The following is a 102,448-nucleotide window of genomic DNA, read 5'->3' on the forward strand; positions in this document are numbered from 1 at the left end:
GACTGTCGGTGTGAATTGGACCGATGTGTTGATAATGACCGATGCACACTGATGGTCTGATACAGATTAAGGACTGATACTACAAACTCAACATGGGTGATGGAAATCCATTCAAATCACATCTTTAATTTCAAAAATTGTAGACAGCTCCCTAAGGCCTAGGCGACTCTAGATTCACTGTTTTCCCCCCTCAAAAAAGCGTAAAAAGTCGGGTATTTAAACAAAAAGTGCTGAAGAAGGTGAAATAGAAAAAGAGATTAAAAATAAAACATAGTTTTTTTATACCATATACATCCATTCGAGCCTTAAAATTAATAATATTGGTGTATTCTAACACTTGCATAAATTTCTCTAGCAAACATGTGTAATCTTCTGATTATTATCTATCGCTTTATAAGTAATACCCCAATACATCTCATAAAATTGCCTTTGATATTCTTTGTATTACTGATGCTTTGGACCTTTTACTAGCTAGGTAAATAAGTTCTCTGTAGGAGGATTTCTATCATATTTGGTTTCCAGTAAGAGTGTTCAGAAGCTTTTCTGTATATGAGCAATAGCATGGGTTGATGAGGAATGAAAAAAGAAATCCATGATTTCAAGGTTTACAAATTACAACAATGAAATAAGTTACATATTGATAAGAAAAACAATGAAAAAAGTTAAATTGTAGTATCCTTTCTAACCTTCCTTAATGGAACCGCATGCCTGTATACACCTGTTGTAAGTTGTAACGCTTATCCAGCAGTTTTTCTCTATTTGCACTTTGCAGTTGAATCTTCATGGAAGGGGCCACTATATCAAGTTTGCCTCATGGCAATGCAAATATAATACCGCATTTGAGCTCTCTGTGGTGGAGGTAAGGAATTAGTGGTCATCTTCTTCTGTTCCAGGACAGTTGGATATCAGTGCCTCCATTGATTCATACTGTTACAGGACAGGACCCATAAGAATGTTAATTAGAATACTGAAATTAGGTGTTGAAGGTATAGTATTTCAAACTTAGAGTCCTGCTTTAGTTTACAGTTCTAGGAGAAATATAAGCTAATCTACAAAACTGCTTAACAGAGAAGACTTAAAAAGTCCATAGCCCACCTGACATCCACAGAAGAGGCAATATCGGTGTTCATTTCTGAGCTTCATCAGTATTTCATGCAAATCCTGCATGCAAGGATATGTAAGCACAACCGAGTGGGAAATTTTCCAAGAGAAAGAACAGCCCACTAATAAATCAAGATAAGATAATAGATTTGGGTATATGACAGATTTCAAGCACCTTCAACTTTACCAATCCACCTGTAACTCTAATAATGATTGCAGTGCCATATCAAAGTAAAAAAAAAACGATTGCAGTGCCACTGCATTTGATTGTGTAGCCGAACTATGCAATGTTTTCTATCTAACTACCACATGCAACCAAATGCCATCTCGAAGTTTTGCAATTTGATTGTTAATTGGGTTGCATTAATTGTTCAGATGCTGAATTTCCTATGTAATTCCCAGCGTGGTCATCTCTCCTTCCCAAATAAGGCCTCACTAATCACCTAATGTATAAATTTCAAGAATGCAAATATTACTGAACCAATGTTGTAGTATGGAGCTTCTGTCTCTTGCTCAATCTCTTAAACTAGACGCAGTCACACAGTGCCTAGACAAGCCCGTAAAGCATCAAATTAACTAATATCAGTACTTGGCTTCGGTACCCCTCTTCTTGAACAGCACAATTGACACCACAGTTACCAGGCTACAAGTGAAAATTGAAAAAGCATAAGATTATTCATTCACTTCCTCAGGTTGTAATACTTGAGCCCTGGTCAAGGCTCCAAAGAGCTCCTCCAGGCCTCCATCCCTACGATGTCTTTTTTTCTATTCAAGAGACAATTACCCAGATGGAAGCTTCTATCCCTCCCCAGGTGGCTTCAATTGAACTCAACTCACAAATTCAAAACACTGTATTGTTGATATCCTTTTGGAGGCATAAACAGCATTGCACGCTATTGAGTTCCCGATATCAGTCATCAAACATATTTAAATCAATTACTAGTTTATCAATATAATGCTCAGATTGATTCAACCTTAATATATAGTCTAATCACAAACTAAGACATATAATTCCAACCAAACGTACCTCTTCCGTAATCTCTTCCTCTTCCTCTTCCTGCTCTTCGTCTTGTTCATCCTCCTTCTTGGGCTCGATAATGTCCTCGTTTTCCAATTGCGCAAGCGCCGCTTTTGCCTTTTCGAAGTTAACAGCAATGTGCCGGCTACGCCACTGCGACTTCTGCCTGCAACCAAATTCCATCATTAAACTCTCCTCCTTTCTCCTCTTCATTTCATCTCTACCCTTCTCTTTCCTCAGCTTCTCTTTCTCTGGGTCTTCGCTGCCAATCCCGGCCCGGGACCGTCGTATCTCGATGCCAACCGGATCGGCACGACCGTTCCCGTTCTTGCCCAAGGATGAACCGGGATTGTACCCCATTTTCTTCAACATCTTGAATCCGATGTTGGATTGAGGAATGGCGGAGTCGAATTTCGCGAGGGTTTGTTCATCCTCTTCCCTCTGCTTTCGCTCCCGGTCGATTTTTCGTTGCTCTTGCCAGTTAAGAGTTTTGAGTTTCTTCTTCGAGGGTTGATGAATTAGGGGTTTGGTGCTGTTAGAGCTCTGCAGAAGAGAAAAGTTAGGGTTTTGGGAAGAAAGCTGGGAAGAAGAAGCCTGAAGGTAAGGGAAACGAAGAAAACAGCATATATCACCTTCTTCTGAGAGAAGTTAGAAGGATGAGAGGTTTCAGGAGGGAGAAATTGAGAGAGATCGCCCATGTAATCTTCTTCATCTTCGGCCATTGTAGTTTTATTGGTTTCCGCCATTAAGTCATTAAAATGCGCTTGCGATTGCGAAGTAGGATGTGGACTCAGACTCGAGAGACTCGAGACTGGCAATGTTTCGAGACAGTCGTACAGTGTAACGAATCCGATTTCGATTCACACCGCCCACAGGCGAGTTTTTATTGAAATAACAGTGTCATTTCAGCGTCATATCGGTATTTGACGCAATAAACGCTTATTGACTTTAAAATCACTGTTTGGTACGCGCGTTTATTAAAAAAACACAAAAAAAAAAAAAAAAAAAATTTATGCGTTTATTTTATTAGTTTTCGTAAAAATAGCCGTTGGGTTTTCGCTACGCTGTGTTGACATGGCTCCTACGTGTTTGTTGACGTGTTGCCCAATGGTGGTGATCCGATGCAATCCGAATCTACCATGCTAATATGTTTTCTTCCTCTCTTTGATTACCCAAGTCCTAAAGCACCAGAGAGAAGAGTCTTTGCCGCCTCAGAGGAGAACACCCAACTGACTGACAATCGGAGAGAGGAGTCTTCGCCGGAGGGAGGAGCAGTTGCCGCTGGAAAGGTCTCTGTTTTCTCCCTGTTTTCTCTCTATTTTCTCTCTGTTTTTTTCCTAACTTTTGGCAACATCTCTGATTTTTATTTCTGTTTTCTTTGATTCCAGGGAGAGATTTCCTCGTATATATATAACAATCAAAGGCGAAATAGAGGGTATGTTGTTTGAGATCTAGGGTTATTTTCTATTTTTGTCCGTTATTATGCTTGTACTATGCTTTGAGTTCATGGGAGTTATAAAGTGATTCTATTTTCATTTGTTAGTAAAAATGACAGAATAAGAGGATGGGGGGCTGTATAAGTGATTCAATTATTTTTTCTCAGAAGAAGAGCATAAAACTTGCTTTTTTAAGATATTTATTAATATATTTTGAGGTAGCATTTAGTTAAAGATATAACATGCCTTAGATCTATTTTATGGAAGCTAACTAATTAACTAAAGTTACAGACTCACATGTGTAGTTCAGTACCATTATATTCAATGACTAAAGGTGCGAAGTAAGCATAAGATGAATACAAAGGAAAGAGAGATGGATATATTAATTAGGATTAGGACAGAATTGTTTAAGAATTACATTTAATCCTTGGTAGAATTACATAACTTCAACTAAAAGCATTGCTGGTGATGAAGAGTGAAGACCTACGCCTACAGAGTATAAATTAACTATTCATATTCACCAGTAACAAACCTAAAACAGTTATATATCACTAAAAGAAGAGGAAATTGGGACTTGAAATTTACTTGAATTTGGGCTTTGGCGGGCCCAAGCCAAGCCCAAATTGATCTATCTTGCCAATGATATCTTTGTCATTCAAAAGAAAAAGAAAAGTGGTCCGATAAAATGTTAGAAAGAAGATACATATTGGCAATTTTACATTTCAGAAATGTAAAACAATTCTGTGTTGTTTTGCTCAGTTTTCTTTTGAATAACATTAATAGCTGATGATGCGCAATTCGGTCGGTCCTAACTGCCGGTTACCTCGCCTCTGACGAAATTAGAGGTGCCTGAAATAAGGAAGAAAATGGAGACTTCCGGGAAGGAACCCGGTTGAAACACTTCGAAGCTCAAGTTAATGCTCTTGAGAAGGCAAGAGAAATGAGGAACTTCAAGACCAGAAAGCATAGAAATCACATACCTCCTTCTTTGGGGGAAGGGGGCTTTTTATAATCACCCTGGTATACTCACTCCCATACCTCTGCCAGATCAGGCATCATCACCTCCGCCATATCGGGTGTCATCATCTCTGCCAGATGCCAGTTCGGGTGACATAACCTCTGCCAGTTGCCAGTTCGGGTGTCATAACCTCTACCAGTTGCCAGTTTGGGTGTCATAACCGCCACCATCTTCCTTGTTAGGGCCGTCTCTACCATGTCTGAGATGGCGGTGACAGGTGGCCGTTGGAGGGCGGTAGTCATGTGTCGGACCCCTAATCAGTCAGGTGCGCCGCCTCCGTGTACGGGCTTCCTGGGCGTCAGGTACGGTTGTTCAGTCAGGCGACTTGGAGCCGAAGTGGTGTGCGAGGTGAAGTCTTGAGTTCAGATAGAAGTGTGGCCCGAACTGCCCCGGGGTGGGTCAGCTTGGGTTTTTGCCCTTTGCGCTCCTTGTAAGGCTCATGACCTCCAAGGGAGAGCTTGGGTCATGGGTTCCCCTTTTTTTTGGGGGAGCTCGGGACTCCTCTTCTCAGAGCTCGGGTTATGGGCCCGCTGTCGTGCCAAGCTGGCACTTCTGCCAAGTCACTCTCGGTTGCTTCCATGTGACGCGTGGCCAAGGGGTCGGGCCAAATCTCCCTCCATCAATTTCCCCCCACTCCCCGCACCCAGGGTCCTGACCCTGCGCGGGGAGTTCACGGGATGACGGGTGGATTTGCCTTGTGACGCTTTGGCCTTGGTTTAGAACTTCTCCGGTCTGACCTGCTTGTGTTCTTGGCCCGATCAGGGTCGGCTTGGTTCGACTAGGGGTCAATCCCGGATTACGTGCAGCTCACGCACGGACACCAAACAATTTCAAATTTTTGAACGTCAAAAATGCACACTAAACTGGCTTCTCCTCGGGGGGCGCGCAGCCGGTTTTGCGGGGAGCCGTTGGATGGTTTTGATCTTGGCCGTTGATGCGCGAGTATAGTGGCTATAAATAGTGGGGGGGCCCTGGTCACTTTCCTTCGCCATTCTTCAGCATTCGTTCCTTGAGCTCGCGTCCAAGGCTGTCAGCTCGCATCATTTTTCGTATTCCGGTAGCTATTCGGGTAGTTTGGATAGTCTTCTGGGGGGGGTTAGATGCTGGTTCTACGAAACGAGATGCTGCCCCTGACAGCCTTAGTGAGTCCGAGGCGGGGCCCGAGGTAGAGCTCGAGTTCGAGCCCGTAGGTCGAGTCACCTCGGGTAGCTTGGCATCCACCTCTCGTCGAGGTCAGGTGCCAGATAAGTTCGGGCCTTCCACTATGACGCCCAAGAGGCTTTGGTCTCTTATCGCTCAGTAGAACTTGCCCGAGGAGTATACTTATATTTTACCCTCGGGCGACTTTCCTTGGGAGCACGGTCCATACGAGATCGTGATATTCCGGGAGGAGCTTGTTGCCGGGCTGCGCCTTCCTTTTCATCCCCTTATCGTCGAGGTCATGAATCACTTCAGCGTTACTGTTGGTCAGCTCCACCCGAACTCCATTCGTAAACTTGTTGGGACCTTCTTCATTTGTTGCGAACACTGCCTTCCATTGGACTTGGAAATCTTTTCCGCCATTCTTATGCTTAAGAAGCAAGCGGGTCCCCTGCCCGAGCGTAGGTGGGTCTACTACTTATCTCCTCGCCCGAGGTTCAAGCTTTTGCACGATCTTTCGAATAAGGTCCCGGCATGGAAGCGGGACTACTTCGTGGTTCGAAGTGCTACGGGGTGGCCGTTTCCTACCGAGTGGGGGTTGGCCGTTCCTGATCCCGGTGCCACGTTAGATGAAGAAACGGTGAAGGGCCTCTAGGACTGGGCCCGACTTGGACTCAAATGCCAAGTCTACCTGTTGGAGGCCAAGCTTATCCAGGCCGGTCTGAGTTTGGGTAGGTTTCTTGCTCAGTGGCTTGCTTTTGCTATTTTTTATTCTCGTCTTTTGATGCCGAGCTCTTTTGCAGGTGTTATGGAGGCAGAGAAGACTCGAGGTCCAAACTTGTTTGAAGGTATGAGGAGGAGGAAGCGAGCCGCTAAGCGGGTCCGTTTCGATCCTTCCCGGGTTGCGGAGCCCGAGGCACCAAGAATGGAGCCTCCTGGGGAGCCCAAGGTGGCCCCTCCAGTTCAAGAAGTGGCAGGGTTCCCCTATGCCGATACTGCTTATACCCGGGCTATGCCTTCAGGCTCAGGAAGTCACGATGAGGTTGGGAGCGTGCTGACGCCGAGCTACGCTCTCCGAAAAAGTAAGAAGGCTACTTGCCTTGAGGAGGTTGCGGCGTGGGCCGATCTTCCTACGAATCTTATAGGCGCCCGTGCTGCATCTCATGCCATGGTGGTAAGTCGAAGTATTTTTTTTTTCGCCGGGCTGATTTGTTCTCGTTCTGGCAGGTGAACTCCTCTATCCACGCTCTGGCAATCTAGGTGGAGAGGGGCTTGAAGCGAGCGCAAGCTGCCGAAGAGGCTTCCCGCGCTGCGCGAGTCGAGTTAACGAGGTCTCGGAGGGACAACGAGGCCTTAGGATTGGTGGTGAAACACATGGCGGACCTGAAGCTGGACCTGGAGCATCAGGTCGGGTATCTTCAGGATGATATCAGGGAGAAGACTGAGATCTTCTCTCAGGCTGTCGAGGAGGCGAAGGTGCATGCTGTTAGCGATTACATCGCTTCGCCGTGCTTTGACGACATGATGGTGGGCTCGTACAGAAGGGGTTTCAAGTTGAGCCGATGGATGATAAGGAATACGTACCCCGAGCTCGACATTAGTGCCATAACCACTTCGCGCATCACTCCGGAAATGGCTGCCGCAGCCGATGATGATGCGGATTCCGAAGACAAAGCGGGACCTTCGGGTATTGTCGAAGTCCCTTCCAAAGGCGAGGAAGATGTACCTCCGGGCCTGTGAGCTCGTCGCTGTTTTTTTTTTTTTTTTGGAATGAAATGTAAACAAGATTATTTTGCAATGAATAGTCCCCCTTTTTTGGCAAAGTGTTGGGCAGCCATTTTCTCTTTTCGCCGAGCTGACTATGTTGCCAAACTGCTAGACTTAGGCCCCGAGGCGAGTTAACATAGTAAGGCTATACACCCGACATGTTCTCCGCCCGGGTTAGTTAACATAAGCTGAATTGGGCCCTGGGCTATGCACCTCGGGATCCCTACTCGTGCAGCTTGCTTCGTTGATGAGGTGTCGAGGTCATCTTTAGCTCAGTATTCTGGCCCTTACGGTGCCGAGGACCTTGTTAGCTCGGCATTCTAGGCTAAGGGTGCCGAGGTCTTTGTTAGCTCGGCATTCTGGCCCTTAGGCTCTGGTAGTGGCTCATGGTTTGCTTAGTTTGATCATTTATAGGTAAAATCATCTTAAGTTGACGATGTTCCATGCCTAGGGTATCTGTTTACCTTCTAGGGTCTCGAGCTCGTATGCTCCCCTGAGTGCTCTCTTTACTCGGTAGGGTCCTTCCCAGTTCGGACCGAGTTTGCCAACGCCGGGCTCAGGTACCATGACCTTGCGGAGAACCAGGTCGCCAACGCAGAAGTTTCGTCTCTTAACTCTGGCGTTGTAGTACCGAGCTACCCTTTGCTGGTATGTTGTGGTCCTGATGTATGCGAGGTCCCTCACCTCGTCAAGTAGGTCGAGGTTGGTACGTAGCTCGTCATTATTAGTATTGTCGTTGTATGCTTCCAACCGAAGTGACGGGATTTCGATTTCGGCTGGGATGACTGCCTCCGTGCTATAGGTGAGGTTGAAGGGAGTTTCTCCGGTGGCGGTCTTCTCTGTAGTTCGGTATACCCATAGGACGCTGGGCAGCTCGTCTGCCCATAACCCTTTAGCTCGGTCTAGCCTGGCTTTTAGTCCGCGGAGGATAGCTTTGTTCGTGACTTTTGCCTGATTGTTTGCTTGTGGGTGTGCAACCGACATGAAGTTTTGTCGGATCCCCATGTATTGGCACCACTCTTGGAATTTGATGTCCTCGAACTGCTTGCCATTGTCGGAGATCAGCACCCGAGGTAGCCCGAAGCGGCACACTATGTTCATCTAGAAGAAGTTCTGAATGTTTTGAGCTGTAATGGTTACGATAGTTTCAGCTTCAACCCACTTGGTGAAGTAGTCTACTGCCACTATTAGGAACTTCCTTCCTCTTGTTGCTGGCGGGAATGGCCCGAGTAGGTCGATACCCCATTGTGCGAAGGGCCATGGGCTGGTGAGGTACTTGAGGTCGGCGGCGGGCTGGTGGTGAATATTGGCGTGCTTTTGGCACTTTTCGCACTTCCTGACTAGCCTGACGGCATCTGCTTTCATTGTTGGCCAATAGTACCCTTGTCATAGTGCATTCTGAGCGGCGGCCCTGCCCCCAGGTGTCCACCACATAGGCCTTCATGAATGTCGCAGAGTACGAGCTCGGCTTCGGGAGGTCGTAAGCAGCGCAGGTAGGGGAGTGTGTAGGATCTTCGGTACAGTCGTTTGTCTGTCATGACATACTTGGCTGCCTGGCGCTCTACCCTCCAGGCGGCGTTGTATTCTACGGGGAGGGTTCCATGTAGCAGGAAGCTCGCGAGTGGATCAATCCAACTCGGTTCTGCTTGGGCGACAGGAGCGACCTCCTCTACCCCCCGGAGAATGCTAGGTCGAGGTAAGTCCTCTATGTACACAGTTCTCATGGTGTTGTCACTAAGGCTGGCCAGCCGGGACAGGGCGTCGGCCTCAGCGTTCTCTGACCTCAGGATTTGCTTGATGAAGTGTGACTGGAAGCTAAGTAGAGCCTCTTTTACCTTTGCCAAGTAGGCGATCATAGTTGGCTTGCGGGCTTCGTATTCCCCTGTAACTTGGTTGACCACAAGCTGGGAATCGTTGCAAATAACTGTGTTTTGCCTTTACCTCTTGCGCCAGAGCTAGCCCGACTATCAATGCCTCGTAATTTACCTCATTGTTGGATGCCGCAAACTCGAAGCGTAGCGCGTACTCCAGTTTCGTGCCACTCGGACGTTGGAGAACTACACCAACTCCGCTGCCCTGCTGATTTGAGGAGCCATCTACGTGAAGGATCCAGGGCTCTTCATCCCAGTTCGCGCTCGGCCTAACTAGGAGAGATACCGAACTGGATGCGACCTCACGGGGCTCGGACTCAACCGGCCTGGGAGCACCGAGCTCACCCGAACTGGGGGTCTCGTGCTCAACCGGGCTGAGGACCTCGAAGCTGAACGTGCATTCAGCAACAAAATCCGCCAAGGCTTGAGCTTTGATAGCGGTTCGTGGCTTGTACTGGAGGTCGTACTCACTGAGTTCAATGGCCTACTTTGTCAATCGACCGGAGACCTCAGGCCTGAGTAATACTTGCCTCAAGGGTTTGTCGGTGAGGCCGATGATGGTATGGGCTTGGAAGTACGGACGGAGTTTGCGGGCCGTAATGACCAACGCATGGGCTAGCTTTTCTATCTCTGGATACCTCGTTTCTGATCCCTGCAATATTTTACTAACATAGTAGATGGGTCGTTGGACCCGATCTGCTTTCTTTACCAGTACCGAACTAACCACTTCGTCACTTGCCGAGAGGTACAGTTCTAAAACATTGCCCTCTTCGGGCCGGGTCAATACTGGGATACTGGCGAGGTATCTTTTGAGCTCATCAAATGCGAGCTGGCATTTCGGGTTCCACTCGAACCCTTTGCCTTTTATTGCCTTGAAGAAGGGCAGGCAACGGTCTGCTGATTTAGACATGAAACGACTCAAAGCGGCTATTCTGCCGTTTAGCCTTTGAATCTCTTTCACTTTTCGGGGTGGTCTCATATCTAGGATGGCTTTTATCTTGTCCGGGTTGGCCTCAATACTTCGTCGGTTGATGATATACCCTAGGAACTTACCCAAGGTGACACCGAAGACACACTTATTTGGGTTTAGTTTCATGTTAAATTGACGCAGAATTTGAAAGACAGAACGTAGATCTTGTATCAATTCATGTGAAAACTATGTCTTGACGACCATATCGTCTACATAACATTCTATCATTGTGCCAATTAAGGGTTAAAACAGCTTATTCACAAGCCTTTGAAAGGTTGCCCCAACATTTTTTAGTCCAAAGGGCATAACCTTGTAGCAGTACAGGCCGAACTCGGTTACGAAGGCGGTTTTTTCCTCGTCGGATGGGTCCATCCTGATTTGGTTGTAGCCCGAGTAGGCATCCAGGAAGCTTAGCAACTCGTGTCCCGAGGTCGCGTCCACTAGGCGGTCAATCCTAGGAAGGGGAAGCAATCTTTCGGGCAAGCTCGATTCAGGTCGGTGTAGTCGACGCACATGCACCACTTGCCGTTTGCCTTTTTTACCAGAACGGGGTTGGCTACCCAGCTCGGGTAATGAACTTCCCTTATGAAGTCTGCTGCGAGGAGCTTCTCGACCTCCTCATCGACCGCCCTCCAGCGTTCTGGGGCTGAGTTGCGTTTCTTCTGTCTAATGGGTCTAACTACAGGGTCAGTATTGAGCTTGTGAGTCATGAGCTTAGGGTCTATGCCGGGCATTTCTACCGCGAACCAAGCGAAAACATCTAAGTTACTGAGTAAGAAGCGTACCAGTTCGGATCGCAAGGGTTCTTCCAGGGATGCACCGACCTAAAGTGATCTGGCGGGGTCTTCTACTGAGACAGGGATGAGAACAATTTCCTCTGTTGGTGCAGCTCTCTCCTCGTTCTGTTCCACCGGTCGCTCTAGTTTGAGGTCGCCAGTTACCTTGGCTTTTCCCTTGAGGGCGGCGACATAGCACTTGCGGGACTCGAGCTGGTCACCCCGCACTACCCCGATGCCGAAGTCCGTTGGGAACTTCATGGCTAAATAGTAAGTAGACACAACGACCTTTAAAGCATGGGTGATTGGCCGACCGACTATGGCATTGTAGGGGGAGGGGGTCGTGACCACCAAAAAATCATGACTGAGTCTTACCGTACTAGGCCACGTGCCGACTTCCACGGGTACTGTGACCTTTCCCAGGGGTCTGACCTCTTCTCCGCTGAAGCCGACCAGCGGGGTGTTCGTAGGCTTCAAGTCATTCTCTTGGAACTGGAGTTTGTCGAAGGCTGCTTTAAAAAGGATGTCTGCCGAACTACCGGAGTCAATGAGTACGCGCCGGACTTCGAAGTCATTGATCTTTACCTTTGTGACAAGTGCATCATCGTGGGGGTAGTGGACCCCGCGCGCATCGTCTTTGGTGAAGAATATGGGGTCTTTCGTCCTAGGCCGCTTTGGGGGATTTTGTTCTTCTTTGGCGGCCTCCCGGGTTGATGCCCGAGCTGCTGCCGAGGTGCATCCTGCTACGATCGATCCTCCAATGATCACGTGGATTGTTCCCCGAACTGGTCTTTTTCTCCAGGGGCTGCTTCTGCGGTTCGACTGGCCGGCTGCTGGACTCGGGAGCATCTCTGTTGTGCTCTCCCTGCCGACCTGTCTTATTACTATTATTGTTATTATTATTATGTTGTACAAAATTTCTTAGGTACCCGCGACGGATAAGTTCTTCTATCTCGTCGCGGAGATTATTACAATGTTCGGTGCTATGCCCGTGGTCTCTATGGAAACTGCAGTACAAGTTTGTATTCCTCACATTCGGGTTTCCCTTCAAACGAGGTGGCCACTTCACGTACGGGGCATCTTTGATCGTCATTAAGATCTCGGCCCGCTTCGCGTTTAAGGGCGTGTAGTCCGTCCGACCTGCTAAGGGAGCTCGGAACGGCTGACTTGGCGTCGTCCCCCGAGGTGGGTCTTTCTTTCTCCTGTCATCTGGGTTGGAGGGTTCGCCTTCCCTCTTCCTTTTTTCGATCCCGCTTTTAGTCCTTTGGTTGATCTCCTCTTATGTTCTTATGAATTTGTCCACGAGCTTGAGGAATTCAGCTACAGTCGCGGGCTGGTTGACTACCATGTGCCACCTGAACTCCTTGTGTGTCACACCCCTCTTGGCTGCAGCGAGCTGTACCGCGGGGTCTAGGCGCGGTATCTGCAAGCATGCGTCATTGAACTGTTTCACCTAGCCCCGGATGGACTCTCCTTCCCTCTGGACTATTCCGAGGAGGCTCTCTTCGGTTTGGGGGCACCGCTTGCTAGTAACGAAGTGCGTGGTGAAGACTTGCACGAACTGGGTCCAGCTTCTTATCGACACGGGGGCCAGGTTCCTGTACTAGGTGCGGGCCACTCCCCTGAAGGTGGTAGTGAAGGCCACACACATGCTGGACTCGCTGGCCCTCGCCAGGTTCATTTGGGACTGGAAAGCATCGACGTGGTCATTGGGGTCAAAGGACCCATCATACTTGTCTAGGGGAGGAAGTTTGAAATCTTTTGGCATGGGAACCACAAGGAGTTCTGATGATAGGGGGGAAGGAACTGAAATAATAGGGGCAACTTTTACCTCGTCCGAGCTTGTTTCTTCTTTACCTCGGAGCTCGGGCAGGATGTGGGTGGTAGTTTGGCGACTTCTCCAGCATCTTCGTTGCTGCTTAGAAGGCCTGGTATTGGCGCTACTTGCCTCGGTGTTGCCGAGCTCGATCGGCCCGGACTGTTGGTAGTCCAGGAGGCCAAATTGGTTCTTTGCGAGCGGGAGCTGGAACTTAGAGTGTCGAGGTGCTGACTTGATCGGCAAGGAGGTTCTTGATCCACTGGCGAGCTGCGAGGCGGGGGTAACTAGTCTTTCCCTCCTGCCCGGGGATGAGGCCTGGCTCCTGGAGGGGTTTTGAAGTTGGGAGGCTTCCCCTTGGTGAAGGTGCCCGCCCTGAGGGGAGGGCTTGACCGGCTTGGGAGCAGGGTGTCGAGGTGGGAGCTGTGGTTGGTTCAGAGGCAGTTGAGGGAACTGCTATTGGTAGTGATGCTGGGAAATGTGGTGTAGTACTTGTTGCTGATGGAGCTGATGTTGCTGGAACTGCTGCATTTGGGCTTGCATTGCCCGCATGCACTGCAGCAAGTCATCAAGCTGGTTCTGGCTGGCCACCAGAGGGATAGCGGTCGGTTCGGCGAAAGTTGTCTCGATAGGAAGGGGAAGGGGAACACTTACAGGGGCCACCGTGCTTGGTGCATTGAGGCTAGGGATTCCGTCCGTCAAGAGGGGGACGATGAACTGTCCGATGCATACAGTGGCGGGCTGAGGGTGTTCCCCTACAGCATTCAAGTCGGCGTTGTGCCTGTTGCTGCTAGAGGAAGCCTTGGAGGCTAAGGTTTCTTTGAGAGAGAGAGATAGAGAGAGAGATAGAGAGAGAGAGTTAAAGGTTAGGGAAGGCTTTTTTAAGTCTTCCCACAGACGGCGCCAAATGATGATGTGCAATCCGGTCGGTCCTAGCTGCCGGTTACCTCACCTCTGACGAATTTGGAGGTGCCTGAAACAAGGAAGAAAATGGAGACTTCCGGGGAGGAACCCGGTTGGAATACTCTGAAGCTCAAGTTAGTGCTCTTGAGAAGGCAAGGGAAATGAGGAACTTCAAAACCAGAAAGCACAGAAATCACATACCTCCTTCTTTGGGGGAAGGGGGCTTTTTATAATCACCCTGGTATACTCACTCCCATACCTCTGCCAGATCGGGCATCATCACCTCCGTCAGATTGGGTGTCCTCATCTCTGCCAGACGCCAGTTCGGGTGACATAACCTCTGCCAGTTGCCAGTTCGGGTGTCATAACCTCTGCCAGTTGCCAGTTCGGGTGTCATAACCTCTGCCAGTTGCCAGTTCGGGTGTCATAACCGCCACTGTCTTCCTTGTCAGGGTCGTCTCTGCCATGTCTGAGATGGCGGTGACAGGTGGCCGTTGGAGGGCGACTGTCATGTGTCAAACCCCTAATCAGTCAGGTGCGCCGCCTCCGTGTACGAGCTTCTTGGGCGTCAGGTACGGTTGTTCAGTCAGGCGACTTGGAGCCGAAGTGGTGTGCAAGGTGAAGTCTTGAGTTCGGATATAAGTGTGGGCCGAGGTAAGGTACGGTCTGCTTCAGTGACGGGAGCGACCTCTTCTGCCCCACCGAGAATGCTGGGCCGAGGTAAGTCCTCTACATACACGGTCCTCATGGCGTTGTGGCTCGTGCATGCTAATCGGGACAGGGCGTCGGCCTCAGTGTTCTCCGACCTCGGGATTTTCTTGATGAAGTGTGACTGGAAGTTGAGCAGAGCCTCCTTTACCTTTGCCAAGTATGCAACCATTGTGAGCTCGCACGCTTCGTATTCGCCTGTAACTTGGTTGACCACGAGCTGGGAATCACTGCAGATAACTACGTGCTTTGCTCCAACCTTGTGTGCTAGGTTCAGCCCGGCTATCAGTGCCTCGTACTCCGCCTCGTTGTTGGATGCCGTGAACTCAAAGCGTAGTGCGTATTCCAACTTTGTTCCGCTTGGGCCGCGTAGCATTATTCCAGCCCCGCTGCCTTGCTGGTTCGAGGAGCCATCTACGTGAAGGATCCAGGGCTCCTCATCCCAGTTTGCGCTTGGTCTAACCAGGAGGGATACTACATTGGCTGCTACCTCACGGGGTTCGGACTCGATTGGCTTGGGAGCTCCGAGCTCGCCCGAACTGGGGATCTCGGGCTCGACCGGCTCGGGGGCTTCAAGGCTAAACATGCATTCTGCGATAAAATCTGCCAAGGCTTGGGCCTTAATGGCAGTTCTTGGCTTGTATTGGAGATCGTACTCGCTGAGTTCGATGGCCCATTTCGTCAGTCGACCGGAAACCGCGGGTTTGAGTAAAACTTGTCTCAGAGGTTTGTCGGTCAGGACAATGACGGTGTGAGCTTGGAAGTACGGGCGGAGTTTCCGAGCTGCTATCACCAGTGCATAGGCTAGCTTTTCTATTTGCGGGTATCTTGTCTCTGCTCCCTGCAAAATTTTACTAACATAATATATGGGTCGCTGGACCCGGTCTGTTTCCTTTATTAGTACCGAACTGACCACCTCGTCGTTTGTCGAAAGGTACAGTTCTAAGACCTCGCCCTCTTCGGGCTGAGCTAAGGTTGGTACACTGGCGAGGTAACCTTTTAGCTCGTCAAACGCGAGCTGGCAGTCTTGGGTCCACTCGAACCCTTTGCCTTTGATTGCTTTGAAGAAAGGTAGGCAGCGGTCTGCCGAGTTGGACATGAAGCGGCTTAGGGCGGCTATGCGGCCGTTTAGCCTCTAAACTTCTTTTACTTTCCGAGGTGGTCTCATATCTAGGATGGCTTTTATTTTGTCCGGGTTGGCCTCAATACCGCGTCGATTGACAATGTAGCCTAGGAATTTGCCCGAGGTGACGCCAAAGACACATTTGTTGGGGTTCAATTTCATGCTAAACTGACGCATGATTTGGAAGACAGAATCTAAGTCTTGTATTAATTCTTGTGAAAACTGTGTCTTGACGACCATGTCGTTTACATAACATTCTATCTTCGTGCCAATCAGGGGCCAAAACAGCCTATTTACAAGTCTTTGGAAGGTTGTCCCGGCATTCTTTAATCCGAAGGGCATGACCTTGTAACAGTACAGACCGAACTCGGTTATGAAGCTGGTTTTTTCCTCATTGGCCTGGTCCATCCAGATTTGGTTGTAGCCTAAGTAGGCGTCTAGGAAGCTTAGCAACTCATGTCCCGAGGTCGCGTCCACTAGGCGGTCAATTCTGGGGAGGGGGAAGCAATCTTTCGGGCAAGCTCTGTTCAGGTCGGTGTAGTCGACGCTCATGCGCCACTTGCCGTTTGCCTTTTTTACCAGCACAGGGTTGGCCACCCAGCTCGGGTAATGGACTTCCCTTATGAATTCTGCTGCGAGGAACTTCTCGACCTCCTCGTCGACCGCCCTCCAGCATTCTGGGCTAAGTTGCATTTCTTCTATCTAACGGGTCTGACTACAGGGTCAGTGTTAAGCTTGTGAGTTATAAGATCAGGGTCAATACTGGGCATATCGGCCGTGGACCATGCAAAAATATCTAAATTTTGAAGTAAAAAACTCACCAGTTCGGTCCGTAGGGGTTCTTCGATGGAAGCACCGACCTGGAGTGTGCGAGCCGGGTCCACAGGCGAAGTTGGGATTGCGACTGTTTCTTCTGTGGGCGAAGCTCGTTCCTCGCCTTGCTCCGCAGGCCGCTCCAGATCGAGGTTGCCGGCTGCCTTGGTTTTTCCCTTCAGGGCGGCAACATAACACTTGCGGGACTCGAGCTGGTCACCCCGCGCTCCGAAGTCCGTAGGGAACTTCATGGCCAAATAGTTGGTGGAGACCACCGCCCGTAGGATATGCGTGATCGGCCGCCCTATTATGGCATTGTATGGGGAGGGGGTCGCGATCACCAGGAAGTCATGGTTGAGTCTGACCGCACAAGGCCATGTGCCGACTTCCACATGTACTGTTATTTTTCCGAGGGGCCTGACTTCCTCTCCGCTGAAAACCCACCAGGGGAGTGTTCGCGGGCTTCAGTTCGCTCCTCCGTAAATGTAGCTGGTCAAACACTGATTTGAAGAGGATGTCCGCCGAGCTGCCCGAATCTACGAGTACGCGTCTGACCTCAAAGTCGCTGATCCTTAGTTTAATGACAAGCGCGTCATCGTGGGGGTAGCGGACTCCTCGCGCGTCGTCTTCTGTGAAGAAGATTGGTTCTTCGGTCTTTGGTCTCTTTGGAGGGTTCTGCTCCTCGAGGGCCGCTTCGCGAACTGAAGTTCGGGCTGCTGCCGAGGTACACCCTGCTACCACCGAACCTTCCACAATTACATGGATGGTTCCCCGAACTGGCCTCTCCACCGGAGGCTGTCGCTGTAACGGTTCGGCAGGCCTACTGCTAGATTCGGGGGCATCCTTTCCGTGCTCCCCTGGCCGATCCGCCTTATTGCTATTATTGTTGTGCTGTACAAAGTTTATCAAGTATCCGCGACGGATGAGCCCCTCTATCTCGTCTCGGAGATTATTACACTGCTCGGTACTGTGACCATGGTCTCTATGGAAACTACAATACAAATTCTTATTTTTTCCATTCGGATTTCCCTTTAGGCGAGGTGGCCACTTCACGTACGGGGCGTCCTTGATCGTCATTAAGATCTCGGTCCGCCTCGTGTTCAGTGGCGTGTAATCCGTCCAAACTGCTAGGGGAGCTCGGAACGATTGGTTCGACTTCGGCTCTCGGGCCGAGTTTTTCCGGTCGACTGGGTTAGAGGGCTCGCCTTCCCTCTTTCTTTTCTCGTTTCCGCCCTCGGTTCGTTGGTTGATTTCTTCCTCCGTACTCATGAACTTGTCCGCGAGCTTGAGGAATTCGGCCACGGTTGCGGGCTGGTTAGCTACCATGTGCCATTTGAATTCTTTATGCGTTACCCCTCTTTTTGCCGCCGCGAGCTGCACCGCGGGGTCCCACCGTGGTATCTGCAAGCATGCTTCGTTGAATCGTTTGATGTAGCCCCGTATGGATTCTCCTTCCCTTTGGACTACTCCGAAGATGCTTTCCTCTGCTCTAGGGCACCGTTTGCTGATGACAAAGTGTGCGGTGAAGACCTGCACGAACTGAGCCCAGCACTTTATCGACCCAGGGGCCAGGTTCCTGTACCAAGTGCGGGCCACCCCCCGGAGGGTGGTGGTGAAGGCCACGCACATGCACGATTTGCTGGCTCTGGCGATGTGCATTTGAGACTGGAAGGCATCAACGTGGTCGTTGGGGTCGAAGGACCCGTCATACTTGTCCAGAGGTGGGAGCTTGAAATCTCTGGGCACGGGGACCGCCAGGAGTTCTGATGCGAGGGGGGAAGGAACTGAGAGAATCAGGGCAACTCCCATCTTGTCCGAGCTCGTCTCTTCTTTGCCTCTAAGCTCTAACAGGACACGGGTGGTGGTTCGGCGACTTCGTCGGCGCCTCCGCTGTTGAGTGGGCCTTGTACTGGCGCTGCTGGCCTCCGTGTTGCCGAGCTCGATGGGCCCAGAATGCTGGTAGTCTGCTGCTGCTAGTGCGTCGAATCAGTTTTCCGTAAGGGGGAACTCGGGCTTGGAGCGCCGAGGTACCGACCTCGCGAGCGAGGTTCCCGACCCGCCTACGAGCTACGAGGTGGGGATGACTTTTTTCTCTCTTCGGCCTGGGGACGAGGCCTGGCTGTTAGGGGGGTTCTGGGGCCCGGAGGCCTTGGTGGGGGCGCCCATCCTGCGGGGAGGCCTTGACCGGTCTCGGAGCAGGGTGGCGAGGTGAAAGTAGTGATTGGTTGAGCGACAGTTGGGGGAACTGCTGTTGATAATGATACTGGGAGATGTTGTGCAACACTTGGTGCTGGTGTTGTTGGAACTGTTGCATTTGGGCTTGCATTGCCTGCATGCACTGCATCAGGTCGTCCAACCGGTTTTGGTTGGCTGCCAGGGGGACGGCAGTCGGTTCAGTGAAGGTTGTCTCAATAGGGGGAGGGAAGGGGATGCTTGTGGCAGGGAGGTTTACGGGCGCCACCGCTTGTGGCGCATTCAAACTGGGGATTCCATCCACTGAAAGGGGGATGGTGAACTGTCCAACGCACACCATGGGACCTTGAAGCTGTTCCCCGGTGGTGTTTGTCTCTGTGCCGCGTCCGGCGTTGCTGGAAGAGGCCATGAGTGTTGGGTTTTTTGAAGAAAAAAGGGGGTATGAGAATTTGGAGGGAGGCTTTTGAAGCTTTCCCACAGACGACGCCAATTAATGATGCGCAATCCGGCCGGTCTTAGCTGTCAATGACCTTGCCTCTGAATCGAGTAGCGGGGACCTGAAACGTAGGAGATGAAGAAGCTCCGGGGAGAACCCAGTGTAAAGGCTCCGAAGCTTAAGTTAGAATCTTTCAAAGGCAAGATAAACCAGATAGCGCAAGGTTTGCATACCTCCTCTTTGGGGGTGGAGCACCTTTTATAACCACTTCGCGCACTTACTCCTAGACTCCTGTCAGGTCGGGAATGAGTATTTCCATGCTTCTGCCAGTCCGGGCGCCATCGCCTCTGCTGGGGCAGAACCGTCGCTGCTCCTTTTGTCGGAACTGTCTCTGTAACTGGAGGCAGTGGTGACAGGTGACGGTGGCAGGTGGCCGTTGGAAATGCGGCCGTCAAGCGTCAGATCCCAAGTCAGTCAGGTGCGCTGCCCCTGGATACGGACTCCTTCGGTGTCAGGTACGGCGTGGTTCGTCCAGTTCAATGCTCCGGAAGCGAAGTGCCTGGAGTGGTGCATAAGGCAAAGTCTCGGGTTCGGAGAAGGGGAGGCCCCGAATTGTCATAAGACGGGGTCAAAAGGGAAAGTTCGGGCTCCTCGCAAGGAGTCCGATCACTAAGTAGGGAGTTCGGGCCTCTTGCTAGGGGGTTCGAACTCTAGGTAGGGAGCTCGGGCACTAAGTAGGGAGCTCGGGCCTCTTGCTAGGGAGTTCGAGCTCTAAGTAGGGAGCTCGAGCCTCTTGCTAGGGAGTCCGAGCTCTAAGTAGGGAGCTTGGGCACTAAGTAGGGAGCTCGGGCCTCTTGCTAGGGAGTTCGAGCTCTAAGTAGGGAGCTCGGGCCTCTTGCTAGGGAGTTCGAGCTCTAAGTAGGGAGCTCGGGCCTCTTGCTAGGGAGTCCGAGCTCTAAGTAGGGAGCTCGGGCACTAAGTAGGGAGCTCGGGCCTCTTTCTAGGGAGTTCGAGCTCTAAGTAGGGAGCTCGGGCCTCTTGCTAGGGAGTCCGAGCTCTAAGTAGGGAGCTCGGGCACTAAGTAGGGAGCTCGGGCCTCTTACTAGGGAGTTCGAACTCTAAGTAGGGAGCTCGGGCCTGCTGGTTCCTTCCCTTTGGCGTTTGTACCCTCGGTATGCGGACTTCACAGTCACATCCCACGATATATTGAAAACATTTTCCCCAAGTAATAAAATACAAGTATGAGAGATGTTTTTGATGTGCGATTGAGACATGCTATCATGTCAAGGTGAGAATCGCTCTATGCTTACACCAACCTCACATTAGTCGCATAGCTTGTAGATGCACATGAGAAACTCTCATACTTGTATATTATCATTCATGTGAAGGAAAATGGATTTGCTTTTCAGAGAGTGTGCCTCACATCAACCTCACAACACATCACAATTGTGAATTGGAAACATCTTTCCATGAATAACAACATTAAACATGGAGATGTTCTCAATGAAGGTTGAAAATGAAGTGAAGTTGGTGTGAGGCGTCTTTTGTGAGGAACAAATCGGGGTTCCATGTGAAGATATTCCCAATGAAATATTGAAAGTGCGTTGTAAGGTTGGTGTGAGGTATGCCCTACGAGGAGAAAGGGGATACCTTAATGTGACTAAAATCAATATACACTTAGGATTGGAGATGAAGGAATAATTTAATGTGATTATTTCCGGTATTTTGGTTCAATAATTCATAACAAAGGAGAGATTGAAGAGAATGCCACCCATAGGATGGGCAAAATGGAGGGGTACATCTTGATTTTATGTGATAAATGAATACCACTTAGATTAAAGGGAGAATTTTATAAAACAATTGTAAGGTCAACTATATTATATTGAGCAAAGTGTTGGACAATTAAAAAGCAAAATGTCAAAAAAAAAGAGTGAAGAAAATGTAAATACTAACATGAATGGATGGAAAACGAGAAACAATAAGATTAGAAATGAATTCATCTATAGAAACTTAGGACTTGGGAGTAGCTTTAATAGGTGATAAGATGAGAGAAAGTATACTAATATGGTCTAGTCATGTGCATAGAATACCATAAATGTCCAAAAAAATGAGTGATGAAAATGTAAATACTAATGATGGTGCGTAATCCGGTCACTCCTATCTGGCACTCGCGTGGCTTCCCAAGAGGTACCTGAAATGAGGAAGAAGAAGAATCCCCGAGGGGTTTGCCCGGCGGGAACGCTCCGACGATTAAGTCAGTATTCTGCGCAAGAAGCAAAGAGAGGATAAAGGCTAAGAGGGAGATAGCACAAGAGATTTTCGAGATACCTATTTTTCTGAGAACAGGCTCCTTATAACAGAGTTTTGTTGTACCAGGCCTATTGGCCTCTGACAGGGTTGGTATAACCGCCACTGTCAGCCTACCACAGTCGTTACTGACAGGGCTGAGGTGGCACGTGCGGGATCGCCACTGTAGGGTACGTACCTATCAAGTACAAGACACCTTCTAGAGGCGGCAAGCACGACACTATCTGACAAGGGACATGGTGGCTATCCCAGATCTGTCGGGTACGGGGGTCGAGCAGGAAGCCTTCCTGTGGTAGGCCGAACTACCCTTCCAAGAATTACCTTCCGTCGGGCTGTCTCTTGAGTGACGAGCTGCCTGTTGCAAGTTATGCTGAGCTGGCTGACCCGAGGTGTCTATGCCTCGGGGTGTCCAGAGGTGAATCGGTGCGTTCTTGTCTGGGAGTGGCCTGAGGTCCGTTGGGAGGAGCTCGGGCCTCAAGAGAGGTCAGGGTACCCCGAACTTGGGGCGCCCCGAAGTGCCTTAACCCCCGGGGAGAGATTCAGGTAAGGCGGCTTCCGACGAGTAGCTTATCCGCCCAGTTGCCGAGCTGAACTCGGTGGGACCTTCCCTCCGAGTTGTGGTTGCAACCGTTGCGCTGTCACGCTGAATCACTGTTTGAGCAAGGTCACACCTACATGTACCCATGCTGCAAGGTCGGGCCAAATCACCTTCCATCAATTGCCCCCCACTCCCTACGCTGGCGACAATGACCCAACGCGGGGAGGTCATGACACTCTGGGTGGATTTGGCGTCGGTACTTACGCCACTCCGCTGCGCGCTCCTTCCAGCTGGACCGGTCTGGTTCCCAGTTCGATGGATTTGGCGACAATGACCCGAGTCGGTGGATTTGGCAACAATGACCCGAGTCTGGCGTCGGTGGATTTGGCGACAATGACCCGAGTCGCGTCCAGTTTACGCGCGGACCTCACGCGGTTTGGACTTTGCGGACGTCAAAAACGCGCTAAACTGTTTTCGCCTCGAGGAGCCCGCTGCTGTGGCTATAAATAGGGGGGACCCTTGGCCATTTCTTCGCCACAAAGCTTTTGTTGTTGGTGCTTGAGCTCGTGCTAGACGTCTCTTAGCTCGGGTCTTCCAGTTCGTCCTGTTCTCCTAGTCCGGTCGCGCTCCTTTGGTGAGTCCTCCCGAGCTTTCTTTTCCCTTCCTACTTGTTATGTCGTCTAGCGTAGATAGCCTTGTTGATGAGCCCAAGGTGGGTACCTCGGCTCAGGGTGGCTCTTCCGCCGCCCAGCCGTCCGATGTACGGGCGGCTTCGGGTCATCTGGCATCCACCTCCCACCGAGGTCGGGTGCCAGATCAGTTCGGCCCTTCCACCATGACTCCGGAGAAACTTCAGGACCTCATACAGAGGTTCCACCTTCTTGGGGAGTATTCTTACATTCTCCCTACCGGTAACTTCCCATGGGAGCACGGTCCTGATGAGATCGTGGTCTTCAGGGAGCAGTTAGTAGCCAGACTCTGACTCCCTCTTCACCACTTGATTTTCGAGGTGCTGGTGCACTTCAACATTACTTTGGACCAACTTCATCCGAATTCCATACGGAATATAGTTGGGACCATTTCTCTTTGTTTTGACCGTTCTCTCCCTATCGACCTGGATGTTCTCAGCACCATTTTGGCCATAAAGAAGAGTGCTTCGGGCACTCTCCCCGGGCACAGACAGTCTTATTACCTGTCTCCCCGCCCGGGTTTCAAGCTTATGCACAGACTCCCGAGCAAAGTCCCGGCCTGGAAGCGAGACTACTTCGTAGTTCGGAGTAGCACGGGGTGGCCCTTCCCTATTGATTGGAGGGTGGCCGTTCAAGACCCCGACATCATGCTAGATGGGAAGACCAAGAAGGAGCTCCAGTCGCTGGCCCAGCTCGGGTTAAATTATAAGGAGTTCACATCCGAGGAGAAGCTCATCCAAGCCGGATTGAGCTCGGGTAGGTTTTGCCTTATACTTCGGCCCTTTGTTTATATGTTCACTTCGAGATTGCTAATATTGAACTTCACTGCAGGTCCCATGGAGGCAGAGAAGATTGACAACCAGAGACTCTTCCGCCAGATGAAGAGGAAGATGCGCGTGGCCAAGAAAGCACGCGTTGAGTCTCCGCAAGCTTCAGCCGAGATTCAACCTCCGCGGGCTTCAGCTCCAGAGCCCGAGCTCCCAGGCACTCCACTTGTCATCGACCTGGAGGGAGACGCGGTGCCTCATGGGCCCGAGGTGGTAGCGGAGCCCTCTGCTAAGCCCATTGAACCTGCTGCTGAGAGCGCTGCCGAGGCTTGTGCTACAGAGGCTGCTACCGGGGCTCAACCTGCTGAAGCTGCCGCTGAGGCTTCTGAGGAGTCCACTCGCGATGTAGAGATGACGGCATCTAGCTCGGAGGGTCAGGGAAGCCAAACTGTCTTGAATCCCCAGTGCAGCCTGGATAAGAGCAAGCTGACTGCATACCCGGGGGAGGTCACCGAGTGGGCTAATGATCTCACTCCTGGTCAGCTCGGTGCCCGAGCTACCACCCATACTATGGTGGTGAGTTCTTTTTTAATTTTTTAACTGGTTCCCCTTTTGACTGGTTTCCCTTTGGCAGGTGAACTCCGCCGTTCGCGCCTTGACCCTTCAATCAGATCGGCATCTGAGGCGGGCTCTGGAGGCTGAGAAGTCATCCCGCGCCGCCCATACCGAACTGAGGGCAGTTCGCGGTCAAGTCCACCACCTGGAGAGTGACGCCTTGGCTCAGAAGAGCTTCATCGAGGTGCTAATGGCGGAGAAGGGCGAGCTGGCCCAAGACAAGGACAGGTTGAGGGCCGAGGTGAATGGGCTTAAGGTCGGCCAAGAGTCCTTGGGGCTCGAGGTGGACAGCCTCAAGGCTGAGCGGGACGCCCTGAAGCTCGAGATGCAGGGCCTCAAGGAGGCAAAGGGGAAGCTGGAGCGCGAGGTGGAGTGCCTCCAAGAAGATATTAAAGAGAAGACCGCGAGCTTTGAGGATGCTCTCAAGGAGGCCAAAGCTTAGGCCATCATCGACTATGTCAGCTCTTCAAGGTTTGACGATGTGATGACCGAGGCCTACCGCAAGGGCTTCAAGCTCAGTCGGTGGCTAATCAGACACCTCTACCCCGACCTGGATACGAGCGCCATCACCACTTCACGGATCACTGACGACATCGTGCGTCAGTCAAAGGATGATCCAGATTCTGAGGATGAGGGTGCTGAAGATGAAGCAGAAGATGCTCGGGGCTTTGTACTTACATGCTTAGTCTTCTCTCTATTTTTCTTATAACAGACTTTTGTAACGACATTTACGTAATAAAAACCTTACTTTGTTGAGTATTTGAGTGAGTCTTTCATTTATTTTCCGAAGTGATCGCTTTGTTTCGAACCGTTAGGCTATTAGGCTAATTGCGCAAAGTGGGAGTTTTGTCAACCGCTGTGTTCCTGAACTGTACTCCATTACTTTAGTAGGGGTAGCCTTGTGTACACCGAGGTGAGCGAAATAGTAGGGTATACGCCCAACCTGTCTGCACCTTGGGCGCTGCATGTACCTAGTTCATGCTGAAGGAGTGACTAAGTCTTGTACGCTGTCGAGGTTTCTTTATTAGCTTGGCGTTTCAGCCCTTAGGCTGGAGGAGTGGCTCGTGGACCACTCTCAGAGTCTGCCCATGCCATAGAGGCGACTGGGTCCTGTTGTGCCGAGGTCATGTTAGCTCGGTATTCTGGCCCTTAGGCTTTGGGGGTGGCTCGTGGCCAACCCAATTCTTATAGATAGTATTGTCTTAAGTTGACAATATTCCATGCCCGAGGTACTTGTTTCCCTTCGAGGGTCTCAAGCTCGTACGTTCCTTCCCCAAGCACTCGTTTCACTCGGGAAGGACCTTCCTAGTTGGACCCGAGCTTGCCAGCATCGGGCTCTGGTACCATAATTTTACGAAGGACCAGGTTGCCCACGCGGAGGTTCCGCTTCTTGACCCTAGCGTTATAGTACCGAGCTACTCTCTGCTGGTAGGCTGCGGTCCTGATGTACGCGAGGTTTCTTACTTCGTCGAGTAGATCGAGGTTGGTACGTAGCTCATCTTCGTTTGTTTGATCACTGTATGCTTCTAGTCGCAGCGTAGGTACTTCGATCTCTGCAGGGATCACTACTTTGGTGCCGTAGTTGAGATTAAAGGGTGTTTCTCCTATGGTGGTCTTCTCCGTGGTCCGGTAGACCCATAGAATACTGGGTAGTTCATCTGCCCCTAATCCTTTAGCTCGGTCCAGCCGTGCCTTTAATCCGCGGAGGATGGCTCTGTTCGTGACTTCTGCCTGGCCGTTTGCTTGAGGGTGTGCGACTGAAGTAAAATTCTGCCGGATTCCCATGTCTTGGCACCAGTCTTGAAATTTGATGTCCTCGAATTGCTTGCCGTTGTCAGAAATCAATACCCGAGGTAATCCGAAGCGGCACACGATGTTTTTCCAAAAGAAGTTCTGAACATTTTGAGCTGTGATCGTTACAAGGGGTTCGGCTTCTACCCACTTGGTAAAGTAGTCCACTGTTACTACTAAGAACTTTCTCCCACCCGTTGCTGGCGGGAATGGCCCAAGTAGATCGATGCCCCACTGTGCAAAGGGCCACAGGCTAGTGAGATACTTGAGGTCAGCAGCGGGTTGGTGGTGAATATTGGCATGTCTCTGGCATTTGCCACATTTCCTAACGAGCTCGATGGCGTCTGCTTTCATTGTTGACCAATAATACCCCTGTCGGAGTGCCTTCTGGGCGAGGGCCCTACCCCCCAAGTGTTCGCCGCACAATCCCTCATGAGTGTCACGGAGTACGAGCTCGGCTTCGGTAGGTCGCAAGCAACGCAGGTAGGGGAGCGTGTAAGATCTCCGGTATAGCCGTTCGTCTATCATGACGTATTTGGCTGCCTGGCGCTGCACCCTTCTGGCTACATTGCGATATGCAGGGAGGGTCCCATGTAGCAAGAAGCTCACAAGTGGGTCAATTCAGCTTGACTCTGCATGGACGACGGGAGCGACCTCCTCTGCCCCCCGAGAATGCTAGGCCGAGGCAAGTCCTCTATGTACACGGTTCTCATGGTGACATCGCTGGTGCTGGCTAACCTGGACAAGGCGTCGGCCTCAGCGTTCTCTGACCTAGGGATTTGCCTGATAAAGTGTGACTGGAAGTTGAGCAGGGCCTCCCTGACTTTGGCTAAGTAGGCGATCATGGTTGGCTCGCGAGCTTCGTACTCACCGGTGACCCGGTTGACCATGAGCTGGGAGTCGTTGCAGATGACGATGTGCTTGGCTTTTACTTCTCTAGCTAGAGCTAGTCCAGCTATCAACGCCTCGTACTCCGCTTCATTGTTGGATGCCGCGAACTCGAAGCGTAGCGCGTACTCTAGTTTCGTGCCACTTGGGCCGTGCAGAACTATTCTGGCTCCACTGCCCTGTTGGTTCGAGGAGCCATCTACGTGAAGGATCTAGGACTCCTCATCCCAGCTCGCGCTTGGCCGAACTAGGAGAGATGCCACACTGGCTGCTTCCTCACGGGGCTCGGACTCGACCGGCCTGGGGACTTTGGAGCTGAATGTGCACTCGGAGATGAAATCTGCTAAGGCTTGGGCCTTAATGGCAGTTTGCGGCTTGTACTGGAGATCATATTCGCTGAGCTCAACGGCCCACTTCGTCAACCGACCAGAGACCTCGGGCTTAAGTAAGACTTGCTTCAGAGCTGGACATCTCGTCTCTGTTCCCTGCAATATTTTACTAACATAATAGATGGGTTGTTGGACCCGATCTACTTTCTTTATTAGTACCGAACTGACCACTTCGTCGCTCGCCAAGAGGTACGGTTCCAAAACATCGCCCTCCTTGGGTTGGGTTAAGATCGGTACACTAGCAAGGTATTTTTTGAGCTCGTCAAACGCGAGATGGCAGTCTTGGGTCCACTCGAACCCTTTTCTCTTAATTGCCTTAAAGAATGGTAGACATCGGTCCGTCGATTTGGACATGAAGCGGCTCAGGGCGGCTATGCGGCCATTCAACCTCTGAACCTCCTTTAACTTCCGGGGTGGTCTCATATCTAAGATGGCCTTAACCTTTTTCGGGTTGGCCTCGATGCCGCGATGTATCCTAGGAACTTGCCCGAGGTCACACCAAATACACACTTGTTTGGGTTCAGTCTCATATTAAACTTACGCAAAATTTCAAAAACAGAAAGCAAGTCTTGTATTAATTCATGTAAGAATTGAGTTTTGACGACCATGTCGTCTACATAGCACTCTATTTTTCTGCCAATTAGTGGCGCAAACAATTTATTTACAAGCCGTTGAAAGGTTGCCCCTGCGTTCTTCAACCCGAAGGGCATAACCTTGTAACAGTATAGACCGAACTCCGTGATGAAGGCAGTCTTTTCTTCGTACGTCGGGTCCATCTTGATTTGGTTATAGCCCGAATAAGCATCCAAGAAACTTAGCAACTCGTGCCCTGAGGTCGCGTCCACCAAGCGGTCAATTCTGGGGAGCGGGAAGCAGTCTTTTGGGCAGGCCCGGTTTAGGTCGGTGTAGTCGACGCACATGCGCCACTTGCTGTTGGCCTTCTTCACTAGGACGGGGTTGGCTACCCAGCTAGGGTAGTGGACTTCTCTTATGAAGTCAGCTGCGAGGAGCTTCTCGACCTCCTCGTCGACCGCTTTCCACCGCTCCGGGACTAGGTTGTGTTTCTTCTGTCTAACGGGCCTAACTACAGGATCAGTATTCAGCTTGTGAGTTATGAGGTCGGGGTCTATACCGGGCATCTCTGCCACGGACCATGCAAAAATATCTAAATTTTGAAGTAAGAAGCTTACCAGTTCGGATCGTAGAGGCTCCTAGACGAAAGCACCGATCTGAAGCGTCCGAGCTGAGTCTGTCGCTGAGGTCGGGACTACGACTGTTTCTTCCGTGGGCGTGGCTCGTTCTTCGCCTTGCTCCATAGGCCGCTCCAGTTCGAGGTCGTCGGTCACCTTGGTCATTTCCTTCTGGGCGGCGACATAGCACTTGCGAGATTCGAGCTGGTCGCCCCGTGCTACCCCCACACCGAAGTCTGTTGGGAAATTCATAGTTAAATGGTAAGTGGAGACCACTGCCCGTAGGACATAGGTGATCGGTCGACCTATTATGGCATTGTAGGGGGAGGGGGTCGCGACCACTAGGAAGTTGTGTTTGAATCTGACCACACAAGTTCATGTGCCGACTTCCACAGGTACTGTTATTTTCCCAAGAGGCCGGACTTTCTTCTCCGCTGAAGCCCACCAAAGGAGTGTTTGTAGGCTTCAGGTCGCTTCTCTGCAATTGAAGCTAGTCGAATGCAGCTTTGAAGAGGATGTCGGCCGAGCTGCCTGAGTCAACGACTACGCGCCTGACCTCGAAGTCGTTGATTCTCAGCTTTATTACGAGTGCGTCATCGTGGGGATAGTGGACCCCTCGCGCATCATCTTTTGTGAAGAAAATTGGCTCTTCTGTCCTCGGCCGCTTTGGGGGATTCTGCTCTTCCCGGGTGGCCTCACGAACTGACGTCCGAGCTGCTGCTGAAGTGCAACCCGCAACGATCGAACCTCCCACTATCATGTGGATGGTCCCCCGAACTGGCCTCTCCTCCGGAGGCTGCCTCTGCGGCTGTTTGGCCGGTCTGCTGCTAGACTCGGGAGCATCCTTACCGTGCTCCCCTTGCCGACCTGTTTTTTTACTATTGTTATTATTATTTTGTACAAAGTTTCTCAAATATCCGCGACGGATGAGCTTCTCTATCTTGTCGCAGAGGTTTTTACAACTCTCGGTACTGTGACCGTGATCTTTGTGAAAACTGCAATACAGATTCTTATTTCTCTCATTATGATTCCCCCTCAGACGGGGTGGCCACTTCACGTATGGGGCATCCTTGATCGCCATCAGGATTTCGGCCCACTTCGCGTTTAGTGGGGTGTAATCAGCTCGGTCCGCTACAGGAGATCGGAACAATTGACCCAGCTTTTACCCTGAGCTGTATCCTTCTTCTTTTGGCTGTCCCCTTGACTGGAAGACTCTCCTTCCCTCTTCCTTTTTTCGGGTGCGCCCTCGCCCTTGTGGTTGATCTCCTCTTCGGTGGCTATGAACTTGTCTGCGAGCTTCAGAAACTTGGTTATGGTCGCTGGTTGGTTGACGACCATGTGCCATTTGAACTCTTTGTGTGTCACGCCTTTCTTCGCTGCTGCAAGGCGTACGGCGGGGTCCAGGCGTGGTATCTACATACAAGCATCGGTGAACCGCTTGAGATAGCCCCGAATGGACTCTCCCTCTCTCTGCACTATGCTGAGGAGAGGTTGGGCGTAGTAGCCTGCCAGTCTCTCGTCTACTACGGGAGGAGGCCTGGCTTTTAGGAGGATTTTGAGGGGCTTTTCCTTTGCAAGAGGGGCGTTCGTCCTAGCGGCGAGACCTAGCTCGCTGTGAGGTTGGGTGTTGAGGTGGAAGCTGCGGCTGCTGAAGCTGAGGTTGAGGCAGCTGGGGGAATTGCTGCTGGTAGTGGTACTGGGATACGTGGTGCAGCACTTGCTGCTGATAGAGCTGGTTTTGTTGGAGCTGTTGCATTTGGGCTTGCATGGCCCGCATGCATTGCACCAGGTCGTCAAGCTGGCTCTAGTCGGTTGCCAGAGGAACAACAGTTGGTTCAGCAAAGGTTGTTTCCACAGAGGAAGGAAGGGGAACACCCACAGGTGTCGTTGCTCGCGGCACATTCAGGCTGGGGATTCCGTCCACTGAGAGAGGAATGGTGAACTGTCCTATGCAGACCGTGGGAACCTGGGGTTGTTCCCTGGAGTTATCCATCTCCATGCTTCGTCCAACGTTGCTTGAGGAAGGCATGAGTGTTGAATTTTTCAAGGAAGAAAAGAACTGTGAAAGTTTAGAGAAAGGCTTTTTGAAGCGTTTCCCACAGACGGCGCCAAATGATGGTGCGCAATCCGGTCACTCCTAGCTGGCACTCGCATGGATTCCCAAGAGGTACCTGAAATGAGGAAGAAGAAGAATCCCTGAGGGGTTTGCCCGGCGGGAACGCTCCGACGATTAAGTCAGTATTCTGCGCAAGAAGCAAAGAGAGGATAAAGGCTAAGAGTGAGATAGCGCAAGAGATTTTCGAGATACCTATTTTCTAAGAACAGGCTCCTTATAACAGAGTTCTGTTGTACCAGGCCTACTAGCCTCTGACAGGGCTGGTATAACCGCCACTGTCAGCCTACCACAGTTGTTACAGACAGGGCTGAGGTGGCACGCGCGGGATCGCCACTGCAGGGTACATACCTATCAGGTACAAGACACCTTCTAGAGCCGGCAGGAACAACACTATCTGACAAGGGACATGGCGGCTATCCCAGATCTGTCGGGTACGGGGGTCGAGCAGGAAGCCTTCCTGTGGTAGGCCGAACTACCCTTCCAAGAATTACCTTCCACCGGGCTGTCTCTTGAGTGACGAGCTGCCTGTAGCAAGTTATGCCGAGCTGGCTGACCCGAGGTGTCTATGCCTCGGGGTGTCCAGAGGTGAATCGGTGCGTTCCTATCTGGGAGTGGCCCAAGGTCCGTTGGGAGGAGCTCGGGCCTCAAAGAGAGGTCAGGGTACCCCGAACTCGGGGCGCCCCGAAGTGCCTTAACCCCCGGGGGGAGATGCAGGTAAGGCGACTTCCGGCGAGTAGCTTATCCACCCAGTTGCCGAGCTGAACTCGATGGGACCTTCCCTCCGAGTTGTGGTTGCAACCGTTGCGCTGTCACGCTGAATCACTGTTTGAGCAAGGTCACACCAACGTGTACCCATGCTACAAGGTCGGGCCAAATCACCCTCCATCAACTAACATGAATAAATGGAAAAGCAAGAAGGGATAAGATCATAAATGAATTCACCCATAGAAACTTAGGAGTAGCTCCTGAAAAAATGAGGGAAAGTATACAAAAATGCTTTGGTCATGTGCATAGAATATCATCAATAGACCAAACAAAAGAAGTGATTTGTTATAAGTTGAAGGGGCTATAAGGGTCTGATTTAGAGAAAATTTCAGACCAAACTAATAAATTATGATTTGAGAAATTCTCAAACCAAACCAAACTAGACTCATAATAGTACATTATGGGTTATTCTATTGGGTTTAACCCAATTAGAAAAGCCTAAGTATACTTACATAAATAACAAATATAATTCAAATATCAAATTGAAATGTTAACAAGTGCCACTTATTATTATTATATAAATTATATTCAAACTTCCTCAAAACATAAATGACTCCTTGGAGATCACATCTCTGCCTCACAACGCCCCATAGCGTATCCCCACCATGTATTGGGAACACCTCCTGATGATGACATCATCGGTTCTAGTTAGAGGTGTAAATCGGGTCGTGTTACCCGCAGTCCGGCATGACTCGACATGAACTTGGACCGGCCCAGCACGACCATGCGGGCCATGCTGGGCCTGAGGTTTTAGGTCCATGGGCCGGCACGACCGAGCGGGCTGTGCCACTTGGTCCAGCACTACCCACATATATTTTATATATTATATATATATATATTTATATATATTATATATAGTTATATAATATTATATAAATTATAGTTATATAATAATATATTAATAAAATAAATATTTTTTTTAATTTTATTATACTAATTTATTTAATAATTACATATATAAGCAATTTTATACACAAAATTCATATAAAATTAAAATTTTAAGTTTTTTGTCAATTTTTTTAAATAAATAGCTTTGGCCCGATGCACGGCCCGACCTGGCCCAAGGCTCGGCCACGGGCCTGGGCCGCCGACCCCCAAAATTTTCACCGGGAAGGGTGGCGAGACCCTTGACGACTTGCGGGCCAGCACGGCATGACCCACTTTGCACCTCTAGTTCTAGTACTATCATCGGGAGATGTTCCCAATACATGGCGGGGATGTGCTGTGGGGTGGCCCCTTGTGGGGCGGAGATTTGAACTCGACTCTTTGGGCATCAAATTACAAATTAAAAATTTAAACAAACAAGAATGGTGTATGGAATGTAAAATGAATACATACATACATATGTTTAAACGTATGTATTATATATATATATATATATATATATATATATTAGTAATTCGGTTTAATATGGTTTTGGTTTCATCTCTTTTCTAAAATTTAGAAAACAAACCAAACTGTTTTAAGGTAAAAGCAGACCAAATCGCCAATTACTGTTTGGTTTAGTGCGGTTTGGTAGTTTAGACCATTTAATGAACACTCCTGTATACCAAATAGGACATGGGTAGTGGGGTAGAAGTAATAAGAAATGATTAATTTAAGCACACATAATTTAACGATAAATATGCCATTAAATATAATAGATTGGCGAAACAAGATTAGTCTAGATGTAATTGACGACATATGGTTGGGATAAAGCATGGATGATGATGATGAAACTCTCCTCCATCGTATAAAAAAAGGAGAATCTACTTTGAAGTTAGACTTTGATGGTGTTTGGTAGTGTGGGTGTCTTTTGGGATCAATTTTCGAAAAAAAAAAAAAAACTGTCTACGCCTACTAACCCGTTTTTCACAATTAAACACCATCCTTATGTTTGATAGTGTTTCTGTCACGTAGGCAATAAGCAACACTTTTCAAGTGGAAAGGTTGTTTGGTATGGTGATTTCCGTCACCGTTTTTCATGTATGTGCACCCATTACTCTGTATAATAATGCATTGCTAATATTATGTCATATTATATAATGATGCTTATCGAACGGTTCAGATTAATTGGATAATTGATTTCTAATATCTAGCTTAAAATATCAAATCTAATAGTTAAAATTATTGTTGGGTTGGATCCAAAAACCCAACATGAATAATGACATCATATCCAACGGCTGTGAATGATTCAATAAAAAAAATACACGTAATAAAACCATATTTAATTTTCAAATAATCACCTGTTAGGCCCAATTCATGTGGAACTGGGCCTAATGGTTTGTGAGTTAATATTTTGGCTTTACCGTTTCATTTGGACAATTTCTTTTAATTAAAACACATACATGGAATTGTAAAAATTTAGTGGATACCCTTGGGTCATCAGCCTCATCCCAAATTCAATATGTCTACTTACATCTGCACATCATCACCGAATTAAGGCTTGTCCCAACTGTATGGGTATACTTTTTCTTTTTATTCAATACTACATGAATCATGTTTCGCTGTTTCATTAATATGTGCTCTTTAATCACTTCTTACCACTCACTTTCCAGCACCAAACACCAAAAGCCCCAAACCTAATGAAGGTAAGTTTCAATGCCAAGTCTCCATATTCGACCATTTAACACTTTCATTTGACCATGAGCATGATTCAATTTAACTGTAGAGTTGTCTTTTGATAAATTCATTGTCTAGTCCATTGTGCCAGTAATTTATAAAAGAATTTCTCAACTCATAAGATTGTACCACCATTTTCATTTGTACTAATCTACCTCTTGATCGGAGATGAAAAATGAACTACACGAATACTTAGTATGCTCTGTAAATTCCTTTGAACACATAAAAACGAGAAAATGCCAGTTTTAGAGAAAATTTCCCATGAGAAATAGTACAGAAAACCTAAAATCTAAATAATATTACAATACCTCCTCTAGTGACGATTGCAACGGCTGAGCAGTGAGAGAGGAAACAGTTCAGCGGCAAAGAAGAAAAATGCACAGATTCTGTGAAACCCTTCTTACCATTGTGTTTGAAGTTTCCATGGGTCGAGAATCACCGGAACATTCTAACTATGGACAGCTCATATAACATCTAGGATACACGTAAGCGCCACACCACATAACTGTTGGATGCAATGGCTCACCGATGCATGAAATGTCAAATTATCAGGAAGCATGTGATTTACGATGTGTGCCCATTTTTCATCATTTTTCCAAAAAATCGCCTGAACCAAACATGGTAGGCATTGAAAAGTGAAATCACCAACGTGGCTCCAATGTGACACCGTTTTTCAGATAAACGGCATCGATCATCCCCTTTAGAGTATACCTATTCATGAGCCAGGTAGCCCAATGGATTGACCCAACTCGGCTCATTCTTTTGTTGGGCTTAGGTAAAATCTTAGGCCTAGACCCAATCTTAGCTTGATAATATCACACATAATAAAAATATATATAAATAATATACAATATAAAAATAATATATAATATATATTAATTTATTAAATTATTACCAAATCAATATAATATTAATTGATTAAACTACACAATAGGTAGGTGTTTCTATGTCTAAATTGAGCTTTTGGCTTGAAGCCCCACTTTAGGCTTTATATCAGGGCCAGACTTGAGCTTGGGCTTAGACATTTTCTACTAATAAAGAGACAAAGTCTAACCTAGCCCAGCCTGTGAACATGTCTACTTTGGAGTTGATCAATCTTCCATTGTTCAACCTTCTTCGTTGGATAACACGAGAAAGAAAATTGGCTGTTGGCTATTAGCTGGAGTACATGGAAAAGATATCCAATAGTGTAATTTATTGGAATCTTAACAATATGACCGGGCAAGGTCAATAATATATATATATATATATATATATATATATATATATATATATATATATTGCGTTTTTGTAATTTTTTATAAAAAGACATGAGACATGTATATAATTATATATGACAAAAAAAGTGAAAACAATGTTTGTATTTTTTATTTTTCTTGTTATGTTTTTTTCATTTTAAAGAAATTAAATCGGATTGATCATATCCAACATACTTTAACAGATTCAAATTCGAATTAACGTTCTTTTTGAGATCCATCGATCGAAATGAGATTTATAGTATCGGATCGGATTCGGATATATGATTGGAATCCGATCCGATCGTTTTCATCCCTATTAACTCTAGTGAGGAGATGTTTGCAACCGTTGGATTTCATAAATAGTGGGACAGGCTAGAAAAGGTTCTGATATAATCGGTGTCCGGTGATAAGGTAGTCACGTTCACGGCACGTGCTTTGAAACGGTTAACGGCGGTAAGTCTGTAGCTAACTTGGACGCTGACAGCTACAAATTCCCGCCTTCAAACTCTTTTATAAAATCCAAGCTGGAACCATGGCCTGGGAAAACTTCTCGTGCCTGTAACCAAGAACCAGCCTCTCTCTCTCTCTCTCTCTCTCTCTCTCTGTTTCTTTCTGTGCCTGCAACCAAGAAAGCTTCTTTAGTGTTTAAAGGTGATATTCAAGCTCTAATTTCTTGTTGTTTTATCATGATTCTTGAATCATGTTTTCGAATTTGCTGTTGGTTGTAGACGAATTTCTCATTAGAAGTTTAGAGGGTTTTGCTTTCCTTCTTTTTGATTTTATTTTTCGTTAAGAATGTCAGATTTCCACGTTTTTTTGCAAACATTCTGCAGCTCCGATTTAAATGTCCAGAGTTCTCTGTTTTGGTTGTTCCATTATGATTTTCGTCTATAATCTGAGTGTCCTTGCGTTTTTTTATTTACTTTATGAATAGTTTGTAATTTTCACTTCGTTATGATCTGAAACGATGATCTACTTGAATTTCTATTTCCACGCTTAAACTGATGGTTTTTGTGAAGAAGACACTATTTTATGTATCTTTGTATTTTTATTCGGTTCTTGAACATTTTCTTGAGCTTCATCATCCATTATCTCCTGCTTCTCACACCTTGTTTCACTGTGTATTTTGTTCGTGTCCTAACGGTTTCACGTTTATCTGCAGTTCTTGATTCCGCCTAGCGCGCAGAAATAATGGCTATCTTCTATGTTCGGCTTCTTTTCACTGCATTTCTACTTTCCGTACCTTTGGTCTTGCCGACCTATGGATTGACTGATCCAGTCGACGGTATTTCCTTCGGTCCTCTGTTTTTATAATTCGTTTCTTACTCTCTAGTCTCTTCTTCTTTCGTTTTTTACGAAAATCTCTTCACTGTGATTCATTTTATATTACTGTACTGCCGATACGATACAAAATTGTATTGGGCGATATTTGTTATCTACCCGATACGTCAGTTGTTGGGCTTATTCATGCTTCTTCTGTTAAACACCCAATTGCTAGTTGTGGGCCCATAACCTGGTTGATTGGTAGCGACGAATTCACATCTGCGCCCCACTGCCGCCTCACATGCACATCTGAGCGTGCACTGGGAACATCTCCCGTACTAGTCATTGGGAGATGTTCCCATTGCACGGTTTGGATGTGTTGTGGGGCGCATTCAGTGGGTCGCTGATGTGATCTCGGTAGAAATCCGCTTGATCATTCCCACTATAGTTTATTCTAGGGAGAATGACTGCATTGAGCTGCAGTGTACTTAACCCCTTTCTTCTATGGGCTGTATATAACGTATACAATGTTCATGACACTGAGCCCTGTTTAATCAAATACCCCCATTACCCATGGGATGATTCTTCATTTTACTTCTGCAGCCACCGCTCTTCGGAATCTTTACACGTCTTTGAACTGCCCATCACAGCTGAAGGGGTGGAACTTGAACGGCGGGGATCCCTGTGAGGAATCGTGGACAGGGGTCTCATGTTCTGGATCATCCGTCATATTCATGTAACACAGTAGCTACTTTTTTTTTTATTCATTTACCTAGTCTGTCTGCCTACTCTTTTCAGCGGATATTGCCAGTTTCCCAACTAAACTACTCCCTTCATGCAGCAAGCTTCATGGGTTAGGCCTTGGTGGAAATCTCGGGGATCAGCTCTCAGGTCTCCTCAATTTAAAGCAGCTGTGAGTTACTTTTGCAGGTCATTGGGCGAAATTTGGTCAGTGCGTTTTACGGAAATTGTTTTTTTTTTAATATATTTTTTGTGGGTCCCTTGTATTAGGGATGTCAGCAACAATAAACTTCAGGGTGAAATTCCTTTCAGTTTACCCCCAAATGCCACACATATGTAAGTTTACTGTTTTCATCGGTTTTGTTCCTACCGCATGATGCTTTGATAATACGTTAGTTTTTTCACGTTTATATTTACTCTGTTATTGTTAATGCAGAAATTTGGCATGCAATAATTTCAGCCAGTACATACCGAACTCCTTAACTTCCTTGAAATACCTACATCATCTGTGAGTTGTTTTTCTCCCCTAATTGTGCATTTTATGATTTCTAGTTTATGAGTACTGAGTCATATCTTGGTGCAGGAATCTTAGCCACAATTCCTTATCTGGTCCCATCGGAAATGTATTTACTGGTTTGCAGAATCTAAAAGAAATGTATGACATCTTCACTACGTTTAGATGAAGTAGAGTGAAAAGAAACATGTATGATTTGTTGGGCGGTTAATTTGATTTGTAGATAACATTTGAAAACAAATTTAGATGAACTGGAATGAAACAGATACATGCATATTTTGTTCAGGCCATTACTCCATTTATAGATGAAACTTTTGAAACCAAAATTTTTAGATTAATTTTTCTAAGTGCTGTTCATTTAGATTGTTGCTTATGGTGTTAGCTTGTGTTTGGTGGTCCTTGTTGAATCTTTAGACAGATAATGCTGGACTTTTTTGGTTCATTAAAATCACAAGTTATAATGTTATCTGTCATCCTTACTGGCTAACTACCATTTGTTTGGTTCCAAGATGAATTTGAAACAATTTAAGATATCTTAATTGCTGTTTATAGTCATGAGCTTGCTTTTTGATCCCTTTTACCATCCATTTTTGGACTCTTCTGTGGAATCATGTCTTGAAATATCTGCAGTTGGTTGCCTGCCTTACTGTTTTATTCTGTCATTAAGAAAAGGGTGTTTCGGTTCTTATCCCAAATTTATGTGGTTGGCTACATGATTCCTCCACGATATGAAGTGTACTTGATAGTCAAATAGTAATTATTGGTTTTTATCTTATTTTTCAGGGATTTATCCTACAATTATTTCACTGAAGATCTCCCTAGTTCATTTGGATCATTGACAAATCTTAATAGGCTGTAAGTTTAAATGGATGAGACTTATGTGTACTGCATTGTGAATGATACATTTGTTTTATTATTTTTTATTTTTACCTATGTTTTTTTGTGGCATGTGTGCAGATACTTACAGAATAACAAGTTTACCGGATCTGTTATCCTGTTGGCCAATCTTCCATTAACTGACCTGTAGGGTTCAATAAGATTTAATTTTTGTTTTATTTCATATTTCTGTTTAAATTATTATCTTATAACAATTTTGATTGTATTTCTTTGTCACAGTAATATACAAAATAACAACTTCAGTGGTGTTATTCCAAGGGAATTCCAATATATACACAATCTATGGTTAGCTTTTATCTAATTTGAATGACTTTTCTATTTATCTTTGTTTGATTCATTATTGAATGATGCACTCAGTATTTATCTCCCTACTTCTTGTTAGGATTGGTGAAAATATGTTTCGTACGGTAGCCAGTTATCCTCCCTGGGATTTTCCTGGGGATCAGCCTATTGACCAGAACATCAGCATCCCCCCAAGAACACAGTCCAGTGCCATTGCAAGCTATCCCTCCCTTAGGGTAGTAAAAAACAGGCAAAAAAGGTTGGGTCCTGGTGGGATAGCTTTTATGGTTGGTGGAGTTACTCTTATTGTAACCTGTGCAGCATTCATTATTGCAGTCCGCATTAATCGATCCCGTTCACGTATGCAAAAGATCTTGGAGACAAATGCTAGCTCAATACACTCTCTTCCAATCAGTACCTATATAGGTATAATCCTGTTTGAACAACCACTTTGCTAATCTGGGTTCTTTTTATACAAATGTAATTGATTATTCTCTAGTTTTTCAATGTTCTGTCCTAATACTTTTGCTGTTATTTGTGTTTTCCTCTTTTATTTTCTGGTACCATTCTTATATCAATAATTTACTTTAATAGTCACAAAAGAATCTATTCCTATATTTAGAAAAACTAATATATGACCTTACCTTGTTTCTTTGGTAGTCGGTAGCTACTACGATAGTTTATTTTAACTATCATTTGCAGATTTTGCTTCACTTTCTTAACATATTCTTCCTTCATATATCTGCTGAGTTCAATCTTGTCATTTCAACCCTTTCTTCTTGGTTGTATGGGTTGAATTACTAATTTTACTTCACAGCTTGGAACTCTTGCTTCCTTTATGGCAGCGAAGTTCTTTTATTGTTCTTCAGTATGAAATAGCTCTTGACCTAATATATGGATCCCTGTTTTTTTTTGAAAGGTAAAGTAAATTTATTCAAGAAAGAGAAATTACAGCAACTCCCAGACCAAAAGGAAGGTCTAGAAGCAAATCAAGTTACAGACTTCACCAAGACTGAGAATTAAACAAATGAGACAAATTCAAGGTTCTTAAAGTCCTGAGTAACAGACACCCAAGACATCAGCTTGCCTACAGCTCTCTGCATTAGCTCTTCTGGGATTTTAACTCTGTTACAGAAAATTCTATTATTTCTTTCAGCCCAAACAGACCACAAAACAGCTGCTGTAATGGTTTTCCAACTAGTTTTCCTTTCTTGTTTAGGCCTTTAATTTTCCAACAGCACGGCAGGTCCTTGACTGATCTTGGCATAACCTAGTTAATACCCAGAGCTTTCAGGAAATGTCCCCACACCAGGGAGGAAATCGGGCAGTGAATGCACAAGTGATCTGTAGTTTCTGGGTGCCACGTCTCTCCAGGTTAGATCTAGTCAAACATTTATCTAGAGCTATTGTCCAAACAAGAAATTTAGACTTGGAGGGGCTTGTTGGATTCCAATTCTGATTGGCAGGAAAAGCTGAAGGACCTGAACTGTTCAGCTTGAGAAATAAGGATTTAACAGAGAAGTAACCATCTGAATTCCATTTCCAGCTCCATTCATCCTCCAAATTTATATCTATCCTCTGATTCTGAAGCAGCCCCATCAGCTCCACACTCTCTTCCAGCTCCGAATCAAACAAATTCCTCCTGAAAATAGGGGGGGGGGGGGGGGGGGGGGGTCCAAATAATGGTTCCTCCAGAAAAGTTGTAAATCTCAGCCACTGAAGAGTCTAATGCTAGATTCCACTTTGGAAAAAGATATATGATCAAAGCATCAGTTTATCCATTTTAACTCTATATTTAATAAACTTTACAAGGTTCTTCTTCCATGTACACAAGAAATTAGGAATAGATATAGCCTGCAGTAGGGTATAATATGGTTATTTAAGAGATTCAGGTAAAAAGAAAGGGAGAGTGATTTAGGAAGAATCTTCACAAAACTTTCTGTTGTGATCTTTTTACACATTACATTGGCTAATAAAAGTGAAGAAAAATAACCATTTTTTGAAAATTCCATTAAATATTTTACTTCATTAATGGTATGCACCCTAAAATGTTTGAAGAAGCTTGGACTATCCATACCTTGAAACAAGACTTTTAAACTTCTAGTGCATGATTGAATAATCATTAGGAGCTGAGCAACTTTCTCTCTGCGTAATTTTTGATGACAAATTGATATGTCATCCCCTTGTGCAGTGTTGCTTCTATTAATTGTACTGCTGTTTTCCTCTTGTAGGTAGTCCTGTTAGCATTATTATTAGGTTTAGGTTCTACCTTCCTACAACCTTGTTCCATCAGTCATGCTTATGTCTTTTCTATATCTGTTGTATGGCATATAAACTCTTTTGGCTTTATTTCTATTTAATGATCTTGGTTTAAGATGAATTTCAGGGAGAACCTTGTTTTTAATGAGTTTGGTTTGGGGATAAATTTATGTATGGACTGACAAGTTGCATTTTTATGTTGTAGTTATCAAATCAGCCCTATTTGATGATTTTAATCTTCCATCTTATTTTGACCTTTCTTAGATAAAAATAAAAGAATTAGATCTGTAGTCTATGCCCAGATTTTGGTCACCCAATGAGCTAACTTTTGGCGAGGGAGGGAGAGTCTTCTACATGGGGTTCAGCTATTGGAAGGTTTGTGTAACGTGCACCATCTGTGCAATATGGACCAGGAACTATTTCATGTATTGCAACTGGGTCTCTGTGATTTGTTAAGATGCCATTTGTTCGGGAACACCTTGTTGATGACTCATAGCTGCATCTAGAGTTAAATGGAACTGAAGAACATTTATTTATTGAATATGAGCAATTTCTTCAGGAAGAAACTATCAAATCTGAGGCTGAAAAGATAGGATTAGAAATATATTTTATGCTTAAAGCACTTATAAAGAAGTAAAAACATTGTAAATGCTTTAAAACCAAATTTTTTGTAAAATTTGTTTGATATACAGTTGGCAATAGTTAATAATTTAAGCTTAAGGTGAGCGGTTAAATCCTGTATCAGGATGGAAATAAGAATGGAAAATACATTTCTAAGAAGGAAAATGTGGATAAAGAGACAATAATACAAGCCATGATGGAGGAGGAAATGATACACATTTATCTTCTATTTCGGGTAAGCATAGAATCCCTTGACTTGGTGTTAGTAAGTGAAACTTGTTTCTGTCTTGTGTATGCCATCTTGCTTGTATTATTTTGGCTGGAGCTATCTTATATGCATCTTCTTATTACTTGCCTTATTGGTGGTACTGCAATAGACTGTTCTCTTGCCACACCAGAAGTGAACTCCCAAAGCACGGTGAGTGGGTCTCCTGCAACGACTGCTCCAAGGCATTTACCCTCTGTTCGTCACATTAGAATTGAAAATATCTCTAGAAAAAGTTTCTCAAGAAGCAGAACTCCTGCAACTGCAAAGGCATACACTGTTGCAGAGATCCAATCTGCTACAAACAACTTCAGTGAGGACAACCTTCTTGGAGAGGGTTCTCTAGGTTCTGTTTACAAAGCGGTGTTTCCTGATGGCCAAGTATGTTTTTAATGCCTGAAATTATAAAATGAATGCTTCCGTTGTAAGTTTGATTTTATTTGAAACTCAATCAAGTTATGGATATCTCATATTTACCCAGACCTTGGCTGTGAAGAGCACAAGGATGGTGGCACTTTCTCTCCATGAAGAGGAGCAAGTCCTGGATGTTATCTTTAAGGTGGCACGTTTGAGGCATCCAAATATTGTCACACTTGTTGGCTATTGTGTGGGGGATGGACATCATCATATTGTCTATGAGTATGTCAAAAACTTCTCACTTCATGATGCTTTGCACTGCAATGCTTACAAACCTTTGCCATGGATCTGCCGTGCCAGAATTGCCCTCGGTATTGCCCGGGCACTGGAGTAAGTATTCCATATTGTTGTGTAGCTCTTTGACATGAAGCAGGAAACTAGCTATTTCCTCTTATTATTTTCTGATTTTCAGTGGTTTCATTTTTATTATATGATATTTCAGCTATATCCACCTATCATGTTTGCCTCCTTTGGCTCATAGTAATTTAAAGGCCACCAACATTTTGCTTGATGATGAGTTTATTCCTCGTTTATGTGACTGTGGGCTAGCTACTCTGAGGTCCCTTACTAGCAATAGTGTTAAACTTAAGGTATGTACTTCCTAGAGTAATAAACATATCCCTGATATAGTTAATGGGATGGTGGGGACAGGGTAGCAACTAAAATTGACCAACAATGCAAACAGGCTTCTGAAATGGCTATTAGCTATGCTGGTTATATTGCCCCTGAACATGGCCGACCTAGTCTGGATAACACAAAGAGTGATGTCTATGCTTTCGGAGTGTTGCTTTTGGAGCTTCTCACAGGAAGGAAACCTTTTGACAGGTTGGTGAATGGTTATCCTTCTTGTGAGCTATACCTTCATGTCTTGCTGCCTTCTAATTTATATCATGTTTCATGATGATGATATCTTCTCTCTTTTTTTTTCCTGGTAGTTCAAAATCAGCTGAAGAGCAATTTTTGGTGAAATGGGCCTCATCCCATTTGCATGACTATGAGTCTTTGGAAGAGATGGTTGATCCAACAATTAAACTGACTTTCTCCTCCAAGGTTCTATCCCGGTTTGCTGATATTATCTCTATCTGTATTCAGGTAAAATGAATGTGCTACTAATTAAAGCTTACATTTATTTTGAAAGAGAAATAGGTGTAGTTTAACATGTATCTCATACATAAAGGCTTGCATTTAAATTGTTGTGTGTACATTAATGCATCTGTGAAAATGTTTACTAATAAGATTTTCTAACACCAAGATGTTTATGTATATATGTATGCATGCATGTGACTGGAACTCCAACAGCCCCAACCAGAATTTAGGCCATCAATGTCTGAAATTGTGGAATCGCTTATCTTTCTGATTCAAAGGACGGACACTGCCCAAAAGAATGGCGTTGATATTGAAGCCTCAGAGATGTCTTTCAGAACATCTGAAACCCGCTTCATGGAATCTCCATTTGGCTATGCTCTCACCTAACCTTCAGAATTAGAGTTTCATTCATCATAATCCATCTGGTTCTTTTCCGTGTAATTGTAAGTTCAGTTTTGTATGAGAAAATACTACACACACAAAAAAAAAAGAAAGAATTTCTGTTTTCCTTTCCATTTTCTCTACAGTAGAGCTGTATCTGATGATGTAAAGAAAGAAAGGTTGAGGGAGCTAGAGTAGTCCAAATAATGGAATTTACATTATCTTGCACATTTACATTTCCAAGTTCCAATCTATACCTTGGATGAATTGAAACGGATATTGTGGTTCCTGTGAGTGTGGCAGTGGCACCAAAAATCAAATACCGTGAATGCCTTCTGGGTTGGGTTGGATGTTACCAAAATTCCACTTAAACATGAATTATTTATATATAAGCTCATACGTTGTTTACAGTCAATAGAGTTGCACATCAGATTGCTAGATTTGCTTGTTCTGTTCAAACTTCAAAGCATATCTGTATTTGGTAGTCGTCTGAACCATCCTTTACATGATCTCATTCTACTTGATTCATCTATAAATGAATGAATGCTCTGATGCTTCCACTTCAAAGAAAAAAAAAAAGCCTTTCTATTACTATTAAACAGATACTTCGTTTATATTTTTCCCTTCACGTCAATGGTTATAAGTTCACATTTATCTGTGCCTCACAAAGTGCGTCCCATGGGCACCCCACATGTAGATATAGATGTGTATGTAAATAGAAAGTTTAACAGTTCAGCCCACAAGGTATTCCAACTCGCGAAACTCCACTGTCTATCATCTTTTATTCTAAATGACTATCAGGATGGGATACCTAAAGTGGAAGACTAGCTTAAGCTTAATATAACGAATCTTTCAAAAAAAAAAAGGCACCCCAAATGTACATCTCAGTGTGCATTGGTAACATTTCCAAAGGTTGTCATTGGGAGATATTTCTAATACGGGTTGGGATTAGCGTTCTATGGGGCACAAATGTGAATTCAATGGTTATACCCCACAATGGTCCATCCATATTTATTCTATCCCCTCCCCAATCCACTTTAGTTTTTGGCCCCCTTCAAGAAATTCCTGGCTCCGCCCTTGGCGAGTAGATCCAGGATCCTTCCAACAGTGGATCCACATCTTCTGATGCATGTGATCCACACGCCTGTCTAAGGATGGTCCTGAACTTGGGTGGACACAAAAATCATATACAGTCAGCTGACCGGCTGAACAACCTATCATGAGTGAGATACATCAGTGCTCCATATGCATATTAAATGTAGACCCTATCTGAGCTATCCGAGCCCAATGTGTATAGAACCCTGGAGTGTTCATTGGAGATAAATTTTACCAATCATCATATGTTAATTTAGAAAATACGATTTCATTGTCTTTATTTTGGAAAATCCGATTTAGACAGAAATTGAGTTTTTGAAAGTTCACTACAAACGGACGATTTGTGGTCGGCTTGTTCTAATCCGTTAGGAGACGATTGATTTAAAAAGAAAACAAATCTAATCACATCATCGTTCTAAAATTTTCACTGTATCAGGCCCGGGTTTCCAGGGTGGATCCATTCAAATTTTAACTCGAGCCCACCCAAGTTGCCGAGTCATGGACTGCCCGGAGTTGGATTCATGCATCCCTTGAGGCTTAAATTTGGAAGAATCCTATATTTCCAACCTCCAGCCATCCAATTTGACGCGTAGACCATACATAGAGAAAGATACTTTGAAATTATCTATCCCTATGCTACTGACTGCTTGCTCATTTGTCGTTGTCGACTAGGGTTGAACTTTGAATTAAATTTGGGTTTGATCCAGTTAAACTTGAGCTTGGATTGAAAGGCCTAAGGTTTTTGTTTTTTTGGGTGATCTGAAAGGAAAGGATACAGTTGGATTAGGCCATTTAACACAGTCCATGATTTGTCCCAGAGAATAATATTAGTCTTGAAACGACCCAAAGTCCAGGGGAGGACAAGCAAGCCAGTATTCTGGTGGTGGTGGGCCACCTCCTTTTTTTTTATTGGGTCTGCAAACAAACCAAATTGAATCCGATATCGGTAGATGCAAATTTTATTTGTTTATATTCGAATTGAATTTGGATTACAATCGGATCAAAATGGGCAAAATATAATATAGTATTATTAAAATGAATGAAAAATGATTTTAATGTTGTATTTCATAAATAAAATGATGGATTGAAAATTATTTTCATGAAACTTGAATCTATGTCAACTTAATAAAAAACAAGGATAAAAGACTTAAAAATATCTTGAGTTTTCATAAATTGACTTAAACATATTTTATGGACTAATCCCACACGATTAGAATATATTCTCCATCTGAAAAAGCACATGTGAAGTCATTTAGAATTAAAAAAAAAAAAATCTTATTTTTCCCTTAGGGAAGAAGAAAAAATAAAGGAATTTTAAAATTTTGAAAGAAAATAAAAGATAAAAGAATCATAAAATATATATTTAAGTTTTTTTTTACCAAAAAACAACATTGAAACCAAATTTACTAATCTATCTACCTATATATTAATAAAGTTTGTTTCATACCCATAAGATATGAATGCCATGCAAGCCCATGTATACAATACACTGTCGTGTTTACTGTTGATAGATTACTTAGACCACTTTATCCCTAGTCCATCCAAACTCTATTTTAACATTTTACACGAGTTGGATCACCTACCAACAAAAATCATTCCAACATAATCTTACACGGCACATCTCATAATGAGACTGGACCCAACCATAAAAGTGAGACCCACAATGAATGAGAATGAGATGTGCGGTGTGGAGGGTGTTAGAATGCGTTTTGTTAGCAAATGATCAGGACTCCTTCATTGACTCCCGTGTCCTTTCCATGAAAAAGGTAATTGGGTGTGCCCAAATCAACAACCCAATGCTTTTCCCTGTTTTATTTTTACGGTTGGAATAAGCGCAGGTGATTAGGCAGACAGGCCACCAACCATACCTTTTGTTAAGTGTAATTTGGTGAATAATTAAGTAATTCGGTCAAAAGTTTGGGTTGGGCCCTAAATACCCTCTGCCCATGAAAGGTGGGTCCATGTAGAGGCTCCTTCTCCAGTTCTCCTTGCTTGATCCAATGGATGAGGCACCAAATCCAAAAGCAGTAGTATAGCCATTCAAAGCCGCCTAAAGCCCATGGTATTATTATAGCCAATAATATATAACTATATACCATATGGTCCTACAGTACTAGTACTAGGAAGTAAGAACCAAACAGATCCTTAATTTGCAATCACATGGAAAAAACATTTGTGGAAATTGATGACCACATTCATGGAATTTAATACTCTTCTTTACCAACCAAGCAAGGTGGGTTATGGGTTATTCAGATTTATTGCTTCAAGCTATAAGTATAATATAATTTTCCAAATTGCTAATTAAGCGCGTAAAGGAATGAATCAGTAGTCCCATCTGTGATCGGTGGAGTGTATTCTTCCATCCAATTAAGTCTAGAATTGAACTGCATAGTGCATTCCCACTTTATTCCACATTGATTGTTACTTATCTAGCATCCAAGCAATTACTTATTAGCAGCAAAAATCAGCCCCACTTTATTCCTTTTTCTTTGTCTTTTATTAAGGAGGTGGTGGTTCGGCGAACTTACATGAATTAATCTCAAACTCTTTAATTTTGAATGGACAATTGAATTTTAACGTTGGATATAATATTTCTTTTCGTGTACGTATAGTCTCCTTCCAGTTCGAATTTGCTCCTCACAGCACTTGGGAGCCGCACATCTGGGATATCTTTGCATCTGTAATTTATCATTATTCAAGGGGAGATGGTCCCAATGCATGTCTGCAACGTGCTGTGCTACCTACCTGCTATATATATATATATACTTTGATTAATGAATTGAAACAAATAGATTATTGATATTCATTGTGAATTGTGATATGATATATATTTCAATGGTGATTCGTGAAGGCTTATTTGCTCTCCTTAGCTTATTCCTCGTTCTGGTGGTCGAATTGTTGGGTCATGCCGAGAGTAGTGTTAGAATTAGTAATGTCTCAGCTTCATTCGGCAGAAGCAAATTTCCGTCGGATTTCGTTTTCGGAACAGCTTCAGCTTCTTATCAGGTTTGTCATCACTCTTCAATTATCTAGCTAGGTGCTGGAAATCTCATTCTATCATCACCTTCTTTATATGGAAGCTATCGGAATCAATGTGTCCGACTGTTCAGTTTTCTCATGGTTTTAACAGTATGAGGGAGCGGCAAATGAAGGCGGAAGAGGTTCATGCATTTGGGATACCTTCACTCACACATACCCAGGTTTCTCTCTCTCTCTCTCTCTCTCTCTCTCTCTCTCTCTCTCTCTGTAGCTAAACGCAGTGCATTAATGGTGTGCAGGTAAAATAAAAGACGGCAGCAATGGAGACGTTGCCATAGACTTTTATCATCGCTATAAGGTATTCTGCACTATTTTGCCTCAAAATTTCCCTCTCTTTTGCACGTTATGAGTATGAATGGTATGCAGAAAATATTTTTCATTTTTTTCTGGGGCTGCTGGGGATTTTGAGTTAATTTTGAACCATTGATTTCTGTAGGGTATGTTTGGTTTGATGGGAAGTAAGTAGAGAGAAACAGAAAAGTTATTGATGAGGAATGGTGAGATTTCTGTAATTAACCTGTTTGACATGAATGACTTATACAGGAGGACGTGGGGATAATGAAAGAAATGGGGTTGGATGCCTTCAGGTTCTCTATATCTTGGTCCAGAATATTGCCAAGTAAATACTTGTTTTGTTGGTTTTTTGGCAAACTAAATATATTACTTGGTTATTGCCTAATTATTTCATTAATCTATCTATCTGTAGTTATTTCTTCATTTCTTTCTTATTTCCATATTAATTTATCTTTTTTTTTTTCTGAATGTTATTGAAATCTCAGATGGAAAGTTAAGTGGGGGAATGAATAGGGAAGGCATCACATTCTACAACAATCTCATCAATGAGCTTTTATCCAAAGGTTTACAACCTCTCTCTCTCATCTCATAAGTCATTGGGCCATGATGATGAGAACCTTAATCGTTCTCTGTTGTTTCAATTTCAGGTTTTCTCTTATTGATTGCTTAATTTCATGTGTAGGTATTCAACCTTTTGCGACTCTCTTCCACTGGGATCTTCCACAAGCACTAGAAGATGAGTATGGTGGTTTTCTAAATGCTAAAATTGTGTAAGTGGCTCCTAACAATTCTAATTCTATCCCTAGTTAGAGAGCTAATATTTAATTAATCTGCTGCAACCGTGGTCACACAACTTTCTTACAACCTTCCGTTGAAACACTGACAGGCAGGTCAGTGATGGAATTAAATTTCAAAATTCAAACGTCGATCACTTGAGCTACTTTTTAAATTTTAAATAAAATTTCATCACTGGGTGCCCACATGATCTCATTGAGGGTCAGAAGAAGAAAAGTGTTGTGAGTTGTGACCACAGCAGATACAGACACGGGTGGGAGACATGCCCCACCCCAATGGTTCCACGCATATTTACTAAAACAACCCCTATAATTTGTAACTGTTTTATTTTATTGACCTTTTGTTTGCAACTATTTGTATTTCTGTGGGCATGGACCCAGTTTTTTTTTTTCCTTTTCTTGATTAAATTACTTGGTGTTATGGTCAAATCTTGGACCGTGAAGAAGTTGTAGTTTTAGATCAACCACTTTGTATAAAATCTGTACTACTATAAAAAGTAGGAATAGCTTTTAAAATTTTTAGAATTTTTGTTGACTAAAATACTCCCCCCCCCCATTTTTGAAATATGGTCCTTTTGTTGTAGGGGTAGAAAATGTAAATTGAATACTATTATTGAATGCATTCAATTCCTTCTCATTAAATCTTACAAAGCCTTAATTTATTTTGATCACTAAATTCCTCTAATTAAATTTATATATAATAAATTAATAATTCCAATAACATAAAAAATTACACTTTTAAAATCTACATGGGAAAATGGTGTCTACATCTAGGTGGTGGTAAGAAATTAAACCATTTTGGGTCAAATGGGTCAATTCATGTTGCCACAATTAATACTAACGGGACCCATGCAATGCATAGGAAAATCTGAAAGATTTAATAATTTTATTTATTATTAATTAATATTAAATTAATAATCAAAATTTCTTGTTAATTAACTAAAAGTATTCAAAGCTATTGTTAATATCTAAAATTTTAATAATTGTATTTTCATTTAATGTTGATTTACAGAAAATAATTATTGTTAATTTAATATGAATAAGTATTTTTTAATAAATTTATTTTTATTAATAATTTATAGTAATTTTAATAATTCTTATTATTTTTATTATTTTTAAATGAAAATTTGATTAACTTTAAATAAATAAAAATAATTACAAAAACTAACATTTTTATTAGTTTAACTAATAATTAACAATTATATAGGAATGGCAATGGGGTGGGTTAAGGGTGGGGCACCCCATCCCTTCCCCTACCCCATAGTCAAGACACTCTACCCCAACACCACCCCGTCCCCAGTGTTAGGCGGGTTCAAGGCAAGGCAACCACTCAATGTCGGGCAAGTTCAGGGGCAAGACACTCTACTCCTCATCAAGGATGGGGAATCCTCGAATTTCCTCGTCCCGTCCCCAGTATTGGGCAGGTTCAAGTAGAGCTGTCAATCGGGTCGTGTTGGGCCGAGCCTTGGGCCATGCTAGGCTGCGAACAAGGCCAAGCTATGAAAGGTCATATATATATATGCTTCTTAAATTATTAATAAATATGAATTTACTATTAGGAAATATAAATTAGTTTATTAATTTATTACTAAATTAATATAATATTAGTTTATAAAGTATATTGAAAATAAGACATTTTTTGTATAGATCGGGCTTCAGGCTCGAGCTTGAACTTTGGGCTTTATACAAGGGTTGGGCTCGGACTCAAGATCTAGGCCTGATGGTTGGGTTGGGCTTGGCCTCAGGCTTGCACATTTTCTGTTGATAAAGAGGCCCATGTTAATTATACAATTTTGATTTTTTATAAATTAATTTTTTTATTTAACTATAGTCTACTATAAAAAAATATATAACATTTCTATATATATATATTAATATAAAATTTGTTATTTAAATATTATATAATAATATTTATCATATATGCATATAACTTCCAAGTTGAGCTTATTAGGGGTTGTATAGCTTGGGCCCTATCCGCTAAAGCCATCATTGGACTCTAAAAGCTTGATACCCAATTATACTTCGGATCTGATTATCCCTAATAATGTGTGGACGTGGCTAATTATCCTTGATAATGTGTGGGCATGGTGCATATCTCAGTTAGACCTAACTCAAAAGAAAATAGTTGCTTGAGCCTGCAAATTTTTAGATCTAATTAGGTTAGGTTAAGTTATAAACGATTTGTTGTTTTTATTATTAATTATTAAAATATTGTTAGCTATTAAAATATTGTAATTATTAAATTACTGTATTTATTTAAAATACAAAAATTTTTCGAAATTATCACATTTTCAGAAATATTGCTAATTTCTTGCCTAAAACTAATAAAATGTAATTTTTTGGTAATTAAATGTAATTTTCTACTATTTATAGCTTGAATTATAATTACTGTTAGTTACAATTTAAAAATAATTATTGTTAATTATATTACTATTAATAATATAAATACATTATTTTTTCGTTATTATTCAGTATTTTTTGCAATAAAATATAATTAATTTATTTTTTAATTATTTTTAGTATTTTAATTAAGCTTTATGTTTTCAGAACTTTTGGATTTTTAATTGATTTTTGGTGTTTTTTCATTATTATTCAGTAATTTTTGCATATGTGTATTTTTCAATAATTTTCAGTATTTTAATCATTTATTTTTGCATATTATTCACTACAAAATTAATTTGCATTTGCTTTCAGTAAAAATAAATTAAATAACTAAATAAATACCATCATTAATATAAAATTCAACTAATTTTCAATATTTTTCAATAATTTATGGCTCGGGTATTTTTTAATAATTTTTGTTATTTTTTAAAAATAAAATACTTTTAATTGTACTTTTTAATTATTTTCAGTAAATACCCTTATTAATATAAAATATTTTTTATTTTTCAATAATTTTTAATTATTTTTAGTATTTTAATTATGTTTATGTTTTTCAGAATTTTTTGGATTTTTAATTAATTGTTGGTATTTTAAAACTATCAATTAAGGTCTTAACTCATAAGTTATCTAATAATATTATTAAAACTATCAATTAATATTTTTATATTTGAATTTATTATTTTTATTGGTGTTTATTAAGTTGGACTTTTAAGTGGAATTGAAACACATTTTTAACATTTACTAAGTTTTGTTAATATTTATTTTTAGTGTAGGTTTAGTGGATTTTTAAATTAATAATTTTTTGATTGTTTAACCTCAACCTATTTATATTATTTGATTTATATCATGGTTTTCAAAACCGGACTGGACCGAAAAAGCCAGGGTGATGGGTTCCGTTTTACCCCAGAACCGTTATTTTGTCAAAAACCGTTGATTTGGTCAGCAAACCGTTGACCTTGGAGGTCAAACCATTTGAACTATCCAACGGTTTTGTTCGCTTTTTATTTTCTATTTTTTGTTAAAACGGGTTGTCCATTCGGTTCAAATGGTCGGACCATTCAACTTGAGAACCAGACCTTTGACCGATTTGTTGTTCGGTTCGATTTTAAAAATATTGATTTATATTATTACTATAATACACCAATTTGATATGTTCCCAATACCAAAAATGATGAGGCATTACTATAAATAATATAGTAATAATACACCATGACGGATTCGGCCGATGATAATACTAAAAATGATAAAAATGATGAAATGATGACGGGGATGTACTGTGGGAAATTATCTTGTGGGGGTTGATTTCAACTAGAGAGATGCATGGGAATGACAAACGTCTCCTGCAAAAGCTTTTAGCCTTTTATTACAAATTCATTTGAGTAGTTCAGATATTCTTACGTGGATTTAAAAAAGGAAAACTTGAAAATTTGAGAAATTAAGAAAAGGGTGGGGGAGAAAAATTTGAGAGACGTGCTGACATATATATATATATATATATATATATATATATATATATATATAAAAGATGTGAAAGAACCCTAAAATAATAAACTTGGGTGATGGGTCACCTGATGAGATTGGATGTAAAAAAAGGGATGACTTCCGAGACTACGCGGAGCTTTGCTACAAAGAGTTCGGTGATCGCGTGAAGCACTGGATCACTTTAAATGAGCCATCGACCTTTAGCTCTTCCGGCTACGCCACCGGCACCTTTGCTCCCGGCCGATGTTCTTCATGGCTGAACCGAAACTGCACCGGTGGGAATTCCGGGACCGAGCCCTACGCCGTAGCCCACAACCAGCTTCTTGCTCACGCTGCCGCTGTGAAGGTGTACAAGGAAAAGTACCAGGTAATTAAGTTAATTTCTGGTGGGCCAAGGATCGTGGATCGACTGTATCATCTGTATGGTTCATGTCCCAGAGGTTGACGCATCTCCATTATTGGCAGGCATCTCAGAAAGGCAAGATTGGAATCACGCTGGTGGCACCTTGGTTTGTGCCCTTCTCCGACGACCAATCCAGCAAAGATGCTGCTCGACGAGCTATGGATTTCGTATTTGGATGGTGAGTACTAGTCATCTGCAGTACTCTTTTCTCCTATCTGATCAGTGCAAGCCGGAAGAGAATATGATTTTTGATTACAGGTACACCGACCCATTGACCTATGGCGACTATCCAGACAGCATGCGAGCTCTCGTGGGAAATCGGTTGCCAAAATTCTCACAAGACCGGTCCATTGCAGTGAAGGGATCGTTTGATTTCCTGGGATTAAATTACTACTCTGCTGCTTATGCAGCCAACGCTTCCACCTCCAACTCTGTTCCCGCAAGCTACCTTATCGATTCTCGAGTGACTTTGACATCGCAACGGAACGGTGTCCCCATAGGTCCAAAGGTATTATTGGTTTCATATCAGCATCTAATCGATCAATCAACTCATTCTATTAAATAAATGGATTAATTAGCAGTTTATGTGTTTGATTAATTTACAGTCTGGTTCGGATTGGCTTTATGTATACCCAAGAGGAATTCGAGACATGTTGCTCTATGTGAAGGCACGATACAATAATCCAACCATTTATATTACAGAGAATGGTGAGCAAATCACGTACAGTTGATCTGCGCAGTTTCTTTCTGTAATTAATTTTTCCCATCTCATGAAACGTTGATGGTCACAAGTGGAAGCTGCTGATATATATTATTTTCTTCAATTGATTTATTTGTCAGGAGTTTCAGAGGTAGACAACAGTACATTGACGTTGGAGGAAGCCCTGAGAGATGACTTGAGAATAGATTATCATCGTCGCCATTTCTGTTTCCTTCAAAGAGCCATTCAGTGAGTTGGGATTCCTTCGTTCTTTTCTTTGTGTTTTCCCCTTCCATTTCATTCTTGCATTGAAATTGAAACTACAGAAGATTGATGGGTACTGAGAAAACATTAATGTGAAAGACTGAAGTGAACGAATGTTGGTTTTTTTTTTTTTTTGACATACAGGGAGGGTGTGAAAGTGAAGGGATACTTTGCATGGTCGCTTTTGGACAACTTCGAATGGAGTTCTGGTTACACAGTTCGGTTTGGTATTAACTACGTGGACTACAAAGATGGGTTGAAGAGATATCCAAAGCATTCCGCCTCTTGGTTCAAAAATTTCCTCCAAAGATAGCCCAGGCCCAGGCAATTACTATGACTCTTGTGCTGATCGAGTAAATAAGCAGAGGACATCTATCTGCTCTTTTCTTTTCCCTTTTTGACTTTCTTTATGTCTTAGTTAAAAGCAATAATAAATTACCTAGAAGGTGAAGCCCAGTTTTTTAAATCTTAGTCCAGTCCACCCAAATTGTAGCCCCAACTTCGCTAGGCATGTCAAGACACTCCTGTATGAGTGTGACTGTGTGAGAAACTGAGGATAGCAAATTTGGGCTGCCAAGCCTACCATCAATTTTGATTTTGATAAGTCATGCACTAATTTAATGATCAAGAATTGAATAATGAATCAAGAACAATTGCCTTAAGTACTTTTGGGATCTTCTACCCAAAAAAGTACTTTGGGATCGGATATGATTCAATGGGCAAATCATACACAACATCAGCAAAATGGGTTGCCATTTTGTTCCCTTGACAAATAGCAAGAAGGTAGGAGAGATCGGCTTCTGCTTCAAGGAATTAAGGAATTGTATGAACGGTATCAACACGGTCTTATGAACATTGAAGCGAACCAAATTCCGAAAACCTAGAAAAATTAGATAATCACCCAGAAAACAGGATCCAATTTCGGTTTTTGCTTTTACAAACATTGCGTTCATCCTCAACGTATTTCGTGGCGAAAAGGTCTTTCATCCTCTTCTTCCTCATAAGCCTTGCTACCCAGAAATTCCATGATCCAATATCTATTTATTATCATTATTATAAGAGAAAATTATTACACCATCATATATATTGTACCTAAAATTAATCATTTTATTGGAATTTAATATCTTGGTCAGTATGCAAGATTTTATGTGCTCCTAACTCTTACATTACAACTCAAAACTTTGCTTTACGTTTCAATCTCAACCAGCCCCTCAGTTTCTTATTTAATCAGTATTTGTTAGAACTATTATTGTAATACTTTCTATGGGAAGACTTTGATAAAAAAAAAAATTGCCAATAAAGTAATAACTTGGATGAATATTTTCATGAGCACCTAGAATTTTCCTAAGTTACGGGTTTGCTTGAAAGCACGAAGGCTAATAAAGGTTCTTTTTGATTTGTGAGCACCTAGAATTGCCATATATTAATAAATTTTATTTTATGAGCACTGGAGACCATTGTAGTCATTGTAATGGTTGAAGTTTATAACATTTAGAGAAAAAAGAAAAATTAAAAAAAAAATCGAAGAGAGACAAACAGAGAGAGAGAGAGAGAATGATCTTATTGGGGACTGGTGAGAGTTTATATTATTTAGATAACCTTGTTTTAATATATAGATATAGATTTGGGATTAATGGGATGAGGGAAAATGGAATGAACATTGACTATTGGAGAGAGAGTAGGGGTGAGCATAGATCAGTTCAATTTGGTTCCGAGGCCAAACCTAGAACTTACCCTATAGGTGTCAGTTCCAGGTCTTTGGAACCAGGGCCTACTTAGAACCTACCCTATAGGGGTTAGTTTTAGGTAGGGGTGTTCATTTGATCAGTTTGGTTCAGTTTGATTCAGAAAATGGAGCTTAACCAACATTTCGGAACCGAACCAAACTGAAATAGAGTCGAAACCAAAGCAAATTTAAATCGGTTTGATTCGGTTTTAATTTGGTTAGTTAAGATATAAATGTATTTTATATTTATATTAATAATTATTATTAAAATATATCAATATCTATACTTAAAATGCATATTATATATTATTATTAATATAAATAGTAATGTTAATATTAATATGCATATTTATAATTAAAAATATAAATATATGTATTTAATTTGGTTTATGGTTCGGTTCGGTTGACTTTTTTCTCAAACCGAAAACCAAAATTTCTAAAATTTAAAAACCAAACCGAATCGAAAATTGAAACAACCAAACCAAATTAACTAATTCGATTCGGTCCGGTTTGGTTTGGTTTTCAATTTGACAACTGAATTTGAACACCTAGTGTTCTAGGGTCAATTTTGGCCCTGGTGGTTCTAGGGCCTACCCAAGGTAATTTAATATTATAATTTAAAACTTATATTAATTTTATTGAATAAATTAAGTAATTTAATATTATGTTATATTAAAAAATAATAAGTATGATAAATAATTATTATTTTTATTAATGATTGACAAAATTTAGAGAGAAAAAGAAAGTAAAGTTGCGATTGGAAACAAAGTAAATCCAAATCTATAAGCTATAAACTGACATTTTACCTATTTAATTAAATACAAATCGGTTCACTTCTTTATGTTTGATTTACTCTTTTCTCGTTGGGCACCAATGACTTAAATGAATAAGGAAACTTTTGCCAACACTTGGAAACTTACACCGATGAAAAAAGTATTGAATGGATCCGTAGGCGTTCTGACCGCTGGATTTCTTGAAGATCCCTTTTATCACCAAAGTACTTAGATCAAAAGCATGAACCCTCCATACCTTGGAGATCCCTTTTAATCACGGGAAGGATTTGATAGATTAACACATTCGCAGGGATAAAGCCACTCCCAACCGCCCAAGGGGATGCCGACAATCCTAGAAAGATCTTAGCTGAGATGCTTGAAATCCACTGGTTCCAAGATCTCTTTAGGCTATCGGTGTTACAGGAGTTGTATTGTCAGGGGTGGTTGTTATAGAACTGAACCCAAATATAATCGAGTAGCCTGGTATTCAGGGCATCGTTGAGATACCTATCGGGAAAAGGGCACTGAGTAATTGTCTGATATACCCCTAAAAGCGATGTAAATCCTAATCCAATCCAAAATTGGCCCATTGACGCCCCTATTAACGCCCATACATCATACCACACGTGACTACATGAGGTTCTAGAAAAGTTATAGCTACTTGGGCTAAGCAATGGGCCAGGGTGTTGTGTTAACTTTTCTATTTATATAGCAAAAAAAAAAAAAAAAATCTGAAAGTTGCTTCAAAAGGTGACATTCAAAACTTCTTGACCATCCAGGCATATCAAAAGGCAATGCCAGTTGTTTGTAGCATCACATTTCAGCCCTTGGTAAATAGTCATAAGCTCAGCCTCATCTGCTAACCCCAACCTTCCTCCATAATTAAGCCCATCAAAAGTAGTTGGTTAGAAAACCAAAGTCTACCATAAGAACTGATATTAGATGAACTTGTGCGGGCCACCATCATAGAGTAGGATAGCAAATATATTTATTTGAAAACAATAATCGACAAAAGGTTGTACCAAATCGACCTGTTGATATAAATTAATATTTAATAATTCACACAATCAATATGCATCATACCACTTGATATAAATTACAAGTAAAAAGGATTTGAAGTTAAATCTTTAGGCTGATGGGTAAATAAATTTATCAGTACGTCATGCTTTGATTATTTGTCTTTGTTATATGGGTTTTATTATCGTCATCATCGTTATTATTATTATTCACACAATCTTTTCAATTCTTTGGTACAGCTCAGAGAAATGGAATCCCTATTGGTCCAAAGGTGTGAGAGCTAGCCTTATTGTTTTTTTTTAATTTTTCCTTCGCTTTGGTTTTTAATCTTCATGACCTGATCTCGAAGAGTTCATGTTTCAGAAATATGGATCAAACCCAAGTTAATTATTTAGCCAAAAAAACAATTATCACACAAAATTACAAATACGCTAACAAGAATAACCCAAATTTCCTGATTTTCTTTCTTTGGGATGGATAGACTCAAGTCTGAAGCTGATATAGATGTTTGCAAATGGAGCAATCTAACTAATTAACATAGAAAGAAACCAATTTCATTTTATATAAATTTTCAGACAGCAGTATCTTGGCTCAGTGTTTATCCCAAGGGAACTCGAGATCTTCTGGTGTACACAAAGAGAAGATATAAAAATCCAGTTATTTACATCACGGAAAATGGTAAGAGGCTACTGATTTCACTTACACATTGCAGTACTGCAGGCAGCCATGATTGATATTGAGTTAAAAAGCAATTCGTTGAAATGGAATTCTTTGTGCAGGGTTCCCTGAATTCAATGACAGTACGCTGTACGCTGACATTGGAGGAAGCCCTCAAGGATAATGCCAGAATGAACTTCTACCGTGACCACCTTGCATTTCTTCTGAAAGCCATTAATTGAGTATTTTAAAATTGAAATATAAGAATACTACCAAAAAATAAAAAAGATCATAGAACCAATTTTATTAAAACCAATCAGAAAACAGAAACCACATTTTTGTCAGGATGGTGAATCACTGGTTCAACTATTTGGGTCAAGTTAAATTGGTTGAGCCGGAACAGTACAAATTGAACAATAAAAATAGATGAATTAAAAAATTATAGTAGGTTTGTATATCTTTGATATTATATTTATCATATTAAAAACATAAGTATAATAAATAAGAAGTATTGTTTATGGCTACAAATAAGTTGGACCAGATCTGATTCCAATCCGAATTCCATATGGTAAGAATTGGATTTGGATATCTCCCTGATCCTAACAAATCAGACCAAATAGGAAAAGTTGATCCATTTAGTTAATGGGTCGAATTCAATATACCCCAATTTAATCCGTTAGTTATGAAATATTATATATATTATATCATTAAGTTTTTTATTACAATTCAAGTTGAATCCGATTTGGATATCTGATAAAGTATTCAAATTTGTATCATAATTTTGAAAATATGATGGGTTCTTAATAAATTCAGATCAATTGGATTTATCATCGAATTTGGATGCATATATCAATGTGATCCGATCCATTTGCAGCCCTAGTATTATTATTAATGATGGAGATGGTTAAAAGTACTAAAACACAAAACCAAAAAGAGAACAACAGCTCTTACCCGTGACTCATTAACCGGGTCAAGTGGTTTGATGATTAAATTGGTTGGGCCATGGGATCATAGGGAGGTTCTTTTTAAATTTAATTATGTACTGCATGTAAGCTTTGTTAATAGATGTTGAATTGAACTTTATTGCAGGAAGGGTGTGGAGGTGAGGGGATATTTTGCATGGTCGCTTTTGGACAATTTCGAATGGGCTGACGGTTTCACTATTCGATTTGGTATCAACTATGTGGATTACAAAGATAGATTGAAGCGATACCCTAAGCAATCCGCCATTTGATTAAAAAAATTCCTAAACAAATAGCCAAATAGGGGAGTAAAAAACTTGTATAGGAGTGTAGATTCATGAAGCCAAATAAATAAATACTAATAAATAGATAAATAAAACCTTAGTATGTTATTTGACTGCAATTGCTTTGGCTTAAAAGGGTGTTGCCACAAATGGCAATATCTGTGCTTCTCAAGGTATCTGCCCCTACCCGCCTTAATGGGGTAGTTTTTCTTTCTTTCTTTTTTCCCTTGAAAAAAAAAAAAAAAAAACAGATTTTGAGGCGATACATGTTATGATACAGGTATGGATATATGGTGCTAGGCTAACTGCTGGAGTCATGAACTTATGTATTAGATGTTGAATTTAATAATATTTTGAATTTTATGTGAAAGATAATTGATATTTTATTTTTTTTGCATGTTTTAATCAAATAATTAGAAGTCTTGATACTTGTTCATATTATTTTTCTTATTTACTATTTATATATAATAAGAAATAATAAAAAATTAAATGCATATTCTAAACCCAACCTATCAACCTGACTCATCCCACCCTCAAAATGCGGGAAGGATAGGTTTGAAGAGGATTTTGCATTTTCAAATAAGGTTCAACTATGATATGGAAAAGATATGATATTTGAAAATTTTCTGATCAATTAATTGAAATCATAAACGTGATACCCAATCAGGTGTTATTTATCAAAAGGGTTTGACTATGATATAAAAAAGATATGATATCTAAAAATTTTCTGACCAATCAATTGAAATCATAAAGGTGATAACCAATCAGATGTTATTTATCAAATTTCACTAAGGGTTTTGAAGAGGATATAGATTGGAACGTCTAAAGAGGCGAATAGGGTTTTGAATTTACAAATTAGCCCACCATTAACCCGCCCCAATGGTATTAGCCAACTTCATAAAATATGAAATGCTATCAAAATAATAATTCTGAGTTGAAATGATTATAAGCGTGGGCGGCAGGATTCGGACCTGCGCGAGTAGAGACCACATGATTTCTAGTCATGCCCGATAACCACTCCGGCACGCCCACTTAGATGTTAAAGCAATGTGATCACAACTATAATATTATTATATAGACCGCCATATTAAGATGCTGCTTAAAGTTTCATGTAGAGCGGTTTGGTTCCACTCATATTAGTTTGGATTTTATGTATAATTAATGTAAAGCAAAATCTTGCTCGTGCAGTGCGCACAGACTGGCTTTGCCCTTCTGATCAGATCATGTTTGTCTGGACTACATGATTGATGGGAAGCATGTCCACTAGTTAGATGGTCAAATTGAATACTAAAATGTTGATCGGATGAAATGAATAACGGCGGGAGGCAGGTTTCTTGGTTTCTCAGTCTCACGATGGAGTATTTCTTCAATAACAAGCTCAACAATGGTGCTGCCCAACCCCATCAACCTTGATTTCATTTTAGGATTCTTTCCTTTTTTTTGGATTTTAAGGAGGGGGAGTCCGTCAATGGGGTTTTGATTCCCCTTTCACCCTTTCAAGATATTGATGTTGGTATTTCAGATTCATGTGGAGACTGTGATAATAATTTTTTCTGGGTATCATTTCTAATTGGAAAAGTTATTTATATTAGTTTTTGAGATTCATGTAGGCTCCATTGAAAAATTAATTTCTTTGGGTATCATTTACCATCTTTTAAGTATATGTTTGGCAGCGATGTTGCATATATAGTACTGTTTTATGAGAAAACGTAATCTTTTTTTTGTTAGGAAACATTACTGTCAGGTAGGACGTTTCATGGGGCAATAGAAATACCTTACGTTTGGTACCAATGCTTCATATCTATCTTCAGCATTGGTACTCACTATAGGAAGTCTGTATCACTACCACATCATGTCATTCTTGATTTCCAAGGCATGGTTTGGAATACCGATTTTTTCAACGTGATGCTAATGTGTCACCGTTTTCTGGAGCAATGGCATCGATGCCAAACACCGCCTAGGTGGGTAAATAAGTTTTCCTCATGGGAGAAGTTACCAAATACCAACACATGAAGAAACAAATCCGCCCCTCTTAATAATGGTTTTTTATAGACAAAATGGTCATTATATTATTTATCTGAGAAACAAATGAATATAGATAAATGCACTTACCCAAGTTAATGATCAAATTAAAAACAAACTAAGCATCAAGCATGGTGTTCGGTTCTGCTGATGTTTATTTGAAAAACAGTGCCAGTTCATTGCCACAGGCATTTATTCAAAATTGTTATTTGGTAAAATGTATACTAAATAAATGTTTGTCTCGATTTATATGAGAGAATAGTTGGAAAAAGATTTATTTTAATGTTTCTCTCAACACCACCCGGTCATTTATTTACTGTTCAGCTTATATAGCGTCTAACCATCAAATGATGATGGTTGACGATGTACCCTAGGAACTCGCCCGAAGTGACACCGAAGATACATTTGTTCGGATTTAGTCTCATGTTGAATTGTCTCGTGATTTGAAATACAGAACACAAATCGTGTATTAATTCGTGCGAGAACTGTGTCTTGACGACCATGTCGTCTACATAGCACTCTATCTTTGTGCCAATTAAGGGTTGAAACAACTTATTCACAAGCCTTTGAAAGGTTACCCCAGCATTTTTTAATCCGAAGGGCATAACCTTGTAACAGTATAGGCCGAAATCTATGATGAACGAGGTCTTTTCCTCGTCGGCCGAATCCATTCTGAATTGGTTGTAGCCCGAATAGGCATCTAAGAAGCTCAGCAACTCGTGTCTCGAGGTCGCGTCCACTAGGCGGTCAATTCTGGGGAGGGGGAAGCAATCTTTCGAGCAAGCTCGGTTCAGGTCGGTGTAGTCGACGCACATGCACCACTTGTCGTTTGCCTTTTTTACCAGAACTAGGTTGGCCACCCAGCTCGAGTAATGAACTTTCCTTATGAAGTCTGCTGCGAGGAGCTTCTCGACCTCCTCATCGACCGCCCTCCAGCGTTCTGGGGCTAAGTTGTGTTTCTTGTGTCTAATGGGTCTAACTACAGGGTTAGTATTAAGTTTGTGAGTTATAAGGCTGGGGTCAATACCGAGCAAATCGGTCGCGGACCATGCAAAAATATCTAAATTTTGAAGTAAGAAACTTACCAGTTCGGATCGTAGAGGTTCCTGGACGGAACCACCGACTTGTAGTGTCTGAGCTGGGTCCACAACTGAAGTTGGGATCGCGACCGTTTCTTCTGTGGGCGCAGCTCCTTCTTCGCCTTGCTCCGTAGGCCGCTCCAGTTCGAGGTCGTCGGCTACCTTGGTTTTTCCCTTCATGGCGGCAACATAGCACATGCGGGACTTGAACTTGTCGCCCCGCGCTACTCCCACACCGAAGTCTGTAGGAAACTTCATTGCCAAGTAGTAGGTGGAGACCACTACCCGTAGGACATGAGTGATTGGCCGCCCTATTACGGCATTGTATGGGGAGGGAGTTGCGACCACCAGGAAATCGTGGTCGAGTCTGACCGCACAGGGCCATGTGCTGACTTCCACAGGTACTGTCACTTTCCCGAGGGGCTTGACTTCCTCTCCGCTGAAGCCCACCAGAGGAGTGTTTACGGGCTTCAACTCGCTTCTCCACAACTGAAGCTGGTCAAACGCCGACTTGAAGAGAATGTCCGCCAAGCTACCTGAATCAACAAGACGCACCTGACTTCGAAGTCGTTGATCCTTAGTTTTATGACAAGCGCACCATCATGGGGGTAGTGGACCCCTCGCGCATTGTCTTCCGTGAAGAAAATCGGTTCCTCCGTCTTCGGCCTCTTCGGAGGGTTATGCTCTTCTCGGGCAGCTTCGCAAACTGACGCCCGGGCCACTGCCGAAGTACAACCTGCTACTACCGAACCTCCCACTATCACGTGGATGGTTCCCCAAACTGGCCTGTCTTCCGGAGGCTGTCTTTGCGACTGTTCGGCCGGCCGGCCTGCTGCTGGACTCGGGAGCATCCTTATCGTGCTCCCCTTGTCGACCTGTCTTATTATTATTATTATTATTATTATTATTATTATTATTATTATTATGTTGTACAAAATTTCTTAAGTACCCGCGACGAATGAGTCCCTTTATCTCGTCGTGGAGATTATTACAATGTTCGGTACTATAACCATGGTCTCTATATAAACTGCAATACAAGTTCTTGTTCCTCTCGTTTGGGTTCCCTTTTAGGCGAGGTGGAAACTTAACGTACGGGGCGTCTTTGATCGTCACCAAGATCTCAGCCCGCTTCATGTTCAAGGGCGTGTAGTCTGTCCAACCTGCCATGGGAGCTCGGAATGGCTGCCTCAGTTTCGGCACTCGAGCTGGATCCTTCCGGCTGTCTCCTTGATTGGGGAGTTCCTCTCTCTTTCTTTTCTCAAACCCGCCCCTAGTCCTTTGGTTGATCTCCTCCTCCATTCGCATGAACTTGTCCGCGAGCTTAAGGAACTCAGCAATGGTCGCGGGCTGTTTGGCCACTATGTGCCACTTGAATTCCTTGTGTGTCACCCCCATCTTGGTCGCCGCGAGCTAAACTGCGGGGTCCAAGCGTGGGATCTGTAGGCATGCATCGTTAAACCGCTTGATGTAGCTGCGAATGGGCTCCCCTTCCTTCTGGACCATGCCGATGAGGCTCTCCTCAGTTCGGGGGCACTGCTTGCTGGTGACGAAGTGCGCGGTGAAGACCTGCACGAACTAGGCCCAGCTCCTTATTGACCCGGGGGCCAGGTTCATGTACCAGGTGCGAGCCACTCCTCTGAAGGTGGTAGTGAAGGCTACGCACATACAGGACTCACTAGCCCTAGCTAGGTGCATTTGGGACTGGAAGGCATCGACATGGTCGCTGGGGTCAAAGGACCCATCATACTTGTCGAGTGGGGGGAGTTTGAAGTTTCTGGGCATAGGAACTGCAAAGAGTTCCGATGACAGGGGGGAAGGGACTGAGAGGATAGGGGTAGCCTTTACCTCTTCTAAGCTCGCTTCTTCTTCACCTCGAAGCTCAGGCAGGATGCGGGTTGCAGTTCGGCGGTTTCGTCGGCGGCGCCTCTGCTACTTGGAAGGCTCGTCATTGGCACTGCTTGCCTCGGTGTTCCCGAGCTCGATGGGCCTGGACTGCTGGAGGTAGTCCGCGGCTAAGGTGCTGAACCGGTTTTCGGTGTGTAGGGGCCCGTTCTGAGAGTGACGAGGTGATGCTGAATTGATGGATTGGGTTCCTGGTCCGCCGGCGCGTGGCGAGGCGGGGGCAGCCGCTCTCTCTCTCCTGTCGGGGGATGAAGCCTGGCTTCTAGAGGGGCTCCGAGCTTGGGGAGCCTCTCGATGGGGGCGCCCGCCTTGAGGGGAGGGCTTGGCTCGCATAACGGCGGGGTGCCGAGGTGGGAGCTAACTTTGAGGCAGTTGGGGGAACTGCTGCTGGTAGTGGTATTGGGATACATGGTGCAACATCTGCTACTGGTAGATTTGATGTTGTTGAAGCTACTGCATTTGGGCTTGGATGGCTCGCATGCCATGCACTAGGTCATCGAGCTGGTTCTGGCTAGTTGCCGGGGGAACAATGGTTGGTTCAGCAAAGGTGGTTCCAATAGAGGGAGGAAGGGGGACATTCATGGCGGGAAGATTCACGGGCGCCACTGTTCGTGGCACATTCGGGCTAGGGATCCCATCCACCGGAAGGGGGATGGTGAACTGTCCGATGCACACCACGGGGACTTGAAGTTGTTCCCCGGTGGCGTTCATCTCCGTGCTACGTCCGGCATTGCTGGAAGAAGCGATGGGTGTTGGGGTTTCTTGGAAAAAAGGTGCTATGAAAGTTTTAGAGGGAGGCTTTTAGAAGCGTATCCCACAGACGACGCCAATTGATGGAGCGCAATCTGGTCGGTCCTAGCTGTCAACGATCTTGCCTCTGGCTGGGGCGAAAGGTGCCTGAAACGGGGAAGAAAGCGAGTAGTCTCCGGGGAGGAACCCGGTGAGAGTGCTCCGAAGCTCAAGTTAGTATTTTCTCAAAGGCAAGATAAAAAACCAGATGGCGCAAAGTTATCACGTACCTACATTCTTGGGGGGAAGAGGGCCTTTTATAACCACTTCGCGCACTCACTCTCAAGCTCCTGTCAGGTCGGGTATCATTACCTCTGCACTTCTACCAGTTCGGGTGTCATCACCTCTGTTGGGGCAGACAACCGCCATTGCTCTCTTTGTCGGAGCCGTCTCTGTAACTGGAGGTAGCGGTGGAAGGTGGCTGTTGAAGTGCGGTTGTCAAGCGTCAGATCCTAAGTCAGTCAGGCGCGCCGCCTCAGGATACAGACTCCTTTGGTGTCAGGTACGGTTGTTCAGTTCGGCGGCCTGGAGACGAAGTGTCGGAGTGGTGTGCGAGGTGGTCTTGAGTTCAGATAGAAGTGTGGCCCGAATTGCCCTAGGGTGGGCCAGTTCGGGTTGTTGCCCTTTGCGCTCCTCGTTAGGCTCGGGGTCAAAGGGAGAGTTCGGGCTCCTTTTGGGGAGCTCGGACTACTGGTTCCTCCTCTCGAAGCTCGTGCCTTAAGCGTATTGCCGTGCCGAGCTGTCGCTCCTGTCAGGTCACCCTCAGTTGCTTCCACGTGCTGGGTGGCCAAGAGGTCAGGCCAAATCTTCCTCCATTAGTGGTCCTCCCTCCTAATTCTCAATATTTAGGCCCCATTTAACGTGTTTTTTTGCATGGTCTATTGGTTATTTATAAATCTAGCAGACTGTGATTTGGTCTTTTTTCATTTAGTTCATGATAGATTTAGTCGTAAAAAATGATACACCAAAAAGATGTGAAAAATCCAAAATGGGTGATTTTTGAAAAGCTCCAAATGAAACTTTTGTGCTTTGTTTTTTTTTTTTTATTCTATTTGTCTTTGTGCGAAAAGACACACCTTAACCAAACAGGCTTCAGATTGCTTAGATCTTAATGCAAAAATTCAATTCATCTTTTAACTGTCAGAACTACTAAAAGATCTTTCTAAAAAGACTTGCCACATGGCCCCTTAATCTTATGGTGGAATAAAAAATGAATACATATTGTACGAAACAAACATAAAAAATTAAAAGGTGCCATATTATATGGGAATTCAAAAATTGTTATAATTAGTTTTTTCCATATGTTGATGAATTTTAAGAAGCGTGAGCGGCAGGATTCGAACCTGCGCGGGCAAAGCCCACATGATTTCTAGTCATGCCCGATAACCACTCCGGCACGCCCACCCACATATGTCCATCAACAAAATTAGTTTATTCTCTGCGGTTTCTTATGACAATGCTATCTAAATTTCTTGTAGTGTTGTTCGGATCTAATCACATTAGTTTGGATTTCCTGTGCCAATAAATATAATTAATGTAAGAAATTTTGGTGAATGCAAACTCTTGCTCGTGCGGATCTAATCACATTATTTATTTATTTATTATTTACTTATTTTACTAAATTATTTAATTAGTTAATAATTTAATTATCTAACAAATTATTGTATATATTTATATATATACATTCTTTCACTTGATTCTCTATTTTATCTCATTTATTTATTTATTAAATTAAATTAATTATTATTTAACTGTTTACAATTATTACAATACATAAAACAAAAATACAACGACAAAAGTCATCTCTTTCACTCTATTGCTTGATGGTCGTGATTATTTATTTATTTATTATTTTATTTTACTAAATTAAATATATTATTATCCATAAATTTTTATTTATTTTAAATAGATATTTTTTTCAATAGATTTTAATTAAAAAATTTACCTTTCGTAATTTTTTCCTATGTAATAATTTATCTTTGACAAGCCACTTACCATCATGTTTTTCCCCTACAATGCAGGGGCCCCTCCGCTAGTTGAAAATTTGGAATGAAATGAATAAAGGCCTAGTGAGTCCTTTTCATTTAGGGTTTATTTGATTTGTAGTCCAAATGGTATCATTTGGAATTAGAATGATCTATTCTCCCACCTTTTTGGTTATAGAATCAGAATCGAAATCAAAATTAGCTGACATGAATTCTCATTCCCAATGGAGGGAGAGGGCATGGTCATTCTCTCAAGCAAGGAAATGCCATTCCACTAGGAATAAAAATGGATTCCAAATCTGTTCAACCAAATGATTGGAGTTGGAATGGATCACTCGGACTCTATTCCAGACCAATATTCCTATGAACGAAACGAGCACTTAATGTTTGGATGGTGAGTTTTTTCTATTTATGGGCTTCACAGCAAATAGTTGGTTGGGCCCATCCCATAACAATTGCTAATCTTAAGTTCTTAACCAAATTTAGATCCATGTTGCTTTTGGATTAGGGATGTTTCTAATCAATCCATTCAGTTTACATACAAATCAATCACAATTTTTTTTTTGTATGAATTTACATTGCAGCATCTAGGCTCAGTGTTTATCCCTGGGGATTCGAGTCGAGACATGTTTGGTCCATTTCCCTCTTTCTCTTCCTCTACTACTATCTCTTAATTCCTTGTGTATATTAATGCCTGTTGTGTAGATTCAGTACTCTGTAAGAGATTTCTGTCTTTTTATTTGTGTATGTGAACAAGCTCTGTTGCTCTGTTTGAGTCAGACCTATTAGACTATCAGTCTTCTTTTTCTTCTCACCATCATGAATTCATCCCATTGCAAAATTTGGAAACTTTTCTTTCTTCACACTGAACAATTTATTATAAGTTCCTGCAAAATCCAGGCTTGAATTCACTCAATAATAATCTTGGCTCAAGGTTGTAAGAGTCTGATTGTGGGTTTGTGAAGATTCAGCCATATGGGCTAATCAGACAAAGAAAAACTAAATTTAGTTCTATCAGAACTAAGGATCCATTTGATTTGCAGTTAGAATCAGAATGGTCTGTTTGGTTCAGACAAGAAGTAGAGTAGGAATTGAAATTAACTAGAATAGAATTCCATTACTAAGGGAGGGGGAGGGAATGGCTATTCCCCCAAATGGGGGAATGCATTCCACTGAGAATGGAAATGGCTTTCAATTCCAACCCTATTCCAGATCCCTATTCCTGAAAACCAAGTACACTAAGTAATGCATTGTATATTAATCAATGGTGAGTTCTTACAATTACAAATTGCGGATAAGCTAATGTGCCAAAAGAGTACTACACTCCCTAACTTGTAAGCTGCAACTAACTATAAAATAACAGTCATATACTCATATGCCTAGAAATACACTTTAGGTGGTCTATTTTTAAGGCCTTTATTCGATCTAATTGGACATAGATCATAGATCGGTCATGACAGTACTCTATCCTTACTTAATTATCAATAATTTGGTGAACTATCATCCCTTTTCGTTTTGCTCTCATTTCTCAAGAGGAAGGGGTAATATCCTAAAACAAATAAACAAACAAAAAAAAAAAGCAAAAAAGCAGCTGGATAGAACAACATTGTAATGCATATAGACAAAAACCAAGGGGCATCCAAATGAGAGAGTGGGGTTTCATAGAGATGGGTCAAAATGGGGAACATATCTTAGAAAGAAAATGGATAGGCTTAATTTGTTTGAACTAGCCATTAAAGAACATAAGAGGCCAAAGAGTGAAGAAAGACAACTTGGGTATTTCTCTTTTGCGGTGGAATCGGTCAATCCTCTTGAAACCGAAGTATTGGCAATACACTATAAGGACATAGTTGTAAGAAAGAAAGAAAAGGATTGGAGCATGAATTTTTGCAAGCCTAGATGTGGGCATGTTTGGTCCGAGACAAAATTGAACCCAAGATCAGATCTATGCCTAGCCGCATTAGGCATTACCACATTACTTAGGCGGGCCCTTTGATGGGTTGGATTAGAGCTGGCTTGAGATCGACCCAGCCCAAGTTGCAGTTCCATGATCCAATGCCACCCATCCCTATTCGTGAATTGGATTGGCTAAGGCAAAGCTTATGTTTAGTTAGGATGGATTCAGATTGGTATAGGTTGTCATATTGTTGGCTCATTAGCCTTTTTTTTTTTTTCCTTCTTTTCCTCATAAAAAGAAGAAAAGAAAGAAAAGTACATGAGCGATAGGCAAAAACTGTGTGTCGCACAATTCAAAGGGGTGATGCTTATGCTTTAAAACTGTTTCATATTTCAAGATTTGAACCACAGGAAGGGTGTTAACGATTGAATGTGGCCTTTCTTCCTAGCTCTTAATGTTTAGACTTTTAATGTGATAAGAATTTATATATATTATAATGGTACATATCAATACATTGCGATATTTTTAACCTTAGCCATAAGATTCATAACAGTATTCTATCTATCTAAACCTCATTTTGCGTGAGGATTGTAATATTTCATAAAAGGCTGTGTTTGGTTGAAGTGCAATTTTATTTCCACTAGTATAAATGCATGGGAGTCCAAATGAAAATAAAATGCAAATTCTCATTTTATTTTGTTTTGGGTTTCACTTTATTCTACTTCATGTCTTAATTAACTTCATTTACACTGCAATCAAACAAAATAAGCTAAAAATTGAAATAAAAATAAGTCAGAATTTACATGCACCGCCATGGTTTTGCATTAATGCAAATTTATTTGTATTGCAATCAAATACAACCTAAAGTTGCATTTATCCCAATTTAGAAAGAGCATAAATACAAATATGTACAGTACAAGTATATACAAAATAACACAAGATACAAGGTTTTGCACTCTACATATCTGTATTTGTACTCCTTCCAAACTGAGCCTTAACAATGGGACTTTGTCCATTTCTTTTTTCTTTTCTTTTTTTTTTTTGAGAATTAACGAATCAAATGATATTATGCTATTCTCCTTCGAAGGCTTATTGCCTAAGCAACAGAAATGTATGAACCATTTTTAGGTGCATTATTTCAAGGTGAGGATTGTAATTTTCCTTGAATTTCATATTTGTCACTTATCAATGGAACTTTGCTTGTTTTTTTTCTAGTATTAATAGATCAAAATGCTATGTTGTTTAATATTTAGGCCCTGCTCACTTTTCGGTAAGTTACTTACATTGGTAAATGCAGTTACATGGGTAAGTTTTTCCTGGGAAACACTTAATCAAGTAAATGCATTGGTCCATGTTCTTTTATTTCTCATGTAAATAAGGTAATGACCATTTTAGCCATAAAATTCCATTATTAAAAGGGGTATTTTTGTCCCATTCAAGTATTGGTAACTTTCCTCCTAGGTGAGAAAGTTATTTACCCACTTACCCCGTAAGCGATACCCAGGAAAATAAACTTTCCTTGGTCCCCACATAAATCTGAAAAAAGAACATGAGATTCTTGGTCAATGGGAACCAAAATCCCATTGATCAACTTTCCCCCCTCTCAAAATCTGAAAAAAGAACGCCCCCTTAAAAGGTATAAGACAAAATCCACTATTTTTTTTTTGCTAATATGGCAATTTTTTTATGCCATGTTTGCTTTTCGATGAGTTACTTACCAGGTAAATGCAATTACCTGGGTGGAAACACTTAGTTAAATGCATTTACCCATTTTCTTTTATTTCCCAAGTAAATAAGACAATGATCATTTTAGCCATAAAAAAAAATCCATTATTAAAAGGGCATTTTTGTCCCATACAAGTGTTGGCAACTCCCCACCCACAAGTGGGAAAGTTATTTACTCAAATGGAACATGGGTTTCTTGGTCAATGGGATTCATAATCCCGTTAACCAACTTTCCCCCCTCTCAAAATCTGAAAAACAAACACCCCCTTAAATACGAAGCCATGTATATTGGCAAACAATCCCTCAGCAAAAATTTACCCTGAACCAGGATTTACACTCCATTTGCATCATTTCCAAACGCAGCCCTAACTACAAAATCATACATTCAAGTTAACAGAAACTAATTTTAGTCACTCATTGGACATGTAAAAAGATTAGTGACATGATGATCTTGACCAAAATTTCTAATGAATAGTTTTATTTAGGGGGCATTCTATAATGTGAATTGTTTTTCTTTCTTGTCGCCGGTTTCAAAAACAAATTAAAACCATCTATTTTGAAAACAAAAAAAAAAAATACAGAAAACATGTTCTTGGTTGTGTTTTGTTTTCAAAACTGAAACCAAAAACATCTTCTCAAATATGAGTTTAAAAACATGTTTTCATCTGATTATTTAACATCATATTCCATAAATCATATATTTTCTATACTAAAAAATTAAATTTTATTTTGTTTTTTAGAAAATAATGGTTCCAAAAACTTGTATTATTTTTGGAAACAAAACCAACATGTGGCAATTCCAAAAACAAATGAAAACAAAAGTATCGATGTTCGAAAATGCAACATGATTAATTACGTGGGCGGCAGGATTCGAACTTGCGCGGGCAAAGCCCACATGATTTCTAGTCATGCCCGATAACCACTCCGGCACGCCCACCTACATCCAGACACAAAGGCGTTCTTTCTTAAAACAGATGCGAAACCTTTCTCTCCGGGAGACCAGGCACTTTATGAATATGTTTATATGGGCTTGGAGCAGGATAAGGGATGGGCCTGGAAATAGACTTAAGTGGGCTGTGTTTAAGGCCTCTATTCTATCCTCATTTTTCTAGAGGAGAGGTAATATCTCAAACAAATAAACAAACAAAACAAAATAGCAAAAAAGCAGATAGGTAGAGCAACATTGTAATGCCTATGGACAAAAACCAAGGGGCATCCAAATGAGAGAGTGGGGTTTCATAGAGATAGGCCAAAATGGGGAGCATAGTTTAGATAGAGAAATGAGTAGGCTTAATTTGTTTGAACTAGCCATTAAAGAACATAAGAGGTCAAAGAGTGAACAAAGACTGTTTGGGTATTTCTCTTTTGTGGTGGAATCTGTGAATCCTCTAGAAACCGAAGTATTGGCAATATACAATAAGGACGTAGTTGTAACAAAGAAAGAAAAGGATTGAAGCATGAATTTTTGCAAGCCTAGATGTGGGCATGTTTGGTCCGAGACAAAATTGAACCCAAGATCAGATCTATGCCTAGCCGCATAAGGCATTACCACATTACTTAGGCGGGCCCTTTGATGGGTTGGATCAGAGCTGGCTTGAGATTGACCCAGCCCAAGTTGCAGTTCCTTGATCCAATGCCACTCATCCCTATTCGTGAGGTGGATTGGCTAAGGCCAAGCTCATGTTTAGTTTGGCTGGATTCAGATTGGTATAGGTTGTCATATTGACGCCTTCGGGTTGCAGGTAAGACCCTATGTTTATGACGTTAAAAAACAAATCACACAACCTTATCCTCTCAACTGGGGGTGTCAATGGATTGGCTTTGGGTTGGACCCGTCCAAATTAAAATCAATTTATATTGAATTGGATCGGATTGAACCAATATCTCTGGTCCATTGATAGAAGATATGAATACAGGTGTCAATAGATGAGGTTTGGGTTGGAACCAATCTAAATTAAAACTAATTTAAACAGATTGGACAGGTCCAAATGGTCGAAAGTATTCATCAGATTGGATTGGACCTAGTCCATCTGTAATGGACTCATATTGGACCGAATCAGATTGGTCCAAAGTATTCAGTTCAATTGAGAACTCCCAACCCAACCCACAAGACAAAATAAAGAAATGCAATAGATCAGGACACAAAACAAGATGCAAAAGAATGCTACCCTATATGTAAAACCGGAAGTCTCTAACTCTAATAATCTTCTTTCAGTCGCTTCACTATGGTCGTGTGGAACATTCTGCAGAAGGTAGTAGATGAAGGAAAAATTTTGAACGAAAACAAGAGATAAACGGAAAGTTGAGGGAAAGTTCTGTTTTAGAGGGACTGAAAATTAGGAACTTTCCCTCAACTTTCTTTCTGATGTTCTCTTATTTTCTTTAAAACCAAACACAACCTACCAAGCTTCATCTGATGATATGAGAAGGGCTGAGCTGAACTCTTTCAGGGCAATAAAAGAAAAAGTTATAGCTATGGCTTCCGCAATTTTAGCCGGAGCAAGACAGAGCCTAGGCTATAACCCAACTCGGTCCTGGCTCATTAGGCCTCCGAGCTGGCCTCAGAAAAGGCAAAAGGGCCCAAAACTAGGTAGGCCAGGCTAAATTGCCATCCCTCATCAAGAGCAGATCCGACCCTAGTCGTTCAATTCCATTCCATATTTCCATGTCTAGCGCTTGCCCTTATCCACTTGTATGTCTAAAGGATAACATCCTTCAGGCCTCAACAGCTTGGGCCCTTGGGTCCTTTGCAAATTTGGACTAGTGAGTAGTGACGACCGACCAAAGCTGGGAGAAACATTTCAGGCAACATTTTGATGAAATGCACATGGGTGAGAGACATTAAGCACATGTTAGAAACATGTGCTTCTCTTACCATGCTTCTTCATTCGAAGCAATTCTGCTAAATTCCCTTATCCATGTCTCCCATTCCCACTTGCCCATCAATTATTTAACCAATCCAACAACATGCCTTATCAAGAGAAACAACCCAGAACACTATTAAACGGGTCCGGGTCGGAGTTGGGGTCGGGCTGTCCTTACCTTTTCTGTCAACATTCCAAGGTTTTGTATTTTCATATTAAAGGAAACATGGTTTAAGTACAGGATTAGGGTCTATAAGTTGGGCCAGCTACCTGGTAATTAGACCCATAAAAGCCCTATTTAAGTTGGGTTTTTTCTGTTAATCCAAATGGCTAAGGAAATGGTAAACCAACTGCAATAAGACTAGACTGACTAGTCGGTTACCGTAGTGAAGGATCATGGATTCATGGTATAATCACAGACCCACAGATTGAAGAAAATCAGGAACTTGTTACTTCACGAGTTAGAAAAAGAAGGTATTCTTTTTTAACTTTTCTCCTTGTTGGGGAACGAATTCCAGCTTGGCTGAGCCCCATTTCAAACAGAGACTAGAGACTATTATGTACTCTTTCCCCGTGACTTGTTGCAGAAATTGAATGAAGCAACCTTGTTCAACAAAAAAGAAGAAAAAAGAAAAAAAAAATGGTCAGCACTCAGCAGTTTTAAGCTGAAACCCAGGCCCCACGAATCAGGGACAGACAAGAGGAATATGTGGGGCCTTCTGGGACCCTAACCAGAGCAGATTCCCCATCTCGTTTAGGCTTCTTCCCCTAAATGACCTCACCTATTTTGACCCAGAGCCAGTTTGATAAATGGCCGAAGCTGCTGGACTGAAATGACTTATAGGGTTATAATTCAGTCAAGGATCTCAAAACCTACTTAATGACTTATTCATCAAACGATGAAGCAATAATCTTTCAGTTCAACCACTGAAGTTGTTATCAAAAGCCCCCCCTAGTGTCAATAGTCTCGATCTAACTAACTAACCAGATCAAATTTTGATTGATGGATCATTAGAGTGGAATTGTGCTTAATTGATGGTGATAATTTACCAGATGATGATTTTGATAATGAAATGTGATGAATAATTCAATCGATGTCTTGCATTCTAAGGGATTAAGACAGTGTTTGATTGAGGATTTGTGCAAATTTCAATGAAATTGTGACCTTAACAATTTCATTGAATCACTTACCGGTCACCAGTTTTAATTTCTGACCCTTTTGGTTGTTGCTCTAGATCCTTTGAACTTCAATAGGTCACTTCACTACCTCAGAGCAGAGGAGCTCAAAAAAATATAAATAAAAAATACAATTAAAATAATTTAAAGAGTCAGTTTTAGCCGTTGAGGCATCTTATTTCTTAACCCTACTCTCTCACTTGGTGTAGATTAAACAGGGCGCATGCCACGTGGTAAGAACAGGCAATGGTTGGGACCCACTGGCCTATTTTATTTTGTTCGTCTACGGTCTATACTATAGCAGGTTGCCCCTTGTATGGTATATACTAGCAGGCCAAACGTAAACCACAGACTACATAATTTTTTATGCAATAAGATCTACCCACTTTATGTTTCTTTATTACTAAGTTTTTTTAATTAAAATCAGGTGCATGCAGCCCACGAGGAGCCACTCTCTTACCTCCTGCCTTAATAAAAAACAAAGAATTAAAAAAAAAAAACTTGCCACGTGGCAAGTTTTGACCCATAATAGCAGAGCTACATGGCAAAAACTGTGTCATAATCTTATACTTTCTTTTTTTTTTCAAAAATAATTCAGAAAGAAATGAAAAAAGAAAAACATAAAGGAAACATAAACTAGACATGCCATACAAGGCTCCGAAAGGACCAGACAAGACAGAGTACATCATCTTTATAGAAATAAAGGAACAGGTTTCAGAGTTTAACAAAATAAATTAAAAACTAATTACTTTAAATTATTAAAATATTAAATAAGGTGGCCAGCATTTTAGAGGTTGTCATACCAAACCCCAATATAAGAGTTGAATTAAAGCATAAAATTGATAGGCTACCAGAAGAGAAGAAAAAAAAAGGAGAAAATTATGGAGAAAATGATAGTTTTCGTGGATTTGAAGCTTGAATAATATTAATTAACTACTAAATACTATTATTGAGCTAATAAACCACAGACATTTTTAAGTGGACATAGAATATTAATAATTGCACCTTTACCTGGTCCAACCGATTTTTATTCTGCTACCAATCGTACAGTTGGAAATTGTAGGTCTATTAGTTGGGATTCAGCCCCCAATGGTCCCAGTCTACACATTTCCAAAGGTCCGTGATTAATAAAATCCAACAGTCCCCAACCACTACTGTTGGGCTGTTTTCCATCTAAACGGCTAAACCCACTGGTTGAACACCCAGGATCACTCTGTTGATGGGCCATATTTACAGCATTTTGTGGCTGGGGCCCACCAGGGATGGATGAGAAATATTCCAAAATCCAAAGAATCTATCTTTACAAGTTGTAACAAAGGTGATCAGATACAACAAATACAGTCTGTTGTCATTTGAAACCATTCATTCATTACTTTCAACCATAATGTGATTTATGATATTAACCTTTCAACTGCCATAATATGTATAACTATATTGATTTGGTAGAGCTAAATAAGCTTATTAATTAATAAACTAATTAAGATTATTGATCTCTTATGCTCAATAATTTAATAATGGATATGACATTAACCAAACAGATTGACAGAACATAATTCTTGTTGCCGACCTTATAGTTAGGATAAGGCTTAGAAGAAGAAGAAGAAAATGATGATGATGATAATGATAATAGGTCTTTCACTCTAAGAGGATTGCCTAGCTTATCCAAGTTTGTCTTCACACTAGAGGCCTTTCGGTAATAATTGAAGTGGCTGAACTAAGGCTCAGTTTGGAAGAAGTATAAATGCAAATATATATAGTGCAAAACTTTGTATTTTATATTATTTTGTATGTATTTAAACTATACGCATTTGCATTTATGTTCCTTCCAAACTGAGCTTAAATGCCTCGTTGCTTTGTCTTTTCTTCGTTTTTTTTTTTTTTTTTTTTCTCTTGTAATAATCATCAAGTCATATAATGAAGAAAAGCCCTTACAACTACTTCATGGAAAGTAAAGGCTTCTTCAGTTTTCAAAGATCATGTCATGTAAATATGGAACTCTCCCCATGTTTGTATATATATTTGTCAAAATATTAAAACACCTTCTCCCTTTTCTTGATTTGTATTCTCATTCCTTAGTTTCTAAAACATTGTTTAAGAACACCCTCTTGGAACAAACCTTTCTTTTCTATAATAATCTTCTATTAATATCATATTCTGAATAAAAAACTCAAATTAGACCATAAAACATTCCATTTTGTTCGATGTAATATTGAATAAGATAATGATCCTTAGTAATGCACAACCAAAGCTCTGATGTCAACTCACAATTATTTTTGGACATTCTGGCACAACATTATTTATCCCAACAACAATTTTAAAGCAGTATAAGAAACAAGATTCCATTATACCTAAAAATAAAAGTATGTGTTATATGTATATTTTATACATAAGTGGAAAAAATAATCAACTGGCATTGGAATATACCAATAAGAGAACCATAACTATTCTTGAATTTCTTCCACAAAGTAGTTTTTTTTTTTTTTTTCTTTTTGATGAACCAAAAGTATCTGTCAAGAATGATGTGCAATATATTTCTAGCAATTAATTAATTTTGTGCCTCGGCCTCCTACAATTATCAGTCAATAAAAGATTGATTCTTACAATCTTTTCCTCTGTCTCCTTCTTCTTCTTCTTCTTTTATTGAGTTCATCCATTAAAACAATTTTCTTGTGGGATATAATCAATCAACATTATGGATGAAAAGTAGAATATACCAATCTGTGCCCTATCATTATCATCCAAGCTTTATCTGAATTGTGTTATGTGGTGTCAGTTACCTGACTCATGTTTTGTGGTATTTCATTCATTATAGTGTTATATCCATAGTTAAATTAAATAATAAGTGCCTAAATTATTTCTTATTATTTTGATCCATGTCCTTTTTTTTTTGTCTATCCCTAAACTTTTTTAGCCCTTTCAATTTGCAAATTGCAACAAATTACTTTTTTTTTTCTAAGGCTGTTGCTCATGGTCTTAATGTACCAGTTTGTATCTTTATCATATAAAATTTTAAGAATGAGAGGAACTAGCTAACACACCCAAAAAGAAGGTTGTTGAGACTTAGGGACTGTTTGTCAATAATCATAAATTTGATTTTTAAAACAAAAACAATTATTAGGTCATTATTTAAAAAGAAACCATACATATTGGTTTTATCTTCATGGCTATATCATATTATAGTCATTAACATGCACCCAACAGTTTGACTTCACTCATGTCACATGTGAAGTCTTATATTAATCACTATACAATATTAACTTAATGTTCTAGTAATTGGGAAGTATTTGAATTGTTTATTGTATAAGTTTGAGTAAGAAAATAATGTATTACCATAAGTTATCTGCATGTGTGTGTTAGAGAGAGAAAGATTATTTTAAATGAGGTTAAGCTCTAATGTTTTTGTTTAAAACAAAAAGGAAAAAAAAAACTGCTTAATTAAGTGGCTTTGTGAGAAAATAGTGACTTAAGATAAGCAAGTCAAAGCAAAGCTTGAATGAGTCAATGTCCGCTGGTGGGCTCTCCAATGTTGACCCAGTGAAAGCCCAACAGCCGACTAGCCAATCATGCCATGCCGCATTGACATTCCTCTTTTGCTTTTTTTAATTATTTTTATCTTCGCATCATTGGACCACACACTATGAATTATAAGGTGAGCAATTGAGCATTCGGTTTATCTGATTAAAACCCAAATCGAATAAATCCAAAATTTAAAATTAGTTTCTTAAAATTAAAATGATAAAAGATTAAAAATAAAGATTTTAATTCAGTATTTTTGGTTAAAATTGAATTTCATTAATAATAACTTATTTTGTGCCTAGACCACACGAATTAAGTCTGAAATGAGTATTTATATTGAGAATAAGCATTTATTTGACAACTCCAAAATTTAGGCTTATTTGTAAGTTTTTACTTCCTTTTTAGCCTATTTTGCCCCGTCGCATCATTATGAAAATGAAAAGTTATATTACACTTATTTAGTATATATTTGGTATCGATGCTATAGATACAATACTATTTTCTCATGTTTGGCATCGATGCTGGGTTGGAAGCACTGTTTTAAAAAAAAACAATTTTTTTTTTCTGTTTGGAAACATTGGTGCTAGGTAGGACATTTCTTGGAGCAACAATAACACTTTCTATTTGGTACCAGTGCCTCATATTTGTTTTCAACATTAGTACCCATTATGGGAAGACCATGTCAATGCCACATCACATCCTCGTTGGTAGCAATGAACTATAATTTGAGAAAACACCAAATTCAGTGTTGCTCCAAACTACACCTTCTTGATTTTTAAAACGTGGCTTAAAGCACCATTTTTTATGAAAAAACGGTTTCAAACAAACAGGCATTTCTTAGAGCACCGTGTTTTCTGACATGGCATTGATGTATCACCGTTTTCTGGAGCAACAACATCAATACCAAATAGATACTTAAAATAAGTGCTTTTTCACCAAACGCTTATTAGATTAAGCCCTTATTTTTTAAATAAACACTCCCAAACGCAACCAAATTGATTTTTTAGATTAAACAAATTAACCAAACTGAAAAAAGTAAAAACTAAAACAATCTAATAAAAAATTAAAACCGAAAATTTTAATTCTTTTTGGGTTTTAACCGAATAATATTTATATTTAGGGGTTATATAAAAAAATGTAAAAACAGAAGGGCTTTAGGCAAAATTAGTATATTTAATTAGTTGAAGACTTAAAGGCTGGAGCATTTGAATGAGTAAACACGGAATTGTGAGAAGGGAGGTGTGAGTGTATTGGGAATGCAGGATGCGAAAGGAAACATTAGATGTGTCAGTTGGGTGAGACCCACATGACAGAATGAGTTAGTGGACTTTTTGGGCCAATAGAAATATAAACTGGAGAGAGCTAGCTGTACGAGACGCGGAGAATGGCGTACCCCAGACGCTACCTCCCGCAATACACTCTCTCTGTCTTTTCCCTCAATTCATCGCCGATGTTTTCACATTTTCACTTCTTCCAATTTTCACTACATACCTCCTCATTTTTTTGGGGCTTTTATTTTTCCTTTTCACAAACTAATCCACCCGATTGGATGGCACGTGCGTGTCACAATTTATTACACCTTACGAGTTACGATTAGGGTGCTCTCACATGTGATTGAATCTAAACCCAACAACCGGTCACACCAGCCTTCGCGTACATCATCAATATCTCCCTTTTCTTCCATGGCGATACGTTCTCAATATAGAATTCGGCTTCTATCGGGGCAACTTGGTGCCTCTCATGAAATAAATCATACAAATATAGAGATATTCCCAATCTTGATAGAAGCCAATTCCTCAATTACAACTTTAATTGTTGGGATCTAATCTCAATTCCTCTCATACGGGGTTTTCTTCCTCCAGTTATTGTCACAAATCGAATAACAACCATTCAGATCTAGAAAATAGCTTGTGTAATTTTACTTTCGTTAGTCAAATTTAGTAGCATTAGACCAGGTTGTTGGGTTGATTTGCTAAATATCACGCTCGCTTTGGCTATCGGGCTATTAGGATATAACATATAAGATATGTGAAACAAAAATCTATGATGCTAAAAAGATATGATATGGAAAAGGCTTTGACTGATTGGTTATAAATTGATCCACTGATGTTGGAAAAGATATGGTATCAAAAATAATTATAACTAATCAACTAGTATCATAAAAGTGGTAAACAATCATATGGGTTTTCATCAAAATTAATGGGATTTTGTTTGATCAAAGATTTTTTAGTATCATGTCTTTCCGGCATCATAGGTTTTCTTGTAAAACATAATACAAATACATGAGAGTGCAGATGATAAAGTATAAAAATTCTAGTTCCATTTAGTTTTGACTTTTTCCTTGTTTGAAAAGAGTATAAATACAAATAAAAATAATACAAAATAATATAAAATAGAAGGTTTTACACTCTACATACGTATATTTGTACTCCTTCCAAATCGGGCCTTAAGTTTTATTTTAGGGTAAATTATATAGACCCTCCTGTATTATGGGATCTGTAACAAAGACCCCCCGTACTTTGTTTTGCACAAAGACCCCTCTGTACTATGACTATAAGACAAAAACCTCCTTCCTAACTTTCTATTGAAGTCTGCCCTTGCAATATTTTTTAATTCCCATACTACCTTTTAATAAGAAAAATACTATTCATCTTTACCGGTTGTACCGGCTTGGCCGAAACCAGTTGCCAGGCAATCATCAGTGGCTTCATGTGCGCCCAAACCCCTTGCAAGCAGTGCCATCTATGTCGCTGGTGGAATCGGCCCAGCCAAACCAGTTGGCAAGCAGTTATCGGCAAAGGTAAAGAGGTGGATTGAGATGAAGCAAAGGCGGTGCTGTTGCAACTTCCGGCTGAAACCAGTTTCATGCCCTTGTTGTATAACTGACCTGCAACTTCCGCTTTCATGCCCTGTTGTATAACTGACCTTTGCCAATGCCAGGCAAACATCGGCAAAGGTAAAGAGGTGGAAACCCCATGTACTTAGTAGGCACACGCCTTAACCTCTCGGCCAAAGCGACGATTGATTTCAAGGCTAGTATCAATCCAACAAGACTAAAAAACAATACAAGAAAAAACCAGTATCGCCTTTTCCGGCTTTCTTTCCGATCGTTTCAGTTTCCGTCGGGCAGAGGATTCACCGAATCAGAAAGCCATAACTCGTAACAAGCTTTCAAGAATTATTTTTCAGCGCCCCCAATTTGTTTAACAATAAAAATTTCTTACAATTTATATGTTCAAGAAGCAAATACTATTTTTGTTCTAATGTTCGAACTAAATGAGAAAGATAAGTGAAAAACCTCTGATTCATTTTAAACAAGTGTGCTCCCTCACCTGGGAATGCTATCCCATTCTCTCTCTCCCCTGTGATAATGTTGTCGTGCAAGCTAAGCTTTCTAAGAATTTGAAGTTGGGCGATCTTCTCGGTGATATGGGCAGACATCTGTTGTTGGGGCTATTAAGCATTGCATTTTGTCAGATGAGACATGAGTTTCCTCAGCCCTTTCATTTCAGAGAGTTGGGAGAGAAAGAATGAGAGATGAGGGTGAAGAAGGGGAAAAGAAGAGAAGAAAGGGAAAACAATAGGTTTAATAGGTTTTAATAAAAAAAGGTAAAAAAATAAAAAGGTTAATGGAATATTTTAATAATTTAATGCATTCTATCATCTGATTTAACGGTCAAGGGGCTCTTTGTGGCAAAACAAAGTACAGGGGAAGTCTTTATCACAGACCCTATAATAAGGGGGAGTCTTTGTAATTTACTCTTTATTTTATTTCATTTGCATTGCAAAGTGCAAAAAACCAAAACAAGATAAAAATTAAAACAAAAATAAGCTAAAATTTCCACTAAAAATTATTTATATTTTTAACACTTTTGCACCAATGCAAATGACATCACAAACTATTGAAGCCTAAATGCCTAATAGAAATACAAATACACATTCTAACATGGGTTCAACGATGAGAAAATACACTCTCACTTAGTCACTTTCACTCTCTTAGTGGGGGGCTGGGGGCATGGAGGTGGGTGGGTCGTGGTGCCTTTATTTTTCCTACGTTGTGCGTATGCTGTATTTTGACTAAATTGCCCCATTAATTAGAACCGTCCAATATAAGGGACCACCACCTCTTGAGTCTTCTTGACCAAGTTATGGTTTTCTCGTGATCCTCGTTGGTTGTCAATTAGTCATAGCTTGCAAACGGTTGTTCATTTAATACAGTAGGACTAGTATCTATTGAAAAAGAAATCAAACCTTCAACGATTCATTCATTCACATACACCGGTAATCTAGTAGTTAGAAGAACTCTGATGATCTGGACCATTTCATTTCTAAGTTCAAACTCATCCAATCTGAGGGCCTACATTGATTCCCTGGCACCCCCCTATCCTGTTCCCAAACTTTGGAACCGGTTAGGTTTTCCCATCCAAAACCAAAGATAGTCATAAGCAGGTGGATCGGGTCGAGATTTGACAAATAAAGAAATTAGGGATGCCAAACGGGCTGGGTTTTAATATGGTTTATCTCAAATTGAACCCAAGGATTAGGCTAGATCCATGGTCGACGTATCATATCCATATTATATCTTGTATATGATACATCCATATTCAATCAAACCTAAATTTATACAATATTTCAATACTACAATGTCAACGGAAGAAGAGAGGTTCAGAATGAATTCGCATTAGTGCGGATTTACCACTCAACCCGACCCATCCATACTCAACCAAACCTAAATTTATAAAATATTTCAATACTACAATATCAACGGAAGAAGAGAGGTTCAGAATGAATTCGCATGAGTGCGGATTTACCACTCAACCCGACCCATTCATACTCAACCAAACCTAAATTTATAAAATATTTCAATACTACAATGTCAACGGAAGAAGAGAGGTCCAGAAGGAATTCGCATCAGTGGGGATTTACCACTCAACCCGACCCACTGACATGACTTCTCCAAGCGGAACTGGGAAATGCAAGAGAGTATGTTGGTTGAAAGTTGAAACCAAACTATTTCTAATTCCTAAACGATCGGAGGATCATGTAGATCGCCACGATTTGAATCCCCGGTCCATCTGAGAAGGGGACTGACAGGTTTCTGTGTGCAACCAAAATTTGGAAATATATTTTGTCGTATTCGACGTGGTAGATAACAAGGTATTATATCCGACACGTGGAGTCAGAGAGCCAGCTGGCAAAAAAAGGACTGGAGTTTCATAATTATTTGGGGGAAAAATTTTAGCTGTTGGGGGCTGGGCTATCGACCAGCGTGTCGGAAAAGAGGTAAAGTGGAACGGCGGCAGACTCACATGGTTTTCCGTCCTTCCTCGAGTGGGCCAGCTTGCAAATTCGCAACACGACACGCTGGTCTTTCATCAAAAAGGAAAAGTAAATAAAAATGAAAAACCAAACCCTCTGATGAGGCTCTGAGTCTCTGACCCTCTCCCTCCAATTATTTATTATTTTATGCGTGATGTTCATGCGGGAGCGCTCTCGCTCTGAGGAATCCGTGTGATCCCCATCGTGTTCGTCATCAATAGGTCACAATTCACAATCACAAGTGCGCGCAGCGGAGATCACACCATTTATTCAATGTGACCGCTCCTGTGACACGTGTTTGTGCTGCGGCCACTACATTCTAATTGAATGGTCTAGATTAGTTAACAGTTGGAAGGGATCAGATTCAAATTTAGAAGAAAACAAGGGTGTCTAGTGAAAATTATTTTAAATAATTAAACGTTGGGTTTCGATTAATCTATAATGGGCTCTTGGATTCTTACATAAACCGTCTAAAATTCCAAGCCAAGACTCCGAATGCGAAACACCTCCACCTTCCCTCAGTCTTCATAAACGCGGATTCACTCGATTGCAAACAAGCAACTCGCGTTCCCGCCGTCTGTAACATTTTTCCGTATTAAAGGCTTGAAGCCTTCTTCTCTCTCGTCTATGTAGAGAGAACAAGACCAGAAAATAAAGACAATCATCTCATCTGAAGGGGGGGAATCTGTAATGGTTGTCATGGCGAAGTCGAAGAACAGCAACCAGAAACTCTCTTACATCTCAGTTCCGTCGCAGGTTATCCATTCTCTCTCGTCTACGTCTCTTCAATCTCTCCTTCTCTCACCGAAGAAGTCTTCCAGGAACGCCAACAGGTTTTTCAACACCGCGAGGAACCCAAGATTCTGGTTTTCCGTTCTGTTTCTCTTTGCTTTCGTCGGAATGTTGAGGTTGGGCTTCAATCTGGAGCCACTATTGCCTTTCTCGCCCAACCCATGCTTCGTTGGTCAGCCACAGACGCTAATCTCGAGGAAGGACTCGGTTACGCAGATGGGTCTAGGATCAAATGCTGGGGACGTTCGCCAGGAAGAGGAGGACGGTGAGGAAACAGAGTTTTGGAAGCAGCCAGATGGTTTGGGTTATCGACCATGCTTAGATTTCAGCGGTGAGTATCGGAGGTCGAGCGAAGTGATTGTGAAGGACCGGAGAAAGTATCTGCTGGTTGTGGTTTCTGGTGGGATGAATCAGCAGAGGAATCAGATAGTTGATGCCGTTGTGATTGCTCGGATTCTTGGTGCTGCTCTGGTCGTTCCAATCTTGCAAGTCAACGTGATCTGGGGAGATGAAAGGTAAAGATAGTTTCATCAACAGAGACAGAAACATTAATAAACAAGTAGCGCAAAGAATCGAAAGATGAAACTGTAAAACAGACACATTTGCAGAAATCCCCTTTTACCAATGATTTTTTTAAGGAACGTCTTTGTGGCTTATGTTCTGTTCTATTTTTCTTGATTTAAATCAGACAAACTGAAACTGTTTTCAGTATCAGAGAGACCAAAATTGAGAGCCCAGGATACTGATTCCTTTAATTTTTGTTTTGGTGACTGCAGTGAGTTCTCTGATATATTTGATTTGGATCATTTCAAAAAAGTTCTGGCTAATGACGTTCGGATAGTTTCATCGTTGCCGTCGACGCATCTGATGACAAGACCCGTAGAAGAGAAACGGACTCCTCTTCATGTCACCCCTCAGTGGATTCGACAACGCTACCTCAAGAGGGTAAGGACTAAGAACCATCCCTCTTGTTCTTGTTGTTGTTGCACTAAATCCAAATGTTTAGCTTGTTTTAATTGACTTGAATTCATGGATGGTCATTTCTTTACTCTAACTCATAATGCTTGACTATGTTTAGAAAGACAAGAAGTGAGATAAAAGCCAATGTTTCTTCATAGTTTCTTTCTTATGGTAGAGCTCAGCATTATGTTCAATTGCTAGTGTTTGGGCTTGGTTGAAGATTCGGTAGCGATTTGAAACCCATGAAAGTTCTCAGTTCTTACTTCTATAATTGGATTTTTTCTTTTTCTATTTAATATTTTGCATGGTTTTTACCTAGTATGTATGATTAAGTAACCTCAAGAGATTTTAGAACATTGGATTGCTGAAGTCATAATATTGCCATCTATGGTGATCCTCAATTTGACAGGACTCTTATTCTAAGCCAAGTACTAGCCGGTTGATGTTCTTTTCTATAAAACTAACTATTTTCTCATTAAACGATTTTGGCCCAAGTGAATGTCTTTTTCAAAAGAATTACACCTTAACTCTTACCAAGGTTTTTACTGCTCTGTGACCAATTCTTGAGGATGGACATTCAATGAAACCATACTACTATCTTTGTTATCTCTAATCAGCTCCATTCCATTGCTTTAGAAGTTTTCCCTTCTCTTATTGATGAGTGTTCTTTCTTTGAGTCTCATGTGGCAGAGCCAGAAAGGTTGATGCATTTCTATTCTGTTTTGCAGTTGAACAGGGAGGGAGTTCTGCTTTTAAGAGGTTTGGACTCGAGGCTCTCCAAGGATCTTCCTTCTGACCTTCAGAAACTTCGATGCAAGGTATTTGAAAGTTTGATGTTACTGGTTTCTTGACTTGCTTTTTAATTTTTAAATGTTGCAGTTGCTCCCTATTGGCAAATCTTGCAACTGTGGTCCTTTCATGAAAACTTTAAGCTCAGTTTGGGAAGAATGAAAATACAAAAATGTACAGTGCAAATATAAAGTTTAGAAATACCGTATACAAGGTTTTGCACTGAACATATTTGTATTTGCACTCTTCCCAAACTGAACCTTAATTAAATTTACTTGTATTTCAATATATATATATATATTTTTTTATGTTTTTTAAGAAGGTGAAAAACTATAGAATGTTTTGGAAATGGAAAAAGTACCAATTAAGACTGAAAGAATTTCTTAAATCTAAATTAAGACATATTTGACTCTTATTTTATCTGTGCATTGCATTAGGTGGCTTTTCATGCACTGAGGTTTGCCCCACCTATTTTGGATCTTGGAAATAAGCTAGCTGAGAGAATGCGAGCCAAGGGGCCATACCTTGCTCTTCATCTACGCCTGGAGAAAGATGTTTGGGTGAGGACAGGTTGTCTTCTTGGATTGAGCCATGAATATGATGAAATCATCAACAATGAGAGAAAGTTGCGACCAGAGTTACTTACAGCAAGGTCAAATATGACATACCATGATCGCAAGCTTGCAGGACTCTGCCCCTTGAATGGCTTAGAAGTTATGAGGTGTGAATTGAAAACCTTTATTTAAAACTTATAGTTGTTATTATCTTATATGGTGTTAATATTAAAATTATTTATCTCATCCTTGCATTATGTAGGCTGCTTAAAGCTCTTGGAGCTCCACGAAATACAAGGATATATTGGGCAGGAGGGCCACCGTTTGGTGGCAAAGAAGCATTGCTGCCTTTAACCAGAGAATTTCCACATTTCTACAACAAGGATGATATTGCTCTGCCGGGTGAATTGGAGCCATTTGCAGACAGAGCTTCAGTCCTGGCTGCTATTGATTATATAGTTTCCGAGAACAGTGATGTCTTCATGCCATCTCATGGGGGGAACATGGGCCATGCAATCCAGGTACTTGCTCCTTCAACATACTACAACTGTACCATCTTTCTATTCAGTTGCATTTCTGGTATTTATAATCATTTTGATTAGGTCACAAATGCATGAAGGATCTGATTCTTTTTTCATGTGGTTAGTGACACAATCAACTAATCAAATGCACAATGAATTTGCTGAATTGTCTAGACTAGTGGTTATGTTTTGAGCTCAAAAGATGAACTTTTCTTTTACTTGAGAACTCTAGGAATCCCGATTTAAGAGTTACTCCAATAATATGGTCAAGTACTGCAAATGGCCTGCTTAGGACCAGTACTTGGCAAAATAAAAAGCAATCTTTTATGCTATTTCTTAATCTCTCTAACTTTAGAGTTTTGTTATTCCACATTAATTAAAGCAGTAATCAAGTTCTGTATTTTTCAATTATTTGTAGTTCTAACTATTAAAAATTTGTTATTTCAACAGGGACATAGGGCCTATGCAGGGCACAAGAAGTATATTACTCCAAACAAAAGACAGATGCTCCCTTACTTTCTAAACTCTTCTCTTCCGGAATCTGAGTTCAACATGATTATAAAAGACTTGCACCGTGACTCCTTAGGGCAGCCAGAACTTAGGACAAGCAAGGTTGGGAGAGATGTGACCAAGTATCCCATCCCTGAATGCATGTGTAATGACACAAACACAAGATCCTTCTCATGATTCAAATATGGAACATTTCCTTTACCGTGGAAGCAGATTGCAACAGGTTGTTTCATCAGAAACTCATGGCATCAATGCCTTGGGAATGCGAGAAGTTCTCACTTTTTAATTTAAGGTGTGCGGCTTCTTAACAATCATTTTTGGAAGGGCGTCTTCTGCAAATACATATTCATGCATACACATACATCACCCACATGTGTATGTATGAATGTGTAAATGAGATGGATATCTCTGTAAAATAACTATATAAAAGGAAAGCCTTTGTTGTTTCAATTTTTTTATTCTTTATTTATATGTAGGGGAATTTTGTGTAGATTTTTTATTTATTTCTTTTTCATTCTTTTACCCACGTTTTATACGTGTATATTTGTAAAGAATAGTATTTTATTGAGGTAATATTTACAGTTGGTATAAGTTCACCAGCTCATTCTTTCATGCTTCTTTTCTTTCTCTTATTCTATTTTCTTTGACTCTGCTAACTGAGTTCTGAAACCCCAATTATAAGATGGGTTGTGCTGTGCCAACTTTAGCTTGGAAATACGGGTGAGTTGGAGAGTGGCATTAATGTGACAGTTGTAGGAAACTGTCTAATCCATTGACAATCTTTCGCAAATTGACGGTAAAACCGTTTAAGAACTTCAATGCTCATATAAAACTATAAATTTAAGCCCGTTATCGATCGGGACTATTGATGAGCCAAGCTGTTTGGCTTTTAATTCCATGTCTCCTGGATTGGGTTGAATGTCTTGTTAAATTTTTGCTAGGTTCAAACTTGTCTTGGGTGGCAGGGCAGCTTGAAGCCTAGAACTGATTTGGCTTATTCAAACCCAAAACTCATATGCTCAGATTTATAACTCTGGAACAAAAATGGCGGAAGGAAATGGAATATTAACAAATAAAATAGCAATAAGCCGTGGTTTCTCTGTAATTGCTTTATATCTATTAATTTAAGAGTTAAGTCGTTCTTGGTTGACAGAGTTTTATGAACATGGTTAGGGTCAGGTGGGTGCTTACATTTCATGATGTTGCATTTATCGATAGTGGAAGTTTTTCCAAGAGTAATTGTAAGCTCAGACCGCCGCCGCTTGCCCTCCAAAATTAAAATATGAAGGAAAGATTATGTAAATTACTAGATTCTTGAACCAAAAGTTCAGTTCATTATTTTTTATTTAAATAACCAGATAAACATCCATCCATATACTGGTTGTGACAACATAAAGTAATTGAACATTATCAACTGAAAGATAAAGGAAAATCTAAATTGAGGTGCTGTTAGGAATTCCCATTCCTGTCAACCCAGGTTTAGAGAATGGCTTCAAAAGCTGATATGGTACAACAGCAGCTCCAGTTCTGTTCTTTAGATTTGTATCTTTGTTTCTTGCATCAATAATTCCCTCTATCTCCTTCATTCTCTCATTAAACTTCTCATATGCCACCTTGATCACTGGGTCCTCAGCCCATGAAGACTCCATCTCACCCCCAAGATATTCCTCATCTGAGGAGTGAGTTGACAGAACGACTAGTATAGCCATCACTAATGTTGCTTGAATTTGGGAGGGATAACACTGCAAGAGTGTGGATTCGGGATTTTTCAAGAAATCCTGGAGTTGTTGCCCTGAAAGGTCTTCATTAGGCATGTTAATCCTAGCAATTGTTGGGCGGTTTGGGAAGTAACCACCATATTCATACTGACCAAAGTTGACAGCAGCGTGGTGACCAGAGGCAACCCAGATGATGGTTGTCAAGATTTCAATTAGATCCCCTGGGGTCTTGAGGACGGGCCACCATGGTTCATCCTTCTTGTCTTCATGGCCTTTGGTCCTCACCTCTGTCCACCAAGCTTGGAGCTCTTGATCAGATTCAATGAGGCTGACATCTTGGTAGTAGTGATTGACATAATCACTAACCCATTGTTTTAAAGCTGTCCAAAGGAGGAGACCATCACTAGCAAAAGGGTAGTCTTCAATCGTCAGTTTCAGACCATATTCGGCTGTTGGGTCTTCAACTGCCATTCCCCTGTGGTAGGTAGTGAAATTGGAGATCAATTAGAACCATTAAACTAGTTGAGTACAACACCCATAATCTGAACATCATCAACCGATGTTGGAAAGTTGGAAACATCTTCATCACTTGCATCAACACTTTGAAATCAATCTTAAGCAATTCTGTTTTGTTTGCTTACCTGCTAACCAGGTCCGCCGGCAGACCCTGCTTGTCGAACCGCCAGAGCTTGTCATAGGCGACCGAGCTAAGTTCCATTGAGTACTTGGCTGTAGAGAAAGAAACCTCGATTATCCCACCTGCATTGATGAGTGCTTCTCGAGCAAGAGCATTGATCTCCATTGTGTATCGGAAATGGGGCTGCAACAATCTATAAATTGGGTGCATTGCACTCAGCTGGCGATTTGAGGCAATAATGTAAGGCTCTATGCTACAATGAGTCCTCAGCCTACAAAGACATCATGGAGGCAATAAAAGTCACATACCTTCTACCATTTGGATCTACGTTTATAAAATTATGGAGGCTGATTTCTTTTTACTATTCTAAACCCATCGATGGAGAGAATATAGGCCAGTTCTGAGTCATCAAACTGCTCTACTTTTCTAGCATTGTTCCAGTTCTCCTTTCTACAAATTGAATTATATTGAAGGTAGGTTGGGGCTCGCCATTAAGGCATTGACAAGTGGGTTCAACGCCAATGGCAATAGGAGCCACATCAACCATCCCATGCTGCTGCCGGGGTGTCAATCGGACCGGATTTGGTCCGATCCGATCCAGTCCAATATGAGTCCATTAAAGATGGATCGGGTCCAATCCAATCCATTCACACCTGTACTCTTATCTTTCTCTATCAATGGGCTGGGTATTGATTCAATCCGACAAAATCCAATGTAAATCCATTATGGATGGACCAGGTCCAATCCAATTCAATAAATACTTTGGACTGGACTGGTCCAATTCAATATGTAGTCTTATTGGTCCATCCAATCCATCCAAATCGATTTTGATTGGGATGGGCTCCAACCCAAAACCGGTCCATTGACACCCTGGCCTACTCCCATGAGCCATGACCCCGTCTTCAGTGTCAAGCTAATTGCTCTTACTTACCAGTGGCTGACGAGCTCATGGTAACCAGAATCGTGGGCGAGGACATGAGCTTTAGCTAGCTTCCACAGCCAAGAGTTGGTGGCATCCACAGTACTAGGTGTGAACACCTGCTTCCACTGGGGCTTATCTTTGCTGGGTGGCCGAGTGAGCTCGATTGCTATAGGTTTTAACGTATCGTCTTGTTTCAGAAAGAACAGCGTCCGTGATCCATAGAGTGTTGTCCCTTCTATCTCTCTTACTTTGTTTACGTAGGGAAGGAGCAGATCGTGATAATCTAAAATGAAGAGTTTCTTACGCTGCAATGCCTGCAGCCACAGAGATCGATCAAGGGATTAATGTATTTTACAAAATGAGTATGTTGTCTGTTTTTCTTTTACCTCGTCAGTGGTCATGATGCCTTTGATTTCTCTCTGAACAAGCTCTGTTGTGATTGCAGATTCAGGTGGACCGTAGATCTCTGGGTCCAGTTTGCTCTTCAATGGCCATTCCTGATCCTGCATGAATTTCCAATTGGGCTCATTTGTGTTCGTCGACGTCAATCCATGTAGCTGTAGCCAGAGGAATAGCTATTGCGATGCCTAGGCCCACTAACATATTTCCACTGTTTGCTAGAACTCGAATCTACTACACCATTCGAAAGTAGCCACGTGGATGATTACTGAGGTACATTCGTGGCTTCACAGTAGCCAGCATGCACCCTCAATCACCTCGTGCCATGTGGCAAAATAAAGGTTCTTCCCTAGGTATAAATAATTAATACACCCAACATGTACCAGAAAAGTGATGAAATGAACATACCGTGACCAACTGAATACCAAAGGGATTGATACCGGCAAGAGTCTGACGAGCAAATTCCTCATCCTTGGCCCAAGCAAAACTGTCTCCTGCAAAAAAATAAAGATGAGGAGGAGAGAGAGAGAGAAGAGATTTAGTGTAGAGAGTGTATTACCGGTCGAGGGAGAGAGAAGAGAGATTACTAACTTTGTATCAATTCAGGGGTATCAAAGTGTAAGAGATCAGCTCCGCCACATGTTACAACGTTGGCCACTGTTGAGACTGCACTTTCCAATAGCGGTTGGTGTTGTTCAAGTGTAGGGATGGGCATCCCTTGGTCGAATAAGCTGTTAATGGCCTCAAAGGACGGGAATCCAAGGCTGGTATCCACGAGGACCCCTTTTATCAGAGGCAGCAACACATTCAGCGCTGACGACACTGTTACACTTGTGAACTCTGCACTCTTTACTTGTGAAAATTGCTCGTCCCTTGGTACATATATGTCGCTACTCCTTTTTTCGGACAATGCATCTACAAGGACGACATTGGATCAATGTTTTTGTCCAAGTAAAAAACAAAGTTGGGGCACATTGGATTTGGACCATATTGAGAGGGGACTGGAGAGGAAATGAAAAGCCCATTTTGGCCCATTCTATTGCATGTCCAAATTCCAATCCAACACCAAGAAAAGGTCCAATGATGAGGGGATAACTTTGGCCCAGCTTTTGAGCTGGGTACGCTCACTTATTCACGCTCATGTCTTTGTTTTTGGTTAAAATAAATTAGAGGGGAATTACTAATTTACTCACTCTCATGGTAACCTGTCATTCCCAAAAACTTTCTCAACAGCATAGGCTGTTGGGGACCAACATGATGAGTTGGTGGAATTTGGATTTTGTCCATCGTCCTCACAGCCTTTTGCAGCTGTGGATTGAAAACATTTCTGTACTTGTATGTTTTTATTCACAGTGAAGCATTCCCAATTGCACAGCTGCAAAGTTTTGTGAGGACAGTGTGAAGATAAAATCCGAATTTGAGTGGGTGTGAGTTTGTATGCATACCTTTTTTGGTCTTTGGACGCCCAGTTCTACAACGCCTAGGATAAGGGAGCTTCTCACCACCAAGGACAGGTCTGGCCAGTTCTTGGCTACTGTCTGGATTTCCAAGATCATTATATTTGTCATAATCGTATATTCTCTCAAAACTCTTCCTTTCTCCCTCCCCATTTCCTCGTAGGTTCTCTAGTTCTTTCTCCCTTAGTCTCTTCAATCCACTTGGTGTCTGTGATGGCAAGTAAGACTGCACCATGCATGGAGATCAATTAGACGGTACGTGTTCAAAATCTAATGGAGAGAGAGAGAGAGAGAGAGTGAGTGAGAGTGAGACCTTGTTGGTGAAGAAGATTCTCTTTTCTGGGTTATCAGACTTGGCATGAACCCAAGAGTTGCAAGCAATGGTGATGGGAGAGCCAGAAACGGTAGTGAGAACAATGTTGTGTAGGAAAATCTCTTTGTGATGTTCATTCTCCACAAGAACTGCTCCGACATCACCGAAACTCCAAGGAATTTTGAATTCACCTTGGTACTTCACATTCTCCCCCTCTTTGCTTGACCTCTTTGCATATCCTTTTATTGGCATTTTCTCCAATCCCGTCCCTTCAAAATTATATATAATTAACAATAAAAATACACTACCACTGTTAGGATCAATGAAATTAAATTTGTCTTCAGGGATAAATCTAGATCTCAACCAATCAAATTGAAGTTTATTTTTAATTTATATTTACAAAATATATTTTCATTTTTAATAAGATGTACTTACCATTATATTCAATCAATTAAATCTTTTACCGTGCTATTGCACGGTAAATTTTTCCTGAAGATTGATTTTCCTTAATAAACTCTACTACAACTTCTTTTTTACTAGTCTAACTAGGGAAAGGAAGCAAGCTGATGCAGGAATATGCAATTGGCGGACCAATCTTGACTCGTATGAACTTTGCCACATAGCCAAAATTAATACCCACCATCATATTAATGGGTCTACGCCTAGAAGTGGAGTTAAACTGGGAGCAAAATTAGATCGACTTCATTATATTTTGGTTTTGGACGTGGAAGAAAAAAGTTAGGACAATACATTGAAAGAAAGCTCTTCACTTTTTTTTTTTTTATGTGGGCTCTTTCCTCTAATTAAGTGGGTCTCCTCCAATTAAGCTACGAGCCCTATTCTGCAACTACATATGTGTAGGGGTGGCAATATTTGACCCCAATCCACCTGCTTAAAAACCCACCCATTTAAGATGGGGAGAATGAGGGTTCAGACCAGGGTCAGAATTTTTAGGCCTAAAGTACATTTGGGGTAGGTGTTAATTCAGAATTGATGCTAATTCATGGGCAAGCATTGATGTGTAGAATGGGGGTATTTGACATTTTGAACGTTTATAATTCTGCAATGGGATTCAGAAATCTGCAATGGGTCTGTCTGCACTTCTCCCTTTAAGATGAGGGTCATTATGGGTTGAGTCATCCATTTGGGTTAGGAGAAGAGGATCAGCATGGGTTGGGTCGAGGGTACCCATTGGGTTGTAAAGGGTTAGGGTCAGTTGGGTTGAGGGGAGGGTCGAAACTGTAAGGGAAAAAGGTCAAGCTGGTAGTGGAGTCTCGATTGTGTTGTTCTCTGTACTACCAAATCGCCAGGTTGAGGGGAGAAAGGTCGCCATTCTCATCAAAACCACCAGTGATTTTCTCCCTTCTCTCTTCTTTCTTTTTCTCTCTGTCTCTCTTCCTCTTCTTCTTCCAAAGGTTGTGCTTGCATAGTAGATCTCTCCATGCTTTTTCTGCCATTAGAGAGGTTGAGTTCGCATTACACTTTCTGCCATGGCAGAGGTTGCATCCAATATTAGATTCGCACTAAATCTGCTTCAAACCCAGATTTGTGTTCATTGTCTTCCTCTATTGAAGTTAGGGTGAAGACATATCTGGGTTTGAAAACATAGATCCACCGCCTGTAAGGGAAGAGATCACAAATAAACTTCATCATTTTCGTATGTGAATACAGATCTGGTTTCGCTAAACAGATCCACTGCATGTAGAGGAGGAGATCAAGCTAGATCTCGTTCAAACCCAAATTTGTGTTCATCGTATTCCTTGGTGAAGACAGATCTGGGTTCACATGTAAAGAGGATGAAATATGATATATTTTTTCAAATTCTCTTATACTAGCAAAGGGGGCCCTGCATTGCAGGGGCTCGCTCATAAATTATCAGGCTTAAGCTCAATTTGAATTAGAGACTTGAGCTCGAGCTTGAGCTTGGCTCGAGTCAAAAGCTTCAAAGCTCGAGCTTGAATACCTTTGAGTGTAGGTCTCTCAAGCAGCCGAGGTGCCAAACCAAGGTGCCAAGCTAAGGTTTCCCTAGTAGGCGAGGTGTCGAGCTAAGGTCTCCCTTAATTGACAAGGTGTCAAGTTGAGGTCTCCCTCAGTTGTCGAGGTGCTGAGCCAAGATTTCCCTCAGTGACCGAAGTGTCGAGCCGAGGTCCCCCTCATTGGTCAAGGTGTCGTCTAGCTCGAGCTCGATTGGAATTAGAGACCTGAGCTCGAGCTCAGAAGTTCGAGCTCGACTACCTTTGATTGCAGGTCACCTAGCAGCCGAGATACCGAGTTGAGGTCTCCTTCAATTGGAGAGAGAGTGGCATTCATGTATTTACAAGGAGAGAGAGGGCATTCTTGTAATTTGTAAGAAAGAGGGAGAGAGAGTTGGTAGGAGAGAGTAGCATTCTTGTAATTCGAAAGAAATAAAGCAAGAGAGAGAGAGAGTTGGTAGGAGAGAGTGGCATTCTTATAATTTGAAAGAAAATAAAAACAAAAGAGAGAGTTGGTAGAGAGTGTCATTCTTGTAATATGAAATAAAAAAAAAAGCAAAATTTAATGTTAGATTCCATTTCTTGGCTTCTTAGGTGTTATTTCGTACACATTCCAACTTAATGTATTTATATTGATTTTCTTATGTTTTTGAAATTTTCTATTAATTCAAAAACATGATGGAAACTTTTATCAAAAAAACCCACACTCCCAATGTAGATTTCTGATTTCCATTATAGAGCTATAAACATTCAAAATGTCAAAAACCCACACTCTACACATTGATGCCCGCCCGTGAATTGGCTTCAATTCCATTGAACCGTCATTCTCCCAATTTATCAATTTTTGTAATTTTCCTACACTTTTTATATTTGGTTTCTTGTACTTTTGTTATTTATTTGCATTTTTGCTTTATTATTTTTTTTGTTTTTTCTTGCAATTTTTATATTTTTTTCCAAATTTTTTATGTTTCCTATAATTTTGTATTTTCTTTGCATTTTATCACTTTTCTAAATGTTTCATAATTTATGTTTCTTTTTTTACATCTTATACATTTTCCTGATTTTTTTGTTATTTATTTACAATTTTTGTGTTTTTCTATATTTTTATAATTTCTTTGGTTTTTATGTAATTTCTATATTTCATATTTTATATTTTTCTAAATTTCTGCATTTTGTATTTTTTTACAATTTTGTATTTTTTTTTACAATTTTCTGTTTTTATGTGAAAATGTGAAATAATGCTTTCATTTAAATTTTTTCAGAAAGTACAGACAGGCCCGTTGCAGATTTCTGAATCTCAATGCAGAACTATAAACATTCAAAATGTCAAATACCCCTACCCCCACTCTACATACCAATGCCCGCCCGTGAATTAGCATCAATTCCAAGCTGGCACCTATCCCAAATGTACTTTGAGCCTAAAAATTCTGACCCTAGGCTGAACCGTCATTCTCCCAAATTTTTTCTATAATTTGTTATGTTTTATATTCATTTTCAGTGTTTTTGTGCATTTTTATTTGTATGTTCTCTTAGTTGATATTAAATAGAGAAAAAATAAAAAAAAAAATGCCACAGTTTGGGTTAGGGTGGGTCAAATGGGTCATATAGGGGGGGGGGGGGGGGTCAGGGGTCAAGGTGGGTTGTGACCCACTAACATCAATAAATATGGATGGAAAATGGGTTGGAGGGTCAAATTGGGTCGGTTGATACTCAACCTACACCCAACCCAACGCACCCATTTGCTACTCCTAAATATGGGCATATAAAATTGGTTCTCCTTCCAAATCATGGGTATTACATATTAAATTTTATTGATTAGGTTCCATTTGGAAGAGTGAAAATAAATATGTAGAGTGCAAAACCCTATATTTTGTATTTACATTGTACTTATTTGTATTTGTATTCTTTTCAAGGCTATTTAAGAGAGAGTGTAAATACAAATATATACAATATAAAATCTTGTATACAGTATTTCTAAACCTTTTATTTGCAAAGTTTACATATTTATATTTGTACTTTTCCCAAATTGAGCCTTATGTTGTATTTTTCATGAAAAACTTTATTCACTACCATGAAATATACCTAAAAATTATATCATTTCTCTCCTAATGTTCCTATTTATATTTGTCTTCATGAAATTAATTGAATTTAATTTTATAATTAATTCAATTCCTCTCATAATATGTAAAATACATCATAACAAACCAATTTATAATTAAATATACAAAAGTAATACATGGTGTAATAGACCCACATCTTCAAATCATTTGATTCTATTAATCTTTTCCATATTAATTTGAGATTATGGATGCAACAATATTCATATAAAATTAAGTAATCTATATTTTCTAAGAGGAAAAACAAGCCAATTTAAAATAGGATATCGATTTTTTTTTTCTTTTAGTATTTGGTGCCACACACCACTAATAACCCCCATTTTCTCCAAATTGGTGGTTGCTAAAATCGATTTTACGTAAACTCCAACGAGCCATCCCTCAATTTGCGAACTCTGAATTGAGCAGTTGAGGCGGATTAGTATGATGAAGATATATTTGCAGTTATATTGAACCCGACTTTATTTCGGGTTGGGTTGGGTTGACACTCAGGTTAGGGTTAGGGTTGAGATTCATGAACCCAACTTTATTTCGGGTTGGATTGGGTTAGGGTTGATTCCTTGGGCAACCCAACCCAACCCAAACCCGGCTCTCTAGTATATGGTTATATATAAATATATGTTATATCATACATTGATTTTTTAGATGTATGATAGTTGTATAGCCCTCATTACATACTATCATGTCTTTCTTTTAAGATAATCACTTCACTTAATCCTAAATGAAAAGACTAAAACCTAAATAACATATTTTATATTTTTTGAATATTTTATTCTTCATCTCCTCTCTAATGTTTGGCACCTACAAAAGATTTGTCACAAGTCATAACTCAGTAAACTATAGTCATTTCAAACACTTATTTTTTCGATTTTGTACCAAAAGAACCAATAAAAACATTAACAAACAAATACTAATAAAACATAGGATTAATATATATAGTGAAAAGTGAGTTAAGATTTGAAATTAAATAGTTTTATAAGATTTTAAGGGATGGGAAAAAGGTTTGGTTGGCCCCAACTCGAGCCCAGTCCAATCCAAAGTCGAATTAGGTTGGGGTGAGTTAGGGTTGAAGGAATTTAGTTAGGATTAGATAGATCAAGTTGAAGGTCGGGTTGGGTTAGGGTTTAGAAGTTAGAATTAGGTTAGATTTGACCTCAACGCAACCTAACCTGACCCGATTTGCAGCCCTATTAATACCCCTCCTGTCTTGCCAAGCCCTAAAATGATGGTTTTTAAACTTAGAAAACACAGGATATTGTACCAAATCCCCATAGCTGAATGACTGATCAATTGGCATCTTTCCAAATATGGAAGCGTCGGATCAAGCCCATATGGCTGCAAGCTCTTTGTGATAAGGTTAGTGGACCTCCCACGCCCATGCTCTATTGCAATTTTTGTCCACTGCCCAAATAATTGCTTTAAAAAGGGTATTTTGATATGATGTGGCTCATTGAATGCTTCTTTCTGATCATCTAATTTAGGGACACATATGCCAATGTTCAAATTGAAAGCAAGCTTTCAATTAAGTAATGAAATATATATATATATATATATATATATATATATATATATATATATATATATATAAACCTTGGAGAGTCCATTATCCCTAAAATGGGGGTCCCCAACATTGTTAGAAATTAATTCGGATACAATAAAAATTTGTTGAGAGAAAGTTTGTGTTTAATTCATTTTCAAGATTAAAAAAATTTGTTTAAAAACTTAATAAACAATTGGAAAAAAAATACATGCTCATGGATATTACATTTTAATTTTAAAACTTTGGCCTTTATGGAGGTAATTTGTTCCGATTTGCCAATTATATGTACATGAAATATTAATGTTATCTAAATTATATAAATAAAATTTTAATTAAACAATAAATCCTTTATATAAACTGTATAAAATCTCAACTAATTGATAGCCATGGTTGTTTGCTGAGTTTTGAGAAATTTCATAGAATTAATGGACTTTTCAAAATTATATAATTGGGGAATTTTCCAACAATGAACCCAACCACGGAATTAACTAAAAAAGAACAGCATTAAAAGTATTGGCAATTAACTATATTTATTAACCTTTCTTTCATGGATTTTGAAGGAATTTCCTTCCGATCGAATTCTAACGAAGCTGCCGCGGACGAGTGATGGAAAACAAAAATAAGAGATTGACCAGCAATCTTAAGGTCATCCTGATTTTTGGTATGAGCTAGCGATGCATTGGTCGCTTCAGAACAAGAACAGGCTGCTGGTGAGTGGTGAACCAACCATGTTTAGAATTTAAAACAAACCCATTTTATTTCCTGATTTATTGGGCATTCGAGCTCGAAATCTCATTAAAGACAGAAAGAAGGGATAGTTAATTTGTTAGCTTTCTAGATTTTGATGCCAATGAGGATTATGAACTACATGTTATATGGCTTACAGAGTATTCTCACAGAGAGAGAGAGAGAGAGAATCAGCAGGGTCATTAAACGTATTAGTTATTTATTTAGTGATAAACGCAGAGGGGCTCTTCTCTTACGAGTATTTGCATCAGATCCGGTGGTGATATTCTTATTTAGCTCCATGGTTCAATTGGAAATTGATAGCAGAAATTCAGTATTGTTGGAAGGCTCAGTTTAGGAAGAGTGAAATGTAAATATGTACAGTACAAAATACTGTATCTGTACTCTTTCCAAACTGAGCCTAAGCAGCAACGCAAGGGTGGATTGCATGTGATGGAACTTCCTTTCAGAAGCACAACAAAATGGGGATTTCAGAGAGGCTAATTAAAATCTGAGATAGCTAGTCTGGTGAATTGTTCATTTTATCTACACATAATTAATAAATGAAGGCTAATTTCACACTAATCGTTGTTTAATTGTTACTTACTTGGTTCGAGCTCTGTGCTAACAAGCTCCAAAAGAAGGCTTTTACCCTTCAAATCCGTGACGCTGTCATGCAGTTGGTCCAACCCCACGTTTGACAACAAACCACCGTCTGTAGTCCGTTTTCCGGTGACGACCACATTAACTGTAACCAACTTTCCGGTTGAAGTTGCTGCTACTTCTTTCGTGTCAATATTTGACAACATTTTTGCCTCTAGTTTGGGGAAGATGGAGCTAATTGAGGACTCACTCAGGGAAGGAATGAAAGCTTTTTCGATCAGTTTGGCTTACAAACTCCTTCAATGATCTCCAATGAAGTGTTAAGCTCTCAGTTCGTCAGTTCCTTTTTTTTTTTTTTTTATAGCTAGGTACTGCTAACGAGACATTGAAATGGAATAGGTTTTCGTCATTGATATGGCTTATTACGTAATTGCATGTGAAAATTGTTGTATTACTTGTTTTAGGAATTTAAAAGGACCGATTTCTTGTCATTGTTAAATACCTACCATTTTTCTCTATTCATATATTAAGATTATTTGAACCGAAAAATAATTTTATTTTTAATATTTTCCATCCATCTTGGTAAGACAATATATATATATATATATATATATATATATATATATATATATATATATATATATATATATATAATGCATCCACCACAAAATACACTTTAACAAAGTGATCAGTTAAGATGTAGATTTTTGTGCAGCCAACATTAATGAATTGATCTTCAAAACTAACTTACAAACTTGAAACCATGGTTTTCAAAATCGATTGGACTGAAAAAACCTGGAATCGGTCAAGTGATCGGTTTCGATTTTCTCCAAAATTGAAAATTTGCAAAAAAAAAAAAACATCACTGAACTGGGCAGTTAAACCCTTGAACGGTTTTGACCATTTTTATATTTTATATTTTTGTCAGAATAGGCTGACCATTCGGTTCAAACGGTCAGACCGTTCAACCCAAGAACTGGACCCCTGACCGGTTTGTTCTCCGAATCAATTTTAAAAACCTTGCTTGAAATTACGTAGCAGAGGTGGTTGCCCTCACAATAACTCAATTTGGTGAGTAATCTCCTAAGGACCATAGTCGGGGCTTAAATAAGTCGGCTCAGTTCTGATTCAAATTCAAATTCGATATGATAAGAGCCAGATTCAGATTCCTCCCTTATTCTTAATAAATAGGATTGGGTGATTGGATCAAAAAAGTCAATCTGTTTAGTTAATAGATCGAATTCAGATATATCATAACAATATATCAAAAAAGTCAATCCGTTAGATATATTATATATTATATAATTATATAATATAAATAATAATTATATCATAAATTTTTTATTACAATTCTAATCAAATTGGATATCCAAAATAAGATATTCAAATTCAAATTAAACTTTTGAAAATCCAACATATTCTTATCGATCGGATTTGTTATTAGATGGAATCAAATATACCTATTATCAAATTGATCTGATCCGAGCCATAGTCATAGTCATGTAGGTAGGAGATGCAAACACCATTTGCTATGGCATGGTGATTTCAGAAATTCTCATGAACCAACAAATGTTGAATTAGATAAAGTGGCATCATGGTGGGGCCAAAACAATATTATATCTAAGTCCATGATTTAGCAAAAAATCGAACTCCTAAGGTCTCCATATGTGTGGAGGACTCTATTCTCTATATGTAGGTACGTGTTCGTTGTGTGATTAATTACGTAGACATAGTGGGTGTGGACCATTTGGTTAGGTTATCTACCTCTTTAATGCACTGTGTGGCTGTGGCCCAGATTCTGCAAATTTGAATATATTTTGCAAGTAGAAAGGGATTTTGTACGAGTTTTGAATGTACAAGAGAAATGACAATTCTTTGAATTTTGCCAAACACAACTAATTATGAGATGTCTGAAAGTCATATATCTTAAAAAAAAAAAAAAAACATATATATAAGCTAGTGATCGATAGAACAACACATCACACGTTTGCATCAAACATTTGCTAGCCACTAACTCACATTGATAGATATTGCAGCTGGTTAGCTGGAAATTTAGCCTATTTTT

At 41.2% G+C, this 102,448-nt stretch overlaps 5 protein-coding genes and 3 non-coding genes across 13 annotated transcripts; 3 read left to right on the top strand and 5 right to left on the bottom strand.

The window, feature by feature from the left end:
* Positions 1–530: 530 nt before the first annotated feature.
* LOC104597532 (D111/G-patch domain-containing protein) lies at positions 531–3,014 on the bottom strand. The gene is made up of 4 exons (XM_010259127.3): positions 2,752–3,014; positions 2,129–2,662; positions 1,096–1,161; positions 531–927 (listed from the first exon to the last, which is right to left on the bottom strand). The coding sequence occupies exons 1-4, from the start codon at positions 2,863–2,865 to the stop codon at positions 868–870; spliced, it is 774 nt and encodes a 257-aa protein (XP_010257429.1). The 5' UTR covers positions 2,866–3,014; the 3' UTR covers positions 531–867.
* A 319-nt stretch (positions 3,015–3,333) lies between these two features.
* On the top strand, positions 3,334–43,986 carry SRF2 (STRUBBELIG-receptor family 2). Of its 5 annotated transcripts, XM_010259123.3 has the most exons (18): positions 3,340–3,408; positions 3,508–3,554; positions 36,146–36,268; positions 36,850–36,982; positions 37,088–37,159; positions 37,258–37,323; positions 37,424–37,495; positions 37,571–37,642; positions 38,285–38,356; positions 38,459–38,524; positions 38,618–38,683; positions 38,781–39,106; positions 41,938–42,206; positions 42,307–42,572; positions 42,685–42,832; positions 42,928–43,067; positions 43,178–43,334; positions 43,542–43,986. In XM_010259123.3, the coding sequence occupies exons 3-18, from the start codon at positions 36,175–36,177 to the stop codon at positions 43,713–43,715; spliced, it is 2,193 nt and encodes a 730-aa protein (XP_010257425.1). In that variant the 5' UTR covers positions 3,340–3,408; positions 3,508–3,554; positions 36,146–36,174; the 3' UTR covers positions 43,716–43,986. The 5 variants fall into 5 exon arrangements, with proteins under 5 accessions (XP_088747990.1, XP_088747989.1, XP_088747988.1 ...); XM_088891863.1 differs by lacking the exon at positions 42,685–42,832 and having other exon boundaries at positions 3,336–3,408; positions 42,894–43,067; XM_088891862.1 differs by lacking the exon at positions 37,571–37,642 and having other exon boundaries at positions 3,338–3,408.
* A 3,589-nt stretch (positions 43,987–47,575) lies between these two features.
* Positions 47,576–54,776, top strand: LOC104597529 (beta-glucosidase 12-like). Its single transcript, XM_010259121.3, has 12 exons — positions 47,576–47,810; positions 47,935–48,004; positions 48,083–48,141; positions 48,387–48,462; positions 48,623–48,700; positions 48,820–48,907; positions 52,907–53,162; positions 53,261–53,376; positions 53,457–53,706; positions 53,804–53,906; positions 54,039–54,147; positions 54,307–54,776. Exons 1-12 carry the CDS (start codon positions 47,625–47,627, stop codon positions 54,473–54,475), a joined length of 1,560 nt encoding a protein of 519 aa, XP_010257423.1. The 5' UTR covers positions 47,576–47,624; the 3' UTR covers positions 54,476–54,776.
* Positions 54,777–60,531: 5,755 nt separating this feature from the next.
* TRNAS-AGA (transfer RNA serine (anticodon AGA)) lies at positions 60,532–60,613 on the bottom strand. The gene has a single exon. It is a non-coding gene; the product is annotated as a tRNA-Ser (tRNA).
* Positions 60,614–66,695: 6,082 nt separating this feature from the next.
* Positions 66,696–66,777, bottom strand: TRNAS-AGA (transfer RNA serine (anticodon AGA)). The gene has a single exon. It is a non-coding gene; the product is annotated as a tRNA-Ser (tRNA).
* Positions 66,778–71,835: 5,058 nt separating this feature from the next.
* On the bottom strand, positions 71,836–71,917 carry TRNAS-AGA (transfer RNA serine (anticodon AGA)). The gene has a single exon. It is a non-coding gene; the product is annotated as a tRNA-Ser (tRNA).
* Positions 71,918–84,323: 12,406 nt separating this feature from the next.
* Positions 84,324–88,593, top strand: LOC104597528 (O-fucosyltransferase 20-like). Its single transcript, XM_010259120.3, has 6 exons — positions 84,324–85,162; positions 85,424–85,592; positions 86,336–86,425; positions 86,834–87,117; positions 87,213–87,471; positions 87,922–88,593. The coding sequence occupies exons 1-6, from the start codon at positions 84,546–84,548 to the stop codon at positions 88,156–88,158; spliced, it is 1,656 nt and encodes a 551-aa protein (XP_010257422.1). The 5' UTR covers positions 84,324–84,545; the 3' UTR covers positions 88,159–88,593.
* Positions 88,594–89,295: 702 nt separating this feature from the next.
* Positions 89,296–100,740, bottom strand: LOC104597527 (linoleate 13S-lipoxygenase 2-1, chloroplastic-like). Of its 2 annotated transcripts, XM_010259119.3 has the most exons (9): positions 100,388–100,740; positions 93,428–93,696; positions 93,103–93,340; positions 92,249–92,572; positions 92,066–92,151; positions 91,645–91,761; positions 91,268–91,572; positions 90,341–90,607; positions 89,296–90,174 (listed from the first exon to the last, which is right to left on the bottom strand). In XM_010259119.3, the coding sequence occupies exons 1-9, from the start codon at positions 100,587–100,589 to the stop codon at positions 89,415–89,417; spliced, it is 2,568 nt and encodes an 855-aa protein (XP_010257421.1). In that variant the 5' UTR covers positions 100,590–100,740; the 3' UTR covers positions 89,296–89,414. The 2 variants fall into 2 exon arrangements, with proteins under 2 accessions (XP_010257421.1, XP_088748265.1); XM_088892139.1 differs by lacking the exons at positions 93,103–93,340; positions 93,428–93,696 and having other exon boundaries at positions 100,388–100,737.
* Between the last annotated feature and the right edge of the window lie 1,708 nt (positions 100,741–102,448).

The sequence above is a fragment of the Nelumbo nucifera genome, chromosome 7 (genome assembly GCF_055504915.1).
Source record: "Nelumbo nucifera cultivar China Antique chromosome 7, China Antique-T2T, whole genome shotgun sequence".
Classification (NCBI taxonomy): Eukaryota; Viridiplantae; Streptophyta; class Magnoliopsida; order Proteales; family Nelumbonaceae; genus Nelumbo; species Nelumbo nucifera.

Excerpts from the sequence above, each read along its gene's own strand:
- LOC104597527 (XM_010259119.3), bottom strand. The coding sequence starts at position 100,589 with ATGTTGTCAAATATTGACACGAAAGAAGTAGCAGCAACTTCAACCGGA. Across the intron at positions 91,762-92,065 it reads TTGGTATTCAGTTGGTCACG|GATCAGGAATGGCCATTGAA; the intron begins GTATGTTCATTT and ends AAATTCATGCAG. Across the intron at positions 90,175-90,340 it reads CCGGCGGACCTGGTTAGCAG|GGGAATGGCAGTTGAAGACC; the intron begins GTAAGCAAACAA and ends TACCTACCACAG.
- LOC104597529 (XM_010259121.3), top strand. The coding sequence starts at position 47,625 with ATGATATATATTTCAATGGTGATTCGTGAAGGCTTATTTGCTCTCCTT. Across the intron at positions 47,811-47,934 it reads CAGCTTCAGCTTCTTATCAG|TATGAGGGAGCGGCAAATGA; the intron begins GTTTGTCATCAC and ends TGGTTTTAACAG. Across the intron at positions 48,005-48,082 it reads CTTCACTCACACATACCCAG|GTAAAATAAAAGACGGCAGC; the intron begins GTTTCTCTCTCT and ends AATGGTGTGCAG.
- LOC104597532 (XM_010259127.3), bottom strand. The coding sequence starts at position 2,865 with ATGGCGGAAACCAATAAAACTACAATGGCCGAAGATGAAGAAGATTAC. Across the intron at positions 1,162-2,128 it reads AGGAAGAGATTACGGAAGAG|GATTTGCATGAAATACTGAT; the intron begins GTACGTTTGGTT and ends CCTTGCATGCAG. Across the intron at positions 928-1,095 it reads GCCTCTTCTGTGGATGTCAG|TATGAATCAATGGAGGCACT; the intron begins GTGGGCTATGGA and ends GTCCTGTAACAG.
- LOC104597528 (XM_010259120.3), top strand. The coding sequence starts at position 84,546 with ATGGTTGTCATGGCGAAGTCGAAGAACAGCAACCAGAAACTCTCTTAC. Across the intron at positions 85,163-85,423 it reads GTGATCTGGGGAGATGAAAG|TGAGTTCTCTGATATATTTG; the intron begins GTAAAGATAGTT and ends TGGTGACTGCAG. Across the intron at positions 86,426-86,833 it reads TTCAGAAACTTCGATGCAAG|GTGGCTTTTCATGCACTGAG; the intron begins GTATTTGAAAGT and ends GCATTGCATTAG.
- SRF2 (XM_010259123.3), top strand. The coding sequence starts at position 36,175 with ATGGCTATCTTCTATGTTCGGCTTCTTTTCACTGCATTTCTACTTTCC. Across the intron at positions 36,269-36,849 it reads ATTGACTGATCCAGTCGACG|CCACCGCTCTTCGGAATCTT; the intron begins GTATTTCCTTCG and ends TTACTTCTGCAG. Across the intron at positions 42,207-42,306 it reads CGGTGTTTCCTGATGGCCAA|ACCTTGGCTGTGAAGAGCAC; the intron begins GTATGTTTTTAA and ends ATATTTACCCAG.